This window comes from Cornus florida, unplaced genomic scaffold (assembly GCF_030987335.1).
Source record: "Cornus florida cultivar Cherokee Brave unplaced genomic scaffold, ASM3098733v1 CherokeeBrave_3.0.0_Hap2_Chr10, whole genome shotgun sequence".
Taxonomy (NCBI): Eukaryota; Viridiplantae; Streptophyta; class Magnoliopsida; order Cornales; family Cornaceae; genus Cornus; species Cornus florida.
The window spans coordinates 103,255,398-103,399,576 of record NW_026775580.1 but is presented as its reverse complement, the minus strand read 5'-3'; the positions used below and the strand labels follow the sequence as shown (position 1 = coordinate 103,399,576).

Genomic DNA, 144,179 nt, shown 5'->3' with positions numbered 1-144,179 from the left:
CTCGGCTTCACACTGTGAAACGTTTTGTTTTCACCAGGATAAATAAAGAACTAAGAGGTGTGAACCTCAGTCCTTACATCCTTCCTTCCCATTTGTCTATAGAAAGTACCAACTGGTCTGGTACCATTAGCTTTTGTTTACACCCATTGCTTATATTGGAGCATCCTCAAAAGCTAACCCTACAACTGCAGCTATGCATCACCAGTTAGTGATAAGCATACCGATAATAAAATCAACCGGTAATTCCATTCAACAAAAAGTCAATTCACTATGCCTTTCTACACACACTGTGCACTGCTTCCTTATATAGGTGTTCAGTCTCACCTTCCTATCCTTAACACACCTTACTTCTCTATTATGGGTAAGTGTCAAGTTAACTCCTTGTCTCGTTTCAATTGAATTTGAAACCTTTCGCATCCTCCATATAGTCATCAATGTCAGAACAACAGCTAATTGTTGCAAAAGATAACCCTAAAAAAAAAATTTCACTTTTTTATACAGTGTAGAAACTTTGGTTCATCCTCCAAGTGTAACACCAGCAACTCCTCCAAATGACACCCTCGTAAAATAATGTCTTGATTACGAATAGACTGCTAAAGCTTTTATCAGTCCATTATCCTCCCTTGGCGTCATGCTAAGAAGTACTTACCAGCACAAAATTCTCCATCCGAACCATAGTGGAATTACAGTGATCTTTACCTACCACAACCTCACGAATCCCCAAGATACTAACAACCACCATTATTATAGCGTTGTAAAAAACGAATCCCCACCTAGCATTGAGCATACCAAACTAATCCTTTTTTATTATTGGTCTCATTTTAATAGTTTAACTATCCCATCCTAACCAGCATACCATATTGATGTATACCCAGATCCATTAGATTGGCTAGAAGTTTGTATTTCTACCCAATCCTATAACCATACTGTCACAAATCCTAGCGTACATAGCGCTATTATCCATGTCATTAATATAATAGTTGGTTGATCACGTATTTGTGTCCCCAACCACTCCATACTCCCAATCCGGACAAATTAATAAAAATGAAACACGTAACAACAAAACGAAACACATAATATCAAAATGCAACACAGAATAACAAAATTGTGATACCCCTGGATTTTCGGATGCGGGTTGGCCAGGCCCACGCCCGATAACCTAAGGCTATCAAATCAATTAGCAATTTAACGAACACAGAATACAATATAGGAAACAGGTTTAAATAAAATTTTGCTGAAAAGAACTAAAATGAAAATCCTTTAATGGAAAAAACCCTCCGAATAAACTTTATATGCAAGAACTAGTTTGAATACACCAACTTCTCCTTTACTTCTAATACAGCTCGGGAATCCATCTTGTGGACCCCTACTAAAAATATTCCAATACTGAACATGAACAACTGCAAAGACAACCAACAATCATAATAAGAAGAAAAATACTCCTACGTCGTCGGTGGAGTGAATAACTGTATCTGCTCAGCACGATCAAACTCTAAGCCTGGAACTGACGAACATCTGTAAAAATAAGAGTGGGTCAGGCCCACATGCAAGTTCTATCCTAACTGCAATCCAGACAGTGACCCGATACGTAGATACACCCTAGATATCTCAGCAATAACTATCTAGTCCATACATATATAAATATCCATACTAAGGGACATTCACTGGACTATGTAAGGGGTCTCAACCTGAATAGAAGGCAACATGCAAAAATGCACCTAAAGGTGGGCATGAGTACCTAGACCTAACAGGGTACACCTCAACCTATTATATCCAGCTACGCATCCACTGCATATACGCACCCTAACCAACGAGTCTGAGACTCAAGCTCAACTCGTGGTACCAAAAACATATATATAAAGTCCGTCCAAATTCAGGGTATGCAGTTCAACTATTTATCAAACTGACATACAATAAACCAACTAGTTAGTCACTCAACTTATTCAGTTGATATGACTTAACTACCATCCGTTAATCCAGGAAGTCATCCAACTTGGTTACAGCTGATCTGACTTAGTCACAATTAGGATTCGATATCTTTCAATCCATTCCATTAATCCATTAGGTTAGGTTAATGCGTTTTGAGCTAAACCGTCCCTAGTATGTCACCGTCCCATACCGGTACATACAATCCTCCATATCCATGTAAATTACAACATATATAACAGTTCAATAATTTACAGACCCAAAAACCACCATCCAAATAATTGCAGAAAATTAATTAAAGTCTCAGCAATTTAAATCCAAGCATTTAACCATATAGTTGCAGGAGACGATTTAATAAATCAACAACTAACATCCAGAGCATGCATAGACCAAATTTAATATGTCAGGGACTCCATCGTGCATGTGAATAGGTTAAATAATCCTATTATTATCCAATAAATTGCTAAAACAATTTCAGAAGATTGTTTAATATTCCAGCAATTTAAATCCAAGCATTAACCATATAGATGCAGGAAACGATTTAATAATTCAGCAACTAGCCTCCTAAGCATGCATAGATCAAAATTAATAATTAAATAACCTTATCATGCACTTGAATGCATTCTAAAACAAGTTTTATAAACACATTATATTCCATTAAATTGCTGAAATTTAATTCAACAATTAATTTATCTTCCATTTGTTAACAACATAGGGAGTGTCTTAATTTTTACACTGTTTGTCCTGACAATTTAGAATTAAACCCTAATCAATTTAAGGTCCTAATAACACCCAAATTCAGCCTTCTAAACTCTCTGTGGAACCCCAGACCCAACAGATTTAAAACCCATGCTCCAATAGTAAGCACAGTACGTAGAAAATTAAAAAAAAATTAAAACAAATCATAAATTAAAAAAAGGGCGCCTGCTCCAAATTTTGGAGCAGGCTCTTTCTCAGCCTAGAGCCGGCTCTAGGACTCCTTAGAGCCGGCTCTACTTGTTGTGGGAGCCGGCTCCCACTTCTATGGAGCCGGCTTTCACCTCCTTTGAGAGCCTTCAGTCCCCGGTGCTTCGTTTCAGTCTGTTTGCTCTGTCTCTGGACCATCCCTACCACTCTGTTGATTTCTAAAACTCATCTTAAGAGTCTTATAACACCCTAGTAATTCCCATGATTCATTTACAGAAGTTGAAATCAAATTAAAACTAAATTTGTTACCGAAACAAAACATGCTTTAAGAACAAAACTAAAACTATTTTGCAATATCAACTCCATTCCAATCCCCTATGTTCCTCTTCACTACTGAACTTAGGAGTCTTATCTAATCCCAGTAGCATCCCAATCATTCGTTTACAATTGTTGAAAGAAAATACAGTAACTAAAATTCCAATAGAATTTACATGCTTTAAGAAAACAAAACTAAACAGACTTGCACGAATTGTAACAGATTTAATTTCAACAACGAACAGCCATCAATATAGCATATATTAACCATGTAAATTCTAGTTCCTGATTAATTAAATCCTAGAGACTATCTAGGTGCACAGAACATAAGCCAAAGGGAAGGAGGAAGAAAAGAACTTGCCTTTCGGTTTCGGTTTGAAACCTTTCAACGTCGTCTTCTTCCTAGACTTTCCGGCGATCGTGATTGCCGTCCAGGATTCCTCTGCTCCGGTTCTAACCCTCAAACAGCCCTCAAGCTTCCTCCTTAGTCCGGCTTACAATCTTTGGCTCAAACCCTACCTTCCTCTCCTTCAGTTTTTCCCTTAAACTCTCTGTTTCACTCTCTGTATTTTTACTATTCGTGAATAAGGTTTGTGCTTACAACCCTAAGCAGACCCTTATTATTTTATTTATAGGCTTAGGAAAAGATATTAACCCTAATTCTACTTTAATCGTAGAGACGGAAATCAACAATTCCTTACATCTCTAAGGCGGCTTAATTAAACAAGGCGGCTTTATTCAAAGTGACAGTAAAGAGACAAAACCCTAATAATTTAACCTATTTAATTAAATAAAATAAAAAACAATTAACCAATTAATTAAAACCACAATTAAATTACATAAAATAATTAACCAATAAAACAATTCAAATACAACCTAAATGACAATTAAATTAATTAAAGACTAAACAATTAAATCAAATAAAGAACGAACAAATAATTTAATTAATTAAACCTAAACACATAAAACACTTAAAATAAATAGTAAAATCTCAATTATATCCTTTTTAATTTTAGGGGTATTACAAAAATCAAACACATAGATACACACAATGCAACAAAACAACCAAAATATAATTCCCAATTAAAACGTCCTCCATTCCAGAGGAAAAAACCTCATTTGAACTCAAGTTCGCAAAAGTTCATACCATGGTTTCGTTGGTAATTATCCAACCTCGAAACTTTTCCATTAACCGTAGTTTAACTGCACAATCGTTTACTTAAACAAATATCCAAAAGCTTAACCCTCATACTCCTAATATGCGGAATGTAAATCGTCTATCGTGGCTTTACAAACCAACTTAGAATGTCACAACCTAATCCCCATACTCTCCAGAATGTGATATAAAATCACATCTTTGTTCTAGTAAGAACTCCATCCGATTCCTAAACTCCTAAAGGGTACTTTTCAATTGACTCTCTGAGAGACGACATGAAAATTCATCCATATATAGATTGGTTCACACCAACTCTACTAGTATCATGCACTGTATTGCTGGTGAATGAGAGCACCCTCGTGCGATCCTTCATCTTCAAGCTTCAATATCCCCTTTCTTGGAGACGCTGATATCTCCTCCCTTAGGATCCTCTTCAGAATCCTACTCTTCATTTGTCTCCTTTTTGAGATCATCCGAAGTTATGTTGGCCCCGACATGCGGTGACCTAACACCTACACCCTGATCCTTTCATGGCGTATATTTTCTAAGTAATGCCAACCTTGGAACTAAACTTTCGATCCCAAGTTCTGCTTCTGGCAAAGAACTCGACAACGTACTCCTTTACGCCTTTGGGTCTGTATCACTTTCGCCGTGAACCCTATCCTCATCCTAGTGTCAACCATTCTGTATCTACAGAATTCAATTGACATCAACTCCTCCTAATGAAACGTAAATAGAGTACAACGAATCCTAATATGGCTCTAAGTTTTTTAAGAGACGCAACGCGGAAGTCTTATAACGAAAACACTCCCAAGGACACTAGAACCTGGAGTGCTCTGATACCAACTGTGATACCCCCGGATTTTCCTGATGCGGGTTGGCCAGGCCCACGCCCGACTATCCGAGGATATCAAAATAATCAGCAATAAACGAATACAGAATACAATTAAAGAAATAGGAATAAATAAAAATTTGCTGAAAAGAAACTAGAATGATAAACCAAATACTGAAACCTCAGAATGAAATTAAATTAATAAAGAATTATTCTGATACATCCAAATTCTCCATTTCTAATACAACTCGGGAATCCATCTGGTGGACCCTAATAAAATCATCACTGAGAAATAAACCACCAAAAAAGAATCCAATGCTAAACCATACAGGAACCGCCTACGTCGTCGAAAGAATGAGAAGTCGTCTCTGCTCAGCACGAACAAGATCTAAGACCTGGAATCGTCCGTTACCTGAAAAACAATAGTGGGTCAGGCCCATGAACAAGTTCTATCCTAACTACAATCCAAACAAAGACCCGATACGCAGATACATCCTAGATGTCTCAACCATATCTATATAGTCTGTAAATAGATATATACATATAACCACACTACAGGACTCTCACTAGACTATGCTGAGGGTCTCAACCTGAATAGAAGGCAACATGCAAAAACGCACCTGAGTGGGCATGACTACCTAAGCCTAACAGGGTATACCTCAACCAACATAGCTAGCTATGCATCCTACTGCATATACGTTCCCTAACCGTCGACTATGAGACTCAAGCTCAGATCGTGGTACCATAATTATATATATAAAGTCCGATCCTATCCAACCATAAGAAATCCAGCTAGTCGTTCAGCTTGTTCAGCCGCACAGACTAACATAAATTAAGTGTATATACAACCCATCCAAATACAATGTTGAGCCGGTCAACTATTCGTCGCCAAAACACAACATATAATTAGGATTTAAAATATTTTAATTAAATCCCTATCCTTCCTTTTAACAGAAAATATAAACAACCATCCAATATGTCGTTCAACTATTTTAGTTGATAGGACATGAAACCATGTAGGATTTAACTCTTTTAGTTAATCCATTCCGTATGTATGAATGGGTTGGAATTAGCGTTTTGATCTAATCCGTCCCTCCGTATGTCACCGTCCCATACCGGTACATACCATGCATATGATCCGTAAATGATGTAACATTATAAGCAGTACATCAAACAAATCCATATAATCTAAATAGATAATAAATAGAATTTAAACAGTTTAACATCTATAATCCAAATACCATACCTGTAATTGCTAGAACCTGATTTACTGGTTCAGCAATTATCGTCCAAGACCATGTAAATTACAGAAAGTGCATAACAATTCAGTAATTTAAATCCCATTAAATCCATACCTAATTAATTGCAGAAAGAGTTTCATATCTCGTCAACACAATATCCAGACTAAAATCCATGTAATTGCAGACAAGGTTTAAAATTTCAGCAATTACAATCCTCTCCTTAATCCATGAAATTTGCAGAAAGGGTTTATTATTTCAGCAATTAAAATCTAGAATATGTATAAGCAAATTCTAATAAAAAATTGACTCTATCATCCATCCAATATAAGATTTATAGTCCTCTTATATTTCATTAAATTGCTAACAGTAAACTAAGCAATCAGTTCCCTTTCATCCGCTAACAGTATGAAAAAAATAGTTTAATATTATATTGTTCGTTCCATTAACTTAGAGGTATAACTTATTTATTTAGAGGTCTTAATCATACCCATAACTAAATATTATACCCCCCAGTAAGTCCCATAACTATTCAGAAATACATAAAGCATCCAAACAGTACCCAAGAAAAACAAAAATCGTAAAAAGCATAAAAATAGGAGAGAGCCTGCTCTCTGAAATTGAGAGCAGGCTCTAAAAGAGCCTGGAGCCGGCTCTTAATCCCTTTAGAGCCGGCTCTTTATAGATGTGAGCCGGCTCTTGGTTTTCCTAGAGCCGGTTATCTTCCCTCTTTGAGCCTCCGTTCCTCTGCAGCTTCGTTTCTGACCTCTGTTTCAACTCCAGCCTCTTCCTACCCCTCTGTTTTTTTCTTACAACTATTCTTAGCAGCCTAATATATATCCAGTAGCATCCCAATGGTTTGGTTTGACAGTTGGAATTTATTACAGTGCCTTAAAACCTATACCGATTCCTTATGCGTTAACATACAACTTGACCTTCGATTTGCAGGCATAACTACAGATAATACTAGAACATATACAGATAATCAAAACTGATCTTAACCATCCTATATATATTCAAAAACATCCCAAACCCTTGTTTATAACAATATGAATTAAAGTAACCATTAAAACAGTACCAAATCTTTAAGCTTAAAATAGACGACAAACACAAGTCAATCAAGAATTGTTTTAGACAACCATACACATACTGATAATCAGTTGGACATATAATTCACATGCCAGATTATATTAATATTCAATTAAAATACTAGAGACATCTAGGCATGCACAGAACACAGGCCAATCGGGAGAGAGGAAGAACAGAACTTGCCTTTGCGGGTTTTTGAATAAAACTTCGTCGCCGTCTTTCTAAGTTTTTCCGGTGATCATGACTGCCGTCAAATCTCCTACTGCTCAACCTTCCCTTCCCTTAATCCTCAGTTGAAACCCTTACCAAGAATGCTCTGCTAATATCTCATAACTCACGCTCTGTTCCTTTCCCAATCCCTCTCTCTGTCTCTCTCTATTTTCTCTCTTTCAACTGTACGTGTATAGGGTTCTAAACCCTTGTGAAGACACATAACAGTATATATGTAGATATAGGCACTAAGAAACCCTAAGCCCAATCCTAATCCCCGATGGAAACCCTAATGACATTACAATTTAATTCATTTATAATTTAAACCTAATTAACTCTTTTAAATAAAATAATGCAGGATTTAATCAATTTTAAAACGAATTTAATTCAATTACAACAAAATAAAATACAATCAAATGAAATAGAATAATTAATCAAATATGGCAAATTCTAATACACAATTAACAATTAAATCAAATAGAAACAAAACAATTTAACACATAAACAAATAGGCACAAAATCAATTAAGCAAATAGACACAAAATCAATTTAAAATGCACAAAAATAAACTTTAAAGTTCAATTTTATCCTCTTGGAAAATAGGTGTATTACAAGAACTATGCATGTTATAGATGCAATATTATATGTTCTGTACACGGAAACATCTCTTTACTTATCTTATATAAAAGCCAATAACATGCTCTACTTCAGTTAATTAAAGGGTTCTACAACATGACACATTTATGAAATTTTTGATTGATCACGTGATATTATTTTTTGATACATTGAAACGCGGTTTGAATTGTATATTTTAGTTATTAATTGTCTTGGTTTATTGATATATAAGATTGTGAAAACGCATGTATATATTTTGAAATTATAAAGTTGTGACTTAAAGTTAAGGAAAATGATAGTTACACCAAAGTAATACACCGATTTGTCTCACCGAATCTATGTGTCTGCTTAGATGGATATTCACGTCAGATGTCAAAATAGTAATTCTAAATTCTCTCTCTTCCGTTTTTCTTTCTCCTTACTCATCTTCTCTGCAAAGCAGTAAATCAGTTTTTCTCTCTCCTTCCTTTCTTATCTTTACCACTATAATCTCTTTTGCATCAGGCATCTCAATCATGAACGCCTACCTTACCATCTCGCTGACCACTAGCGGCAATCTAATCCATTAAATGAAAGATATAATATCCATAAATATATGGTATATGATGATTGATTGATGAAGATAATTATTTAAAATTTAATTTTAAAGAAAAATTGCAGGGACGCCAGATTTTCCTTTGGTTTCCAAAAAGACGCTGGGATTTTAAAATCTTAATTTTTTAAAAAGATTACATACAACACACGTACGAACTAAAAAAAAAAGTAATAAAAAAAAAGGAAAAAATGGTTTTTCTAATGAAAAAGAGGTTTAATTTGTGATATTTTTTGAGTTAAATTTGTAGGGTTATTAGCAGTAGTGGTTGCCGTGCTTTAATGACCGGTGGTTGTTCGTATTTTGGGAGAGACGACCAACGGTTTCAGTAATTATTTATCAAGAAATGCGTAAATTTTGATAAATAAATAAAGATAAACGTGAATCTTGATGACATGGCATTCATGTAGATTTGGCTAAGAAAATAGGTTAGACTCTTCGGTGGGAGTATCACTACTCTAAATTTAAAGTGTGAAAATTTGATTGCCATTCGCAATTGTATATATCCCTATTATTGTGGCAATTTTATAGTTCCGTGGGAGTTGCTTTTTAAAGGCTTGAATTAGAATTGCAAATGTGTTTGGAGTTTCATGCATGATATTTGAGTAGGAATATATGTATTTGACCATTTAATGTAGAAAAGTGTGAAGTATATATAGCTAGTTGCTTAATTTCGAAACCAAATTTAATTTTTTTTGTAAACTCACGCCTTTTTATGTTACTATTATCATGGATGTACAAGAATTTCTACATCCTCTGAAACATCTGGGACTGAAGAAAAGTTGAAGATAGAGATAAATTTATTTTGATTATTTTAGGAGAACAAAGCAAAGATATAAAAAGCCAATTATCTAGTAATAGGAAATTCCAAGATTGATAGTCACAGTTTAATTGCAATAGCCTTGAGAGGCGTGGCTTTCAGCAATGTAAGCCCGAACTTGTCATTCATGTCAATGTCTTCTGGTTTCACCCCTTCTTTAGGCTTCCAGTCAAAAGAGTGCAAAAGAGAGGCCAACATAAGGTGCACCATCCGAGAGGCCAATGGCATTCCAGGGCACACCCTTCGTCCTGCACCAAAGGGAATTAGCTCGAAATCTTGGCCCCTAAAGTCCGTTTTATGCTCTAAGAACCTTTCCAGCAAAAATGAACTTGGGTTCAACCATATGTTTGGATCGCGCCCCATAGCCCAAACATTAACAAAGACTTGCGCATTTTTGGGGACAGTGAAGCCACGTATTTCTACATCAGCTTCAGCCTTGTGAGGAACTAGAAGTGGGCCAACTGGGTGCAACCGGATGGTCTCTTTTACTACTGCTTGCAAGTAAGGGAGGGTTGGGATGTCTGATTCTTGAACTAGTCTATGTCCATCCCTGCCAATCACTTCTTCCAGCTCATTTCGAGCTTTTGCCATCGTTTCAGGCCTTTTCCTTAGCTCTACCATTGCCCATTCTACTGTGCCTTATGTTGTATCAGTCCCTGCAAGAAATAAGTCCTAACAAATAGAAGTGTTGGTTTCGATGATTAGCCACGATCCAGTCACGTGGAGGGGATTTTTTGCACTCCTTTTGTATCATTAGTGTAATATAATACATCGTAATACCATAATCTCATGAAATAATGATATAACGTAATTGTTACATAAACAATGTAAAGACACATAATAGGTTATTATCCTAATCAATTTCCGGGCACTATCTATTGTTTCTAACAATGTAACAAAAACTTAGAGAATTTATTTTTCATGGGTTCATAATCCCAACACACCAATCTAATTGACTTTCAAGAAGTTCAACAGTAGAGTGGTGAAGTAAAGACATAAAAATTAATTAATTGATACTCACCAGAAGCAAATGCTTCAAGTCATTGAAGCCAAACCCAGCAGCATCATTATCTTTGCTTTGATTGAGGAGCGTTCCTAATACATCATTGCCCAACCCAGAAGAAGTTCTTGATTGTAACCTTTGGTTGATAATTCCTTCAAATATCTCTAGCAACTTTCCAAAATAAAATTTCATCTGTCGCCGGAAATGTTGTGGGTCAATCAATTTAAGTAGAGGAAATGGTCTGCAATATTAGGCTTCCCAACAAGTTCCATCACAGTCCACACAATGTCTTTGAATTCTTGAGACGAGTTAGATTGATAATGAGCCAAATCAATAGAGAAGAAAGTGTTTGCTAGCAAATTAAGGGATGTGGTAAAGGCAGCTCGGCCAATATCCACAGACTGACCACTGGTGCAGCTTTCATGCATGTAGTCAGCTAGTTCTTGCGCCTTTTTTCGGCGAAGGTACCGTCTTGGCTACTATCTAGGACTTGTTACGAATTATGTTAGGAATTATGTCTCAAATTCCCATTATTATTAGTTTCTATTTTAGAGTATATTTTTATGGTAATTTCTTATAGAGACGTGAATTGGATTCTAAGAAATTATAATCCTTGTCCATAAAGGAATTGGGTATGTGACTCATAAATAGACACTTAGGCTATTGCTGAGAGTTATGAGTTGAGAGAAATGTAGCCTCATGAGGGAGTACGTTGATGGTAGGGGTGAGTTACGGGTTTGGTAGAGTGAACACTGATGGCGAGAGGGAGTCTCGTGGAGTACACGGAGAACTCGGTCAAGAGTTTGTATGCATTGTCCGGTGTTGAAACTCTCTACTATTGTAATATCTCTACATATATAGTGAATCTCTTCTCATCCGTGGATGTAACCTTGATTTTGGGTGAACCACGTATATATCTTATGTTGTGGTTTGAATTGTTGTTTTCTTTTGCTTACGCTGTATCCCAACAACTGGTATCAAAGCCAATGGTGAAGGAGATCCAGAAAACACAAGAAGTCTCAATATGTGCTACAACGGGCTTCAGTTGTAGGGGGAGTCAATCGGCTTGGTTACATGGCATGGAGCTTGAGTAGTCAAGGTGGAGCTTTGGGGTTTGACTGATTGAGCAACGTATAGTGGGGATAATCCAAGTTCTGCAATAAGATCGAGAAGATTGAAATTGCAGAGAATTGTCCAGATTCAATTGACATGAGAGGCGATGATTGACGTAATGAAATTTGAGCCAAGGTGGAGATTGTTAGGAATTATGTCTCAAATTCCCATTATTATTAGTTTCTATTTTATAGTGTATTTTTATGGTAATTTCTTATAGAGACGTGAATTGGACTCTAAGAAATTATAATCCTTTTCTACAAAGGAATTGGGTATGTGACTCATAAATAGACACTTAGGCTATTGCTGAGAGTTATGAGTTGTAATACCCCTAATTTTAAAAGGACGGTTCTGGAATTTAATTATTGTATTTAATTACGTTTTTATTAAGTTCATTGTTTTAATTGCCTGTTTATTTGTTTTTATCTGTTTAATTGCTCATTTTATTGTATTAATTGTTTTATGTGTTTAGTTGTGAATTTGTTGGTTTAATTGTTTCATTGGATTTAATTAATTATTTGAATTTTGTGACTTGTTTAAGTGTTGTAATTTATTTATTCTATTTAATTCTCTAATTGTTTATTGATTGGGTTTAATTATTTGATGAAATTGTTTTCTTTAAATAGAATTAATTATTAAATGATTTAATTAAGTAAATGAGTTTTTACGTTAGTAGGATTAATTAGGGTTTTGGTTTTAGAAGTCACGTATGTAACCGACATAATTAAGCATTAATTAGGTTTCATATGGGCCGACTAAGGATTTAGTTTAGGGTTTAAATTAAACTAGCGTTTTGTGTAAACCTATAAACCTATAAATATATCTGTATAAGGCGGTCAAGGGTTTAGAACCCTAACCACGTTATGGAGATAGAAGAAACAGAAAGGAGGAAAACCAAAGGGGCGCCGGGAAAACTTAGAAGAAAGACGTTGAGATTTCTGAACCGAGTCTCACAGGCAAGTTTTATAACTAGCTCTACCTCTTTGACCTGTGTTCTTTGCATCCCTAACACAATCTCAGGATGAAATAAGGATTAAAACAAATCTGGTTCGCATGCTTGCATTGTTTAATAAACATATGTTTATAATCTGTTAAATTGTTTATTTTACAGTGTTGTGGTTTTACTGTTTTGTTTTACTTAATTCATGATTTTAATGATGTCAATTGATGGATTAAGAACTTTAATAGTTCTAAAACATAATGGGAAATCTTAAAATTAATCTGGGACGCAGGGCTAGATACCTGAAAAAAGTATGTGTTCTTGTATGGATTTTAATCCACTTAGGAGCTGTTTTGTGTAACTCTTGTTCCAATTGAATTCAATTAATGAATGATGAATTTAAATTACTCTGGAATACCCTAGGACTTAGTTTTAAATCAACAAGAAACTTGGGTTGGAGGAACAAAGTTGCCGGAGTTGGAGAAGAAGTTGAACAGTATGTTTTCTTTTAGGTGCATGTTAATCGTTTTTAAATTATTTTGTTTAATTCTTGTTCCCACTGAATGTGATTATTAATCAAGGAAGTTAATTAACTTTTGAACACCCAAGGACTTAATTTTAATTAGCAAGAAATTTGGTTTGGAGGATCAACACAGCCGGACACCGCCGGAATTGGAAAAACGACGCACAGGGGAAGGAGCCTGCTCTATTTCAAGTAGAGCAGGCTCAATTAAAAAGTGGAGCAGGCTCTACTTTGTAGTAGAGCCGGCTCTACTTGGTGATGGAGGCGGCTCCACATTGGGTGGAGCCGGCTCCTTTGTGGGTTTCCATTTTTTTTTTTTGGTTTTCTGCGAGACTGCTAGCTACTGTGCTTGGGTTAATGGGTTTCCAGGGGCAACTGAGAGTTTAATTAGAGGTTCTCAGTGATGTTTAAATTCTACTAAAACTTCAGAAGGCATGGAAATACATATTATACCATAGAAGGTTAGTAGAAGGGATGTTATGAAACTGTTAAGAAAGTTTACATGGTTGCCTTGTGCGGATGATTCAAGTTGTTTAATTTCAATTTAGCAATTGAATTAGGAGTTTGATGTGTAAATCATATAACAGGGGTATGGGATTAAGCCTATTAACTAATATAAATTCAGTTAATACTTAATAAGGAACTAGTTGATGGTTACCAAAACAATTGTTTATATCAACTTGTGGGATGTTGTGGAGTAATTACAAGTAAGCATGTAGATACTGTTAATGTTATTATTATGCTTATTGTGAGTTACATGATGGTTATATTTATTCTCTGCATTTAAAATTCGTTAGAGAATCAGGTACTGGATGTATTGAACAAGCATGCTAGTTAAACATTCTTGTTATGCTTATGATTGGGTATGTTGATATTAATATGTTATGCTGTCATATATATATTATCAATTCTGGATGGATGTTTTTGTATGCACCGGTATGGGACGGTGACATACTAGGGGGATTAGCTTAAAAATGCTAAGTCCTACCTACTCTGGAATAAGGGATGGATTAACTACAAAAGTTAAGTCCTACCTGTCTTCTGTGTCAGATCAATAAATAATTGAGTGACACTTTGGTTTGGAATGGAATTTAAATATATTTTTATGATGTCACGATATGAGCTTGAGTCTCAGAGTCGTTGGTTAGGGAACGTATATGCATTGGGATGCATAGCTGGTTATGATGGTTGGATGTGTACCCTGCTAGGACTAGGTAGTCATGCCCACCTTTGGGTGCGCTTTCGCATGGTGCCTACTAGTCAGGTTGAGACGGGCCTGTAGTCCAGTGAGAGTCCTGTAGTGTGATTATATATATATATATATTTATCTACGGACTATTAGCTATTGTTGGATTGGTTAGGATGTACATGTGTATCGGGTCTCTGTTTGGGTAGTAGTAGTATAGAACTTGCATGTGGGCCTGACCCACTCATCATTTTTCGGTTATCAGACATTTCCAGTCTAGAGCTTGTTCGTGCTGAGCAGGGACGATCTTCCATTCTACCGACGACGTAGGACTTCTTTCCAAATATTAGATTTAGATTTTATTTTCGGTTTTTACTTTCATTCAGTTTGGGATTTTTATTAGGGGTCCACTAGAGATGGATTCCCGAGTTGTTAAACTGATGGAGTTTTGGATTATCAGATTCTAAGTATTTAATTATAAAGGATTTTACTTTTAGTTTCTTCCAGCTTAAACTTTATTTATTAAGTTCATTTTGTCATCTGTGTTCGTATTACATATAAATTATTTGATATCCCTCGGGTTTTAGGCCTGAGCCTGATCAACCCGTGTCTTGGATCCAAGGGTATCACATGAGTTGAGAGAGATGTAGCCTCATGAGGGAGTACGTTGATGGTAGGGGTGAGTTACGGGTTTGGTAGAGTGAACACTGATGGCGAGAGGGAGTCTCGTAGAATACACGGAGAACTCGGTCAAGAGTTTGTGTGCATTGTCCGGTGTTAAAATTTTCTACTATTGTAATATCTCTACATATATAGTGAATCTCTTCTCATCCGTGGATGTAATCCTGATTTTGGGTGAACCACGTATATATCTTGTGTTGTGGTTTGAATTGTTGTTTTCTTTTGCTTCCGCTATGTCCCAACAGGACTTGGGTTGAAAACAAATGCTCTTTGCATATCTTCCAGAGCTTTTGCCACTGGTCTGATGCCAGCAACCACGCCATGGAGACTTTGGAGTGGTCGAGCGCGTGGATGGCATTCGGGATTTTCCGGCTAGAGAAGGTGAGGTCATGTTTTTGCAGCACTTCTTTGGCAATTTTTGGGGACGATACAACTATGGTTGTTATGCTCCCTGGTTTGATAAACATAACAGGACCATAAGTTTTGGACAGGGTGGCTAGTGACTCATGGGGTTTATTGCCAAGAGCTAAGATGTTTCCGAGCACCGGAAAAGAGTAAGGTGCCGGTGGGAGTCTGGCTGTGCTGGACCTCTGGCAAATTGGGTTGGAGACAAGTATATGAATGCATATCGATATCGACACAAAAGACAGCACAAGAAGAAAAAATGTGATGTAGTTCATTGGTGTTTGTTAACGAGTTGAATACTGATGGAAATGATTTATTAGCAAATTAGCAAGGACAACAGAAGCAAAATTGTGGATGTAATTGACTTGGGCCGATCCACATGTGGTGAGACTCAGAGAGGGTGGATTCTAAATGCATTTACAGCGCACAATATTCAATTGTCTTGTCTGTTCATCATTTAAGCCTTACAAGGCGCAATATTCAATTGTCACCAGAGCATCCTATTATTCTTGAACTAAAGACAAATAACTCATTCAACAACGAAAACATTAGAATTAATACAAATAACTCATTCTGCCTATTATTTTTGTCAAAATTATTTTTGAAAAAAGTATTTAAACGTATTATATTTGTATAAATAAATAAAAACATTAGATAGATCTATAAAAAAAATGAAAATATCTTGGAATAATTTTTAAATTTTTTTTATTATTTAAAAATTAAAATAGAAAAGAAAACCTAAAATGAAAATCATTTTAAAGAAAATTTAAATTTTTTATTAAGAGAAATTTTTATTACTATAACATGGTCCAGTTAGGATTTTTAGGTTTTATGTCAATTTTTTTGTTTAAAAAAAAAAAAAGAAGTAAATTTTCCCTGAAATTAATTTACTATGTACCATTGTATTTTCTTTATGACAAAGTTATCACAAGGGATTTATTCTACATGGCAATTAGCTAGGTAATTAATTACATGATATGGCTGTTAAAAGTTTTGTAAACTTATTAATCCTTTCAAAACATAGAATAATATTAATGGAAACAGAATATGACAAATATTAAGCTATGTTTGGTACTCAATAAAAGATGAGAAATGATATGACTAGTTAATTAAGAAAAAAAAAGGATATTGTTAATCATTTATCATCTTTAATTAATTAAAAAAAAAAAAAAAAAAAAAGAAGAAGAAGAAGAAGAGGAAAGGAAAGTATTTTAAAGAAGGGCAAAGTGAGATTTAAGAATAAAATTATAGTTCGCAGTCGCGGTATAGGTTGTTATGTAATGGATTCAGGCGAATATCGGTATAAACCGGTTGATTCATGGGGGTGTTTAACTGTATCAGTCCTGTGACACTCCGAATTTTTCTGTATGTTTCGTTTTATTTTATTTGTGCACGGGGATACGTGCCACGGTATTCCGAGAGTTGTGTGGATGTTACTTTGGGCTTAAAACCCTTAGAAACTCATTTGAGTTCATTTTGGTCACTTTCGATTTTTGTGTTCTGGAGGTGTCGGGTGGGCCCCGCGACAGATTTTCGTGTTCAAGAAATTTCTTAACATCACTGTGTTCTTCGTTTGCATTGGGATTACCCATTTTGCACTGCGTTGTGTCATTCGCAAGTGTTCAGGACTTAAATGAGTTATTTTAAGCGTTTAAGTGGAAGGCGGAACCCGCGGTTTGACCATTATATATAAGGGTGGCTTAGCTTATTTTTTTGGCCATATTTTTCATTCTTTATCGTCTCAGCCACATGATCTCTCTCTCCCCTCTCTTTTTTCTTTTTCTTCTCTTTTTCATTTTTAACATACTTCGGGCATAGATTTCATTTAGCTCAGGTGAGATTTTGATGACGCTGTAGAAGGCAAGTTTGACGAGCGTGTCAAGAATTACGTGCCTATGGTTTCGGATTTTGATTTGGAGCGTTTTGGAGATTTTGGATGAAGGCGAAGTTTGGATTTTGGATGCGCCATAGAGAGATTATTTGATCTCCTTCACCTCCTCTTTCATCTTACGGAACCTATTTCGCAATAGAAGCATTTTGGTTTCGATGGGATTAGGATTTTCATCCTAATTTGAGATAGGGGTGTCTAGTTCATGGAGTCCTTAATTAGTTGTTTGTGAGTCCTTATATGTTGATTGCATATTTTGGCATGCTATGGATACCATGTTATAGTTATTTAATTAATTATGTGAAAATTTAAGTAAATGACATGCTTTATATGATGATTGATGTGTGATTCTGTGCCATCTATGTGGAAATGTGATAAGCTTGCCTTGTGTGATGAAAATGTGCCAATTATGCATGTTAAAATGATTATGTGGAAGTATACTTAAAATAAGGAAATCATAAATGTCATATTATGAAATTGGTAAAGCATGTGTGTGTTACATGATTTGGATATAGCCGTCTTGATTTTAAGCATGTTTAATATTGTTTGGCAAATTAATTTTGTGAAGTAATTTGTTGAGTTTTGTATTATGAAAGGATGTTTGTGTGTGAAGTAGGTTTGATGGTATTTAATGGCATGTTCATTCATGAGGCTAGCTAGGAGTCTAATCACTTTAAGTTGGAAGGTGAGTATCCATTGAGGTATTTTTAGCTCATTCATTGGGTAGAGATCAATGTGTGAGTGAAAAAGGTGATGTGAGAAGGATAGATTCAGGTTTTAAAGAAAGTTGCGATGGACGGAAGACAAGCGGTAGTTTTGTTTTTGAGATTTCGATAGTTAGCTAGGCCCCAAATGGTTGGATGAGCGGTGGTCTGACGCCAGGGATAGCTAGCCAGTGTTCCAAATGGTGGACAAGCGGTAGACTTGTGCCATTTGGAGTTAAAGGCCTCTAGTGTGGATTTGTGTTGTGAGATGGATTGGTTGGGAAAATGCATTGTGTGTTGGATGAGATCATAGGATTGGTTCGGGAGGAGTCATAGCATAAACATCGATTGCATTGATAGTTTTGTGACGAACTTGCATGTATGTGGAATGTGGTTAAGTTGGTACCTTTATATTGTTGTTAATGCATGCCATGTATAGTTGATTTGGTTATTTTTCCCGTAATTACATGATCCTCCTATCTTGTTACCCTTTGTTTTATGTGTTTACTCACGGGGCTTTAGGAGCCATGCCTTAGGCATACTCTACTAAGCGGTTATTTAAAACATTTTCAGGACTTGGAAGCGAAGTGAAGGATGATGTGTTCTTACGAGCTTAGACGTAGTCATAGGATTTATTTTGGTTATCTTATGTAGCCTTGACTATATCTTTGTATAATTTGGTATGAACTTGTACTATTATGAAATCGTTTCACAGGGAATGTAAAACCATTGTTTTATTGATGTATCTATTTAAGCATGTTATTATTTTGAGTATAAATGGACATGAACATTTCAAATGATTTTCATGAAAGAATGTTACAGTTGTCCAATGAATTTTTCGATTTAAAGAAGTATTTTTATCAAATAATTCACGTTTTCAAGCTTATGAGATTTTACTCACTTTATACAAGTTTTTAGACCGATTTAAAGTCATTTATAACGTTTTAATTGAGCCAAGAGGGATACCAAGTGTTATAAGGCACTTAAAAGGGACCAGGAGTTCACACCTAGGCAGAACCGATCGACGTGTGGGTTTTTTACGTGAACCGGTATCTCATTAATCGGGGACAATATGCATTTTTGGGTAAGAGAGCCAAACCGGTCGACGTGTTGTTCCACACGTCAATCAAATTACCAGAATCAGTCGACGTGTACATCCCACACGTTGACCGATTCATGCTTGTAAGGCCACACGTCGACCGATTCATGCTTGTAAGGCCAGCTTGTTTAAAGAATTGTCTTTGCTTCTTCCTTGATTCATTCATGACCCTATTGAGTGTTGTGGACCCCGGTATATTATTTTAATGACGCCTCAACAAAGGAAATGACTTTAATCCCCTTCCATGTCCTCGGGTTCGAAAAAAGATCCGGTTAATGATTTGGACCCGTTTTCGTCGTTACAGGTCCCTTGAAAAAGAGTTATTTACCAAGCGATACATAGAGTATCAAGCGCGAACCATGGATAAAATACCGCTTAATGCTAAAAATAAATAAATAAATAAAATATTGGTGAACTTTCTTTGTTGGAAAGCACAGAGGAAATGTGTTTGGAATTCTATAAAACTAAATATTTATAACCCAATGACTTATCAGAAAAAGAAAATATATATATGATAAGTCCCTTGTTTTGTTCTTTGTTGTTCTGTACCTTGGCCTTTGTACATTTATACTTCAATATATACAATACAGCTTAACTTCCGATAGATATATATATATATATATATATATATATATAATACAGTGTGAAAGAGAACCATGTTAAAATTTTATACTGAAACATCTGGGACTAAAGAAAAGTTGAATTATCAGAAAAAGAAAATATATAATACAGTGTGCAAGAGAACCATGTTAAAAATTTCTACATCCTGTCAAACGTCCGGGACTTAAGAAAAGTTGAAGATAAAAGATAAATTTATATCGGTTATTTTAGTAGAACAAATCAAAGATATAAAAGACCATTTAACAGCTGAAGTGCAACAAAGCATTTTCCTTACTCCACCATAACATAATCTATATAGTCTCGAGAAATTCCAGTACAGAAACGAGAAATGATATTAAGTCACAGTTTAATTGCAATATCACTGAGAGGCATAGCCTTCTGCAATGTAAGCCCAAACTTCCAGTCGAACGACTGCAAAAGAGAGGCCAACATGAAGTGCACCATCCATGGTTAGTGATTCATGGGGTTTATTGCCAAGTGCTAAGATGCTTCCAATCACTGGAAAAGCATAAGGTCCGGTGGGAGTCTGGCCGTGCCGGACCTCCAGGGAATTGGGTTGGAGACAAGGAGGACATGAATGCATGTCTTAAGTCACATGCATAAAGCGGGAGCGAGAATTAGAGCGAGAGCAAATTTGAAAGCGAAAGCGTAAAAACGATAAAATTAAGTTACAAATAGTGAGAATTTGAGCGAGAGTGCACTCAGAGTATAAAAACAATATCCATTAAGAAGATTGTGTGACTTAGTGCATTATACAGAAACTACTACATATATGGCGTTTCCAATTATTTTGATGTTACTTACCATTTATGTGACCAGAATTGTTGGGTGGCTTAAGCCGCGTCTCGTTCTTTTCATGCCACCTAGTTTGTAGTATTACAGGTCAAGTCTATGGTTTTTTTGGCCATATTCAATCACGTTGTGGACCATATGGACTCTTTGTGGCAGTTGGATTTTTTTGGCTCAAGGATACCTATTTTCGATATGGTTTTTTTGGCCAATATTCAATGACCTTTTTTGGCCATGTTCAATGACCTTTTTCAGACGGTCCAATATTTAAGAAGTTATGTTAGTTTAATTACTAGGAATTTCTCTCTTTTTTCTCATATATTTGGATGAAAAGAGAAATGACTTATAAAAGCTACCATATTTTGTTTTTTTAATGAAGAATGGATTTTTTTAGATTTACACATTGTCTCAAAATAAATGTTTCATTTGAAAATTTAAAATACTATTTTTTGTAATATGATCAATTTAACCTTCTTGCTTTAAACTTGTAAAAGTAAACAATTACATTCATGTGGAGTTGTGGACTCACTATGAATATTTTGATAATTCTTTCATTATCACTATAATAAAAAAAAAAAATTTAAAATAAAAAATACTAAAATTCATTCTCTTAAAAATTAAACTCACAAAAAATAATGTTTAATTTGGAACGAAAAGAGTAATACTGCCAATTATATTTTATTTACTACTATCATCATCCAGAGAAATGTACCAACTATTATCAAAGAAAAGGTATCAACTATTACCGTATGATTAGTTAGGGGTACTAACATAAGTAGTTAAGAAAACAAACATCGGTACTCTTTCAAATGCAGAGAGTTTAGACCACCTGGCAAAACCCATCTATAATGGTCCACTCAACACTTGATGGTGGAATCTACACATTTGATAGATTATAAGATTCATCTCGAAGAAGAGGGAGAGAATCGTATGTTTATCTTTTCAGTTATATTTATATTTTTTTAATAATAAATGACATAAAATTCTCTTAAACTATTTGATTGTTGCATAAAACTCTCTTGTATTATTATAACACGTCGGACTCTTGTCCTCTAATTCAAAAACTTAAACAGTTGAATGGTGCTAAATATTTATCAATTTATACTTATTTTACTTTTTATCTGAATTCGACGTGGAACACCTTTAACAACTATCCAATTGTTGCAATATTCCCCTTACACTAGGTTAAAGAGTTTAAATTTTTTTTTTTTTTTGAAGTTTTCTTTAAAATGAAATTCATTTTAGATTTTCTTTTCCTTTTAAATTTAAAATAAAATATTTGCACACCATTAAAGAGATGTTATAATGACAAAAACGCTACTTTATAGAAATTTAAGAAAAAGTTTTCTTTAAAATGATATTCATTTTAGTTTAATTTTTTTTTGTTTTTAATTTTTGAGAAATATAAATTTAAGAAATATGTGAAAATTACGCACCATTGATATGATGTTATAATAATAAAAATGCCCTTTAATATAATTTTTTAAAAATGATTTTGATTATAGTTTTTCTTTCTTTTTTAATATTTTAAAAATAGAAATTTAAACAAAATTTGAAAATTATTCTAAAGTATTTTTATTTTTTTTATATACGCATCTAATGAAATTTTTTTATACAAATATAATTCATTTAAATTTTTTTTTTTAAAAAAATAAAAAACTATTTATAAGAATAAGTTATTTGTATTAATTTTAATCTTATTGTTGAAAAATAATCATCAAAAATTACATAGTTCCTTATTAAAGTTTTAAAAAATATAATTTTTAAGAATAAAAAAAAACTATTTTTAAGAATAAGTTATTTGTATTAATTTTAATCTTATTGTTGAAAAATAATTATAAAAATTACATAGTTTCCTTATTAAAGTTTTAAAAAAATAATTTTTAAGAATGAGTTATTTGTATTAATTTTAATTTTATTGTTGAAAAATAATTATAAAAAATTACATAGTTTCCTTATTAAAGTCCATTGTAAATTCCAATTCTATACATTCTTAAGAAAAAAAATGCATAAATCCATTAACGTTACAGGAGACTGTTGTAACAATTGGATAGTCTATGGGAGTTGGTCAATTTTGTTACTAGGGGTATTGTTCAAAATTGGATAGTCCAAGAAAGTTTTATGCTCTAAAACTTGATTTTTAAAAACTTATTAATCTTTTGATTAAAAAAAAGTAGAATTTACCCGTAATTTACAATGAACAAATACATAAGAGAGAGAAAGCTGGAACTTAGCTCTAGAGAGAGCGCGTGTCAAATCTTTTGAATGCACTATTTCTCTGTAAAAGCCACAAACCTGAAGGCTAGTATTTTGTAATTTCCTGTGAATCTCAAAGTCAAGCTCATAACAATGGCATGAATGTCTACTTCACAAGTTTGTCTGTGCCCAATACGGTATGTAGAATCCTATGAAGCACGCACACCGACACATGACACGAGTACGATACGATACGAACACGATGATACGTTAAAAAAAACAGAACACGGACACGACTGGAATACGGTAATAAAATAATAATATAATTTTATTATATATAAAAAATTAATTTTTTTTTAAATTTTTTAATTCATAATTCATATAATTTAAGCTCACTATAAATTTTTTTTTTTTTTTTTATAAAAAATATAAGAATTTATAGTCTCAAATTTATTAAATTTCAAACAAATAGAGGTTATAACTTTAAATCTAAATAGAACTAGTTAAACCTTCTAACCAAACAAGTGGTGAGAAAAAGATGAGATTTATCTGCTCTCTCCTCCTCATCTACGTGTCTCTCTCTCCTCTGACCTTCATATCATCTTATCTCTAAGTCCTCTTTTCCTCTCACCAAACCAAATCAACAAAGCACGAATCACTACCCACTCTAGACAACGCCGTCTTTGGAGGCAGAGATCAAGTTGCGAGAGAAGGAAATCAACAGAGCAAAGCACGAATCACTACCCAGTCAAGACAACGCCATCTTTGGTGGCGGAGAGGGGCGATGACGGCGGATGAGTGCTGTAAGGTTGTTGGAGGTTGAGAAATCTCAAGTCTTTATGGTGTCGTCGGCGCCACAGGATAGAGCGACAGAGCCGAAGGCGTTAACCGATTGATGGAGAAAAGGTGGGAGGGGAAGGAGAAGAGTAGGGTTGGGATTGTTTGAGTTCCCGTGTCGTCCGGCGTGTCTTTCCCGTGTCCTCCGGCGTATCACTGCCGTGTCTTTCCGGTATCCCGTATTTATTTATTTATTAAAAAAATAGGATACGTTTTTCAGGTGTCGGACAAGTGTCCGAGCTCTAGACACGCGTGTCCGTGTCGGACACGTGTCCGATACCGGTACGCAGGCCCTAAATGCCGTGTCGGTGCTTCCCAGATAGAACCCCACTCTACTCATTTCTTCATTTGGTGAATCCTAATTAGGGCTTTTTGCTTCTTTCTCAAATTCCCCTTCTTCTCCCTTTCTTGCGAATTTTATACTGTAGCTTGTAACTTGATTTTTTATGTATATGCGTGTTGTTAATTTGAAATTTACATATTAAATTAAGGTGATATTTTTGGGAATTAACTTCTAAGTTTTAGTTAATTTGCATTTGTTGTTATAAGCATTTCTTCTCCTATATATATATATATATAAGAAAACTTGTACACTGAACATAAGATTACTTAAACCCCATTCTCCTTTCTTCGCTAAACTAGGAAAAAAACAAGAAATGGAACTGCAAAAGCGTGCTCTTATGAATTCCTAAAATGTGCGGGCGTGCATACATAACGAGAATTCTTGTAATAAAGGGGTGAAAACTTTTCGATTTCTTTGAGATTCCACCGCCAAAAGTAGATGAAGAAAAATGTCTATAAATTTTTTGACTCATGGTATGATATTATCATTTTGAAACATTGAAATGTGGGGGTTTTGGCTCAATTTGGATTTGGATGTTTTCTATATTTGTGGTGCTATATTGATCTATAAGATTGTGAAAGCTCCTGTATATATTTTGAAATATATAAAGTTTTGACTTATTAAACTGTAAAATTTGATTGCCATTTGCAGTTGTATATATCCCTCTATTATTGTGGTAAAATTATTTACGTGGGAGTTGCATTTTAGTGGCTTAAAATAGAAACTCTCTTTTGCAAATGTGTAGGGTGTTTCATACATTCATAATTGAGTAGGCATATAGCATTGACTATTTAAAGTAGAAAAAGTGTGAATTATAGTTAGTTGCTTTATTTTGGAAGAAAATTTCATTTTTATGTAACTCACACCCTTAATACAATTATTATCATATGGAAGTAACACAAATTCCTACATCTTCTGAAACATTCAGCATTGATGAAAAGTCCAAGATAAAGATATATTTATTTAGATTATTTTTGGAGAACAAATAAAAAACATAAAAGGCCATTTAGTTAACAGCTGAAGTGCAACGAACACTCGCCTTACTCCACCATAACATAACACGGATCTATAGTGTCTTGAAAAATTCCAAGGGTACAGATCGAAATGAGAAATGACAATCACAGCTTAATTGCAATAGCCTTGAGAGGCATGGCTTTCTGCAATGCAAGCCCGAACTTGTCATTCATGTCAATGTCCTCTGGTTTCATCCCTTCTTCAAGCTTCCAATGGAAAGAGTGCAAAAGAGAGGCCAACATGAGGTGCACCATCCTAGAGGCCAATGGCATTCCGGGGCACACCCTTCGCCCTGCACCAAAGGGAATGAACTCAAACTCTTGGCCTCTCAACTCCGTTTTGGGCTCTAAGAACCTTTCCGGCAAAAATGAACTTGGGTTTGACCATATGCTTGGATCGCGCCCCATAGCCCAAACATTAACAAGGATTTGTGCATTTTTGGGCACAGTGAAGCCACATATTTCTACATCAGCTTCGGCCTTGTGGGGAACTAGAAACGGGGCAGCTGGGTGCAACCGGAAGGTCTCTTTTACTACTGCTTGCAAGTAAGGGAGCCGTGGGATGTCTGATTCTTGAACTAGTCCGTCCCCGCCAATGACTTCTTCGAGCTCATTTCTAGCTTTTGCCATTGCTTCAGGCCTTTTCATTAGCTCTGCCATTGCCCATTCTAATACGGCTGATGTTGTATCGGTCCCTGCAATACATAAGTCCTGACAAATAGAAGTGTTAGAATTAATAAGCATGTGCTAATACTTGAGATGAAGAGAATGTTAGAATTAATTGTGACTTCCAGAGACTGGTCCGCTATGAGATTCACTTCATCCAATAGATCATAGTCTTGACTGTGACTCTATCCCATTTGATGAGACGTATTCCATTGTAGGTCACAACTCATTTTAGTGATGAGGAACAACAATAATAATAGTCCTCATTACATGACTCACCTAATCCTATAAATGAAGAACCAAAATGGTTACACTCGGCAGAACCTATTATTCCTTCTATAATGCAGTCATAAGGTACATCACGGAAGCAATAATTGGTTTATTTATGAAAAAAAAATAAAAAAATTGGTTCAGTGAAACAATTCGAAGCAGCCAATGCTGAAAAAGAACTCATTTCTTGACAAAATGGCCCTGAAATCATTATGATTGATATGTTCCCATATATATATTCATGGGATTTGGAAAAGTTATTCAAAAAGTTGATTAGTGGAAGCACTATGAAGGTTAAAAAATTCCTCACCAGAAGCAAATGCTTTATGTCATTGCAGCTCAACTCAGTATCGTTATCTTTGGTGAGATTGAGGAGGGTATCCAATACATCATTGCCCAACACAGAAGAAGCTCTTGATTGTAACCTCTGGTTGATAATTCCTTCAAACACCTCTAGCAACTTCTCAAAATAAAATTTCATCTGTCGCCGAACACTTTGTGGGTCGATCAATTTAAGTAGAGGGAAATAGTCTGCAATATTAGGCTTTCCAGCTAATTCCATCACAGCCCAGACAATGTCCTTGAATTCTTGAGACGAGTTAGATTGATATTGAGCCAAATCAGTAGAGAAGAAAGTGTTTGATAGCAGATTAAGGGATGTGGTAAAGGCAGCTCGGCCAATATCCACAGCCTGACCCCTAATGCAGCTTTCATGCACGTAGTTGAGTAGTTCTTGTACCTTTTTCCTGCGAAGGAATTGTCTAGCGTCTAGGATTTGGGTTGAAAACAGGTACTCTTTGCATATCTTTCGGAGTTTTCGCCACCGGGTTGATGCCGGTGACCACAATATGGAGACCGTTGAGTGGTCGAGCGTGTTGGCGGCGTCCGGGATTGCCCGGCTAGAGAAGGTCAGGTCATGTTTTTGCAGCACTTCTTTGGTAATTTTGGGGGATGATGCAACTACTGTTGTTATGCTCCCTAGCTTGAGACACATAATAGGACCATATCTTTTGGAAAGGGTGGCTATTGACTCATGGGGTTTTTTGCCAAGTGCTAAGATGTTTCCGATCACCGGAAAAGCATAAGGTCCCGGTGGGAGTCTGGCAGTGCCAGACCTCCGCCGAATTGATTTGGTGACAAGAAGGACATGAATGCATGTCAAGACAAAGGACAATACAAGCGAAAATGTGAAGTAGTCCATTTGTCTCTGCCATGAGTTTTAGCTGCCTATTTATATTTGGTTTGATCGTTGCAGTAATGCACAATAATTTATGCAATTATTTTCACGTCTAGGATTTTATGTGGACGAGAATTGTTCAATGTTCATCGCCGGAGACAATAAATGCCTTTCTTTTGAGGCCACTTTACACGTTTAGATGGTTGTCAATTGTGATGGGACGTAACAATCAGAAAATGACTTGTGCCCAAAACCCGACCCACTTTGTGTTTCAATTCATTCCAAATTCTGAATCTGGTCACCATGCTGAGAATTGGGTCAGAGGAAGGACTGAAATCAGATAGATGCCAGTTGCCATGGAAGCAATACTGGGATTGGACGGTAATAGGGGCTCAATTTGCTAAATTTTGGGGTGGCAATTTATATCTAAATCTATTAAATCGTCTAAATTTATTCATTAAAATTAAATTATTTAGATAATTAATTTAAATTAATGAGTAAATAATGGGTGAACGGTGGATACCAGTTCAAACAAAACCCTTTTTCTCCCCATATCTCTCACAGCCTCACTTTTTCTTTTTCTTTTCCTATGCAAAGAAAGCAATTTCATCTCTTTTTTCTTTTTCTTTTTTTCTTTTTTGGAAAGTAATTTCATTGGACTATATAATTACTTTTAAATTAGTCTCTCTTACAAATTTGGCACTGTTTTAACTTTCGAAAAAATAATAATAATAATAATAATTGGTGCAGTTTTTTATTATTATTATTAAATTTTGTCCCTTCCTAAAATATGAAATTATTGGAAATATTGCTCACATATCCTGGCATTGTTCAAAATCCTGTCATTGTAATTGAATTGAGAGTTAATTATATAGGAAGATGATGTGATACTTATTTATTATTATTATTATAATGTTATATAGAAAAGTTAAAATTGGTCTTTCCAAAATATTCTGTCTTTCCTTTTTCTTTTCTCTTTTTTTTTTTTGGGGGGGGGGGGGAGGGGGGGCGCCTATGGTACCACTATCTATCACAATGTTACCTCAACTCCTATGGTACCACTATCTATCACAATGTTACCTCAACTTCTATTTTATTATTATTATTTTTTTCACTGTAAACCTTAATTTCTATTTTATTAGGTAAAAAAATTTGAAATTAAAACCATGTTTGTAACCGTTAAAATTCCTTTATATGTATTATTAATTATATTAGCAGAGTAATAAGTTGTATCTCCTTTTCAAAAAAAAAAAAATTGTAACTCCTAGACCAAAAAATTAATATATTTTTATCTTGGGGTATTCAAAAATTAAAAATATTTAATAAAATTGGGTATGGGTTTGACTAAGTTCATTTAACACTCAATTCATTTATAATCTATTATAAATGGATTGATAATGAATTAATGATCTATTACAGTCTCTCCATTGATGACCGGTCTAAATTCGGCCCAAATCCGCCCAACTGTCATCCGCTGAATTGTGGTTGGTCATATTTATTCGTGCTTGTGACTCCACCACGTTCAGCATGTGAATAAACGTGCCCGATTGACAAGAATACAAATACAAGCCCATATGCCACGGTCCAACCCCCGCAACAGATTTATCACGTTTTTCAGACCATTGGCAAATATCGCGTGATCTGACCAATTGACATTTTCTAATCCAAAGTCATGTAAAGCCACAATGACAATGAGTGTAGCGCAAAAGTCACAGAATTTAAGTCACGTAGACTTAAAAACACAAGAAATATAAATCATGGTAATTACAATGATTTTTTTTTTTTTTTGGTAAGTAACTCAGGGTAATTACGTTCTCATAAAGTATGTTTGCATTTATGATAGAACAACTGTACATTTTTGGACAATCTATATGTAAAAATGTAACAAGCAAGTATCTATTAATGAAATGACTTGTCTCAGTCGTTATAAATTGAACACTGTACATTTTTGGAGGTTGTCTGCATAGTCGACAAGAGCTGCACATGTTAAGATTCCCATTAAAAAATTATTGTCTGTGGGTAATTTACAAGTCGCCCAAAGATACTAAATTATTACTCTTCTCTTTTGTCATCATTTATACACTTCATTACAACAACACTGGTACATGTATAGTTTGCCCAGAGATACAATGGTCATACAAGAAAATCAGCAGACTGCATTTGGGATCCAAATGAAAATTGTGATGCAGATTTCAGTCAAATTCAAATGTCTACTGCCTCTCTGGAAAAGAAAAGATCCAAAAAATTAAATTGTTAGCGCCATACACCCCAAAATTCCGAAAACATGATACAGCAATGCCCCTGCCAGATCTCTTTAGTCTCCTGCACAGAGAAACATGTCAAACATAAGCCCATGGAGTAATAGATGAGGAGTAAAATAGGTATTTTAATTAGCTGATATTTTGAAATGAATAGTATTAGAAAATATGTTTTGCTATTTGGACTATAACTTTTAACTCCAATGTCGGATTAAAGCAAAACTAGATGTTTCAAGAAGATTATTCTTACTCACTGCTGATGTGGTCCAATCACAAATATACAAATAGTTTATAATTACAAAATTAGAAAAGTAATAAATAAGAAAATCACATAAGATGATTGAATTTATTCCAAAAACAAGTTATTGTCTTTATCTATTGCTATTCTGATTTTGTAACTATAAATTATTTGTACATTTGTGATTTGATTACATGAGTGGCATCCTGTCATTTGAAATTATAAAGTTTTGACTTATTAGAACTGTAATATTTGATTGCTACTTGTAATTGTATATATCCCTATTATTGTGGTAAAATTTACACATTGTGTATATTTTACACAAAATGACCTTTTAACACAATGCTTAAGATGCTCTTATATATATATATTTTTTTTTTTTTTTTGGAAATTTAAGCAAATTTATTAATAAAGTGAAATAATTACAAGAGAGGGCTTTCTGGCCCAACCAAAAGAAGAGAACAAAAGCCAAAAAAATGGCCCAACAAGGGAGAGGCCTAGCATCAACTAATAACCACAATTAACGGCTTGTTTGGCTGTTAATTGAGGGTATTAGGGAACAATCCGGTAAGAAGCCCTAGAGAAGATGATGATCATCGGAGAGATAGTCAATCCAGCGGCCTTGGAGGAGGCAAGCATGGGAGAGATTCCAATCTGAGAGTATCTTCCTCGAAGCATCACAGTCTTGTAAGAAACCTAGCTTGAGAGTTGCAATAATAGTTGTTGAGATTCGAGCTAGCACCAATCTTTGAGATGAACTCTTACCCCTGAAAATTCTTTCATTTCTTTCCTTCCAGGTGTGATAAACCATGGATGAGAGGCATAATTTGCGATGAAGATTTGATTGGGAGTTCCTTTTCCATGCGTAGAGATCAATTGAATAAGATCCTCCCAGTTAGTGATTGCAGTGAAGAAATTACACCTGATTTTGATGAAACGCCAAATAGGAGACACAAAGCTACATGTGAGGAACAAATGCTGGTGTGATTCCGAGTGAGATTGACAAAGAGCACAAAGGTTGATGTGGTTGGACATTGATCTGCTATCAAGAATGGGTAACCTGGATTGCACAGCTAACCATAAGGTGAATTTCATCCTAGGGATTGTGGGGGAATTCCAAACTAGGTTATGCCAATGTACTATTTGCGAGTGCTCTGTGAGGAACAATGATGTGTGCTTGAAACTGAACTTCCCATTTGGAGATGCCAACCAAATTTTAATAACACTTCTTGAAGAACATGGCGAGGGCTGAAGTAATAACTCAGGAATGGCAGAAGAGAGGCTTGAAGGAAATTACCAAGATGAGTTTTGAATGAAAGTATCGACTGTGATTGTTTCATTGAAACCTGCATCTGTAAGGACTGATAGTGGAAAACGATTGCAGAGTGCTCCACCTGAAGACCAGTTATCAAACCAAAATGAGGTCTCAGATCCATTGCCAATCTTGTGTTTGAGAAGCTGTCTAGCAATGTGCCTGTGCTGCAAAATCTTCCTCTAGCTCCAAGAGCAAGGATGAGGGAGGTTGATTGTCCAAAAATTTCTTGACTTGATGAGATGAACCCTACACCAAGTGATCCAGATTATGTCATGGTTGTTTGAGTGAAGATCCCGGATATACCTTAGGATACCAGCTTTGTTTGAAAGTTCCAAGTTTGGAATGCCAAGACCTCCTTCCTCCTTAGGTAAACAAACTTTACTCCATGTAAGTTTTGCACCTGTGGATTTCATTTCAGGACCTGACCAAAAGAAAGACCTGAAAATTTTGTTGAGTTCATTGATCACAGCTTTGGGAAGAATGAAAATACTTGCCCAATAAACTTGTGTTAAGACCAATACAGATTTAATGAGTTGGAGCCTGCCTGCATAGGAGAGAAACCTTGAAGACCAGTGTGAGATCCTGTTTGTGATTTTTTAAATAAGTATGCTGCAATGAGCTGACTTTATGTGATACCCCTTGATTCTAGAGCCACGGGTGATCAAGTCCGAGCACAGATCCGAGGGATATCAGACAATTAATATGTAAACAAGTAGGAATAAAATTTGAATTAAGAATAAAATAACAAAACGCTGAAAGAATTCAAAAACACAAATCCTCAACTTAAAATAATAAATTAATAACATTTAAATCCTTCAAATCTGTACAACTCGGGAATCCATCTAGTGGACCCCTAATAATTCCAACTGGTAAAACATTTACAGAAATAAAATCCAAAACCAAAATAAGAAAGAAAATCCTATGTAGTCGGAAGAGTGAGTGACTGTATCTGCATCACCACGATCAAACCCTAAGCCTGGTACTCGCAAACACCTGAAAAATAAAGGTGGGTCAGGCCCACATGCAAGTTCCATCCTACTACCATCCGTACATAAACCCGATACGCAGATACATCCTAGATAGCTCGGCAATATCTACAATAGTCCATAGATATATAAATACACACTATAGGATGCTCACTAGCCTATAACATAGTTCAGCCTGGATAGAAGGTGACATATAAGACACGTTTTCCAGCGGTCAAGTACCTAGACCTACCAGGGAACATTAGCTATATCCAGCTACTCAACCTTTGTGATATACGCACCCTAACCGTGATCAGGAGACTCAAGCTCGTATCACGGTACCATAAATATATATATAAATTCCTTCCTAGTGCAGAAAGATAAAACAAATATCCATTATGTCGTTCAACTGTTTTAGTTGACAGGACATGCATCCATGTAGGATTTAACTGTTTTAGTTAATCCATTCCTTATGTATGAAGGGGTAGGACTTAGCTTTATGATCTAATCCATCCCTGATATGTCACCGTCCCATACCGATACATATAATGCATATGATTCATGTACAATGCAGAATCACTCAAACATCCAATCCATCCAAAACCAAACATAATAGAAATCAATTATAGACAAGATCCTATTATGCATCCAGTATATGACTATATTTATAATGAAAAATCCTTTTGAAATTGTTAAAACAATAAACAATTTAATCCATCCATCTCCATATAATTGACAGAACAAGAATTTATAACAGTTCAGCAATTACCATTCATAGCATGATATAATGATTATCAGAATTATAAACTGAGTAACATTATACTAGAAATTCCAACCAATCCTTCCATACTAGTTCACTTGAATTAATACAACAAGACTAGCAATTAAATCCTCCTAAATCCCTGACAGCATGCCAATTCGTGTATAGATTTCATGCTGCCCATAACCACAACCTAACCAACATTTCTGAGACTTAAGTATGTCTTAGATATCATTGATATCAAATCCTAAAAATCCCTTTTATATCAATTCATTTAATTTGCTAAAACAAATAGCAACTCAACCTCCTTCCTCTCGGACAGCATGCGCATTATATGATTAGGTTTCATGACGCCCCTTAGGATTAGCACCCTAGCATAAACCAACTATTTTAGGGTTTTATCAAGTTAATTTTAATATTTAAAACCCCATAACAATTTCCAAAAATTCCATTTAAGCCCCTTAACTCAGAAACTTACCCGAAAACACCCCGTAGGGGTTTTATTCAAGGGAGCCGGCTCCCCCACCATGGGAGCCGAGTCTAACACTCCCAGAGCCGGCTCTCCCCCATGGAGAGCCGGCTCTCTCTTCATGGGAGCCGGCTCTCCCCCTGAGAGCCCCCTCTGCTTCATCTCTGCTTCGTCCGGTGATCTTCTGTGCTTCCGGCGAAGTTCAACATCCCTGTCCAAAATATTTTTAACATACCTAGGGTTCAATTTAAGTTCTTATTGTCCTAGAACCTCCTCTCCTTCCAGTATGAATTAATCAACAAAAATCTAAACCAAAACCAAAAACAGTTTATGTTGCCTCTATTCGTCTTCCCTAATTCCAGTAAAGTTCTAACCTCTGTTCCAAAGTTTCCTTAAAGTTATTAAGGTTCAAGATAAGTCCCAACAGTCCTAGAACACCTCAATTTTAATTTTTAATTGATTTACATAAGTTTAAAACAAACACAGACCAGTTTAAGCAAGAAACCGTTTTCAGTTTAAATAAATATAACACAAGTTATAGTCCGGTGAAACATGCATCAACCATCCATTTTAAGAGTTGAATTAAACCCTGGAGTCTATAAAGAATGCACAGAACACAAGTTTATAGGAAAGAGGTAGACTGAAACTTGCCTTTAAGGTTTCGGCTTGAAACCTTTCACATCGTCTCTAAATTCTGGCGAATCCTAAGGTCGTTCCTTCCTCCTCTGTTCACTGTTCTTCATCCTCCGTTGCTTCTTGACTCAACCCATGAGCAACACCCTTAACCAAACTCTCTAGACCCTCTCTGTTTATTTCTCCAACCTCTCTCTGTTTTTCTCCTCTCAAGACACAAGTACGTGAATAGGGTTTTTCCCAACCCTAGCAACGTATAAGAATATATATAGGCTTCCCAATCTTAAGTCTGATTGTAACCGTACCTCTATAAGCTTTAATTAAACCCAATGCAAATCGGCTCCTCCAACCTCATTAATCAAAATCCTAAACCTAAACTATACGGCACACATAATAATTTAAAACAATCAAGTCCACCTAAGTACACAAAACTTAATACAAATAATCCATACTGTTAGTCACTAATTAACTCTAGAGGGGGGGTGAATAGAGTCAAGGGCCAATTTTTTCAAATTAAAAATATTAAATCTAACAGACTATTAATCACAGAGAAACAAAAATATTCAAGCAGTGTATGGCACAAGTATAAGAGAGATAGAGATGAGAGATTGCAAATAATGACTCGGCGATTTAGCGAGGTTCAGAAACTCCTACTCCTCGGCTCAAGGTCCCCTTTGAGACTTCCCAAAATCACTAGAGCTTCTCTTTAATAGTGGAGAGCAAACCTTCAGTTTAAGCAAGACCTTGCTTCTCTTCCTTGCTAAGAGAACACCCTTCTCCTAGACTTTCTTTTGGGTCACACCAACCCTTTTACAATAACTTGAAAAGAAATGAATTGTACAATAAATCTCTCAAAGATAGAAGTATACAGTTCTGCTCACGACTATAGTAAAGATGAATATATATCTGAAGCCCAGAATTACTACAGTAGAATGAAATGTAAGAGAGGAAATGAAAGCAGAGGGAATGAAAGCTCAGCGAATGCTTCTTTAATGCTTTTTAGGAATGGTAGAATGCTCTCTGTAATTGTCTATTTTTTTTATGCAAACCAACCTCTGTATATATAGATAAACAATGGTCGATATAGCTGTTGCAGGTGGTTGGACAACAATAAATGAAAAGTTTCCGTTGTAGATCAAAACCCTAGAAGGAGCCGGCTCTTTGCAAAAATGGAGGCGGCTTAATTAAAAAGGTGGAGCAGGCTCTTTTTCTGAAAAGGAGACTGCTCAATAAAAAATTGGAGCCTTCTCTAGATTTTTAGAGCCTTCTCTACTTTCGTAGAGCCTTCTCTACTTTTTGTAGAGCCTTCTCTACTTTCAGTATGAGGCTTAAAATGAATTCTAGTATTATGTAAGGCTCATATGAATGTGTTTAAAAACCTAATGAGCTAATTTTATATTCTTTGAGAGATGAGATGAGAATGATATGCATGAATTGTAATTTTGAGTTTCAAAATATATTCAACTAAACTTTGACATTGAACCTTAGTATCTCACCATCCTATCTACCATTTTCTTCATTTCTTGATCATGATCGTCTAGGCTTGATGAAAATTTGCTGAAAAGCTTGAATGATCTTTGAAGACCGAGTTCTTCTTTATTTTCTTGCACTTTGATGCTTCTTTGAAATCATTGTTTGAGTGTTTGGAATGCTTAAAATGGAACTTCTAGCTCATCATTAAGGATTGAATGATTGAACAATTATACTTCACTTAATGAAAATATTAGTACATAAACATCATTAATGGATTGTAATCATCAAAACATAAGATTGACCTTTAGATAAAATCTTTAGGCCAACAATCTCCCCCTTTTTGATGATGACAAAACATTGATGTGTTTATAGTCAACATGGAGCATATTTTGAAAATTATATCAAACTTGATTCAATAGCAATAATTTTAGCATATAAATTTCACAGACATTTTTAGAAGAGTCCCCCTATCAATATGCATCTATCAAGATACTTAAAAAACAAAACAATAGAATAGCACATTAGCATGATAACACATCTTTCTCCCCCTTTGTCATCTCAAAAAAAAAAAAAAAAAAAGGAGGTGAAATGAATAAATAAAGAAAAATAACTTGCCATTTCAGGAAATATCAGATAAGAATGAATTAAAGGGCAAAAGATAAGCAAAAATAGCATTTTATAGATAACAGAAAAAGACTGTGAACACAAGTACCATATGACAAATAAAGGCATAGTTTATAAAACACAGAAAAAGACTTCTCTAAAGAAAATAAAGCTAATAAGTGCACACAAAAGAGGGTTTGAAATGGAGAAAAACTGTTCTAAGGAGAAGAGGGTCCATATTGGTTTCAAAATTCTGTAAAATCCTCATTAAGATGAGCGACTGCCATGTGCATTTCGTCAAGTTGAGTTTGCTGTTTTTCAAGAGTGGCTTGGTTCTGACGAGTCCCTTTGAGAATTTCCAACAAGAGAGCACGATTGGTACGATTTTCAACTGGAACTTCCTCATTTTCATCATCGTTATCACTTTCATGGTCGTCTTCATCCCCATCATCAACATCCTCAATTTCTTCTCCTCTAGCTCGAGCCTCTTCCAACCTTCATTACCTAGGATAAAACCACACTCCATTGTAATCCCTTTTTAGCCCCATTGACGCAAGATTTGAGGCAGTGAGAATGTGTCTTGGCCCTGGTTTGACTGCTTCATGACTATCAAGCCGAAGCTTTTTAGCCATAAATATGTGAGAGAGAACCATGGGATAATATAGAGAGACCTTTTTCTTTCTTTTGCATGCAAGTAGGTGATGAAATATAATGTATGCAAGATCAAAGTGCTTGCCATTTAAGACACACCAGATAAGAAAGACATCCATGTGGGAAACTTTGGATCGATTGCCAGATTTGGGAAGAATAGAGTACATGATGATCTTGTGAATCAGCCGAGCTTCCATAGTTAATTGTTTGGTGTTAACTTCTCTGGTATTTGTTACATTTGAATCATAACTCATTTGCCGAATAGCCGCTAGTTTATCAAAACGTTGTCCTTTAAACCAGTTGAAATGAGAATAGAATTGAATTTCATCCACAGACGGAAGATGAAGGATTCGAGCAATGCTGTTTGTATCAAGGTGAAAATATATTCCAGCCACATAGCAGTTAAGTTTTTCTTCTCCAGGCATTTCTTCAAGATGAGTATAGAATAACTTTACTAATTTTGGATAGTAACCTTCATTCATTCCAATAAATGTTCCAAGGCCAATTGCATCAAACAATCTATAGGTGTTGAGATGAAGATCATGGCAAATTGTGTCAGACAACACCATTGCTGTGGCCACTTTTCTATGCCGAAAGAATTTGCCATATATGCTTTTGTATGTGGGGTTTTTATATAGCATGGTGGCAGAGATTTGAGGTGGAGGAGGATTTGGTTCACTAGGGCCTGATTCATCATTATGTTGAGTAAACCGTTTTTGTCCACAAGAGGGATTCTTTCTACGTGAGGATGAAGCCGTGGACATTTCTAGAAATTAAACTGAAATAACAGAGGAATTCTCTGAATAAAGATTCAATTTAAAAGGCAATGAAAAATTCAAATCACAAATAAGTTTAGACAGAAGATTAACATTAGAAATAATAAAACAAATTGAACCAAGGAAAAGGCCCTGGTTAAAGTTTCACATTTAGTTAGAATTTTTTAAAAAAATTATTTATCTAGATATAAAGAGCCAAACTGGAATCATAATGGAGGATTCAAATTTAAAATTAAATGCAGGGAACAATCCTAAAATGTGTGCTTGATAAACCCCAAAAAAAATATATAACATGCTCAGGGGATTGAGATAAAGATAAATTCATCTTAAGAGTAGGAGTTCGACAGAGTTATGAAATGTACTTCCCAAATGAACCATAGACATCACATGATGCAAATTTATCCAAAAATAAATTCAAAACAAAAAAAAAAAAAAAATAGTTTTGATTACAAAATTTATGCAATATCTCAATATTTGATCAACAATGGAGCAGTAGATTAAATAGAGCTAAACTGATAGTTTAAGTATAAAATTTGAATAGCAGAACATATAGTAAACAATTTTCTTAGGATGATTGACCCTTTTTTTAAAAAATAAATAACAATAGTGAATATGAGGGTTTCATGAAGGAAAGTTTAAAGGAAATGAACCAAAAAAAAATTGTACAGCTGAAATTATGAATTAAATGTGAGATCATCTGCAATAATGATTGAATTTGAGAGGAAGAGACTTACAGAACACAATGCCCAAAGAGAATGGAGAAGTGCCCGAGCCGAAGAGCTCTGTGGAATGAAGTGTTTATGCCCAATAGAGATACTGCCGAGGCTTACAATAACCTACAGTTCAATTGCTTGACAGTCTGAGACATTGCAATGTTGGGGATTAATGGAGTATTCTTATCAGTGGAGGCGTCCAATATAGAATAGAGAAAATCGCCCAAAGCATGATGGAGTCTCCATAAGCTTCTGGAGGAAATCTGTTATAACCTCAAAATGAGGAAGTGCCGAGACCAAGGCAATTGATGGAGGAGCCGGCTCATTGAGAATTTGGAGCCGGCTCGGTAAAAGGATTTGGAGCGGGCTCTTAGGAAATGTTGAGCCAGCTCTTGAATGATACTTGGAGCCGGCTCTTCAAAGATATGGAGACGGCTCAGAGAGAAAATATAGAAAAGAAAGAAAGGAAAAAAAAAAAAGAAAAAGAAAAAAAATAAAATAACAGCCGGCTCAAGGAAGAAATTGGAGACGCCTCTAAACAATTTTTAGAGACGGCTCAAATTTTTTTTAGAGCAGGCTCAATTGTCTGCAGAGGAGATCCCGAGAGTTAAAAAAAATTAGCACTAAAGGAGCCGGCTCTACCTTTTTCTAGAGACGACTCTTCCTATTCCAATTTGTATGCAGGTTGGGGAGCCGGCTCTTGTTTTTATAGAGCAGGCTCTTTTAAAAAAAAATTGAGATCCCGAGAGCAAGCAATGTGATATCATCTGTGGAGACTACTCTGCCTTGTGTAGAGACGGCTCTTTTTCTTCAAAGAGACGACTCTTTTTCTGAATGAAGATGGCTCTGCTGCTGCTTTGCTTTACTGCTGTATTTCTTCTCCTGAGCACATTCCAATTTCCCTTCTAAGCAAGCAAAACCTATCTTCTTGGAGTGGTTTTGTAAAAATGTCATCTAATTGTTTCTCCGTATTGTCAAACATAAATTCAATGTCGCCCTTAGAGACATGATCCCTAAAAAAGTGTTACCTAATTTCTATATGCTTTGTCCTAGAATGCTGAATTGGATTTTTTGAAATACAAATTGCACTTGTATTATCACACATTATAGGAACATGATCAAAATGAAATCCAAAGTCCTCAAGTTGTTGCTTAATGTAAAGCGTTTGAGCACAACAACTACCGGCTGCAATATACTCAGCTTCCGCCGTTGATAGAGTGACAGAGTTTTGTTTCTTACAGGACCAAGAAACCAGTGATTGTCCAATGAAGTGACAAGTCCCACTAGTGCTTTTTCTATCAACTTTGCATCCTCCAAAGTCAGCATCCGAGTAACCAACAAGTTCAAATGATGTATATCTAGGATACCAAAGACCTAAGAATGTAATATAACTTAAATAGCGAAAGATGCGTTTAACAGCACATAGATGAGATTCTTTAGGGCAAGATTGAAAACGAGCACATAAGCATACACTAAACATGATGTCCGGTCTACTAGCGGTTAAATATAAGAGACTACCAATCATGCCTCTATATTTTTTAATATCCACATTAACTCCCTTTTCATCCTTGTCAAGTTTCAAAGAAGAGCTCATTGGAGTAATGGCATGTTTAACTTCCTCCAAGCCAAATTTCTTTAGCAAATCCTTAACATACTTAGATTGGCAAACAAAAATACCATCAAGTGTTTGTTTGATTTGCAACCCTAAGAAGAAGGTTAGTTCACCCATCATGCTCATTTCAAATTCATTTTGCATACAAGAGGCAAACATTTCACATAAAACACTATTGGTTGATCCAAAGATAATATCATCAACGTAAATTTGAATGACCAACAAGTTGCAGTTAATGGTTTTAGTGAAAAGAGTATTCTCAATTTTACCTCGAATGAACCCATTAGCAAGTAAAAAACCACTTAGTCTTTCATACCAAGCTCTTGGAGCTTGTTTCAAACCATACAATGCTTTTGTCAATTTGAAAACATGGTTTGGACAATTGTAGCTTTCAAAACCAGGTGGTTGCTCAACATACACTTCTTCTTCAATGAAGCCATTTAAGAAAGCACTTTTTACATTCATTTGATATAACTTAAAGTTTTTATGAGATGCAAATGCAAGGAGCATCTTATAGCTTCAAGTCAAGCTACGGGGGCAAAAGTTTCCTCATAATCAATTCCTTCTTCTTAATTATAACCTTGAGCAACAAGCCTTGCCTTATTTCTCACAATTGTTCCCGATTCATCCTTTTTATTTCTAAACACCCACTTTGTGCCAATGACAGTTTTATCTTTAGGTTTTGGAACCAAATGCCAAACATCATTTCTTTCAAATTGATTAAGTTCTTCTTGCATGGCCAAGAGCTAAGATTCATCATTTTTGGCTTCAAGAATATTCTTTGGTTCAAGTTGGGAAACAAAAGCTACATAGTTGCAAACATTACTTATTTGAGATCTAGTGCTTCCTCCTTTAGATAGATCGCCAATAATTTGATTTATTGGATGGTTGGACACTTGCTTCCAAGCCTTAGGAAGAGTATCTTCATGAGAGTGACAATCTTTTGGAACATCTTTGGAGTGATCTTCAATAGACGAACCATTTAAATCAAGATTTTCAATGTTCTTTTCAATCTCAATCACATCTTCATTATCATCCAATGAGCACCTAAGAGGGGGTAATGGTGATTCATCAAATACGACGTGTATAGATTCCACAACCACTAGTGTTCTTTTGTTGAACACTCTAAATGTTTTGCTACGAGTTGAATAACCTAGAAAAATACCTTCATCTGATTTAGGATCAAATTTTCCTAGACTATCTTTGTCATTTAACACGAAGCATTTACACCCAAAAACTTTAAAGTATCCAATATTTGGCTTCCTTTTGTTCCAAAGTTCATAAGGAGTGTTATTAAGAAGTTTTCTAATGATTACTCTATTTATGACATAGCATGAGGTACTGACAGCTTCGGCCCATAGAGTTCTAGGAGATTTATGTTCATTTAACATAGTCCTAGCCATTTCTTGGAGAGACTTATTTTTCCTTTCAACTACTCCATTTTGTTGAGGAGTTCTAGGAGCAGAAAGATTATGATTGTATCCATTTTCATCACAAAATCTTTCTACATCTTGGTTATCGAACTCTCTTCCTCTATCACTTCTAATGGACTTAATCTTACACTCTTTCTCGTTCTCGACTCTCTTACAAAATTTAGCAAAGATTGCATGAGCCTCATTTTTGTGAGTAAGGAAAAATACCCAAGAGAATCTGGAGTAATCATCAACAATGACAAATGCATAGAGTTTTTCACCAAGACTAGCAGTTCTCTCTGGACCGAATAAGTCCATATGAATTAATTCAAGTGGCCTTGTAGTTGTTATGTCCTTTTTCCTTTTAAACGATGACTTAATTTGCTTACCTATTTGGCATGCGCTACAAGTTTTATCTTTAGAAAAATTAGTCTTTGGGAGGCCTTTGACTAATTCATTTCTAGATAGCTTTGAAATCAAATCCATACTAGCATGACCTAACCTTCTATGCTACAACCAACAATTTTCATTTGAGGATACAAAGTACTTGACATCTTGATCATGTAATTCACATAAAAGCAAAGTATACACATTACCATTTCTTAGAGCATGAAAAACTTCATTATTATCCTTTTTGACAATGCATTTATCCGATTTAAACAAAACATCATATCCTTTATCACATAGTTGGCTAATACTAAATAAGTTGTGTTTTAAGCCTTTAACAAGTAAAACATCATCAATAGTTAAGGAAGAGGAGATACCAATAGTTCCAATGCCAATGACCTTGCCTTTTGAGTTGTCGCCGAATGTAACATTTCCTCCTTTGTGAGGTTTGATAGAGCGAAATTTTGATTGATCTCCCGTCATATGTCTTGAGCATCCACTATCAAGGAACCATTTGTCCTTAGATGAATATGAAGACTTCACGCAAACCTACAAAATGAATTTGAGTAATCTTCTTTTCGTACCCACATTCTTTTGGGTCCATGAGAGTTAGGAAGAAGCACATAAGTTCCTTTAACAACCCAAACCTCTTTTGTCCTACATGGCCTAATAGGACAATGATTGATCTTATGTCCTATCTTTTTACAATAATTGCATGTTGGACTAAAGGAGAAATTTTTAACAAAGTAATTGTTCAAGGGCTTTTTCCTTTTTAATAAACATGAATCTTTGTTATGAGGATCAAATCCAAGCCCATCCTTAGCATAAGCATTTCGTTGCTTTCCAAGAATGATGCTTAAATTCTCTCTACCTTTTGTGAATTTGGCTAAGGTTTCAACTTGATCCTCAATAATGACTTTCAATGATTCATTTTCAGAAATTAACTCAATTGAGGCTGCTTCTTTAGCTAATTCTTTTTCCTTTTTCAAGGTTTCATTTTCAAGTTGAGATTTTTCAAGGTTTTGAGAGATGATAAGCTTTTCTCTTCTAAGACTAGCACACTTTTGAACCATTTTGCCTAATTCATCATGTAATTCTTTAAAAGCATCTAGCAAATAATTGTGTGCGTCAACTAATTCATCATATGAAGTTTCTAAATCAAATGAGTCATGATTAGAATTTACCTCATCTTCATCGGCCATGAGACAAAGATTGACCAATTCATTGAGTTCATCGTCACTTTCGGATCCATTTGAATCATCATCTTCCCATGTGGCTCGCATGGCTTTGCCTTCCTTTTTCCTTTATTTTTTATTTTTGTAGGCAAAGCAATCGGATTTGAAATGTCCTGGTTTTCCACAATGAAAACATGTAGGTGCTTCTCTTTTTCCTTGCTCACTTGATGCACCATTTCTTTTGAAGTTGTTACTCTTTTGGAATTTTTTCATTTGAAGAACTCTTCTCACGGTCTTGGTAATGAAGGCAACTTCTTCTTCTTCTTCATCATTAGGAGTTTTATCAATTGTGACTTCTTTTGCAGAGGCTTGAAGAGCTATATCCTTCTTTTGAGCTTCTTTGTCTTCATCTCTATCATTCATTTCTAACTCATAGGCCATTAATGAGCCAATAAGTTCATCTATGGGGAGTGTATTGAGATCCTTGGCCTCTTGGATGACGGTTTTCTTGGCTTCCCAGTTTTTAGGCAGAGACCTGAGAATTTTTCTCACATTGTCAGACGATGTATATGATCTTCCAAGAGCCTTCAAAGGATTTACAATGTTAGTAAAACGAGAATACATTTCACTAATAGTTTCTCTGTTGTTCATAGTGAAAAGTACATATTTATGGACAAGCATATTCATTTTGGATTCCTTTACATGACTGGTCCCTATATAGGTAACTTCAAGTTTATCCAAAATTTCTTTGGCTGTTTTGTAATCCGAAATTCTATTGAATTCGTCTTTGCTTAAAGCACAATAGAGATTGGTGATAGCCTTGACATTACATTGTATAAGCCTACGGTCATTTAGGGTCCATTCAATATCAGGTGTTGTAACAGTTTCACCATTTACAATTTTGGTTGGAACGTGGTCCCCTTTTTCTGTGGCTTTCCAGACATCTATATCAACACCTCTTAGAAATGCTCTCATTTTGATCTTCCAATAGTTGTAGTCATTTCCGTCAAACCAAGGAGGTCTATTGTTAGATTGCCCTTCTTAATGAAAAATTGTATTGGCCATGGTCATTCTCTAAGATGGTTAGATCTTTTTCTAGAGATTAGGCTCTGATACCAATTGTTAGTCACTAATTGACTCTAGAGGGGGGGTGAATAGAGTCAAGGGCCAATTTTTCCAAATTAAAAATATTAAATCTAACAGACTATTAATCACAGAGAAACTGAAATATTCAAGCAGTGTATGGCACAAGTATAAGAGAGATAGAGATGAGAGATTGCAAACAATGACTCGGCGATTTAGCGAGGTTCGGAAACTCCTACTCTTCAGCTCAAGGTCCCCCTTGAGACTTCCCAAAATCACTAGAGCTTCTCCTTAATTGTGGAGAGCAAACCTTCAGTTTAAGCAAGACCTTACTTCTCTTCCTTGCTAAGAGAACACCCTTCTCCTAGATTTTCTTTTGGGTCACACCAACCCTTTTACAATAACTTGAAAAGAAATGAATTGTACAATAAATCTCTCAAAGATAGAAGTACACAGTTCTGCTCACGACTATAGTAAAGATGAATATATATCTGAAGCCCAGAATTACTACAGTAGAATGAAATAAATGTAAGAGAGGAAATGAAAGCAGAAGGAATGAAAGCTCAACGAATGCTTCTTTAATGCTTTTTAGGAATGGTAGAATGCTCTCTGTAATTGTCTATTTTTTTGATGCAAACCAACCTCTGTATATATAGATAAACAATGGTCGATATAGCTGTTGCAGGTGGTTGGACAACAATAAATGAAAAGTTTCCATTGTAGATCAAAACCCTAGAAGGAGCCGGCTCTTTGCAAAAGTGGAGGCTGCTCAATTAAAAAGGTGGAGCAGGCTCTTTTTCTTAAAAGGAGACGGCTTAATAAAAAATTGGAGCCTTCTCTAGATTTTTAAAGCCTTCTCTACTTTCGTAAAGCCTTCTCTACTTTTTGTAGAGCCTTCTCTACTTTCAGTAGGAGGCTTAAAATGAATTCCAGTATGATGTAAGGCTCATATGAATATGTTTAAAAACCTAATGAGCTAATTTTATGTTCTTTGAGAGATGAGATGAGATGAGAATGATATGCATGAATTGTAATTTTCAGCTTCAAAATATATTCAACTAAACTTTGACATTGAACCTTAGTATCTCACCATCCTATTTACCCTTTTCTTCATTTCTTGATCATGATCGTCTAGGCTTGATGAAGATTTGCTGAAAAGCTTAAATGATCTTTGAAGACCGAGTTCTTCTTTATTTTCTTGCACTTTGATGCTTCTTTGAAATCATTGCTTGAGTGTTTGGAATGCTTGAAATGGAACTTCTAGCTCATCATTAAGGATTGAATGATTGAACAACTATACTTCACTCAATGAAAATATTAGTACATAAACATCATTAATGGATTGTAATCATCAAAACATAAGATTGACCTTTAGATAAAATCTTTAGGCCAACACATACAAGCTGTAAAATAAAACATGTCATTTAAATCACCAATTAATCAAATAATTAAACCAAATAACAATCTAACAATTTATTTAAAATAAATTCACTAAATACTAATTAAACAATTAATTTTAAAATAAATAAACAAATACAACTTAAATAAATACTCACTTAATCAATTAAGAAATCAAGCACACAATTCAGATAATTAAATAAAAATACAATAAAATCCTCAATCAAAATTCCCAAATTAGCTTTTTGAAAACTAGGGGTATTACATTCTTCCCCCCTAACAAAAGGAATTCCGTCCTCGGAATTCACAAAAATCTGAATTAATGTCTTTGCAAAATTCATTTCCGTTTTCGTGTGGCACAGCCCCTTTAGATGAGCACCACCCAAATTCCAACACATCCAACCATATACAAGATTCCTATGTTTAAGAAATAGCATAAATGTGCAACTCTTAGATTGTATCTAGTAACGATCCAATCTTACCCAATATTTAATGAAGGGTAACCATCCCTCGTCCTTCCAATTCCATAGAACCAACACATAAAAGTCCTATGTATTCAGCGCTTAACAAGTTGGTAACGTTAAACAATAGGCCACTGCCGAAACCAATAACCAAAACCCATGAAGAGTCAATGCGATACATAAAACTGACTTTCCTCCAAAACACATTGCTTTCGATACGGAAAACCGCTCAAACAACCCTTCCCTGATAGAAATCTCCCATGTATGAGTTTAATTAGCTACCAAATCCGACTGTCGCCTCCAAACCGTGAGCACTCATTACCAAAAGAGAGCATGGTTCTCCAATGTATCCTTACATAAAGTCAAGGTCTTATTAGATAACCTTGCTTCCATGTCGGACCAACCAGTAAGAGATCGACACAACCCGACTATCTAAAATCCCAAACATTGTCGCACGAACCTCCTTGTGCCAACAATAGCACAGATAATATCTAAAACTGTAAGTAACGCTTTCAATTACCCATGCCAACCTAGGATATATATCCTAAGCATATTTGCCATGATTAAATAGAATATCAAGATCCCATTTCCCGTCTAGAGATGCGAAGCATAGTTGTTGTTTCAACACCTTCAGAAAGCTCCTTTGACATAGCACCGGTTATCTTCCATATTGAATAACCACATGCTATAACTCCGTTATCAGCGCAATGTACAACTGATAAGAAATGCCACAGTAAACTCCACTAAAGTGTAGTCCACAAGCAAACTTGTTCTAACCACTACTCTTAAACCATATGGAATTAAAATTCCAACAAATGTCAGTAATTTCTACCAACCATCCCCTCCTGATTAGTCCTACTCCCATTTCGAACAAGAATTTATAACAGTTCAGCAATTACCATTCATAGCATGATATAATGATTATCAGAATTATAAACTGAGCAACATTATATTAGAAATTCCAACCAATCCTTCCATACTAGTTCACTTGAATTAATACAACAAGACTAGCAATTAAATCCTCTTAAATCCCTGACAGCATGCCAATTCGTGTATAGATTTCATGTTGCCCATAACCACAACCTAACCAACATTTCTGAGACTTAAGTATGTCTTAGATATCATTGATATCAAATCCTAAAAATCCCTTTTATATTAATTCATTTAATTTGCTAAAACAAATAGCAACTCAATCCTCCTTCCTCTCGGACAGCATGCGCATTATATGATTAGGTTTCATGACGCCCCTTAGGATTAGCACCCTAGCATAAACCAACTATTTTAGGGTTTTATCAAGTTAATTTTAAATATTTAAAACCCCACAACAATTTCCAAAAATTCCATTTAAGCTCCTTAACTCAGAAACTTACCCGAAAACACCCCGTAGGGGTTTTATTCAAGGGAGCCGGCTCCCCCACCATGGGAGCCGGCTCTAACACTCCCAGAGCTGGCTCTCCCCCATGGAGAGCCGGCTCTCTCTTCATGGGAGCCGGCTCCCACACTTAGGGAGCCGGCTCTCCCCCTGAGAGCCCCCTCTGCTTCGTCTTTGCTTCGTCCGGTGATCTTCTGTGCTTCCGGCGAAGTTCAACATCCCTGTCCAAAATATTTTTAACATACCTAGGGTTTAATTTAAGTTCTTATTAGAACCTCCTCTCCTTCCAGTATGAATTAATCAACAAAAATCTAAACCAAAACCAAAAACAGTTTATGTTGCCTCTGTTCATCTTCCCTGATTCCAGTAAAATTCTAACCTCTGTTCCAAAGTTTCCTTAAAGTTATTAAGGTTCAAGATAAGTCCCAACAGTCCTAGAACACCTCAATTTTAATTTTTAATTGATTTTCATAAGTTTAAAACAAACACAGACCAGTTTAAGCAAGAAACCGTTTTCAGTTTAAATAAATATAACACAAGTTATAGTCCGGTGAAACATGCATCAACCATCCATTTTAAAAGTTGAATTAAACCCTGGAGTCTATAAAGAATGCACAGAACACAAGTTTATAGGAAAGAGGTAAACTGAAACTTGCCTTTAAGGTTTCGGCTTGAAACCTTTCACATTGTCTCTAAATTCTGGCGAATCCTAAGATCGTTCCTTCCTCCTCTATTCACTGTTCTTCATCTTCCATTACTTCTTGACTCAACCCACGAGCAACACCCTTAACCAAACTCTCTAGACCCTCTCTGTCGATATGAGTGGAACACCTAAGTATTGAACTGGGAGGGATCCAATCCCAATTCCTAGCATAGCTATAATTGCAGCTTCAGTGTGTGGGTCAGTTCCTGAGAAGTAAACATTGCTCTTGGAAAGATTGATGTCAAGACCAGACATACAACAGAAGTGATATAGGGCAGACTTCAACACTGAAACTAAAGTGATGTCTCCATGACAAAACAAGAAGAGGTTATCAGCATAGGAGAGATGAGTGATCTTCAAAGCACCATATTTCCAATGGAATTTGAATGTGTGAGCTCTTCTTACATATTCATTAATGATGGATGACAGGGTATTCATGACAATAACAAATAGAAAGGGAGAGATGGGGTCACCTTGTCTCAATCCCCTCCTACCTTTGAAAAACCCTTGGAACTCTCCATTAAGGGCAATGGTGAAAGAGGGTGATGTGAAGCAAGCCTGTAATAGAGAAGTGAACTTAGATGGGAAGTTATGGAGGTTGAGACAGCTTAGGATAAAATCCCATTTGACTGAATCAAATGCTTTCTTAAGATCTATCTTGATAGCACACTTGGCAGTGGAAGACTCAATGTGGTACCCTCTTAGTAGTTCATGAGCTAGCAGGATGGGATCTGTAATCTTCCTCCCATTGATGAAAGTTGATTGAGTCATATCAATGATGAATGGTAGAGAGAGCTGCAACTTGGATGCCAGAATTTTTGAAATGCACTTATAGATGGAGTTACAGCAAGATATTGGTCTGTAGTCATGAATGAAAGATGGATTCTGGCATTTTGGAACCAATGCAATGTAAGTGTTATTTGCTTCAGACAACATCTTACCATTCCTGAAGAATTCAGCAACAGCCTTGGTGACAGTATTCCCCACAATTCCCCAAGCTTTTTGGAAGAATGCAGCATTGTAGCCATCAGGGCCAGGGGCCTTATCTTTGCTAAGCCTGAACATACATAGCTGAATTTTACTATGAGAAGGAATGCCATCCAGAATACTGTGAAGGTGGTCAAGAACCAATTTGTTGATGAAGGGCTGCAGATCAGGGATGCTATGAGTAGGAGGGGGGAGCAACAAAGCAAATTTTTGAAGTGGTTTACAACTTCAGCTTTGATGGCTTCACAATCAGTTAGAACCTGACCATTATCAGTGGTGAGAGACACAATTTTCTTTCTGTTATTCCTAGAAGAGAGGGATTTATGGAAGTAGGAAGTGTTGTTGTCACCCAGCTTGAGCCAAGTCATCTTTGATTTCTGTCTCAGCATGTCTTCTTGGTGTTTGGTCAGCCTAAGTGTAATACCCCTAATTTTAAAAGGCTATTCCTGGAATTTAATTTATGGCTTATTTGCATTTTATTTACTTATTTGCGTAATAGTTTTAAGGTTTATTTATTTAATTAGTCATGTTACTTAATTAATTGCTTAATGGTTTATTTGTTTAATCAGTCATGTTACTTAATATGTTTTTGGTAACTGTTTATATAATTTTATTTATTTATTTAATTGTGTTTTTATTTATTTTAGTTGTGAATTTGTTGATTAAGTGTGACTTTATTTGTTTTTATTTATTTAGTGGTGGTTTGTGAATTAATTAATTAGTTATTAAATTGTATTTTATTTTTCTATTTTTCGTTAATTGAATTAATTATTAAATGGTATTTTATTTTTCTATTTTTCGTTAATTGAACTTAGGGTTTTGTTTTATTTTTTCTTTAGCCGACTTAGTTTCCTATCTAGTATTAGGACTAGAATTAGGGTAACCTTAATCCTATAAATATATACATTAAGGTTTTACCTAGGGTTTTAGAACTTAAACACGTCGGTGGAGGCAGAGAGAGAGAACAGAGGAAGGCTTACAGTAGTCGGAGTTCGCCGGAGAATTTAGGAAGCAACGGTGCAAGGTTTCAAACTGAGACCTAAAGACAAGTTCTAAACCTATCTCTTTCCCTTAGGCTCGTGTTCTTTGCACGACTGATACAATTCCAGGATTTAATAAGAATTAAAAACTGAACTGGATTGCATGTTTTAAATGCTTAAAACTGGATGTGTGTTCAAGTTGTTTAATGTTTGTATTAAATTCTTTGTTGCGTTATTTCTGTTTTAAATCATATAAGTTGATGAGTAATGTTTTTAATTAGTTTTATACCATGTTAGGAACCACTGGAATTAATTTAGTTTGCAAGTTTGGTATGTTAAAACAATTGGGGTTCGGGAAAGCATAAACTGCTCGTATTAAACTCTTGATGCAAAATTCATGCTTTAGTTGATTTTAGTAACTGAACAATGAATTGAGTGGATTTTGGAATAAGTTGGAACCTGATTTAAACACTTAGGAACCCTAGGTATGAAGGTCAGTTCATTAGAAACTCACCGGAATTGAAAACGATGAAGAACAGAGAGAGAGACGACTCACTGTTTTAAAGAGCAGGCTCTTCCGGACGAAGAGCAAGCTCTACTTTTAAGTAGAGCCAGCTCTAGGGGTCTTGGAGCAGGCTTTTCTTCTAGTAGAGCCGGCTCCAAGATGGGAAGAGTAGGCTCTTCTTTTGGTGGAGCAAGCTCTTCCCTCAGGTGTGCGTTTTTTAATTTTTCTGCGACTGTGTGGGCTACAGAACTTGGATTTTGGGATTTTTAGTTTCTGTTGGAAGCTATACTGAGGTGTTTAGAGGTGGTCTAAGCTTGATTAAAATCCTTGAGAGAAGATTTATGCAAAATAAAACAACTTTGTTTTAGTGCGACAGTGGACAATGCTTAATTAATCAGTTTACTGTGTTTTTGTTATGAAATGATGCAGAATTGCTTAACACTTAGAATAGCAATTCTTAGCAATAAAATTCTCAATTAAACCTATCCCAATGTTATAAAATAAGCGTGTGGATTTAAATGGTTTAGTATGCTTATTTGGCCCTAAGTTGGTTTACAGTTTGGATGGGAGGAGCTGCAAGATGTTTAAGCTTTGGTATTAAAATTCTTAGTGATGATTTGCAGTTAGTCATGTTCCAGAATTACTAAAAATAAACCTGTAAACATTTATATTCTGTTATGGCTGATTAGAATTAATTGGTTTACATGTATAACCTGTAATATCAATTAGTGGACATTTCAGAGTAGTATGGATTAAGCTTGTTAATTGACAATTAGTTTATCATGCTTAATATGGAACAATTGATATTTGTACTTAATGTTTTATTGTCAATTGTGGAATGTATGGATTGGTTGATAGTTATATTTTTATTTATTCTATTAACTGCCGGATGGATTGGATTGTATGCATCGGTATGGGATGGTGACATACTAGGTTTGGATTGGCTCAAAATTGCTATATCCTACCTAAACGGAATAAGGGAATGGATTAAAAATAAATCCTACTTATATTTAGGCTAAGTCAAAGAAGCTGCACAAGCTGAATGACTAGCTGGATTACTGGTTATCTATGTTAAGTCTGTGCAGTTGAATAAGCTGAACGACTTACTAGATTTATTATGGATTGTTATGAACGGATTTTAAATATATTATTATGGTACCGAGACATGAGCTTGAGTCTCAGAGTCGACGGTTAGGGAGCGTATATGTAGTAGGATGCGTAGCTGGCTATGCTGGTTGTGGTGTACCCTGTTAGGCTTAGGTAGTCATGCCCACTCAGGTGCGTTTTGCATGTTGCCTTCTACTCAGGTTGAGACCCATATCATAGTCCAGCGAGAGTCCATAGTATGGATATATATATATATATATACACGACTTATATAGTTATTGTTGAGTTGGTTAGAGTGTATATGCGTATCGAGTCTCTGCTTGGATTGTAGTAGATTAGAACTTGTTCGTGGGCCTGACCCACTCCTATTTTCCAGGTGTACGTCAGTTCCAGGCTTGAGCTTGTTCGTGCTGGGCAGAGAAGATCTTCCATTCTACCGACGATGTAAGACTTCTTTCCAGATATTTGATTTGGATTTTATCTTCAGTTTACTTTCATTTCAGTTTGGTTTTTAGGGGTCCACTGGAGATGGATTCCCGAGTTGTTAACTTATGGAGGTTTTGGATTATTGAGATTTAAGTATATTTAATATTAAAGGTTTTTTATATTTAGTTTTCTTTCAGCTTAAACTTTATTTATCAAATTCATTTTGTCATCTGTGTTCGTATAAAATACTTTAATTGTTTGATATTCCCTCAGGTTTGGGCCTGGGCCTGATCAACCCGTGTCTCTGATCCGAGGGGTATCACACTAAGATACTCATTAGTTAAGACTTTTTCCAATTGTCTGAGGTCTTCATTTCTTGGATCTGTGTCAAGGTCAGTTTGACAGGCATCAAGCTCCAATTTGACTGCCTGCAGCTTCAAGTCCATTCTGTGAATTCCTTTTTGCAGTTGGTTTTGAGGGCTTGTTTCAGCAATTTGAGCTTCTGAACACATTGGAACATTGTTGTGCCTTTGATGTAGGTTTGCCAGACTTCCTGAATTGTGGGAAGGAATTGGGGATGACTGTTCCAGGCATTGAAGAACCTAAATAGGATGGCTCTTTTTGGGGTGTTGAAATCCATAGAGACCAAGATAGGAGAATGATCTGATATCCCTAGAGTCAAGAAGCGACATTCAGATAATGGGAAAGAGTTGATCCACTTTTGATTGATCAAGGCTCGATCCAATTTTTTAGCAATGCAGGCTGCTCCTAAGCTCATGTTACACCAAGAATACAAGATTCCATTAAATTTAAGGTCTTCAAGTTCAGCTCTTTGCAGGCATTCTTTGAAATTAGTCATAGCCGGGCACCATCTCATAGATCCACCATATTTCTCGCCAGCATTGGGGATGACATTGAAGTATCCCATTAAGAGCCATGGGGATTGAGCCAAGTTGGCTGCATGGAAGGTGATGTTTTCCCAAAGCTCTTGTCTTTCAGTTGCTGTGTTGGCTGCATAGATGAAGGAGGAGAAGAAGGATATGTTTTGCCCTATGATGGTTATGCTGCAGTAAATTGCTTGCCTATTGAGGTCTGTTACAGTGAGCTGTAATACATTGGGGTTCCATAGAACCCAAATTCTACCCAGAGGTGAAAAATTGTAGTTATGAACAATTTGCCATGAGGGAGCCAAGAATCTATGAATAGATTCAATGTTTGATTGAGAGACCTTAGTCTCTACAATACAAAGCAAGTCAAGTTTTTTGTCAGAGATAAGCTTTTTGACCTCTGACTGTTTAGAGGGCTGGTTCAGCCCTCTAATATTCCAAGTAAGGAAACTTAACATAGAGAAGGGTGGGAGAGGGGACCTTCAGGATGTCTGTGGCCTATAGCAGAGCCATTAGACATCAAATATGTGTTGCTGCAGGACTTCCTTCTTGCCTCTTTTTTCAATGTTCTAATTGTTAACTTCTCATTTGTGGATTTTGAAGAGGGTATTTCCATAATAGGTGGTTGCTGAAATCTGGCTTGTTTTTTGCACTGAGGGAAAGTAGATGGGGATGATGGGGTTGTTATGGAGGTGAGCTTATGATGAGTCTTGGGTGGAGGTGGAGTTATGTTTGAGAAGTTTAGCTTCTTGGAACATAAAGGGGAGTGGGGAGGTAAGAGTGAGGAAGGTGACCTGGTCGAGTTTGAGTAAGTGTTCTGTACCAAAGTACCTATGGAAGAGGTGGATGAGGATGGTGACTTAGAGGATTTTGGTGTGCATGCTTCTTAAGGTAAAGATGAAAAAAAAGAAATTGTGAAGGATAGTTAGTTGTTTAATTCTTTTAAAAAAAAATATTTTTATTTAAGTCACACCCTTAATATTACTATTATCATGTAAGTAACACAAATTTCTACATCCTCTCAAACATTTGGCATTGAAGAAAAGTTCAAGATAAAGATATATTTATTTTGGTTATATTAGGAGAACAAGTCAAATACATAAAAGGCCATTTAATTAACAGCTGAAGTGCAACAAGCACTTGCCTTATTCCACCATAACATAGCAATAGAGCAATGAGAAATGATATTGAGAGTCGGTCACAGTTTAATTGCAATAGCCTTGAGAGGTATGGCTTTCTGCAATGAAAGCCCAAACTTGTCATTTATGTCAATGTCCTCTGGTTTCACCCTTTCTTCAAGCTTCCAATGGAAAGAGTGCAAAAGAGAGGCCAACATAAGGTGCACCATCCGAGAAGCCAATGGCATTCCAGGGCACACCCTTCGTCCTGCACCAAAGGGAATTAGCTCGAAATCTTGGCCTCTAAAGTTCGTTTTATGCTTTAAGAACCTTTCCAGTAAAAACGAACTTGGGTTCGACCAAATGTTTGAATCGCGCCCCATAGCCCAAACATTAACAAGGACTTGTGTGTTTTTGGGCACGGTGAAGCGACATATTTCTACATCAGCTTCAGCCTTGTGAGGAAGTAGAAGTGGGGCAGCTGGGTGCAATCGGAAGGTCTCTTTTACTACTGCTTGCAAGTAAGGGAGGCTTGGGATGTCTGATTCTTGAACTAGTCTATGTCCATCCCTGCCAATCATTTTTTCCAGCTTATTTCGAGCTTTTGCCATTGCTTCAGGCCTTCTCATTAGCTCTGCCATTGCCCATTCTAATGTGGCTGATGTTGTATCTGTCCCTGCACTAAATAAGTCCTATCAAATAAAAGTCAATTTTGATGAACAAAATGTTTTTAAACTGGTCATTTCAGTGTCTAATAAGTATGTGCACATCCCTGTAACAATAGTAATGACAGTGACTCCTCACCTATTTTGTGGGATGTATGGGTGACGTCTCAAGGAGTACGAATATTTTCAATGACATATTCATAATGAATACGTGTTGGATAATGATATTTTTTGAATACTCACTCATATGTGTTCAATACTTCTTAAACATATTCATAATTTTGAAATATATTTTTAAATATCCGATACTATTTAATACTTTATACCACATTTTTAAAAAGTTTTAAATATTAAAATAGGGTAAAGTGCAATAAACCCCCTTAATCTTTACACTCTTTCCCAAATAACCCCCTGAACTTTCATTTTTACAATAAACCCCCTAAACTATTTTATTTTTTGCAAAAAACACACTATGTCACTGTTCGTCACTATTCAGATTGATTTTTCCGGTAAAACATGCACTATAATTTTAAAATGACAATATTGCCCTTATTAAAATTTTAGAATTAAATCAATTAAACCCCAATTTTGTTAACTAACCCTAACTCTCATTAGATTTCATCTCTACCAAATTGCATCTCTCTGATCTCATTCTTTGCAACCCTGTCAACAATCACAGACCTGACTTTTGCAAACCCAATCACAAATCAAAAGTCATACACAGAAAGCCATATGTTACAAAACCACTTATGCGATTCGGTTGCTGGAACCCAATCTTCTCTCTCTTGGTCATGAAATCCAACCATCGTCATCATGTATTTCTCTCTCTTGCTCCAATTGGCAATCTGGCAGAGTCGTTATTGGAAACCATTACAAATTAGAACAAAGCTAAAAATGGTTGTGGTAGGGCGAGATGGCGGCAGAGATGGTGGTGGTGGGGCGAGATGGCGAGAGAGATGGTGGTGGGAAGAGAACAGTATAAATCTTCTCCCCAAACAACTAAAGTACTCACAATTAAATATTCTTTTGGTCTGTTTCCATGCTTTAATTTTGATTCTTAAATATGTGTTTTTTTTTTTTTTTTTTTTTTGGTGTATTTGGTGGCCAAATTTAATGGCTGAAAACCAGCAAAACAAGCACCGGTGGTGATTGGTGGCCAGATTTTTGGGTGGTGTTTGGTGTTTTCTCACCGGATTTAATGGAGTTCGGGGGATAATATTCTCACCTCCAAATATGTATACACACATACACACACACACACCTATACACAATGTTGCCAGAGAGCCCAGTGGCGTAGCCAGAAATTTTCTTTAGTGGGGGCAATCTTTAATAGAAATAATATATATATATAATTTGAACAAAAATAATATATGTAAAAATTAAAACATTGATTCATTGTAAAAATAACGATTTTTTTCAGATTATTCATTTTTGTTTCAAAATTGAGTTCATTTAATTAAATATACTAAAAAAAATCATATTCAATGAATCAAGAATAAAACATGAAAAAGAAAATAACACAATTACCAATTCTAATATATCACATATGTAAAAAAAAAAAAAAAAAAAAAAAAAAAAAAAAAAAAAAAAATTAAAAAAAAAAAAAAAAAAAAAAAATCCATGATAACAGTTAATATGTGATTTCATTGATTTGGCCAGCAAATAAAAACAAATTCTAAGTGTTATTTAGAGAATAAGAATTAGTAACATGATTATACAAACTAAATTTTGAAAGAACAAACAAACCCTAAAATAATTTCGGTAGTAATAACTCATAAATTTTCTAATTAAAATAATAATATGAAATAATAATTGTAAATTTATATAATAAAAAAAATAAAAATAAAATCAGATTACCAGTCTACCGCACTACAGTACGACTCTTAATCATTCTATCTACTAGTAAATGGTTGCTCCGCTTTGCTTTGTTTTGATTGTAAAAAATGTTGAAAATTGAAGATATGATGGAAACAATCCATTTGTTTGTGGTAAAGTCAAAACTCAAAAGTGTGATAGAATATTAGGAAAGAATATAATATTTTGAGAAAGTAGAAAAAATATCATATTTTAGGGAAAGTAATAAATTGATAGAATGTTTACAATTATGTGATGATTATATTCCTTTGTTTTGTGCCTATGTGGATGAGAGTCAGGATTAAAGGAGTAGATTTCGCCCTTACAGTTGCTATGTTGCGATGGAATAAGCTAGGGCTAGTGTTTCAACAAATGAAAAGAAAAAAGAGAGGAGATGGTAGCCATGGCCGATGGAAGTGGTGATTTGAGATGTTTGGGGTAGGAGGCGGAGTGGTGACCAACGCTAAAATAAGGAGGTGCTTGGCCTAAAAACTAGGTGAAATTGTGATAAGGTGATTTAGTGGTAAAGAAAAGTCCAAAAATTATTAAAGGGTGACAACGAATGCTTGTTTTATATGTTTTGAAATGAATTCTTATATTATATTAATGATTATATTTGAATTCATAGTATTACTTAATTGAAGAAAAAAAAATGTATTTTTTGTATATAAAAATGTATTTATTGGTGTTATAACTAATTACTATCAAGTATGAGAGAATAGTGGACTTGTATATTAATTAGTGGTTGCTTTTATTGATGGAAGTTGATATTCACGCTCCAAAATTATATTAAGGCATTCACTTATATTTCTTATAAATTAAATGACAAAAATAACCCTAAATTGTTTTAATACAGTGTTTTCTTAATAATAAAACAGTGTTCTCTAGCTCTTTTTATATCTCCTCTCTGGTACGACTCTCTCAACTTAATATCTTCATCTATTCTCTCTCTTTTGTTTCTCTTTCATTCCTTTCTCTCCTCTCCCCCTACCATCTTTTCTCTTCTACTGGCATGCTGATTGCCCTCAACATATTAAAGACAAATTATTGTCAAAACTATCAACTTAAAATAAAAAGTGAGAGATTAATCCGAACAATACAAATACAATGTGAAAAAGAATCGTTGATGATGAAGATGCAGACAACAAGACAAATATGGCCTAATAAAAACTTCAAAGACTATAATTATAAACTTTGTAGTGTTTATATTATCTCTAAAAGTCGTTTTTTAAATTTGATAGTTTTTTTTTTTTTTTTTTTTTTTTTTTTTTTTTTTTTTTTTTTGGTGTGAGCTTGTGGCTAGTATAATTTTTCTCAATTTTGATAAGTTACTTTTCTCGATAGAAATGGACACTAATGTTCTGAATTTTTTTTTTTTTCTTTATCTAATTCTAAAAATTCACAGTAAAAATCTAAGTGATAGTGAATTGTCAGAATTATGCATATTATTCACCTTGAATACAAAATAATTAATATTTGATAAATAGGTATTTGTAAAGAGTCCTCTATTTGGCCTGACAAATAAAAACTTACTATTTTACCGAATCTATGTGGCTATTCATGTGTCAAATGTGTCAAATATAATGGGACTCATTTTAAAATATAAGGTAATTGAATATTTGAAAAGTTGAAATTTTTTTTTTCTAGGTTTATCTTAATCTAGTATCTTTGTTGGTGATTAAAATTTCAACCACCATGTATATGTATATTTGTTTTATATTTCAAATTGCATCTCATCTATTATTTTTGGAATCAATTTATGTACTTGAAAATTAGTGCTTTTGATTTGTGTTTTTTGCTTTTGCTAACGTATTATAGAGAAATAAAAATAAGAAGCATATTTGGTAATATTTGTTGTGCTTTTGAATAATACTAAAGCACTTCTAAAATTAAAAATCAAAATCGGAAGCATCAAAATGATATTTTTGTTTGCTTTCGCAGTGTAACAAAGCACTATTCATTGAAAAAGAAAAAAAATAGTAAAATAACATTTTTAACTAATCATTCAAATTTTCAAACTTGCAATGTTTTTTTTACCAACACGTGTTTTCATATTTTTACTTTTAAAAATATTGTAACAAATTTACGTTACCAAATAAATTTCTAAATAGTGTTAAACATATTGTAAAAGCAAAACCCACAAAGCAACTATAGTTGCCAAACGAGCCCGAACACTGCATACTTACGTGCCTTTTTAATTTCTGGCGGTCAAAGAATCGCGTGTTAGTGGTTCATTCTTTTTGAAGGCCCCAAAACAATGCCAGATATCCTTTCTCAAACCTATATATTGCATGCCCAATTTCATACCATACCCGTGAAATAGAAATAGTATCAATATCAAATATCAATTTCAGCTTCTGACAGTATGTTCTTTTAGTACATCTGAGTTAAATTGTATAAATGAGAGAAATTGTACAAAGATGGGCAAGAGCCAACAAATTAAACCACAACAGTGGCCAAACCTACACATGCACCAAAGACAGCCAAGTAGGGCAAAAAAGAAACCAAAAAAAAAAAAAAAGGCCATAAAATCATAAGCTATATAAGAAGATATCATAATCTCAACAACAGAACTAACTAGAAAGAGAAGGTAAAAAAAAAAAAGTCGGGGTTAATTGATTGCAAGAACATACCAGAAGCGTACAACCTAATATATATATATATATATATATATATATATAAAATAAAAAATCAGTGTAAAAAGGTTAGTTATGGTATTTTCAAACGTGCATGCATGAAACATGTTGATTTGAAATGTACACAGTAGAGGTGATAATTTTGGACTCTATGCATGAAACATGTTGATTTGAAATGCACACAGTCAATGTGATGTGTTTTTGGACCATATATTAATTAGGGTGAAGTACTGTCACATCTTGACAAAAAGAAACATAGGTGAAAGTTATTTATTTTTTTTTAACAAAGACTCCCCTGGTATGAAACTCCAATTAAACAAGGTCTTAAATTATTTAAAAAGATAAAATTACCTCTTAATATTAAAATTAAATTTATTATAAAATATTCGATATAATAAAAAGACACAATTACCCTTAGCATATTTCAGTCACAAATTGTGACTGCCAAGTGGCGCCTGGTTAGACCCACCCATCCCACCTACTCCAATAAACCCATTCCGTTTCCTGTAACCTTTTAGGGTGTATTTGTATAGACAAGGAGGAAAGAAAAGAAATGATAATATTAGTTAGAAGAGAAAAGAAAAAATAGTAAAAATTTTAATTTGTGTTTGGATAAATAGAAAAAAAAAAAGAAAAGAAATTATAATTATTATTGTTTGGATAAGATAGATGAGAGAAAAGAAAAGAAAAAATAGTGACCAAATTACTATTCTACTTTTTCATAACCACATTTCCAAAATCTGACATAGAATACTTGGAATATTTCTATGTGGTAGTTCAATACAATAGGTAAAAACAAAAGTAAAAAAAAAAAAAGAAAAAAATTAAAAATAATGGATGAAAACAAAATTATGACATAAATAGAATAACTCTTCTTTATATTGATTTGCGGTATTTTCCCTCCCTATTTCTTCCTATTCTCTCTTTTCTTCATATTGATTTGCACTATCTTCTTCTTCTGTTCTTTTTTTTTTTTTTTTTTTTTTGATCCCTGTCCCTCCAAATCAACCCTACCAAACACACCCTTACCATTAATTTATCTGACCAAACTTCCTTCTTCCCCACCTTTCTCGGCATTCACTGCCCCGCCGCCGCCGCCGCCGTCTTCCCCTCTCTCTCTCTCTATATATATACACGGCGTTCACTGCGCCGCCACCATCACCACCACCCATCTTCCCCTCTCTCCACACACACACACACATATATATACACACACACACAGACGCAGCTCACTCTGCCGCCGCCGCCACCACCACCACCACCACCCATCTTCCCCTACACCACCACCACCCATTTTCCCTCCACCACCACCACCGATCAAAATCTCACTGTGAGAGCTCCACGGGCCGAAAACAAGATTGCCTTCCCAACACGCGCCGCACGCGCCACCGTGGAGCTCTCTGCAACAAGGCCGGAAGCGACATAACCCTTTTTTAACCGTTGAAGTTGCGCAAAGAAATACTATTGCAGGGGAAGAAAAAAGCTTTATAAGGTCACCGTGTGTTTCAGGCAATATATAAGGTCCTTAAAAAAGCTTTAGGAAACTATTGCTTGTGTTTCCGGGAGTGTTAAGCTTTGTTAGAGAGAGAGAGTCTTGTTTCTGAGCGTTCTTCTGGGTCCTTTGATTTCATTGCAAGCTTTTGGATTCCTAGGGAGAGAGTCTTTATGGGTTCAGTGAATTTTCTAGGAAAAAGTGGAATCTTCTTTTGCTTTGAGATGACGTAGAAGGGTCCTTTCTGGTTTTGTGATTTTCTATGAGTATTGAGAATGATTTTTCATCAATGTTGATAATTTTGGTTTTTGCCCTCTAATTCAATGGAATTGTTCACAAGTTTCATGATGGGTTTGCGAGGAAGAGCAAAATTTTCAATTGATTCAGAGGTTTTATTGGGGTGGGATTGGGATTGAGATTGAGATTTAGTCGCAGAAGAAGAGGAAGGCTAAGGAGACGGCGGCGGTGGTGGATGAGGGTAGATTGGTCCAATATATTAAGTTGTAAATTTAAAAAGTGACTTTAACAGTCAAAGGTAATTTAGTGTCTTTGTTTTGTAAAAAAAAAATAAATAATTTTTATTTGTATTTTTTTAACCAAATCTCAAAAAGTATGATTATACTTTATCTTATTAAATAAATAACATCAAACAGTGGGGATAATAAAATTTAGGTGTTAACTTAAAAAAAGAAAAGAAAAAGATTTAGGGATAAAATACGGCTTATGCAATGATATGAATCTTGAGTACAGACTATAGAGATCACGATAACTTTTAAGGATGCTTTGACCAAGTGTACTTTCTTTGCTATAAAGCACAGAGGAAACATGTTTCAATTTATATAAAAATTATTATCAGAAAAACAAAATGTACAACACAGTGTGAGTGTGGTAAAGAACCAGCCATGTTACGGATGCAATATTATATGTTCTGTATACCGAAACAGAGATGGCAATGGGGCGGGGATCTCACTTCCTATTATCATTCTCGGTCAAATTTTTTACCTATCCCCGCCCCCATACCAGTTTAATTTTCAACCCCCTCCTCCATTCCCGCCCCGCCACATTAGCCCCCATTCCTGCCCCACATAACATTTTTTTAATTCTAATTCATCTTCAACAAAATCAACACAGCCCTAATATTTTTCAACCTAATAATTAAATAAAGTTTCAACACAATTATAACAATTTAAAACATAATTAGATATTTGATGCACAACGACTATGCTTTTTCTTTATGCTGCAAGGGTTTCACCTTCAAAAGTGAATATATTATATATATAGTTATGTAATTTAGTAATATTTTATAACATGTAAGGGCAATTTTATAAAAATGCACTATAAACGGGGCGGGGTTACTCTCCCCCCGCCCCTGACCCCGCCTCATCTCCCGCCGGGGTTTCAAATACAATTCCCATCCCCTTCCCATTTATATAAATGGATCCCCAAACCCGCCATAAATAGGGCGGGGTGGGGCGGGGACCCGCCGAGTATGGGGATTTTGCCATCCCTATACAAAAACATCTCTTTACTTTTCTAATATAAAAGCCAATAACATGCTCTACTTCAGTTAATTAAAGGGTTAATTCTACAACATGACACGGCTTTAAAATCTTTATGAAATTTTTGACTAATCACATGATATTATTTTTTGAAACATTGTAACGCGGTTTGAATTGTATAGTAGTATTTTAGATATTAATTGTGTTGGTTTATTGATATATAAGATGGTGAAAACACATGTACTTATATATTTTGAAATTATAAAGTTGTGACTTAAAGTTAAAAGTGTGAAAAATTGATTGTCTTTCGCAAGTGTATATATCCCTATTATTGTGGCAATTTTATAGTTGGGTGGGAGTTGCTTTTTAATGGCTTAAATTAGAATTGCAAATGTGTTGGGAGTTTCATGCATGACATTTGAGTAGGAATTAATATATGCATTTGACCATTTAATGTAGAAAAGTGTGAAGTATATATAGTTAGTTGCTTAATTTCGGAAGCAAATATAATTTTTATGCAAACTTAACCTTTTATGTTACTATTATCATGGAAGTAGAAGAATTTCTACATCATCTGGGACTGAAGAAAAGTTGAATTGCATAGAGCTAGATAAATTTATTTTGGTTGTTTTAGGAGAACAAAGCAAATATATAGAAAGCCAATTATCTAGTCATAGGAAATTCCTAGATTGACAGTCACAGTTTAATTGCAATAGCCTTGAGGGGCTTGGCTTTCTGCAATGTAAGCCCGAACTTGTCAGTCATGTCAATATCTTCTGGTTTCACCCCTTCTTCAGGCTTCCAGTCGAAAGACTGCAAAAGAGAGGCCAACATGAGGTGCAACATCCGAGAGGCCAAAGGCATTCCGGGGCACACCCTTCGTCCTCCACCAAAAGGAATTAGCTCGAAATCTTGGCCTTTAAAGTCCGTTTTATGCTCTAAGAACCTTTCCGGCAAAAATAAACTTGGGTTCGACCAGATGTTTGGATCGCGCCCCATAGCCCAAACGTTAATAAGGACTTGTGCATTTTTGGGGACAGTGAAGCCACATATTTCTACATCAGCTTCAGCCTTGTGAGGAACTAGAAGTGGGCCAACTGGGTGCAACCGGAAGGTCTCTTTTACCACTGCTTGCAAGTAAGGGAGGGTTGGGATGTCTGATTCTTGAACTAGTCTATGTCCATCCCTGCCAATCACTTCTTCCAGCTCATTTCGAGCTTTTGCCATCGCTTCAGGCTTTTTTATTAGCTCTGCCATTGCCCATTCTAATGTGGCTGTTGTTGTATCAGTCCCAGCAAGAAATAAGTCCTAACAAAGAGAGACAAATGTTAGTTTTCATGAACAATATGTTTTTACATCAATGGTTAGTTATTGGTCACTTTAGTGTCCAATAGGCTATGGGAAGAATTGCTCACCAGAAGCGTTTCTTCTGGTGAGCAATAATAAGAATATATATTAAATATTATATATTCTTATTATTACTTCATTCTTAAATTCTATAATTCTGATACAAAAAGGTTACATTTTCAAGTCTATAAAAGAGGCACTATCCTATACAGTGAGGTGGATGAACATGCGTTCGAGTATTCTATGAAAAATCTATTAATTAGTGAAAGCACTATGAAGGTTCAAAAATTGCTCACCAGAATCAAACGCTTTACTTCACTGACGCTCAACCCAGTATCCTTATCTTCGGTGAGATTGAGGAGGGTCTCTAAGACATCATTTCCCAACACAGAGGAAGCTACTCTTGATTGTAACCTTTGATTGATAATTTCTTCAAATATCTCTAGCAACTTTTCAAAATAAAACTTCAGCTGTCGCCGAACACGTTGTGGGTCGATCAATTTAAGTAGAGGGAAATAGTCTGCAATATTAGGCTTCCCTGAAAATTCCATCACAGACCACACAATGTCCTTGATTTCTTGAGGCGAGTTGGATTGATAATGAGCCAAATCAGCGGAGAAGAAAGTGTTTTGGACAAGGTGGTTAATGACTTATGTGGTTTGTTGCCAAGTGCTAAAATGTTTCCGATCACCGGAAAAGCGTAAGGGCCCGGTGGGAGCCTGGTCTTGCCGGACCTCCGGCGAATTGGGTTGGAGACAAGGACATGAATGCATGTCAACACAAAGGAAAGTAGAAAAAGAAATGTGATGTTGTCCATTAGTCTCTACTCTCTATTGCCAGGATTTAGGCTTTGAGATTTATGCCTATTTATCATTTTTGTGAGAGGTATCCTCAACTATTTTCACGTGTTGGGGTGGGGGGGTCCTCGACTATTTTCACGTGGGCCTAAACGTTGAAATGATTTTTTGGTTTTTGTTGGGGGGGGGGGGGGGGGGGGGGGGGGGGGGTATGGGGGGCTCAAGTACAATTCAGTTTTCCAGAAAAAAAAAAAGAATAAAAAAATTTATGTATTAATTTAATATTTTTATAATAATATTTAATTTCAAATTCTAATTGAGAATTTGAATATTATTGATGGTTGAGAATTTGTTTCATTATTTATATCTATTTGATTCGTAATACAAAATTAATTTTTTAACCCTGTTCCTATTTCGCCTCATTTCGTTTAATAAATAATTTTAGGTAAAAATGGGACGAGCTTTAACAAACGGGAGAGTGGGTTGGGAGGAGATTCCTCGCCCCAAACTTGTCTCGTTGATATCCCTAATCGTAACATTCAAATGCTAATTATCAATTAGAAAGAGAAAAAATTAAACTTATTCGACTAAAGTCCTTGGGCGTTGGGCGAATTGATGCAATGATATAAATGTTGATTGTTATTTATTGTGTAATGCTATTAAGACTCATTTATTCAAATCGGTGTATAGTTGAAGGAATTTTTTTCATCCCTTCCGTGCAGTGGTATCTTTCGACTATTCATATCAATTTGACAAATCAAGTTTAGAAATCATTTTTTGTTTTTATTTAGCAAATATAAAGATAGACACCTAAGATCAAGTACAATTATGGGTGGCTCAAGTACAATTCAGTTTCCGAGAAAAAAAAATTTAAAAACGTTTTATACGGGTGAAATCAAGTTTAGAAATCATTTTTTGTTTTTATTTAGCAAATATAAAGATAGACACCTAAGATCAGAAAGATTTGTACCAACAAAAAGTCCTTGGACAGTTAATTGGCCTAAACGTTGAAATGATCTTTTTGTTTTTTTGGGGGGGGGGGGGACTACAATTATGGGTGGCTCAAGTACAATTCATTATGTGTGGCTCAAGTACAATTCAGTTTTCGAGAAAAAAAAACGTATAAAATGTTTTTAAAAAAATTTATGTATTAATTAATATTTTTATAATAATATTTAATTTCAAATTCTAATTGAGAATTTGAATATTATTGATGGTTGAGAATTTGTTTCATTATTTATATCTATTTGATTTGTAATACAAAAGTAATTTTTTAACCCTGTTCCTGTTTCACCTCACTTCGTTTAATAAATAATTTTAGACAAAGATGGGGCGAGCTTTAACAAATGAGAGAGTGGGTTGGGAGGAGATTTCTCGCCCCAAACTTGTCTTGTTGATATCCCTAACTGTAACATTCAAATGCTAATTATCAATTAGAAAGGAAAAAAAATTAAACTTGTCCGACTAAAGTCCTTGCGCGAACTGATACAATGATATAAATGTTGATTGATTTTTATTATGTAATGCTATTAAGACTTGTTTATTCAAATCGGTGTATAGTTGAAGGAATTTTTTTCATCCTTTCCGTGCAGTGGTATCTTTCGACTATTCATGTCAATTTGACAAATCAAGTTTATAAATCATTTTTTGTTTTTATTTAGCAAATATAAAGATAGACACCTAAGATCAAGTACAATTATGGGTGGCTCAAGTACAATTCAGTTTCTGAGAAAAAAAAATTTAAAAACGTTTTATCCGTGTGAAATCAAGTTTAGAAATCATTTTTTGTTTTTATTTAGCAAATATAAAGATAGACACCTAAGATCAGAAAGATTTGTGCTAACAAAAAGTCCTTGAACCGTTAATTGGGGTGGACAAAAAACCAATCAGTTGTTTATCATTACTCGGGCTATGTCTCACAATTCGTAGTCGCAATTCAACAATTGTAGCACGATTCAGCCCCAAAGTCGACCCAAATATTGTTTGGGTTCAGTCCAAAGTCTGAACCCACTGAAAATAGGAAAAAGACTTTTAAAATGGCTAGAATATTTTTATAATAAAAAGACTTCTATTTTCCTTAATTGTCCCAATCTCTAGAAAAAACTTATCCTGTGACTGAGATTGGAGTGCTGGTGAGTGTTATTGCCAGCAAACTTATCTTGTGGCTGAAATTAGGGTGCTCGTCGCAATAGCACTACTCATGTTATTATTATTTAAAAAATTTTATGTATTATTTTAATATTTTTATACTAATATTTAATTTCAAGTTCCAATTAAAATTTTGAATATTATTCTTATCTGCATTAGGGAAAAATGAATTACTAGGGTGGGTGAGAATTTGTTTCATTATTTACATATGTTTGATTTGTAATATAATTACAAAAGTACTTTTCTAACCTTGTGCTTCGTTTAATAAACAATTTTAGGCAAAGATGGGGCGAGCTTTGATAAATGGGGAGTGTGGATTGGGAGGGTAGGGGTGGAGCCAGAAATTTAAGGTTTAGATGCCAGATTTGAACTATGTAACAAAAATTAAGAAAACATATAAATCAATTGTAATATAATTTATTTTTAAATACTGATCATAGTATATATATCTAGATAAAATGAAAAAAATACAACTTGGATGGAAAAAAAAAAAATTAATGCTAGAAGAAAATTATGGAGAAGAAATGTAAAGAAATAAGCATTGTTAGAAAATCAAAATTCATTTATCAATTGTTTTAATTTTTCAAAAATTTAATTTTTGGAAGAAGAAAATAAAGTAGATTCCACAATTCAATAACATAATGAATTTTAACCCAATTTTGAACCCAAAAAAAAATTCAACAAGATTATTATTGAGTTATTAAACAAGATACAAATAATTATAAAATTTGTTATTTAGAAAGTAATAACTAAAAATATATAGATGATATTATTATTGTTATTGAGAGTCTCACAATACTTTAGTTTATTTTCTTTCCAAATATTCATAAGACTGGCCAATAAAGATAGTTATATAATTTTAGATATTTTTCTTATAAATACCATTTTACAAAAATGTTTGACAAAAAATGCTTCATGCATTTTTACCAAACATGAGAGAACATTAATTATTTTATTCCTTTTTTTTTCTCTATCTTGAATTAATATTATAGTTATTGTAGTGTATATATAAATAAAATAATAATGTGTTGAGATAACCACTGTAATAATTATTTACCAAAAAAAAAAAAATAATAACTAATAATAATCAGCTTAAATTTTTATTATTTCAATATTTTTATAACAATATTTAATTTCAAGTTCCAATTGAAAATTTGAATATTATTCTTATCTACATAAGGAAAAAATGAATTACTAGGATGGGTGAGAATTTGTTTCATTATTTACATCTGTTTGATTTGTAATACAATTACAAAAGTACTTTTCTAACCTTATTTCTGTCTCACCCTGCTTCGTTTAATAAAAAAAATTAGGCAAAGATGGGGCGAGTTTAGATAAACGGGAGTGTGGATTGGGAGGGGATTTCTCGCCCTGAACTTGCCTCGTTGTTATCCCTAATCGTAACATTCAAGTGCTAAGTATCAATTAGAAATGGAAAAATCTAAACTTGCCGACAACCGACAAAAGCCATTGCACTTGAAATGATACAATGATATAAATGTTGATCGATTTTTATTGTGTAATGTTATTTAGACTCATTTATTCAAATGAAGTGTATAGTTGAAGGAATTTTTTTTTTACCCTGTTGATGTAGTGGTATCTTTAGAATATTCACGTCAATTTGACAAATCAAGTTTAGAAATCATTTTTTTGTTTTTATTTAACAAATATAAAGATAGACACCTAAGATGAGAGAGAGTTGTACTGACAACATGTCCTTGTTGAACTGGGTCGACAAAAAACCAATCGGCTGTTTATCATTACTCGGGCCATGTCTCACAATTCGTATTCGTAATTCAACAATTGTAGCACGATTCAGCCCCAAAGCCGACCCAAATTGTGTTTGGGTTCAGTTCAAAGTCTAAACCCACTTAAGATAGGAAAAAGACTTTTAAAATGGTACTTTTTCTTTTCAATTTCAGAGTGTTTTCCGGTGGGCCCAATATTCCGAATAAAAATATAGGGATTGGACTGTTACGGGTTGTACATTTAACACTAGTGCCAGACCGACTAAACGGGCTCGTTTGCTTGACTAGAATCCAAATCCAAGCCCATATAGTAGTTCCGTCCAACTCCTTGCATCGGAGATACAAGTAGTAGACCATTGACAAATATCCATCCCATTATCCAACCCACCTGACTAGACCATTGACAAAAGTCCATCCCATTATCCAACCCGCCTGACTTCTTGACCCTGTCAGATTTATACAATCACAACTAGTTCACACCCAATTGCTGCCCCGCGTTCAATTTCAAAAGCATGTCCACTAGTTACACATTTTCGGGTTGCAGCAGCAACACGTTGTTGCAGAAGAAATCGTAGCCGTGGATTCTACAGTAGTCAACAGCAGAAATGGTCACCTTGAATGTGATTTAAATTATTATCAATCAATATTAAAACTTCTAATATTTATTATTTTGTTTTACAAGTACCTTAATATTTTAATATCCATAAATCATTGTTATCTTAATTCTATTCAAAATTCTTTATCGCCAAATAGGGTCAAGATTTCCTCCGGTCAAACGCCTCAAACTAGAGAATTTAATTTTGTTTGATTTATTAAAGAGTCATGCATTCTAGCTTCACATAAATATATATAATGCATGTATATATAAAGATCATAGAAAGAGAAAGTTAGAGTAAGAGAGATTCTATTATAGTTAGTTTATATGAACAGGATCCCCTCCCTTCATAATGCAACACAAGTACACAAGATAAGCTAGACTTTAGACTACTGTATCATAAAATATGACACTCGTGTAATAACAATGTAATAATTATATAGCACATTTATATTAAAAATACAACACATATACAATTCAAAAAATATGAATACGAATATGAGTACAACATAAAACAGACGCGACAATACGAACACGACGATACGAAAAATGTCAAAAAAATAAGATACGAGTACAACATAGATATATCAAAAAATAGTAACATAATATATATATATATATATATATATATATATATATATATATAGATAGATAAATAAATTTTTTTTTTTGCCATTTTATCAATATAATTATTAATAAATCAATAATTTAAAATTTAGAGCTAGATGTTTGTTATTTTTGTTTTTTAAATTTTATATTAATTTTTAATTATCCCATAATATATTTTAAATTGAATTGAATTTTATATTATTATTTTTTAAAATAATTACAAAATCACCCCGTTGTCCCAACCGTATTCGATCAGAAAATAAAATATTCAATATTCAAGATACTTGTATCCGTATTCGACATGTGTTCAAGTCGTGTATTTAAAAATTGTCGAAACTAGTATCCAATAATGCCATGACACATTAAAAAATGTATCCGCCCTTCCTAGTATTATATAACTATGTTGGCCACACGACAAACACCGATAAATGGTGGATTATAATACACTTTTGGGCAACAATTCCACCTTTACTAAGTCTTAATTGAAACGGATTTTAGGTGTCCAAACTATATGTTTTCAGCATGTTGCTATCATTAGCAATACCATTGTGCATGGTCATTAATAGACAATAACATAAATCTTAAAAGGAACCCGAAAATTAAGCACAATCCATCAAAAACCTGGTTTTATATTTTAGCAGAGCAATATTGTGTTGGTCAAACTTGAAGTTTTGAAGCCTAACGCACAGTTGACATATAGACTCGTTCCACGTTAATGGATCTCTAATAATATATAAATGTTTGGCGTTCAAAGTCCCCTGTTTCTTGTCAGACTTCAAACAAAACGCGGCTCCACAGTCAACGCCCACAAATTTAATTTACTACAAATCAAACTTGCTTCTATATATGTATGTGTGTGTGTGTATATATATGCGACTGTGTGACCTATCCATTATTCTCATTACCATTCCAACTCTCTCTTCTCTTCACAAGCTCTCACACACATCTGCTAGCTCCTCATACACGAGACACGAGTGTACCAAACCACAAACCAAGACTTTTGATCAGTTTTGAGCCCTTTCATTTCACAAATGGGTATTCATAAAAATAAGTCTGGCATGAAAATATTCATTTTTACAATCTTTTTTGTATTGGGTTTTCAACAACTCTTGGCAATGAGGCCACTAGAGGGAGATCAATGGTTGAAGAAAGGTCATGTTCAAGTTCAGTCCCTCCGGAGAGGTCCTGTGCCACCCTCAGGTAGCAGTCCATGCACGTACATTCCCGGCGGAGGAGGCCGAGGACGGTGCACGTTGGCTACTAATGAAATCAACTTTGCCGGCCATGTTGCTCATGCACCGCCCGCCTTTCCTGACCTTATGGTCAACTTTGCGGCAACCTCTAAACTAAGCTAAGATAGTCACAAAAAAGATACAAGTAGTATTTCTTGATCTTTCCGGGAGTCTATATATATATATATATATAAGGGTTTTAATTAGTTCTGTATAAAAACTGAAATCAGCTCCAAATGGAGATTTATACTCTGATTTTAACTCTCTCTAGCTAGATCTCTCTCTTTCTTGGGAGGGCCATCTAAAAGTAAAAGATGGTTTTGTACAACCTATGCAAATGTTGTTATAACTTGTACTCTATTGAAATTAAATTTATTCTTTCAGTTCATCTGTGTTAATTAATATATATATGGGTTGTTGATATGTACTGTTCAATTAAAGTGATGTATGTGAATTAATTGTAACATTTCCTTGGCATTTTATTTACATTGGATGGTCATTTTGCTTTATTGGGATTAAAAAAAAAATTTGGTTAATGATCAAGTGTTGGAAGGTTGATATATATATGCATGTTGACATTAATATTGCATTATTGTACAGAGTAACTGTGTTCAGACTCGAAGGATAATGTACTTGACTATTCAAAATTTTACAATTGCATCAAAATTTGTTCCATACATACATAAATTTAAACAATAAATAAATAAATAACAAACAGTATATGTATTTTCTAAATAAGTAGTAAATAGAATCATTCTTTTGGAATTTAATTGCCTAGTGTTAATGATACCATAGGATCCATGTGGAATTTAGTTGTGAAGATATGAAGTTAAAATATGTAATGAATTTTTTTTTTCCCGGGTAAATATATGTAATGAATCTTAAAAATATTAAGCTAATGTACTTTAATTTGATAGTTTTGGTGGTCTTAAAAGAACAATATTTGTTACCCATCCCATTAAGATATAACCCTCTCGTATGTCAATTTCTTGTTAGTTTTGGTAGTCACTTGCCAAATGGGTCAACTTCTTTGGGACAGCTTAATTTCAAAGCTAATGATGGACAGAGAAAAGTCACAAGTTCTTTAATCTTCTTGGGAGTAATATAAAAATAAAAATTATATTTATATTGCGTTTTAAATGGATTTCTCTATGGTGTTTGTCGGTGTTTCAAAAATGTTTACGATCGGGTAGTTTCACTAGCAAATAAAAATATGTAAAAAATTATTAAAATTACAAAGATTTTGTTGACATAATATGTCAACACTTGTGTAGTTCTAACAATAGCATTTTTTATAATTATCTTGATCAATTTTCTGAGAACCTCCACATATATATGATGTTCCATTTCCAGCAATCTTTATATGAGATTGAACTGTGACAATTGTGTCTGCACACACAATTGAAAAGGTCGCCATGGTAACATTTGAAATATAACGTAGAAAATTTTAAATGTTCTTATTTAATTTAAAACTCTTTCTTCTATTTACTTTAACAAAAATGATGCTCTGTCGTGATTCTTTTCTTTTTCACGATACCCATTAAATTTTCTTTTTTCTTTTAATAACTTTACCTAATTTCATGTTATCATGAGTAGCTTAGATTTTTTTTATTATTGCAAAGGTACAATTGTACAAAGGCTAAGTCATCAATGACTGTAGAAAAAAGCTAAGTCAAATAAAAGTATGCAAATCTTGAAGTAAAATAAGAAAAAATGAAAAACATGTTTCAAATTTATTGACAAACAAGAGCCAAAACTCAAGAACGAAAACCACCAAGAAAGAAGAGCAACAATATGAAAGACATAAAGGCCTAACCATCATCAAGGTACCAACACCAAAGTTACAACTACAAGGTGCCTCCATGGAGAAAAATCACCCAAATCCGCACAAGATCATATCAAGTGAAAAATAACATATCAAGTCGAGAACAACCAAAACCGATATAGATCAGAGATCTAGCCGGAGAGAAAACAACACATCCACCCATACTAGCTGGAAACAAGCCAAACATAAACTGATCTAGTTGAACAAAAGCAAAAACAGCATGAAAAACATTCACAGAGTGAACTTCTTGACACACACTGAGTTTGTTAAAAATGTGGGAGGCAAAAATAACACCTCCCCACTCTTATGAAAGGGAGCGGGAGAAAAATAGACTGGAAGAAGGGATTTGTTGTGGTGAGAAAGGTTAGAGAAAGCCTTTTTTAATTGAGCAGTGTTGATGGAAAGACAAAGAAGGGAAAAATTGCACTAAAATTCTTTTATATATTCCAAAATTTTTGAAAGCGCCTCTAAACTATTATTTTTATCAAATAATCCTTTCAATTTTTCAAAAATCATTTGATAAACAGGTCTAACTGTTTAAAAGTGTTTGAAATTTATGAAAAGTTATTACTAACATAATTCCCAAAATTTGATCAATAGTGATGGAAAGAAAAAGTTGTTAGATTAGGATTTCACAAATTAACAGCAAAATATCACAAATTAACGGCCAAATTTAAAGAAAAATTATTCCAAAGTGTTTTAACGGATTTCACAAACTTTTCACACATTAACCCAAAATTTATAAAATACTAATAATATTTTTTCACAAATTTAAATGCATGAAGAGAACCTATTTTGAGATGGACATATATGGCCAAAATAAATAAATAAAAGGCAAAAGTATGAAAAAATTCTTGAACTATCACCAAAAATAAAAAATACCCCTGAACTATCTGGAATTACAAATCGAACCTTCATTTATACCAGCATTGCAAAATAGAGCCTTTCGGTTACCGGACCACATTTTTCGGCACCCAGAGGGTCAAAATTACCAAAATACCCTCAATTATTAATTTATATAAAAATGGTAAAATATCATAAATGTACAATACCCATAATACCCTTCAGGGACCATATTGCAACAACTAAACAATAGTTCAGGTTTTTTTTTTTTTTTTTTGCCTAATAATAATAAACAATATCAATAATAATAATATTGCTAATAACTAATAATATTAGTAGTAGTAATACTAATAATAATAAAAATAACAATAAAAGTAATAATAATAATAATAATAGTAAAATAACATAAATAAATTGCTTAGTTGCAAGATATGTGAATCATTTTTAACCCCTGCCAATTAACAATAAGAATAATAATAATAACAATAAGAATAATAGTACTAGTAGTGGTAGTAGTAATAATACTAAAAATTTAAAATAATAGCAAAAATAAATTGCTTGATTAGTTACCTAATAAATCCATATACCTTTAAATAATTTTTGCAAGCTCATAAATTATCAAAAAGTAAATAAAATAAAATAAATGAAGTGCTAGTTGAGTTGACCATGTAATAGTAATATTTGTATTTTATGGGAGTAAATAATAGTAATATCTGGAATGAATTACCCGTGCGCCAAAAACAAAAAGTATAGCAGGAACATTTAATTTCATTAATTATATATATGTACGTACGCGAGTAAATACCAAATTAACCGATGCAAAAAAAAAAGTGATCAATAGATAGATTACGAATTCACATGGAATCCACGCGTTACATTAGCTCATTAATATTCTATTTATTTACCATTGTTTTGGGCTTCATTTGTTTGGATGGAAAATATTTTTTTTATTTTCTGGTATTTGGTTGTCTAAAATTTAAGTAAAATATTTTTTGAGTAAAATAATTTACCAAAATTTAACTACAAAATAAATTGTGCTTTTGTTCTAAAAAATTTTTTAGGACCTTTGCCAAACACTAAAAAATAAAATTAAAAAGATATATTTTATCTCAAAAAGTTTTATATAAAAAGTATTTTTCAAGGAAGATATTTCAAAACAAATGAAAATTTGCCTAATATTTCACTTTAAAAATTATTTTCATATATACGTGTGTATGTACATATATGTTTACTATTATCATTTTTTCAATTTATTTATTTGTTTCTTTTTTGATAATTTATGAACTTGCAAAAATTATTTATAGGTATATGAATCTATTAAGCAATTTATTTTTGTTATTATTTTAAATTTTTATTTCTATTACTACTGCCACGACTAGTACTATTATTATTAGTTATTATTATTGTTATTGTTATTATTATTATTCTTATTGTTAATTCGCATGGGCTAAAAGGTGATTTACATATCTTGCAATTAAGTAATTTATTTTTGTTATTTTACTATTATTAATACTATTATTATGATTAATACTACTACTACTATTATTGTTATTATTAGTATTATTATTAGTATTACTACTACTAATATTAATAATAATAATATTATTATTATTATTGATATTATTTAATATTATTAGGCGAAATTGCAAAAAAATCTTCTGAACCATTAGTTAGTATTATGAATATTGCACATTTTTTATATTTTATAATTTTTATATAAAATATAAGTGGGAGTATTTTGGTAATTTTATCTTCTAGGCGCCGAAAAATGTGATCCCGTGACCGTAAGGTCCCTTTTGTAATGTTAGTAAGACGAGGGTTCGATTTACAACCCCCAAACGGTTATCTTCTTCTAAACATTTCAATCAAATAAGCCTTCGCACCAGTAACATCCCCGAAGGTTATCTTCTTCTAAACATTTCAATCAATTCACAAGCTTTTTAAGGGATAATTTCGTAGAAGACATTGAAACCCATAGCTTGTAACAGTTATAAGGTCTTGCTCTTGTAGAGCGAGGATTTTGCATTTGAAGGTTTCTCTCTATTCTGCTTATCTTCTTCGGTTCTTCTTCATCGGCATAATCAACATTCCAAATCGACTTTCGATTCCCTAATAAAGAGGTTACATTTATCTATTTGTGAAAAGAAGAAGAAAAATGTTTGTGAAACTTCAACAAATAGATACCAACTGCTTCCATGCATTGAGTTCCATGAAAACCACCACCAACATAGGAGTGACTCTGTCCCCACCGGACAAAGTTGAACCCATCAAGAAAAACAAAGCCCAGCAAGTTCTCGAGACTCCCAATGGAGGTGTCAAGAGATTCGGTAAAGTTTACAGACAACCCCATGACAGAATTCACAAATCTGATTCTGACCAACATGGTTTGGTCAAGATCCCATCTAGAGAACACGGAAGAAATATTTGGGGTAATGGTGGAATCGAAAAGAAGAGGGATTTTGTGGAAAAAATTGGACCAGGGAATCGGAATGGTGTGATGGGGAAGGTGCATACCAAGTGTTCGATGAAATGGGTAAGATACGGAGGGTGCGTTCCGGCTATATTGGAGGCATTGGAAACAGTTAGTGATTTGGATGAGGCTTTGAGGCCCTGGGAAGAGAGTCTTACTAACAAGGAGAGGAGTATAATCTTGAAGGAGCAATCGAGTTGGGAACGTGCTTTGCAGATTTTTGAGTGGTTTAAGAGAAAAGGTTGCTATGAATTGAATGTGATTCATTACAATATAATGCTAAGGATTCTAGGGAAAGCACGAAGATGGGGCTTAGTTGAGAGTTTGTGGGATGAGATGGGGAAAAGAAGTATTGTGCCAATAAATTCGACTTATGGTACACTAATTGATGTATATAGTAAAGGTGGGCTTAAGGAGGCTGCACTTCATTGGTTGGAATTGATGAACAAACAGGGGATGGAACCTGACGAGGTGACTATGGGGATTGTTGTTCAAACGTACAAGAAAGCAGGGGAATTTGAGAAGGCCGAGCAGTTTTTCAAGAAGTGGTCCTCTGGTATATCTTCAACTGGTGATGGCAGAACTATTACACCAACAACATCTGTCATTGTCAATGGTGATTCTCAACCACATGTTCATTTAAGCTCATACACATATAATACCCTGATTGATACATTTGGAAAGGCTGGTCAACTTAAAGAAGCATCTGAAACTTTTTCAAGGATGCTAAGGGATGGGATTGTGCCAAACACTGTGACTTTCAATACAATGATTCACATTTGTGGTAATTATGGCCAGCTAGAGGAAGTGGTTTCACTAATGCATAAAATGGAAGAGCTTCGCTGTGCACCTGATACAAGAACATATAATATTCTTATTTCCCTTCATGCTAAACATGATGATATTAAAATGGCAGCAAAATATTTGACTGAGATGAAGGAGGCTTCTCTTGAGCCAGACCTTGTGAGTTACCGCACCCTCTTGTATGCGTTCTCGATAAGGCATATGGTTTGTGAAGCAGAAGAGCTCGTTTCAGAGATGGATAGAAGGGGTCTTGAGATTGATGAATTCACCCAATCAGCTCTGACCAGAATGTATATAGAAGCTGGAATGCTTGAGAAGTCATGGTTATGGTTCAAGAGGTTTCATCTTGAAGGGAATATGAGTTCCGAGTGCTACTCTGCCAATATTGATGCATTTGGGGAGCGTGGGCATGTGTTGGAAGCTGAGAAAGTTTTCATCAGTTGCCAAGAAGGTAAAAAGCTGACTGTCGTTGAGTTCAATGTGATGGTCAAAGCTTATGGGATCAGCAAGAGATATGAAAAGGCATGTCAGTTATTTGATAATATGGAGAAACATGATGTAGTTCCAGACAAGTGTAGTTATAATTCTCTCATCCAATTGCTAGCTACTGCTGAGCTGCCACATTTAGCATTGCCCTATGTGAGGAAAATGCAGGAGGCAGGATTGGTTAGTGATTGCATCCCATATTGTGCCGTGATCTCAAGCTTTGTGAAGTTAGGTCAGTTGGACATGGCAGAGGGAGTGTTTACAGAGATGGTAAGATTTAATGTACAGCCTGATGTTGTTGTTTTCGGTGTACTGATAAATGCATTTGCTGATATTGGATGCGTTAAAGAAGCTTTAAGATATGTTGATGCAATGAGAGATGCAGGTATATCCATGAATGCTGTTATATATAACTCCTTGATCAAGCTTTACACTAAAGTTGGATACTTGAACGAAGCACAGGAAACATACAAAATGCTTCAGGCATTTGAGATGGGTCCTGACCTATATTCTTCAAACTGTATGATAGATCTCTACACTGAGAGATCTATGGTTAAAGAAGCAGAAAATATTTTTGAGAACCTGAAGAGAAAAGGGGATGCAAATGAGTTTTCATATGCGATGATGTTGTGCATGTACAAGAGAATAGGGATGTTTAAGGAAGCTGTTCATATTGCACAAAAGATGAAAGAACTGGGGCTTCTGACTGATTTGTTGAGTTATAATCATGTGCTTGGGTTGTATGCTTTATATGGGAGATTCAGGGAAGCCGTGGGAACTTTTAAAGAGATGATGAGTTCCACCATTCAACCTGATGATTCTACATTTAAATCACTTGGAGTTGTTTTAGTGAAATGTGGAGTTCCAAAGCAAGCTGTTGGCAAGCTAGAAGCAACAAGAAAGAAGGACACTAAGGCTGGGTTGCAGACATGGGTGTCAACTCTTGATTCTGTGGTTGGTGTGGATATCGACGATGTTGATGTTAGTAATGCTTAACTCCCTGTTCTGAGATAACCTTTTTGTGCTTAAACTCTCTGGGGTTAGGATGGAATGTACAGAGTTGGACCAAATAAGTTCAAATAGTGGCATGCCATACACTTCAGTGGATATGTTTCAAGAAACAGTTCGGTAGTAATTATGTAAAGGGAAATTCAAATAGTGACAACACTCAACTAGTTTGGTGTCTTAGACCCATGGACCCTATCACAATAGCTGTAGTCTCTTGTGAGACACCTGACTAGTTAGATGTCGTCAATTGGATCATTGCTCATTACTCTAATGTAAAAGTTAAGTTTTGGTTTACCATAGAAGGGCATTCGACGATAGCCACTTGTGGCTGTTAATATAAATTTTTGCATATTCCCTGATCACCTAAACATAAAAGACTGTGGGTCATTGTGGCCAGGGCTTGTGGCATAGTCTTCCTAAATGGAGGAATATCGTCGTTTCCTTTGTTATTGTTTAATGTAATGACAGTGGGTTATCTGAGTAAATCCAACATGGAAGAATATGCTTTTCTGTCAAAGTTTCTTGGGATTCGACAATATCCACACGTTGGCGAGGCATGGATGTTGTTGTCTCAATGGTACGGCTGTTGCTTGACAATCTTTCTTTGGAAAAATGCCATGTACAGTGGTGAGCTCAAATTTGTGGGAGTATAATTCTTGTTTGCAAATTACACAAAGATAGGTACTACATAATATGCAACAAATTACTTCTCCATTAATTCAATACCAGTCCGCCGAGATTTCTGTTGAACGTTAGCAATTTAGAATTTTGAAATTTCAAGTTTGCGATGTATTACCGATTCTTATTTTAGTCTGGATTAAAGATTATTAAAATAGCTTAAGGCCAAAAAAAACAAAGAAAAAAAAAAATTTTAATTGATAAGTTTCATTAACACCAGTAATTTGATAAAAAGGATTAAGATTCTGTTTGGAATGGCTTTTAGAAAGCCACTTTTGGCTTGTTAGAGTTTGGAAGTTAGGGCCTGTTTGGTTTGAAACTTTTTGTGTTTTTCAAAAAGTGAAAATTGTATAAAAACTATTCTGTTTAGTTCTATTTTTTAAAAATTCAATTATAAAAAAATTTATTTTTAGAGAACTATCTATTTTTGTTCTGTGAAAACTATTTTGTGTCATCTAAATTTTTAAAAATTATTTTTAAAATTCCAAACAAAACATGCCCATATTTTTTTATTTATTTAATTTTTTTTTTTCATGTTTGGATTACAATATCAAGAGGGCTTCAAGCTCTTGAAGAGCGTTTTGAGGAACACAGAAACTGTTGAGTTTAATAAAACTTTTCATAATTTCTCTATAATACCGTTTCATTACTCATTAGTTCCCGGTCGAAGCAAAAGACCTCTACCCTTGTACCTTTGCCTTGCAGAGACCTCGTTCAAGCTCCATCGCTCCACCGCCGGCGAGAAGGGCTGAGATTCAGGGATTCTCTCGCCTAACAGCAAATCTGTTCTTAAAGCAACCTGAGAGTTTGAGACCATACTCTGCTTTATGTGGAGTTAGAGAGAGGGAAGAAGAGTCAGTTTGTTCCAGACCAAGCTCGTCAATTTGTTCTGCAAATTTGGTAGTTTACACGAAGCTGATCGTGTCTTCTTTGTCGTTCTTCTGTCGAATGATGTATGATAGTGTTCAAACTGTTGTATACAATTTTACTTATTTGTTGAAAGTTTGTGGTGATAATTTGGACGATAGAAGGGGTAAGGAGATTCATTCTCAATTGATCGTTAATGGGTATGCATCGAATGTGTTCGCGATGAATGGTGTGTTAAACTTGTATGCTCAGTGTAGAATGGTTGATGAAGCAAATAAGATGTTCGATAGAATGCCCGAAAAGAATTTGGTATGTTGGAACACTATCATTGCTGGGTATACGCAAACGGGTTTGCGGAGAGAGCGTTGGAATTGGTTTTACGGATGCAAGAGGAAGGCCATTGTCCTGATTCGGTTACAATAGTCACCATTTAGCCTCTCTGATGATACTGGGTCCGTGAAGATTGGAACAATTGATTCACGGTTATGTTGTAAGAGTTGGGTTCGAATCACTTGTAAATGCATCAACGGCTTTGCTCAACATGCGTTCGAAGTGTGGGTCAGTGGGGAGTCGGGGACTGCTCGGGTAATATATAATAATGTTTTCTTGGAATTCCATGATTGATTAAGAGGAATGTTGGAAGAATGACTAAAACCTACTAATGCCACTGTTATGGCAGCTCTACATGCCTGACCTGATATGGGTGATTTTGTGTAAGAGAGTTGATGTTGCTGCTGGAATATTTGAGAGCTTAGCAAGATAAAACCATTGTTTCATGGAATGCAATTATATCAGGGTATGCACAAAATGGGAATGTAACTGAAGCTTAAAAAAAAATCTCTTGAGCTCTTGTAAAATCTTGAAAGTCAAACGAGACCTAAGTTGAATTTAGTGGATGTTTTGTAGCTGTGACATATTTGATAGGAGATCATTGTATAGTAGAAGGAGACAGCATGTTAACCCATTGGGTTTTTGACTGGACCACCCAGAAGGGGCCTGTCCATTTGGGGACATCCGAAGAAGTTGGAAAAAAAAGCCCATGTAGGCCTATTTGTGCTTGGCCTTCCTTCGCGCGCTCAACTCGGCTTCTCTTTCGATTCATCCCCCTACCTCCACTTCTCTCTCTCTCCATCTGATCATTTGATTCTCTCTCCTAACTCACTTCATTTCAATCACTGAAAATCTCATCACCACCTAACAAACCAAAACATGCATTTTTTCCGATCCAATCCAATCCAAAGGTAACAGTTACAATCTCTTCATTTTTCTTTTCTTTCTTTTTTTCATTGTTTCTTTCTGTGATCTTTCTCTGATCCGCTCCTTTTTTCACATCTGCATTTATCTCTCTCTCTTACTCTCTCTACATATATGTATGTATATATATATTCCATTCATAAATTGCATTCTTGATTGATCTGATGCAATGGTTAATTGTCCAATTTTAGAACATTGATCTATAAAGTGGTAATGAATTAAAAGAATATGTACATTGCTCTGAGTTTGATTTGAAAGGTATAATGGGAGATCTGGGAAACGAAATATCTTTTTGTTTTTAATTTTCTGTGGGCTTTCTTAGCAGCAACATGGAGAGTAAATGCTAAACTATTGTGTTAGCTCATTAATTCAGTTCTTTAGTCACGGGTCTGTGTTCTGCATACCCAAATTGCTTGTCTGATCATGTTTGAGCTAAAAACTACATTTGATTTCTGGATTGTTTAATTTCAATTTGGTTACGGATTTTCATTTTTCATATATTGTTCTATATGATTGTGTTTGAATTGCTTTCCCCAATCTTCAGTTTTCATGGTTTTAATCTTTGCAGGTAGATTAGCTTGTAATAGTTTGGATAAGGATTGACTAGATCAAGTTAATAGCAATAATATAATGGAAGAAGAAGAAAAGCAAGAACGTGGAAAAATTTCTGGGAAGGATTTTGATATTCACAAAGAATGCAGTGGTTTAGATGGAAGTGTAGGAGCATCTAATACACAGTATGTCGATATTAGCGGTGGTGGCACAGATATTATAGTAAGTGATAATATAGTTTTGCAAGGGGTTGATAATGTAACTATAGCTGTGGATGACAATCAGTTTGAGCAGGTATCTTTGAAGGATCAAGAGAAGAATGTTGTAGATTTTCAGGGTGGTAATATAGATGTAAATAAATGTTTTAGTTCAGATAATTTAACTTCAAAGTTTGATTCTTCCTCAGTTGCTGAGGTGCACCATGATCACCATAATTTAAGCCCTGGGTGTGAGAGAGAATCATTCTCTCCTGTTGGTTCGCCAGAAAAGCCTAGGCCAAAACCTATTATGCCAAATGTGTCCCCAGAACTCTTGCATTTAGTGGATTCTGCTATTATGGGGAAGCCTGAAAGCTTGGACAAACTGAAGAATATTGTAAGTGGTGCTGAGATTTTTGGAAATGGAGAGGAGGCCGAGAGTATTTCTTTCTTAGTAGTTGATTCACTTCTTGCCACAATGGGAGGTGTTGAATCTTTTGAAGAGGATGAGGATAACAATCCTCCTAGTGTGATGCTGAACTCCAGGGCCGCTATTGTAGCTGGTGAGCTTATTCCTTGGCTTCCTTGTTTGGGGGATGTTGAGGGTCTCATGTCTCCCAGAACTCGGATGGTCAGAGGATTGCTTGCTATATTGCGTGCTTGCACAAGAAATAGAGCCATGTGCTCTACAGCTGGTTTGGTGGGTGTTCTTTTGCGGTCAGCTGAGAAGATTTTTGTTAAGGATGTTAATTCAACAGAGCAATTGAGATGGGACGGAACACCTTTATGCTATTGCATCCAGTACTTAGCAGGCCATTCGCTTAATGTAATTGATCTCCGTAGCTGGTTTCAAGTCATCACAAAAACACTTACCAGTGTATGGGCAGCTCGTTTGATGCTTGCTTTGGAAAAGGCCATGGGTGGAAAGGAATCAAGGGGTCCAGCGTGTACATTTGAATTTGATGGGGAAAGCTCTGGTTTGCTTGGTCCAGGAGAGAGCCGTTGGCCGTTCACTAATGGATACTCTTTTGCAACTTGGATCTACATTGAATCTTTTGCAGACACTTTAAACAGTTCATCCACTGCTGCTGCAATAGCTGCTGCCACTGCAGCCCAATCAGGGAAATCATCAACCATGTCGGCTGCTTCTGCCACCAGCGTACTTTCTGGTGAAGGCACAGCACACATGCCACGGCTGTTCAGCTTCTTATCTGCTGATAATCAGGGGATGGAGGCATATTTTCATGCTCAATTTTTAGTGGTTGAAAGTGGAAGCGGCAAAGGGAAAAAGGCTTCCTTGCATTTTACTCATGCATTCAAGCCCCAATGTTGGTATTTTGTTGGTGTGGAGCATACTTCCAAGCAAGGGATACTTGGGAAAGCAGAGAGCGAGCTAAGGTTATACGTTGATGGGTCCTTGTATGAAAGTTGTCCTTTTGATTTCCCAAAAATTTCCAAGCCGCTTGCATTTTGTTGCATCGGGACTAGTCCTCCACCTACAGTGGCTGGTTTACAACGCCGTCATCGTAACTGCCCTTTGTTTGCTGAGATGGGACCCGTATATATCTTTAGGGAGCCGATTGGCCCGGAGAGGATGGCTTGTTTGGCTTCTAGAGGAGGGGATGTGCTGCCTTCTTTTGGTAATGGGGCGGGGTTACCATGGCTCGCAAAAAATGACCGTGTGCGAAGTATGGCAGAAGAAAGTGCACTTTTGGATGCCGAAATTGGAGAAAGCATTCACCTTCTCTATCATCCCATGTTGCTTACCGGGCGTTATTGTCCTGATGCTTCCCCTAGTGGTGCTGCAGGTTTTAGAATCATTTATTTATTATTATTATTATTATTTTTCACATTTTCTAGCAAAACTTAATATTCTAAATTTAATTTTATGCACTTCGAGTATGGTATATTATTTCTGAGAACATTGCTACTTAATTGTGATTATCTGGAGGTAGATTCTGATGAATATAGTTGAGATATCATTTTGACTGAAATTCTTGGTTTTAGTTATTTTTCTTTTTGGCTACAACTCCCAAAAGTAGATTGAGAAGCTAAATGAAAAAAGTACCATTTCTCTTTCTTTTTCTTGTGTTTGTTCTTTCTTTCTTTATTATTAATTTTTTTATTATCTATCTTCTTATTCTTCTCTTCCTGCTAAAATCCCTTTTTAATGATCAAAACTCCAAGCTATTTCAAACCAATTTTATGTTATTTTTTCTATTTTTTGTTTTTATATTTTTAATGAAAATACTCAGGTTGCCTGCTTCAAGTGAATAAAATTATGTTCTTGAAGATTTGTCAAATGGGTTTGAGTTGTTTTTCTATGATGATAATGATATAAATTTGAATTGAAGTCTTGAACTCCAGTTTCAACTCTTGCACGCACCTGGTAGATTTGTTACTATTTCTCTACTATGTGATCATGACATGAAGAACTTGATGAAGGGTTGCATATCCTTAATAGTATCTTTGTATGTTTCAGGCATGCTTCGAAGACCTGCTGAGGTTCTTGGGCAAGTTCATGTTGCTACAAGAATGCGACCCTTGGAGGCTCTGTGGGCCTTGGCCTATGGAGGCCCCATGTCTTTACTTCCACTGGTAGTGAGTAATGTGCATGAAAATAGCCTGGAACCACAACCAGGGAATCTTTCTTTGTCTTTGGCCACAACTTCTCTTGCTGGTCCGGTATTTAGAATTATTTCCATGGCCATTCAACACCATAGAAACATTGAAGAATTGTGCCGTACAAGAGGACCTGAGGTGTTGTCAAGAATCTTAACTTATCTTCTGCAAACTTTGTCTTTGCTTGATGTTGGAAGCCGTGACGGAGTAGGAGATGAGGAACTTGTTGCAGCAATTGTCTCTTTATGCCAATCTCAGAAAAATAACCATGCTCTCAAAGTGCAGCTTTTCAGTACACTGCTGCTGGATCTGAAAATTTGGAGCTTGTGCAACTATGGACTGCAAAAGAAGCTTTTATCATCACTTGCAGATATGGTTTTCACAGAGTCATCTGTAATGCGAGATGCTAATGCTATTCAGATGCTTCTTGATGGCTGCAGGAGATGCTACTGGACTATTCATGAAGATGATTCAGTGAAAACATTTTCTCTGAATGAGGCAACACGTCCTGTTGGTGAAACGAATGCTTTGGTTGATGAACTCTTAGTGGTTATTGAGCTCCTTGTTGTAGCAGCTTCTCCTTCATTGGCTGAGAACGATATCCGTTGTTTACTTGGGTTCATGGTGGACTGTCCACAACCAAATCAGGTAATATTACATTGTAGAACATATACATATTTTTTAACAGAATAAAATAAATTGGTTGCACCCATTTTATTTCATCTTCTGTAATTTAAAATTTATATTTAATTGCTTCTTAAATGTTCTTTCATTGGTCTAGTATGCATGTCATATAGTTGTATGTTTATTTATCTCATTTATGGTGCAAAACAAGTTACTGCTTAGTAATGAGAATGACTTTTATATAGTATGCAGAACTTGTATGAATATGTATTGTTTCATAGTGATGACAGTATGTTTTCTATTATTGCCTTAAATTATTATTTTTTTTAATAGGTTTTGACAATAATTGCAGAGTTACTATTGCTTGTTTAAAAAGAGTGTTACCTTTGGCTTGTTAACCTTCATTTTTTTTTTTCTCCCTTACAATTATGATAAGACTCATCAAAACTTACGATCTAATTTGTGAATGACAGTTAAAATATATTGGATTGACTTTGACACATAAATGTAATTTATGAAAAATAATAAAAAAATGATGTATAAAATGTATGTTATTTGAAACAGAGAACAGAAGAAGGATTAAGTATTGCATTGTCACGTGTCACGTGTGTGCATTAATAAGGAAGAGGAAAATGGAAAATAAATTTAATATTGCAAAAGAGGTTGTTTCTAATCATTAAATACTTTGAAAACAGAGCCCAAGGGGAGAATAATTGGTTTTGAAGCATGCCTGGCAAGGCAGAGGTCTTGGTTTCTGTTCCCCTCCCTTGAGACCAGCTTCACATGTTCTCCCTCCATTAAAACTGGTGCAGGGCATTGGACCTACCAGGTGTCTGAAGGGAAATAGTCCCACCAAAACTTGTGGGAACACCCATCTGGTCAAAAGAAAAAAACAAAAAAGAAAAAAGGGAGAAAAGAAAAAACCAAACTCTTTTTTTTTTTTCATAGTTGGTGTTGGAGTTGTATAAAAAGATGAGAGTGAAATACAGGAGCACAGAGGGCATACCCTCAGAGACAAACACAGCCTATCCAAATGGAGAAGGCCCATTTCCAATACGAATCAAAAACTGAAAAGAAGTCCTAAAGATTGAGATCATTAAGGCATAATTTGTGAATATCCATAATCTCCAAAGGCATCTGTCTAGCCAGAGCTTCTGGTGCTTGTTGCAGCCCACCATGAAGTCTAACATTCCTTTCTTGCCAAGTGCAGCAGGTAATAAGCTCTTCAGAATTCTAGGATGTTGAGTCACTCTGTTGAACCAAGACAGCAAACCAGCAGTGTCAACCACAGCATCAAATTGTACCAGATCCCATTGTAAAACCTCCCCAATCCAAGTCCAAAACAATTGAGCAAAGGGGCAGGTAATAAAAATATGGTCTCTAGTGTCTACAGCTTTACAGCAGAGAGAACACCTAGGGGCCAAAGTAATCCTTCGTTTCTGTAAATTAGTCATTGAAGGTAGTTTGTCATGAAGCATACACACAGCATTGACAGACCATCTTGGTCTAGCCTTCCCCCAACATAATTGATGCCGACTAACTTCCTCATTAGCAGCTCTGCAGCAATTCCAAGCCCTTTTGAAAGAGAACTTGCCTCCATCCCATTGTAACCTGTCCATACCTGTCTTAAGTGGCAGATTCTGAACAAAGCTCCTAAATGGTTCGAGTTCCTCAGCCTGTAAAATCCCAAAATTCCATCATCCATTCAGAATCAAACTGTCCAAAGTAGAATTTCTAGCAGCAGGAATATCCCTAACCACACTTTGGCCAAATTTCTGCCAAAAAAAAAAAAAAAAAAAAAAAAAAAAAAAACGAAACTTTGAACACAGAGTTGTGGCAACTATGCTGATAGTTGAATCTAATAAATTGGAGGATTATCTCCTCTTAACAAAACCACTTCTATGGAATGGAAAATTTTGATGAAGCCTGTAATATGCATAAAGTTATTAATTTTCAGAGTTTAACTCCCATTTCCGTCCATGTCTTCAGTGCCATGAGTTCATTGAGTCCAAATTTATACTAGGAAAACCTATTTTTTATTCTTTACAGCTCTAACCATCCGTTAGGGATTAACAATAAGACCATGAACAAATAGATGACCGAAAGCTCTAAATGTATTGCAATTGCAAGAATATTGTCCAACTGCAACTGCAAGATTAATGTTTTGTTTTGTTTTTGTAATTGCAAGAATCTTGTCCAACTGCAATACAAGCTACTTGACCTACTTGTTTTTGTTATCCCTAAAATTGAGCAGAAATTAGCTGTAGAAGTTCAAACACTATCCCCTTCTTTTCTTATCATAGAAGTGGAATTTGAAGAATGATTATGAATGTTGCTTAGCTTTTCTCCTTCTAAAAGTTTTTTTATTTTTTATTTTAAATAATGGGGTCATGACAGATACTGATTTGTTATAATCACAGACATGTATCTGTTATAACCATGAAATGTCGATTTACATCTCAACTTACTACATCTGAAGCCAAGTCTGTAGAGATCCCGCTTTAGTTGTTACACTTGGGTCGCTTCTCTTAATATTTTCCCCCAAATTCTAGTGAAAATTCATTTCTGAATTGGGCATAATATTTGGAGATATTCTCCCACATGTTACATGCACAGGTAATAATTTTCTTATAGCTGAATACTTCCTTTCCGCAAAACATATTTAACACAAATTACCATATTCTTTTTTTCACTGGATCACTTACCCGTTTTCTTATGAGCCTTGCTCATAACAGCTGTAGGTTTAGTTGTTAAATTTATACTCTCCAGTCCTCGGTAGACTGCATTCCTATTAACTAGCAAGTGATACTTACATTACCTATTGCACTTCACTCTATAAAACTTTCTGAACTTTATAAAGCACATCTAGACAAAAAAAATTTTAGCCTGATATTGTCACAAAACATCTGAAGATTTTGGGCAAAAAACACAAATAATAAGGAAAGATGAAGGTATCTATGTAAGCAGCAAAATAAAGAGTAACGATTAGAGTGGAGTTTAGCTAGCTCAACAGACACACAGACACACAAAGAGAGAGTATGGTGGTGTAAATCAATAGTCTTAACAGAGTCAGAGTCTCATGAAGAAACAGCAAACAAACTCAACATTGCAAATGAAAGTTGTAATAATATTGCCATCTTATGATCATTCAATTTCTCCTCTTGCTTTCATGTGTGAGATAGGTCTATTGTCTCTATCTATAGTTGATGACGAACGAAGAGGTGCTCATACCGCCATGGTGATCTGGACTGGTCATTAATGCATAGGATGCCTCCATGTGCACTGGATTGTTCTGTTAAAATGACATTTCGACTATAGGGTAGGTGATTTTGGTTATAGCCTTTTACCGGTGGCTATAATACCAAACTTCTTCTATAAACCTCACCACAGTTCAATGAGATGCCTCCATGTGACAGCAGGACTATTCTCATGTCGGTGACTTTGCGCAAGCGACGTAGTTGTCATCTGTGAGTCGTATGATTTCTCTGTCTGTCTGTCTGTTTGTCTGTCCTATCTGTCTCTCTCTCATGATTTGGTCAAAGTGTAATGTTCTTCTTGGAAAGATCACTTTGACATCCCTTAATCTTAGCAGCCAAGCTACTACCCTTTATTATCCAATGGGTATATGCCATATCCGCACACCTCAAACTGAGCTATGACAAATCTGTCACATACCTTTGAGCTGGGGCATATCCACATATTTTAAGGTGGACTGTGATGGATCAGCTGCTCTTGAGCAGTGTGTGCCTCCTCAAGTCCTGCTCCAAACTTGAGCCGTTTACAAAGTTAAGATGATGCATTTATGCAATCTTAGAAAAGTTCCACAAGCTGCAACTACTGACAATAAAGGAAAGCTCTCATGATGCAGAAGTTGGCTACATGGTTCAAGTATGAGAAGTATCCCTCCTATTAAATGTAACTGGAGAGGAGCCCCTTTGGAGATATTTCGTGGAGAACCAAAGGCCAAGGTGTGTCTACACCCAGACTTGCATGGAGAGAACATATTTCTTCAAAAGGATTTCAAGATACGTTATTTCTTAGAGGTGACGTTGATTGTCTTGACAACGTGATCAAGGATTGTACCTAATCATCCAGCTAAAAGCTTCCTCACATTAATCAACAACATAAATGATCCAAATAATAAATATAGGTGATTGAAAGAGTTCACTAGTGCATGTATAATTATGAGGTAGATGCCCTTAAAAAGAATCTGGTATTGGATGATATTATAATATTCTATCAAGTGTACACATGAAAGAGGGATTTGATTGTCATAATTGCACATGGTATATGATATATATATATGTGTGTGTGTGTGTGTGGTGTGTGTGTGTGTGTGTATGATTTGGGTGATATAAACCGTGTGAGAACTTGGACTTCATGGAAGCAACAAGAGGAACTGGTTTGTATGCATGATTAATCGCAACAAGAAGAAGAAACATATGAAACCTTGTAATGTGTATACCATATATTTTTCCTTATAACATTATCCTAATACTGAATTTTTAATCTAAAAATTATAAAAATATTTTTAAATTTTTACTTTGATTTATTTATTACTATATACAAGTATTTAGATAAATTAATTTAAAAGTTATTTCATAACGTGTAAACAGGTTTAAACAACACTGGAATGAGAACAGTTATTTCATTTTTGCACTATTTCATGTCTACAACCAAACAGTAGAACTGGGATGATCATTCCATTCTTGCACCATTCTCATTCCATAACTGTTTTATTCCATTATTGCACACACTAAAAATGGCCTTAATGTTTAACATGTTTAGATGGAATGCCATCAAGGAGAATATACAGAACATGTAAATATATAACACGGTTATTTGGTTCTTAATACCTGGCCAATTCATCTAAGTACACACACAAACACGCGCGTGCGCGCAGAAATAATACCGGTAATTTGCTCATCTTTTTAATAGTTTTATTTTGGCAGGAGTTTTAGATTTCTTTGGCTTTTCTCACTATGCACTTGCCCACCCTGCAATTAAGAGTGATCAGGCACAGTTATGCACAAGTTGTCAATATGGATTTGATGATCTCAATAATAATACTAATAGTTAATATTATGTTAATTTGAAGACTGATGTGAGCTAATGCCTGACTACTCTATTTTGAACCATACCTAAATTTGTCTTCTTCCAGGTTGCCAGACTGTTGCACCTGATTTACAGGTTGGTGGTACAGCCAAATACATCTAGGGCTCACACATTTGCGGAGGCATTTGTATCATGTGGTGGGATAGAAACACTTCTTGTCCTGCTGCAGCGGGAAGCAAAAGCTGGAGATCATGACAACCCAAACTGTTCAATCGAGAATGATGAAACTTTATCTATTCAGGGATCTGAACCAGACAATAGTAGTGGTGTTCTGGAAAGTAATCATTTTGATGATGTACGATCCCTCGAGGAAAAGAAATTGACTTCGCATGAAATGGATTTTGAACCAGAGTCTTTTAATAGCGGTAGCAGCTCTGTTGGTATTTCAGCAGGTGCAGATATTGGAAGGATGGTGTCTGCCTCTGAGCATCTTTTCATAAAAAATTTAGGTGGTATAAGGTTTTCTATAAGTGCTGACAATGCAAGGAATAATGTCTATAATGTTGACAAAGGCGATGGTATTGTTCTTCGGATTATTGGTCTATTAGGTGCTTTAGTTACATCTGGGCATTTGAAAATTGGTTCACAGGCTCCTCCAGACCCAACGAACAACCTTCTGGGTTTGCTAGAGGGAGGTGGTACCATGTTTGATGATAAAGTTTCTCTTCTACTCTTTGCTTTACAGAAGGCTTTCCAAGCAGCACCAAACAGGCTTATGACTAGAAATGTCTACATGGCTTTATTGGATGCCTCGGTATGATATATACTTTATCCAACCTATCTCTACCAGTCCATGCAATAATAAAATTTGCAGAATGTTTTTCTACTAGTTGATTCTATTTGTGGAATTTTCTTTTCCCCGGGTTTTCGTTCCATGGGGTTGAGGGCGATGGTTGGTTCCTTTTGAGGTAATAATGAGATAGTGCACCCTGGTATACACAATGCTATATTGTTATTTGTTTTATGATAAAGAAAATATGGCAAGCATGGACATTGCATTCACGTTACACCAATTCATCAGCTTTCTTATTAAAATTTTATATGATACTTCAATACATATTGTTTACTGAAAGTTCGGGTTATGAATAAACTATGAAGCTGAGGTACGTGACTTCTGTTCTTCCTCCTTTGCGATACTGGTTCACTTGATTCAAATTGAATCTTGCTAGAAATTGCAATTTGGTAATAATAGAAATAAAATTGTTCTTTTCTATATTAAGAACCATCACATAATGCAATTCAGATATCTTTGTGAGTTTTGCTGAAGGCCCCATTGATAAACTTTGTATGTCACTCAAATGATTCCTTCACCTACTAAATGGAGAATTTTTTTGTATGAACTCACCATTAAGCAGAAGATAGTCATTTCTTGTAAAGCAATCCTGGCATTCGTTACACCACCACCCCCCCCCCCCCCCCCCCTCTTTTATTATTATTTTTTTTTTTTTTTTGTGTAGTTACTAAGAGCTATATAGATGTATATGTTGATTACAAGAACCTGAGATGTTTCTTTCTCCTATCTGTTTCAGACAAATGCTTCTTCAACAGATGATGGGCTCAACATTTATGATTCTGGTCATCGCTTTGAACATTCACAGGTTTTGTTGGTTCTTCTGCGTTCACTTCCATATGCATCAAGGGCGTTCCAAAGGCGAGCATTACAGGTAATATCTTCTGACTATTCTTTCCTTATTATAGGTATATTCTATTTATTCTTTGTTACATTTGCATGTGTGCATTCTGAATGTTGCGGCGAATTTCAGATTGCTAAATGTCCCCAATATCATCTGCTGTGTTAGATTTTATATATCCCTCTCTTTCTCTCTCTAGACATATATATAGATAGATATAAATAAACCTTGCAGGAAATTATATATGAGATTGTGGAATGCATTCCTCTCATGAAGAATTAAAGATATTTTTTGTTTAACGGATATGCTTTATTAATGTCACATGACATTGTCCCATACTGGGTTATGCTGTTATTCATTTTACATTAATGTGATGCAAAGTGACATGGCATAATGTTGGGGAGGTGGAATAAGGATTTAAAATTGACGTTCTTCGATCACTCTTTGGGCAGAGAAGTTATTTATGTTGTCATCTATATAGGGATATGCTACTTTTTATGTTTTCATACGGCTTGCATTTGCACTTCAGATGTAGTAAATAGCATTACTTTGTTTATTATTTCAGATTACTGAGTTCCTTACTCTGGTCCTTTCTGAAATTGATTTTGGTATCTTATATTTTCCTTCTATTTGATTTCAGGATATTCTGTTTTTGGCTTGCAGTCATCCGGAAAATAGATGTAGTCTTACTGAAATGGAGGAATGGCCTGAGTGGATTTTGGAGGTTCTTATTTCTAATTATGAGGTAATTATTATAATGTTATTTACATTCAATCTGAAATATTTTAATTGTTCTTGTTCTCCTTTTACAATTTCAGTTAGAAAAATGACACTTCATTGGTTAGGGTAAGAAAGTTGCTTTCCTTTTTGGCAGTGACAGTGGTTTTCATTTGTAGAACTTTTTACTTGGTGCGATGGATGCTTCTCTTACATATTCTAATTGTATCACGTGGTCCTACAGATGGGTGCAATAAAAGATTCAAATTCTACAAGCTTGGAAGACATAGAAGACCTCATACACAATTTCCTAATAATCATGTTAGAGCATTCAATGCGCCAAAAGGATGGTTGGAAGGTTGATTCCTTTATCATTTTTTGTTGTTTATAAATTTATTTATTTATTATTATTATTATTATTTTTCTTTTCAATCATTTTATTGAACAAATATTTATGCATTTTCTGTTTTAAGGAAATCCTACTTATCAACTTTGACTGTTAGTCTACATATTCTTGTTGATCTTGATAATTTTTGAACAGCTGCATGTCATTGCTATTTATGTAATTCTTAAATCCCTTTTCATTTGATTTAGTTAATAGTTGGAGCAGATTTAGGTTTTCAAGTTTGCCATCACTTTTAGTCTTGCTCGAACTTGAGATGAATTCTTGAAAATTCTTTATGATTCTGTATTTAGAATACTTATGTAAAAGAATTGTTACAGTTTGCAATCTGACAAATTCAAAACCCACAAAAGAATTTCAACCAGTAGGCCGCTTCATTCCAATATATCTCTTTCCAAGCTGTCCAACTTTCTGAATTCTTCTTAAGCTTTTTCTTTAGAAATTATATATTTACTTTGGATTATCCTCCCCTAGTTTCTGTTGGTTTGCAAAAGAGAGGGTAAAAACCTAGCCAAAAACTCATTGAAGAACCTTGAGCTTTGTTAAAAATGGGGTATACCAAGTGATTTTTAAGGCAGGCAAAAGAATCTGCACAATTCTTTTCAGGATTAACTAATGCAAAATTTAGGGTTTTGTGTGTTTTAATGTAATCTGATTATTTTAACTAATCCTTTTTTTTTTTCAGTAGTTTATTTTATCTAAATTAATTCATTTCACTTAATGTTTTATTGTTTTTCTTTTTTCTAGGGTATTTCTAATATACGTATACATGATGTATATCAAATAGTTCCTCTATTTCTCCCTCTCTTCAAATTTATGTAGTTAGAATAACTCATCTTTGCCCTGAGGTATTTCCTCTCTTCATCTTTATTATGGGACATTTAGATCTGATTATTTCATCTAACCTGCTTCAGTTTAGTCTATGCTTTTTTTTATTTTTCTTCTTTTTTGGCCTTCATTTTACTATAAGCTGACCCAAGCCGTGGAGCAGATCTAACTTGTCTAGAACAGCTCAACTTGAGCTTGAAAATGCATTTAGGGGTTTGATTTAACTCTACCCGAGCTTGTGCACACTGGCAACCTGGCAAATCTGAGACTCCCAATACTTGGTTCAATTTGCGTCCTATTGTCTTTTTGGTTTTTCTATAATGAATACAATGTATTAAGCTACTGTCGAATCGCAAGCCTGAAGTAGTTGCATCGCCACTCCATGCCCCTATTTGGTTGTATATTTTTGCGTATTAATTCTGTTTCCAGACATAGGCCAAGTCTTGGGGCTACATATATTTCCAGTAATGAATTTCCATTATCGTTTATAATTGTTGGTACTAGATGCTATGAGTTTTTGAACACTTGGATAATTTGGTCACTTGAAAAGCTGGCATTTTGACTACATTGTTGGCTTGGCTCAGTAATCTTGCAACTTAACTTTGAAAAATGTTGTAATAATAAAAACATAAAATCCAAGAAGTATAATAGTAATGAAAAATCAGAAAGATTGACATTTTAGGAAAACATTCAATTTGTTTCTTAAAAAAGCTTGAGTTTTCTGAGTGAAATTGTTATATTGTCCTCATCAAGGGCAAGACAACCAAGTCAAGACTGAGGCAAACGGGCCCTGGTTGATCCCATTTAAAATTCCTGTTATTTGACTGATTTGGCTGATGTTTACAAGTTTACCAAGAACTGCCACATTTGTTTTGTTTGTGTGTGTGTGTTGGGGGGGGGGGGGGGGGGGGGGGTGCGGGGGTGGTTAGATTGGAGGATCCTAACTTCTGCGAGACATATCTCAAAACCTAGTGTAGGATCTCATAATGGTGACTTGGATTCTGGAAGGCATCTGTGCATCTCTATTTTGACAGGGCTTTTTCGAACTCATTAGGATTCCTCTTGTACATGTTGGGAATGATTAAATGCAAGAACATTTCTATTTTTGTGGTAGATCTCCGTAGCCTCTCTGTATTTGGCTTTGTGGTCACTTTATTGTTATTGCACTTGTTGTATAGCCGCCTTCATTTTGGTCATCCAAAATAAATGTGAACAATTGTAAAGGGCCTGTGTGTGTGTGAATTTTGTGTATGGAGAGGTTCCCATGTCTTCCTCATCTAGCATTTACAGTATGCTTGAATGCTAAAAAAACCCTTTGCTAACGTTAGTCCTTTCCTTTCCTTTCCATTCTCCTAACCCTTTACGATCACAGAAAATCCAACTCTGAATCAATGTGAATGATTGCAGGCTAATATTGTACTCCCATTTGTTTGAACTTGATATTTAATATTCATGCTGCTATTTATTTATTTATTAATTTTTTTGGGATAATATTTACTTTCTATGTGTTAGACAACTTCTATTGTAAAACTCATGCAATAATGGATCGAACTGATGAGAACAAAAAGAGAAGTAGAATTTGGCTATGTTGAAATATATAAATATTTCTTTATAATTGTGGAGCAAAATCGTCCCCCAATCACGATGATCTGGTCAATTTCCTTCCAACTATAAATATTTCCATATAACGGTGGAGCAAAATCCTCCACCAATCACGATGCCTCCTTTGACTATTGTACACCTTCCATATTTTCTTATCTTTACCATGTCTATATATAGGCTCTTTGTACTCAAGCCAAAAATACATCTGAATAATAGAAATGTAGGCCTTAGTGGCTCTTTGTCCATGGATGTAGGCCTTAGTGCCGAACCATGTAAATCTCTGTGTTTTCAATCTTCCGCTTATTCTTGATTTACATTTTATATTTGCACATTCAAATTTAACATGGTATCATAGCCTAATTTCTCTTCCTAGGTTCGGACCCCTATTTTGGGGTATTCCCTTAGCATCTGAAATGTTGCTAAGGGTTTCTCGGTGCTATTTGTGACTTGTTTTGGCTGCCGGATTGTTCAGCAGTAATGTTCTTCGCCTTTGCCATGTCTCTGGCAGTTTTTATCGACTTATTTTTCTACAGGCTATATACTATTTTTCTACTTGCTAGATAAAATTGTTACTTCAAAGGCACTGGGGGAGGGGGAACCAAGTCCAGATGATGTATATAAAAGCTAAATGATGCGTTAAAATTATAATGATATAACTGTAGCCCTGTTTTTGGTTTAGCTCTTGTAGATCATGGCATAGAATTTTCTTGCTTTCTTCATTTCTACTCTCTTTTGTAGGGTCATGTTAAGTTGACTAACCAACAAAAGATGTAATGTGAGATCTTTTAAGAGAACACGAGTTTGTTAATTTGTCATGTTTATTACTGTTTGGACTAGAACATACATCATTTTTGTTAAATTATGTTCATCTCATTTTGATGTTTTATTCAAATTCTAGTTTTACTGTTTTCATTTATATCGTCTTGTTATTACTTCCCTTTGACAGGATATTGAAGCTACAATTCATTGTGCAGAATGGCTTTGTATGGTGGGTGGATCTAGCACAGGAGACCAACGGATCAGGTACTTTTGTATATTGCTGAGACAATTCACGTATTCAGTTTAATAGTCATAAGTTCATGATTTTCATCGATGTAAGTTGAAATGAAGTTCTACACTGTCTTCTGTAACACTCTAAAAAATTTGATCCAACTTTAAGTGGTTTTGGGTATCATACTAATAGTTCAAATCAAGTTTCATATTGTCCACTTTCCTCATTATAAACCATTTAATTCCCTAATCTTGGTTTGAATTCCACATCCTCAATTCTTCTTCCCTGTATCTTGGAATTGGTTTCACAAGGAAATTTATTTCTTAAACTTGTGTAAATTCTTCTTAATACATTTCTGTAAAAGTTTCAGCTTAGCAATAGGACATCCGTATCGGTTGCCTTGATTACAGGGTAAACTGTTGTTATGTTTAATTGGCTATAGGTGTCAGTGGCATGCTTTATTTTGATAACATGTATGTGGTTGACAAACATTGATACCATGTGTGAACCATATCATAATAGATTATTACTTGTGGCGCATGCATCAATAAGAAATGTGGGTAAGACACATGAACTACAAATCCATAGGTTATTTCTCCTTTTGGGATTGTTATTGGCATTATGTTTTTGTTGCTATATTTGGTTTGTTAGGGTGGAGGTTTCTGTTACTAAGAAATTCTGCAGATCTTCTCATCATCATCATTAGAGACCAGAGGACTTGTTCATGGACATTCTATTGCCAAAGGCAGATACAAAAGATTATGGAAACCCCATGTCCACCAAGAAAACAGAAACCAAAAAGAGCACCACAGCCAGTAGGACACCCAAACATACAACAGAGATGAAAAGAAAAACCAGAAAAACAAACTTACAGAACTGAAGCCAAGTAATTGCACCATTCCTATACTATCTATTGGTGAGGATCCACACCCAGTCAGAAAAATCCTGACAAGGCAAGCAAAGAAGAGCCAATTGCAGCATCCACCCACATTTACTGTTATTACCAGAGTTCAATTGAAAGCTTTGGGTCCTCTGCAAATGTCCAAATAACTACAAACTGGCAAGTGAAGCATATCAATGACCTTCTGCTGAACTGAGAACCAGATATAGGCTAACTTATATCTCCAGAACAATTAAAACACCAGAATAACCACCTTATATGTTCCCAAGCACTGTAAACATGAGTTACACAAGTGTTCGAAAGGATAACATTCTCAAGCATAAGATCTGATCAGCTACTGTAAACATGAGTTACACAGTGGCATGGATGATAAGATCAAAATCACAATTGAAGCAGCCATAAAGATATTAAGATTTAAGGATACCCTCAGAAATCCCCCATTCATAACCATTTATTGTAGGAGAATTATCCACATTCTGCATGGAAGAAATTTTGAATCTAACCACTTCCACAATATCTCTTTGGAGGGAGTTAACATCCTTGAATTCATTTGAGTATAACCTGCTATTTCTTTCCTTCCATAGAACATAGATAGTAGTTGCAAAAGCTATTTGATTGAGGGTAGAGAGGAGAGATTTGCCTTTGAGTATCAAAACCATTTAGTTTATGATTTCTGACCACTGATAGTAGGGCCATTATATAACCCCTTTAGCAACAATAGATCTTCATATTCTGAAAGTAAAACGACAGTCAAAATACAAATGACCCCTATCTACATTTTCATATTTCTAACCAACAGGCCCATTTTCATATTTCTACATTGAGTAAGCAGTCTATCTTGAATGGCCAACCAAAGAAGAAAGCATGTTTAGATTCATGGTGAGGAAACCAAACAATATCATATCAAAGCACTCTGCAATGGTGAGTTCTGAATTTATCCCAAAATTAGCTAATTTTTAGAGGGCCATTTGAAAGCTGCCAAACTAAATCATCCTCTGCAGCTAATTGAATCTGAGATGAGATTCTTATAAAATCCTGGAATTCTCATATAATTATATTGGTCAATTCCATATTCCTTCTCTTATAACATCAGTTACTTTAGTAAAACATGATTAAATCGTGATTGACTAGTTTGTAATTCATACATAATGATCCATGCATGTTTTGGAGTGCATGAAAGGAAGTGCTTGTTTTAAATCCTATTAAATATATCCCTCCTGTTCAAGAAGCTGAAGTCAGGGGGTTTTTGTTTATTTGATGCTGCGATATGACGATTTTATGCTATTTGACAATCAATAGGTGTACAAATATTTTGTTTGGATTATTGTATCTGTAAATGAATTCTGCTAGAGCTTCCATGATAAATTTAGGTTGTGTCTTTATTTGATAAGTTTTCTGCAGGAATTGCTGCTGTTCTTGTATTAAATGATACCTGGTTATTGATCATTGATTATTTTAATTATCTAATATTCTTCATGTTCTGAAGACGCGAGAAATCATTGCCTATTTTTAAAAGAAAGCTGTTGGGTGCCTTGCTGGACTTTTCTGCCAGAGAACTGCAGGTTCAGGTAACCTTGTTTCTTCAAACCTACAATTTCTTTGTCTAAATATTTCTTTTTGGGAAAGATGAAGCAAATTAATGCAATACTCTGGAGTAGGGACACAACCCATTTAGACATCATATGTACAAAAGCTAAGTTATACAAACTCTCGAGTCTCATCTCTTTAAAGAAATCAATGAGGATCTCCATGTAAAGCAAAAATGAAGGGAAGTTGACAAGAAATACTTTCACTTCAAGATAAGCATTTCCACCCTTTCAAAAGAATGCCCATGGCTTACTCCAGACACCTTTACAAGGCGTAACAAGAACATCTGTCACACTGATGTGACTCTCATACTCACTTTACTGCCTTTCTAGCTCGTCAGAACATCAAAAGCTTGGCTTGGTGTGACTTAGTGAATACTGAAGAGGATAGGGGAAAGCTCACAACTTCTCTGTCACTGAGTAGTGTATCAGTAGGTTATTCTGTTAGAACACCAATCACTCTAAAAGCTTAAGCAAAATGGGCCCAACAATGGATATCAAGCTCCAACAGCATCCCTCATGTGCAACCTGTCTTGCTTGTGGTGACACAAACTAATCATACTATGACCGGAACAAGGCACAAACTTGCATATCAAATAGGAGAACAAATGCAGAGATGGAGAAGTAAACCCGCCTCCCAGAATTGAAACTTTGGTACCAATCTAGAGCACTAACTTGCTTTAAGAGCTTAACTATTACAGAATGGCTCCTATAATGTATATCAAGCTCCACAGATTCACTGTCCCTTCAGCGCTCCTACAAGTGCAGTACCAAGTAGGAAGAATTTCTGCCTCTCCTTACTGATTTATCAATTGTCAAAAATCTTCTCCAGACCACTATCCACCAGATGAAAGGAACTTGGCTTCCTTAAAGGATTCAAAGGGAAACTGCAATTTTTTATTTTTTTAACTCCCAGTAAAAGGTAACCTATCACAGGGAATCCTTCAAGACTAAACGGGTGGACAGCTTGTTGGAGAAGGCGTGTATTGCCTTTCATTCCCACTGCCAAACAAGAGGTCCCAAGCAACATTATCTTGTTTCAATCAGCTATTAAGGCCTCCTTATTTGCTGCAATTGTATAGATTTGGAAATATCTCCTTTTAACTAGACCATTCCTGCACAAGGATCATGCCAAAACTAAACTCTTTCATTGTTCCCCAAAATGTACATGACATACACTTAGAACACCTGATAACCCTTTCTAGTGGCTTTTCAGACTCTACTGCCCCTTAGGATTTACAGGCTTCATTTAAATGCCAATCTCCTCCACCCACTGTCAGCTCGCTTTTTGTGGAGATGGAAGTATATATACTTTGAGATAGAGAGAAAATAAAACGGCAGTTACTCAGTGCTGGCCTTGCCTATGTGGGATGCCGGGAGGGAAATACTTGAGATGGACCTTATATTTGGCATTATTTTTACACAAAGTGATTGCTGTCAGACTCAAACATCGGTTACCATTCCACCAAGCAATGACCACTGTAGTGCAAGAAAATTTTGAATTCGATTATTTCAACTTATAAGACAGTGGTCGCATTAGAAAGATGTATAAATGAAACCATTCATTTTCTCTACCACTTGCCTCCATAAGCTAGTACTTTCCTTCGCATACATCCAAAATGGTTTTTCCAAAGAGCTTGTTTGAACAATCTCAGTTTCTTGATGACTAGTCCCCCTTCTATTATCAAGCCACAGACTGTAATCCATTCCACCAATTACTATTTGATCTCATTCCCATTTGGCACCCACTCCTCTTCAAATATGAAGCACACAGCCATATAAAAACAAAGATACACGCAAACAAGAATACACACATGCATATCATAAGAAGTGAAGCTTCTCCAACAATTCTTCAACTAAACCTGGAATGGGGAAAATGGACATAACATGTGCTGGACTTGAGAGGACACTCTTAATGAAAGTAACTTGTCCCTTAAACAATTACTTTCCCTGGATATTAAAGCTGATCAACATATCATTAAATAAGGAACTGAGTACAATAGAAATGAAGTTAACAGTCCTTCATATTCAAGAAAAAAGTGGGGGGGTTGGGAAGAGGATCACCAGAAAACAGGAAAACAAGAAATGCGCTGAACATACTAGATCCATCAAATGATTAAACTAAACCCCATCTTCCCCCAAAACTTGGAGGGTACAAGAGACCCTGCAGGCAATGATGAGGACTTTATAACAGTTATCTTCATATTTTCAGAAATTTTTTGATCCTTTTATAAGTGCCTGCTTTTCTTTCTATGATATTTTCTGTCTTATATATCCATGAATTTGTTTTCCTGTCTAACTTTTTATGACCTTAATTTCAACTTCCTTCTATTTTGTTCTTTTTCCTTTTTACATATTTTTAAATGCATTATTTCACATGTTGGTTCTACTGTATGTTCTTCCAGATATATTAATTCATAATTTATTCTTTGTTTTGGAAATCATTTTTCTCAGTAATGATGGCCACTATCGACTATCCTTTGCTTATTGTTTTTCTTTTGAATAAAGTTGGAAAGCTTTTTGCTCAATAAATACAACAATAACGTCTACATCCAGCTTTTTTTTGTGCAGCAGACTCAAGTAATCGCTGCAGCAGCTGCTGGTGTTGCAGCTGAGGGGTTGTCACCAAAAGATGCTAAGGCAGAAGCTGAGAACGCTGCTCAGCTCTCTGTGGCTTTGGTGGAGAATTCAATTGTTATTCTAATGCTTGTTGAAGATCATTTAAGGTTACAAAGCAAACTTTATAGTGCTTCACGTTTGCCCATGGATAAGCACTCGAATGCAACTATGATTGGTGGGCAATCTTTGGAAGCTTCAGCTGGTTACAAGTCACCGTCTAGTGATTCCAGGGGACTCTCTCTTGATGTATGTATACAATTGTATCAGTGCATACTTGACAAATTTTATTTATCCACTCATAGATGAATTTAAAGATTAATTAACCAGTTCTCACTATTGTAGTTTTGAATCTGTCATATCTGTTTATGTCTGAATGCTTCTTTAAGTCCATAAGTATCTTCTGTCAACTTGTCAGCATAGAATTAGTATCTCTGAGCAACCACATCCTTCATTTTCTTTTTAGTTTCTTGTGATATTTTTTAGAGGCAACACCAAATTTATTTGGAAAAATTCTTGAGGAATGTTACCGTTTAATGAAGGAAAAATCAGGACTACTCCTTAAAAAATCATAATTGCTGCCATGAGATTTTGAAAACTTCTTTGGGTATACAATTTTTGGTACTAACAACTCATGGACACATTATATACACTTCGATTAAGAAAGTAAATAATTCCAACTTTTGGGGAATATTTGATTTTTCTCCTTCAAATTCTTTTTATCAAAGAAGGATACTTTGATAGCCATTCAATGGAGTTGCTTATTTCCGCACATTTTAAGCCTGGCAAATTTCTAGCAACATGCTTGTATATAACTTGAGAACTCTTCTAACGTGCATACTTCTGTTAGTCTTGTCTGATTATGTGGTAACTGTGGTTGGCAATTGTCATAAGGAGCACCTTCTGTTGGACAATATTTGAACTTTTTCATGCATAAGCCACCACATGGACCTTACTAGAGGAGATAGCTTGTTCTTAGTCAATGTAGTTAGATAGTTTTAGAAAAAATTGTATGAATACTAATTATTAGTTTGCAATAACCAAAGAAGAGTAAATTATGATTGGCTAATTGCAAGATTGAAGCTCGTCAATTATTTCTATGTTGTCCAAAAGCTAACCAAGTACATCTTCTTACTAAAGGTTGTGTTGTAGATTTTCTTTCTCATTATTACAGATAAGTAAATTCTTTTAAGTTATTGACTCCAAATATGTATATGTGGTTTCTTCAATATTTTTGTTTCTTCAATATCTATATATTGTAAAGCAAATCCTTTATGTGGTTTCTTCAATATTTTTGTTTCTTTGAAATAAATTGTTGCTAGTTGTCTGATTATTCCCATATTACCAATAACTAATGATAATAATGAATGGAATGTAAGTGAGGAGGATAGCAATGCAAAAAGTGATAAAAGTTAGTTACAAACTGTTTGGAGATATGATAGCCACGATTTATGGAATTACTTACCGTATTAGCAGAGATTTGATTTTCTGTAGAATATACTATAGAATATGCCATAGAATATGTTGTGATTTGATTTAATTTCCTTTTTTGTAATACGAGCATGTGCTCTTTTTATCTATAAATACTAGCTGTGAATGAGTGATAATCTCATTTAAGTTTTTACACATTTTTCTCGTTTTTCTTCTTTTTATATTTCTACTTGGTATCAGAGCCAGGGTGGTCCGATTGCAATGAGGGCATTGCGAGTTCGGCACCACCCATTCGGGAATGGTCTAAGCCTTTAAGGTGACATCGCCCATCCGGGAGTTATCAGGTGGGTAGGGTGTTTCGACATCAATGAGGACGTTGCAAGTTTGGCACCACCTATTCATAAATGGTACGAGGAGACATAGTTGTTTCTTTTAATGATCTGAGGATACATTGTTGATTCTTTCATGTACATTGTTTAAACATATGTATGAAGAGGAATGGTCTGAGGAGACATTGTTGATTCTTCCATCTACATATTTTAAACATGTGTATGAAGGGAAATGGTCTGAGGAGACATTGTTGGTTGTTTACGGCCTGAGGAGACATGGTTGGTTATTTATGGTCTAAGGAGACATTGTTAATTGTTTATGGACTGAGGAGACATTTTTTATTTGTTGATCGGCATTTCATCTGAGAGAAAATCATCGCTAGTCAGATTTGCACTCCATTTGTCACAAGCTCTTAGACATTTTTACAAAGGGCGTCAACAAGCAAGATTGTGTTTGAGAATGCATTGTCCAAGTTGGACGTTTTAGATATCCACACACCAACTTGAGGGGCCACCGCTTGTGCAGGCCCCCGTCATGGCCTTTGAGTTTAGGTCTTGCGACCGTACTCCCCAGGCGGAGTGTTTCACGTGTTAGCTGGGCCCCTGATCTTAGTCGACCAAGGGTGAAGTTAGGAGATATGATAGCTACGATTTATGGATTTATTTACCGTATTAGTAGAAATTTGATTTTCTATAGAATATGTTATAGAATATGCCATAGAATATTTTGTGATTTGATTTAGATTTGATTTAATTTCTTTTCTTGTAATACGAGCATGTGCTCTTTTTATGTATAAATACTAGCTGTGAATGAGTGATAATCTCATTCAAGCCTTTTCACAATTCTCTCATTTTTCTTCTTTTTATATTTCTGCTCAAACCTTTTCTTTTTGGTCATTTGGATAGATAGGATTGGTTACAGTATCTGTACTGTTAGGTTAATGGGATTTATGTTTGTACCTAAGTAGCATAGATATGGACATTATACGACACGGATACATTGACATGCTGAATCCTAAAAAAGTAGGACAAGGATGTTGTGGACACAGCTATATTAAAATATAAGTTTTTACTTATATACATCTATTGACTAAGACTATTATAGAACTTTAATTATTTTTTAGTTTCTACGCTAAGAGCTACTCCTGCATAATTTAGAAGATAAAGTTATGTGAATATGGCAATGATTATATGATATAAAGTTGATATTCCACTACATGTTAATATAATTGTGTTTTTTTCCTATATGAAAAAGTATAATTGTATGATTGACTTGTGACCATATGAAAAAATTATGTTTTTGAGACGTGTTCGTAGTATTTCCAAAATTATCGAAATGGCTACTCTAGTTGTGTTTGTATTATTTAAGATGTTTATTATTATTATTTTTTTCGTTAAGATTGTATTATATAAGGTTTGTGTTGTGTATTGTTTGGGATGTGTCAACCAAGTATCCGGGAAGTGTTTGGAATTGTCAAATAAGTGTTCAAAATAATTACATTTAATTTAAAAAATTATGGGCACGTCCAAGAATTGTCACATACGTGTCAGGAATGTTTGTGATGAATACAGCTCCTTCAGAGAAGTGTTTGTGCTTTCTAGTTTCATACAAAACTAGAATAAGTATGTTTTATTCTAGAATTTATTTATGTTTCAAAAGTTAGGTAAGTCAGTTGAATTACCTTTGTTCAAGGGTGAATTGGTAAATTAAAGATTCAACAAGGACACAAAGGTAAATTCATTCTCAAATTTTGCAGTCACATAAATTAGAATTCATAGGCAATCATTTATTCATTAAACATATTAGGGTTTTCGAATTACATGTTTTGATCCAAAAAAATACATTTTGGAATGCATGAAACTGTTTCAGAAGCTCAAGTTCTAATTGAATTGGGACAAGAGAGCTTGATTGATTGAAAGCAATGGAAACCCACTGGACTAGGTTCCATTGTTCGAACCCAAGTCTTGATCAATCGGAACCTGCAGGAGGCAATTACCAAATATGACTTAAACTCTCTTAAATCTAATCCTTCCATGCTTTAATATTCTAGATAAACACCCTAAGTTTTCAGAACACCTATGCAAGCATAAGAGAAGCACGAGCAGATATTGAGTATCAAAAAGTTTTGAGTGAATTCTAGCAAACCAATTGCTTGTATTTCTTTGTTTTTTATTCATTATCATACACTTGATGCTTGGTGAACTTTTAGTGTTGATTAATTGATTTTGAAGAGCTCTAAAAGATTTTAATACCAAAAGCAACTTCCACACGAACAGATTTGTTGACTAACGGCAGCAGATTTTGAGGAGAACATCTAGCATGAGTCTGGGTTAGAGGTAACTAGGGGATTCTTGGCTCTCCATCTATCTTGTTATGCCGCTATACCATTGGCTACGTAATCACCTGTAATTAGCTCAACGTTCTTTCTCAGGTTCTGATATATATTGATTTGTTAAGGTTGGGTTTGTTAAGGAAAGGTCTTAAATTCAATTTTATAGCTTAATATCTCATTGTTATCTTCTGTTCCCATTCAATTTGGTAGTTCTCTTTTCGGATCTAAACCTATTGTGATTTTCTTCAGGTACTTACTTCAATGGCTGATGCAGACGGCCAAATTTCTACAGCAGTGATGGAACAGCTTACTGCTGCTGCTGCAGCTGAACCTTACGAATCTGTTTCTTGTGCTTTCGTGTCTTACGGGAGCTGTGCAATAGATTTAGCAGAGGGTTGGAAATCCAGGAGCCGGTTGTGGTATGGAGTTGGGCTTGCGTCAGAAACAACAGCCTTTGCTGGTGGTGGCAGTGGATGGGAATCTTGGAAAGCTGCTTTGGAGAAAGATGCAAATGGAAACTGGATTGAACTTCCTTTAATAAAAAAATCAGTTGTCATGCTCCAAGCTCTATTATTAGATGAGTCTGGACTTGGTGGTGGTCTTGGTATCGGAGGAGGATCTGGTACCGGAATGGGAGGCATGACAGCACTTTATCAGTTGCTGGACAGTGACCAACCATTTTTGTGTATGCTCCGAATGGTTCTTGTTTCAATGAGGGAAAATGATGATGGTGAAGATAGTATGCTTATGAGGAATTTAAACAGTCAGGACGGATTGACAGAGGGATTACATCAGCAAATTGGCAACATTGCTGGCATAGATAACAGTACTCAGACATTAACAAGAAAACCACGAGCAGAGTTGCTGTGGAGGTACTAGCTATACTGACCAGACATTCAGTTAATGTTCATTTTGAAACTTATAAACATGACTGTCTCTGATATTAAAAACTACTGAAGACCAACTGAAATTTATAATGTGTTTGTGTAGAATAATCCTAAAAACTTGTTGCTTGAAAAACTCTCCTTCTAAAGGTGATTCCCCTTTTTAATGTTCATTTTGGAACTTATAGACACGGCTGTCTCTGATATTAAAAAGGTAGACTAACCACACATTCAGTTAAATGCAATTCCCCTTCTAAATATTCATTTTGAAACTTACACAACTGTCTCTGATTTTAAAAACTACTGAAGACCAATTGAAATTGATATTGTGTTTGTGTAGAATAATCCTAAAAACTAGTTGCTTGAAAAACTATACTTTTAGCACCTTGAAAGATCTGCAAATGGTGTACAGAGCCTAGTCTAGTATAAGTGAGAAGAAAACCTGAAGCATATACCATGGACTTAAACTAGTGATCATCTTTGCAATCATAACTTAAACCTTTTCCCAACTATCAAATTTACATAAATTCCGAAAAAAAAAACTATCAAATTTACATGTAAAACACTTCATTTCCTCCAATTTCTGATTTTTGGTCGAAACTTCATAATTAAATAGAAACACATTATTCTTTGTGTTGCAGAGAATAAACATTTGAAAAGTTTCATGGACCTCCTAATCATCAGACTATTGTAGAAATTGATGGTGTCTGTTGGTAAATCAATTTTTCATAGAAAATAAAAGCAACTATTTTCTTGAATCACGGAAGTAAACCTTCATTTTTGAAACTACATTGTTTTTAAATTTAATTGCATTCTATTTTAGATATTAATGTGGGAATTTTGTATAACTAAAATAAAAGGTTTGGAAGATATTTGGATGTCTGTAATCTTCGAGTCTATTAAGTGTCAGCTCTGGTTTCAACTCCACCAAAGTTTTCGCTCAAAGCAAAAGCAAAATCCAGGAAGTGTCCTTTGAAATCTTACATAACAAAAAACATAAATGCTTTCACATTTTCCGGAGAAGAGTGACTCTCTAGTACTGGTGTGGACACTAGCTCCAACGTCAGAGATGAATGTAGCCACTATTCACTAAGAAGGCAATGTTAGTTCCAATTTTCTAACTTCTATTCATTGCAGTTCTCCTCTTGTAACTAGTTTGATGCAGATGACAAGTCTTTATTTATTTATTTATTTTTTTTCCTAATTTCTGTTAAGTACTTTTTAAGTCTGTAGTCAAGCTTGTATGTCTCAGAACAACTTGCATAAAGTGAGCCTCTGACATAAGAGTTAATTTCTTGCTGGACAAGCTAATTAATTTTTACCTTATATCCGCAAAATTATTTTTGCTCTTTTCACGCCTCACTAAACACTTGTATATGCCAAATATCATTTTGGGAAAACATTTTTGTTAATAGAGCCTACATTGAATGACATTCTTTTTGTCCTCTTTTCGAAATTTTTAGTTATAGCGTTGTGATCTTAATTATCCTCATTGGACTTCCTTGCACGTCATTAATTCATCTCTCTTGCTTTTTAGCATTTATTTACTCAAAAAAGCAATAAGTTCCAAAAGGTTAACTTACTTTATTTGCCGTCTTGCCACTTATCATATCTTCATCGCAACACACCCTTTGTGTGTAAACATCGTTTAAATTGTTTTCTGAGTCCTGAAATACTCCTGTGCTGGCACTCTACTCGTGCCTACAATAGGGGCTGCCTAATTTGTATTCTCTTTTATTTTTTGCTTTATATAGATTTTCAATTTTAAAAAAAAAAACAAAAAGAGTTCTGAAATCATCTCAAATAAATGACATTTACATTGGAAACTACTTTCTGTAATGAGTTTCTTTCTTTTTTTTTTTTTTTTTTTCAATTGCATAATATTTATGTTTGTTTAATAATATTATCTTGTTATTTGTTATGCTCATATTTTGTTAATGGCCCCAATCTATCTAGGCACTTCTATTCTTTAGCTACAGGATATTGGTTCTCATCCAGTGCTAATATGTTGCACAATGGCTCTTCTTAAATTGCTGTGCATGGATTTGTACTTCTAGTGCTGGTGTGTCATTTTTTTGGCTATTGTGCCAGTATCATGCTTTCTTTAAATGCTGGGGTATAGCTAACTCAAAATTATTGCTGTTCAGTGTGCTCTCACCTGTTCTGAATATACCGATTTCCGAGTCCAAGAGACAGAGAGTGTTGGTTGCATCTTGCGTTCTCTATTCTGAGGTTAGTTTCCTACGGAGTTAGCTCTAATATATCAATGTTTACTTTATTTTACTTAACTGTTTACAATTTCATCATTTTTGCACTCCAAAATAATATTTTTAAGGTCAAAATGTTGCTTTCATTTTGCGTACTTAAAGCACTGTTGGGGCTATTGTCTATGTTATCTTATACATGCTCGATGCAGGTGTGGCATGCTATCTGTAAGGATAGAATCCCGCTACGTAAACAGTATCTAGAGGCAATTTTGCCTCCATTTGTTACTGTTTTGAGGAGATGGCGGCCGCTTTTGGCAGGAATTCATGAACTTGCTACTGCAGATGGTTTGAATCCTCTTGTTGTCGATGACCGTGCTCTGGCTGCAGATGTGCTACCTGTAGAGGTTATTGAACATCAACTCTCATATTTCTTTTATTCCTGGCATATAAAATTTTAGTGTTACCTTCCCTTCTTTTAAAAGTTTAGTCAATCAGGCTTCTATTATGGCTATTTTAATTTGTTTTTTGGCAGTATATTTTTCAAGCGGAATGAAACCTAACTTTGTTTGGGTCTTTCTTTCTAAAGTCTTTGTAATATTGTGTGAAAGAAGTTGTCTAAGGGCGTGCATCTGCTGTTGCATTCCACACATATGTATGTTAATAGCTTAGTATTGAGCTGTTTCACCCAGGCTGGACTTGTTAGATGTGAGGTTTCAAATCTCCATCTGACACATGCTGAAATGTTGCGCTTGAGAAAGCTTGGGGCAAGAGTTTCTGGAACTGTTGAATTTGCATTAGCTTCGCTACTCTGCATTGATTATAAAACTTTTTATGCCTGGTCAATAACTTTTTACATATGCAAGCTCTGTTTTGTCAGTAACTGGATTTTCTTTTTCTTTTTCTAATAAGAAACAATAAAATTTAGGTTTTTACTTTCTGGAATGTTTTCCTCCAATTGTTAGTGCATTTGTTCTTGTTTTCTTTCTAATTTTGAGTTTTTTTTTTCAAAAGTTTTATTTTAAATCGACCTTCTTGCAATATCATTATAACTGGAATACTCAATATAATTCCATTGCTATACATGTCTTCTATTACTGGTCATTTCTTGTTATATATATATATATATAAAGGTTTTTTTTAAATTTATTTCGCTGTAATGTCTGAGACGTCTAGTTCATAATATTCAGGCCGCTCTTGCCATGATCACACCCAACTGGGCAGCCGCTTTTGCATCACCTCCTGCTGCAATGGCATTGGCAATGATCGCTGCTGGTGCTGCTGGTGGGGAAACTACGACACGTGCAACACCTGCACAGCTTAGGCGTGACTCATCGTTGCTTGAAAGAAAAACAACTAGGCTTCAAACTTTTTCAAGCTTCCAAAAACCTCTGGATGCAGGTAGCAAATCACCAGCTGCTCCAAAGGACAAGGCTGCTGCAAAAGCTGCTGCCCTTGCTGCAGCACGCGATCTTGAACGCAATGCAAAGATTGGTTCTGGAAGAGGGCTTAGTGCTGTGGCAATGGCCACATCTGCCCAGCGGAGGAATAAAAGTGATATGGATCGTGTAAAAAGATGGAATGTTTCTGAAGCAATGGGGACGGCCTGGATGGAATGCTTTCAGTCAGTTGATACGAAATCAGTCTATAGGAAAGATTTTAATGCTCTATCCTATAAGTTTATTGCTGTGCTTGTTGGAAGTTTAGCTTTAGGTAGAAACATGCAACGATCAGAGGTATGATTTCTGCTTCTCGTCCTGGTGATTGTCCTTAGTTATTAAAGTAGCCTACAGGAGTTCAGAATTTTCTTTATAAATTTTTGCTTACAGGATCTTAGAATTTTCTTTATAAGTTTTCAGGTTGAGAGGCGAACACAAGTTGATATAATAGCTCGGCATCGTCTATGTACTGGCATACGTGCATGGCGCAAACTCATCCATTGTTTGATAGAGTTGAAATGTCTTTTTGGGCCATTCCAAGACCATTTGTGCAATCCTGAGCGTGTATGTTACTGATCTCATCCCCTGGCATGTTTTTGTTATTCAGAGCTCTTACTTTAGATTTAAGGATCATATTTTCTAAAAGATAAAACCTCGACTGTAGGTTTTTTGGAAGTTGGACATTTTGGAAAGTTCTTCAAGAATGAGGCCATGTTTGAGAAGGAACTACAGAGGGTCTGACCATTTAGGTGCTTCTTCAAATTATGAGGATCATATGGAGATGAAACATGATCAGGAGAATGTCACGAGTCCAACTAAAGCCTCTATTTTGGCAGCAGAAGCTATCTCAATTGAGGCTGTAAATGAGGATGATGAGCAAGAAGAGATTGATAATGTAGAGTGCAGGGCAGATGACATAGGAAAGCATGAGGAGATTCAGACAAGGTTGTCTGGAATGGATGAGCAACCCCTGCAGGCATCAGTGGAATCAACAGATTCTGAACTTATTAGTGATGAAAACTTGGTGCAGATTCCATCAGTCGTTGCCACTGGCTATGTTCCCGCTGAACTTGATGAAAGAATTGTTCTTGAGCTTCCATCTTCATTGGTCAGGCCATTAAAGGTTTTACAAGGAACATTTCAAGTAAGTTTTCTGCAAACCTAGACTATGGCTTCCACCATTATTCATCCATTGATCTATACTTTCATCTGTGTAAATGCATGTTCTTATATGCATCATCAAAATTCTGAACATTTCAAGTAAGTTTTCTGCAAACCTAGACTATGGCTTCCACTACCATTCATCCACTGATCTCTACTGTCGTCTTTGTAAATGTATTTTCTTATTGTTACAGTACTGATGTCTGTGGAATAGATGCATTTAGGAGGGATATGTTCTAAATCTTTGAGCTTGGCAAACAAATGATATCAAAGTTTACTTGCCAGTACTTAAAGAACTGTTGATACTGTTAGGCCCAGATAGATCTAGGGAGTAAATAGATCTTATCAAATTTTAACTAATAATAACCGATTTACAAATTGTATCAACTATAGTTTGAGCAATAATATGAACAGTTAAATATAGAGAGCAAAAATAAATAAATCATGCAACCACACAAGAACACAATATTTTACGTGGAGAAACCCTTAATTGAAAGCTAAAAAAACCACAGGACCTAATCTGGCAAATTAATCCACTATTGAAAGAGATCTACAACCTAGTTCACAGTTCAGTACGGTTGAACTCCTAGTTGATCTCTAAACATAGTAAACACCAAACCTTCAGTACAGTCGAAGATCTCCGGCTCGTCTACTGATCCGTGTATAACATTTGTTCTGCTAGTCTGCTTCTTTAGTGATTATTCTCTGCCACTAGTCGTCCAGATTATGTGTTGGTGTAGAAACATTTTGGTGTTAGTGCGTTCCACATGATAATAATCAACACTCAGAATAATAAATCACCATCTACTGCAATATGTAGACAATGCTACAAAAACATGCTCTCTAAAATACATAATCTCTCTAATAATATCTCAATCATGTGTCTAGAGATCTCTTGTATGTGTGTATGTGTTAATGAGAGCCTAAAGGTGTTTATATTATGTTTTAGAGTCCAAAGGAACAATTAGAAATTGTTTAGGAATGGCTTAGAAGTCTGGGTGTCGCACAGCTTGATCGATCAAGCTTTCGATCGACCTTTACTGGGCAACTCTTGGTCGATCGAGATTAAGCTCAATCGGTTGAGCTACACAGCAGAACCTGACTGCATATAGCCTGATTCTGGATGTTGCTTTAGCGGGTGAAACGGACTTGAAATTAGGCTTATAATATGTCACTAAATATATAAATCCCATAATGATATTCAAAGTATTTTGTTTCTGGTGAATTTTTGAAGACACAGATGTCAGTTTTCAGAACTTAAAATCTTCACCAAAAATATTTTTATGCATTGAAAACATCTTTTTCATGAATCAGAACATGTATTCATTGTGTCCTAAGATGGATCATGATAAGAATGCATGATTATGAATTCCTAAATGGTGAGTTAGTTATTCAAGAGGTGATTTTACCTTTTTGTTCTTTGATGTAGCTTCAAGTACCACCAGGAACTAACTAAACTAACTTTTGACAACTAGTCAAAAGTTAAAATAAAAATATAGACTCCGGCTTCTGTTACAAAATTTGCCAACACTAACTTTTAATCTTAAAAGATATTTCTTATAGTGATTTTGTGTTCAGAAGTTTGACTAAACTTATGGTTCCAGACTTCCAGTTATAACAAGTTTCTCTAAATGTAGTCACTAATTACCTTTTTCAGATAACAACCAGGAGAATCAATTTTATTGTTGATAATTCTGAGAGAACGGGGTATGGATTGGACTGCAATTCAGAAAGTAGAGTTCAGGAAAAAGATCAGAGCTTGTTGATGTCTTCCCTTCATCAAATTTTCAGCAGAAGGTGAGATGAGAAGTTTGTTTCTTTTTAAATTTATTCTACTACTAGTGCCATGACAGCATTCCTATAGTTTGAACATCTCTACTGAGATTTTCTGGTCAATATTTCATGTATCATCATCGTCGTCGTCGTCGTCGTTGTCATCATCGTCGTCGTCGTCGTTGTCATCATCGTCGTCGTCGTTGTCATCATCATCATCATCATCATCATCATCATTCTTGCCTTCATCCCATACAAGGCTAGGAAGCATGTATATGTGCCATAAACCTGAACAAGTGGATTTATTCCATTTATTATTTTCTTTGATTATAAATAACAAAAAGTATATGACAAAAATGGAGTTTCTGTACCCCTTTTTTCCCTATGTGTTTTAGTTGTTTTTTATTTCTGGTTTCCTTTGCCTTGGGAGAAACAAGTTCTTTTTTATTCATCATTTGAGAACTATCAGCTCTATATAACACAGAATGTTATGTTTTTCTCAAACCTCTTTTCATTTTACAAACCTTCACTTATGGCCAGGGTGAGCTGGGTAGCCCATTTGTTAGAGGCACTCCCCCGAGTCGAGTGGGAGCCCAGGTTTGACTCACCCCATCCTCACCCTCACCTCTCCTTGCCAGGTAAAAAAAAAACTTATGGTCTCCCTTGCCAAGAAACAATTCCTTTCTTAAAGGGCTCAACAATTTCAAATAAACTATCTGAGTCTGTGGAAATCTTCCATAGGCCTGTTAAAGATTTGAAATCTGGTGCTTCCTCTGAATTTCAATAAATAAATAAAAGACCTACTGGCTGTTAGATTGAGTAGTATCCATGCCACGCCGAAAGAGGAAGGTACAAAGTCTGAGTCTTGATTTGAACTTGTTTGTGTGGGTTCTATTTACCCAGAAAAATATATATATATATCCTTTTGGTAAGCCCCCATATGCTGTGACTTCCCTGTTCTACAATCAAAATGAAGTAATATTCTGTTACCTACACTTAATTACAATTACTCTCTTCCAAAGACTCATGGTATTCTCCCAATGTAATGCAATCAGCTCTGAAAGAAAAGAAATAAATCTGAAGAAGGGAAAACAGAGAGCAAGATTAAGCTAACGAATAGCTTAAACACCCGCAACTCAATCCCAAAGAAAGGGAGAGAAAAAAAGCTGCTACAGCAGACTAGATATATTGATAATACGTAAAAGGCTGCTGAATACAACTTGGAACAACCCTTTTATAAGTCCCAAGGGATTCCCTAGCAAAGATTTAATCCTAACCCTTCTTATAAATATAATCTAACGGCTACTATTCTGTCCAGCAGAATAAAAGATGTTAAAATTGACAAAACAGTCCTAAAGTGGTCACATGACTCACTTAATAGGCACATGACTCATTACATAGAAGCGAAATGACAAAATTATCCCAACTAAAGCTTAAGGAAAACATCAAACAGAAAATTAAGACAGATTTAGGACTTAACTAAATGACTTAAACCCAATAAACAATGCTGCCCCTATTAATGTGATCTCAGTCTAGTCTGCTTAGGATCTTCAACTGTTGAAGAAAATCCTATTCCATTTGCACTGCATCACAATGAGTATTATATTTTATCTTTTTTCACATGCACTGTTTCAAAATAGAATCTGTTGGTTTTGACTGTCTGAACCCTCTTTTTATTTATTTATTTATTTATTTATTTTATATATATATATATATATTTTTTATGACATTTTTCAAAATAACCCATATACATCTTTGTATTAATGAGGACCTAAAATTATTATTTTAAATATATATTTTTAAAATTGGAAACGTTACGAACATTCATTTTTTAACTTTTAAATGAACCTTGAAGGATTTAACCCCCTATACCCATATCACTGCTTGTTTGGGTTCAAATTTCAGATACCACTGGGGCACGAGGTCCAAGGTGTTCTTAATGTTTTAGTAACCCATAAAAATTAGATTCTTTCAATTATATGCTTTGAAGTTGTTTTTTTCCCCCCCTTTCTTGCTAAGTTATGCTTATATGTACATTAAGTTAGTTATGTTCCTAAATATGTACCATACGGGCCATACCCATTTGTTGGACACTTTTGTTCTCTTTCCATGTCTATATTTTTTTTTTTTTGATAAGTAAGAATTTATTAAAAGCGCTCAAAAGGGGAGCAAAACCCAAAGAAAACAAAAAGGGCCAAAAGGCGCCTTAGACCTTCAGAGAGGCCAAGAAAACAATGATTTCCTCCATAGATCTATAATCTCTCCCTGAAACCCAACAAAAAAGAGTAGAAATAACAGAGAACTTAAGCATAGAAATAGGCTTCTTTTTCCAATCAAAATATCTCCTATTTCTCTCAAGCCAAATACACCACCAGATACAAAGCGGCGTAGCCCTCCAAGCATCCTTAACACCAACCCCAACAGAGACGTATCATCGTATCTTGAAAGTGTCCCAAACATGTCCTGAATGTGTTCCTGTCATGTCTGTGCCGTGTTCAACAAGAAATTTTTTTTATTTAAAATCCAAGATTCTTCTAGCCATGTTGGACACGTGTCCCATGTGTGTCGGTGTCAACACGTGACCAGAACTGCCACGGCACCCCAGAGAAGTGTTTGTGCTTCCTAGACCTGCACCTGAAACACCTTCGTAAGTTACTCTAAGATTGCTTTTCTATGTTGACCTTAGAGGTAAAAATACTTCGATGAAAATTTCCCTAGACACCATATCTTTGTTCTTTATATAAGTTGACGAAAAGGTAAAAATATATTTATTATTCACTTCATCGTCAATCTCCAATCTTGATGCTAGTTATAAATGTCTTACAAGTGTATGTGATACTGACAACTCTTTGCTTTTCATGAATTTCATTGCAAAGATAGACGCATCTTTGGAAATTTTGAGATGGGTAAGAGGCAGTCGTAAGCCGGACCTGAAGTCCTGCCAAATAGATATGATTAGAAAATCTATGGAGGATTTGTGAACAGCAGAAAATAAGGGCAAGAAAAATCTCTATTCCCAGCACTACTACAATGCTGAGGAAGCTTTAGGGGTTCTATTTTCTACCTAGGTTGCACTGTGGTCTCAGCATCTCTCTCTCACCTATGCTACAATGAATGCATAGGGTATTCTTTTTTTTTTTTTTGCCGTAGTTGTCTGCCTTCTTTAAGTCAACTTCGCAAACATTCTGGATTATCACTTAAACTCAATTGTGTATGATATATTAGAAGTACAGTCTGCAGTACGCATCCTAGGAATGATGGTGTCCTTTTACTCTATTTGCCAATTTATGAGGGAAAATCTGCTGTTCACTGTTTGATTTTCTTCATAGCAATTTGTAACTTAAAATGCATGTATTGCCTTTAGTTAATGTACCTTCTCTTCATGCTATCTCTTCTATTTTAATAATTTTTTTAGGATTTTCTGTTATACATTTTTTTTTTTTTTTTGGTGTGATGTTTGTTGGTTTGTTTATTTTCCTGCTTTTCTTTTTGCAAGCTCACATGGATTTAATGTCCTAACTCTTAACAGATACCTCCTGAGAAGAAGTGCTCTGGAATTGTTTATGGTTGACCGGTCAAACTTCTTCTTTGATTTTGGGGTATTAGTCTTTGAAATATGCATTTTGCATTTCCCATTTAGAAACTATGTTGATACTTACTAGCTAATCATTTTTTATTTGGGTTTTTGTGGCTCCAGAGTACTGAGGGGAAAAGAAATGCATATCGAGCTATTGTTCAAGCACGTCCTCCACATTTGAACAATATTTACCTGGCCACTCAGGTTCTTAACCCTCCTGTGGCTTTCTATATTTTCTAGACAGACTTGGGTCTGTTAATAATTCTAGTGAATGCACACGCATCAGGCACACCTCCTCATGTGCACCTGGATCTTAAAAGCTAGCTAACAAATTACAGTGCCCCTTCTGCTTTACTGTTACACCTTAAAAACTGTGTAATCCTTTTTTGTTGTAGAGACCTGAGCAACTTCTAAAGAGATCTCAACTTATGGAGCGTTGGGCTAGGTGGGAGGTAAGAAACGAGACTGAACTTTGGACATATCTTCCATCTGATCTTAGTTTCTGTAGCTTCAATTGTGTCAAATTTGTGTTGTTAAAAAAATTAACCAGTACATCCCTTGCAGATCAGCAATTTTGAATATCTAATGCAGCTTAATACACTTGCTGGACGCGGTTATAACGACATCACTCAGGTGCACTATTCTTATTAATCGCTCATTTTTAACTTCTTGGGAGGTTTCCAGATGCTTCTGTAACTAAGGTCTTTTCTTGTATGCAGTATCCTGTTTTCCCATGGGTTCTCTCTGATTATAGTTCAAAAAGTTTGGATCTTGCCAACCCTTCTTCTTACCGAGATCTTTCAAAGGTGTCACAATTCACAAATTTCAAATATATTTCATCAAATTACTACATAAATGCAGTCTTTTAGCTAACATATGGCACATATATACTTGTAGCCCATTGGAGCATTAAATGCTGATCGGTTAAAGAAATTCCAAGAGAGATACTCCAGCTTTGATGATCTAGTCATCCCCAAGTTCCATTATGGTTCACATTATTCAAGTTCCAGAATAGTAAGTTTGCCTATTTTTTTTTTTTTTCCCAACAAGTTTTACTGTTTTAGTGATTATGGCCATAGTTATGCAAAGCTGCCATTGTTATAAGTAGTGGCTCTGCAACTGCCATATATTTTTTTCATGACGGTTATTAATATTTCTAATGTGTTTTACTTCTTGATGTTTTTTTTTATGACTTTGTATATGTAACTACTATAAGTTGCAAACTTGCAATAATGAATAAGCCACATGGCTCCATCTCTGTACCATATTCACATACTTGCCAATACTACTGGATGTTTGTATGGTATTATTTTAATGTATAAATTATTTTTTAATTAAAACACTTTCCAAATACTTCTCAGATTTTCTTAGACATATGTCTCATATGCCCCAGGAGTGGAGACATTACATTTCTAATATGAACAGAGTATTATTATGGAAAAATTATGTATTAAAGGTTATTGGGTCATGTCTTCAAGCATTGGGATAATGAGGATAAATTGATAATAATTTGGTTCTAGTTTCATTGCAACTCAACAACCTCAATAATCTCATACTAGCATTAAAATGTATGTTAGAATGTATAATTTTTATGATCAATTTAGAACATTTTGTTAATTGTTTGAACTTGATTTATTGAATAAATTTTATATATTTCCATCTTTAAGTGTATTGTGATTATTGAAGTAGTGAAAGTAAAAACTAATAAGCTTTTATTCTGATAGTGACTCATATTCAATGTAAAGTTCACTATCGATGCTAAATTATGTTCAAAAATGCGAAATCTATGATATTTGGTGACTAACATATGTGTATAGTTAAATTTTAGGAGTTGAGCAATAGAATATATATATATATATATATATGATAGCATAGCCCCAGTAGCAATGTTCATCTATGATATCCAAATTCTATAACAACAATCCTATATAATTTGTTGTGCTTTTCCTGCAGGTGTTGTATTATCTTATTAGAGTTGAGCCATTTACTACTCTTTCAATTCAACTACAAGGTGGTAAGTTTAACCGTGCAGACAGAATGTTTTCTGATATTGCTGCTACTTGGAATGGAGTTCTTGAGGACGCAAATGATGTAAAGGAATTGGTATGTAACATTTGACCATTGCAACTAAAGCTTCTTGTATCAGTTCAATTACCATGATAGCATGTCTCTTTGATCACTTCAATTGCTTGTCAGTGACTTTGTCCATCCCTATCTACGTCCGCTCATCTATTGTTGAAATTGGTGTATGAGATATATACAAACATGTCCTATATACCTATCCATATTTCTATTCTTGTATTCTTCTAGTCATTAAAGTATTTTTTTTCTTTTTCTTTTTCTTTTCCATATGTATCTTAGGTTCCTGAGCTCTTCTACCTCCCAGAGATCTTAACCAATGAGAACTCAATTGACCTTGGTACAACACAACTTGGAGAAAATCTTGGTGTGTCCTTTTAAGTACATTTTTCCAGTAGTACAAGTAGAGCTATATGCTCTTTTAAACTCTATTTGAAATGCGTCTTTTTAAATTCAATCACCATTTCAGATTCTGTCAGACTTCCTCCATGGGCAGAAAATCCAGTTGATTTCATTCGTAAGAACCGAATGGCACTTGAGAGTGAGCATGTTTCTGCGCATTTGCATGAATGGATTGATCTCATATTTGGGTAAGCTGTATAAAATATAAAAGGAATCTTTCCTCTCTTTTCCTTTTCATTTTTTTTTTTTTGGGTATTCACCAATTTCTCTGATGGGATTAAGGGTTGATGTAAGAGTAATTATCTTTTCAATACAAGTTTTCATATTTTCTTTTAAATCTGGTATTCATATGGATGATTTGGGAAATCCAGGTATAAACAACGAGGAAAAGATGCTATATCGGCAAACAATGTTTTCCTTAACATTACCTATGAGGGGACAGTGGATATTGATAAAGTTTCGGACCCAGTAAGTTGACTTTCCTTTGTTGTACTTTCTTTAGTTTTACTAGCTCTCACTTATTTTCTGAAATTTCATCTATAGGTACAACAGCGTGATACACAAGATCAGATTGCATACTTTGGACAAACCCCATCCCAACTGCTTACCGTTCCTCACTTGAGAAAGATGCCACTAGCAGATGTTCTTCACTTGCAGGTAGTTCTTGATTCATTGTGATTCAATGTTTTTATTAAGGTTTAATATGACAGTGCATATGCATCTGTCTGTGTTCAAATTCTTTTTGCTTGTATATGTTTTCATTTTTCTTTTTTGTCTGTTTTCCTTTTTAAATATGTCACTGTATTCCCTACAATTTATACAGAATCTGCCTAGAGTATATCAATATTTTGCAATTTATTAAATCTATTGGCTGACTTTAGAGATATATTGAGATTGGGTACTTACAGGTTCGCATCATGTCAACTTGTGAGCTTTGATTCAAGGAACCAAGTGTAAAAAAAGTAGGGTCATGTGTATAATGGACACTTTTTAGCTCACTGGTTGTAAGAAATTGATTTGTTCATGTCTCCCCTTCGAAGGAGTATTATAACAATGAAAAAGAAAAAGAGTATTCTGATCTACTACTGTAAAGTGCAATAGATCTCGTGCTTTCTGGCAAAACATGAAAAAATATGTTCTATACAATATGAGTTCAGTTAAATAGGCATGGATATGTAGATATCAAGTCCCTTCTCTCTCAAGCACTAGTTATATCCAAACTTTTAAGTTATGGGCTTGGTTGCAACCACTAACGTGATCACGGTCATTGGGTGTAACGGGGGTTGTTTAACCATATTCAGCCTTTGTGGTGGTGAAACTTTTTCCACATTAAAAAACTTTACCAAAATGAACTGATACGAGACCTTTTAACTTTGGAATCCAATAAAACCATGTTCTTAATAATTTTTAAGGAATTTTGTTGGGAATAAGAGTCCTGGAAAATTCCTACCCAAAACTTGAGTTGTAGTGTCAAGTGTTCGTCAGTCCATTACAAGCATTCAAGAAATTGATGCAGAATTTGCAGTACTCAATCACATATCTAGGCACATTTAAATGATATATAGAAGACCTAAGTTGATCTACACATGTTATGTTGTGGCGTGAATTTTGTTCCGGCTCAGGTCGCGTTGTGACCTAGTTTCGACCAGAAAAATGGATTTTGTGAGGAAAAAATTTTGTCTCGTTGTTATGTTGCTTGCGGTCTTGGACCCTGTTTAGAAATCTCCCTTATAGCCCAATATATAAGGGCGTTTGGGGATTGGAGTGGGATAACGAGAGAACACTTAAAATTGCAGAAAGAGAGAGAGAGAGAGAGTGAAAGTGAGAGAGAGAGAGAGAGTGTGAGAGTGAGAGAGAGAGCTAGGGTTTGGGGCTAAAACTTGTAACCTCCTGTTTTTTGCATAGTGAAATCTTTCGTCGGATCTTCATCGTGGATGTAGGCTTACTTAAGCTGAACCACGTAAATCTTTATGTTCTTTGTGTGTGGCGTGTTTACTTTTTTGTTGTGATTCTTGTTTTTTTCTTAATTTGAATATAATTTTCTAAACTCGTTTTTCAAAGTTAAGAATTTTTAAATTCAGAATTTCTGAAAAGAATTCAAAATGAAGTTTTATGGAAAAATGGAATGTGTCAATCAATAGGTTGATTGATCAAGGGCTCTCCAGAAAGTCTCGATTGATTGGCAAAGTTTTTCCAGAAAATCTGTTTAAAATCCGATCAAGGAGTTCTGCAAATGTGTCGATCAATCGAATCAATGGAAACTTATTTATGAAAACTCTCAAAAATCAGGCTTTTAATTGGTCAATGAATCATATAGCATGAGGCTCCTATATTGGCTTAGGCTATAAATTTTGGGTTATAGTCGATCCAATGTGAGAGAACTTAGTGTCTAAGCATTAGAGAGAGAGATCCTTTTTCCTTAATCTAGGGTTTTCAATAGATTGACAAATATATGTGATTGAGTGTAGTACAAGAAGGAGATCAACAGAATCAATTCCAAAAGAGCAATACAACAAATCATATAAAGAGCAAAAGGATTGAACAAGCCATGGAGAAGAAGATTGCTTGAGGTAACAGGGATTCTAGGGTGGGAATTTGATAAGCTGGTTGTACTATCTCTCTCTCTAGTGGTGTTCATATACACTAATCCCTCTTATAAAATACTTGATATTGGGACTTTGGCAACAGATTAATATGAGAGAATATACTTTAATTCTAGTGGAAATTGCCATTAGTGAGGCCCCAGAGCAGCAATAGTGTAAAACATCAATGGAAGCACAAAAGAATATATTTTCTATTGAATCAGGCTATTGCTTGTTATTGATACTTGCATCCTTAACTCAAGAACGCATGTACAACTATGTATAGTATGTTGGGGAGATTAACTCCCTCCAACCCACTCAACGGTCGGCTGTTGGCGAGAGTTAAATCCCTTCTTCTTCACACATAGCAGAAACATCATCACATCATATCATATCAACACAAGCATGTATGAAGATAACAATTATACACATCCACGCACAATACAATATTTTATATGGTTCACCCAACTCTAGGGCTACATCCATGGAGAGAGAGATTGCACTATTATGTATCAAGGAAGAGAATATATAACCACGGATGTCAAAACCCCACTCACTCTTTCACTCTTCTCTTTCAATTCTTTTCTGGGCTAAGAACACCAGGATCCCTTTCTTCTCAGGCTACATCCATATGAATTACATATACTTTCCCTTCTCCTCACAACACTCACCAACTCCTTACATCTTTTCTCTCTATACCTTTCTACCCAAACCCATCTCTATTTATAGAGTCTTCAAAACTCAATTCCTTGTTGGACAAGAATTCACAACTTGCCTACAAGGAGTTACCATATCAATCACAACTCTAAAATAGAAGCATCCCAAATAGAAAAGGAAACTATTTTTCACACATGAATTTGAGCCACAAACCAAACAATCTCCACCTTGGCTCGAATTCGGTCTTCACGCGCTCCTCCATTGCTCCACCTCGAATGAAGATTGCTCCACCTCAAACAAAACTCCATCCATCATCCCTATTAGTATTCAATTGCTCATGCATGTCAACCCACCAATCAATCAACTGATCTTCATCAATTGCTTTTCTAGCTCAAAGCAACAAACCTCTCTTCTTTACTCTTCATTGCTCTTTATCAGCTTCATTCCTCACACCGTACTTGCCACATCTTGAGAACTAACACCCACTCTCTGGCTTGTCCCCAAAACTTGTTGCTCATGGGTTTGTGTCTTCACACATCTTCATATCTTCGTGTCATCATCAAGTCATCAACTCTTATTGAATCTCCATAGCACCCACGATTAACCTTCTGCTCTAACAAACTTCGCTCCAATCTTCTACTCTGGTCTTCAGGACCAAACACAGGCTCTGACCGACCATCGGCTCTGATACCAGTTGTTCGGGAGATTAACTCCCTCCAACCCACTCAATGGTCGGCTATTGTTGAGACTTAAATCCCTCATTCATCACACATATCAGAAACATCATCATATCATATCAACACAAGCATTTATGAAAATAACAATCATATATATCCACGCACAACACAATATTTTACATGGTTCACCCAACTCTAAGGCTACATCCATGGAGAGAGAGATTTCACTATTATGTATCAAAGAAGAGAATATACAAGCACGGATCTCAAAACCCCACTCAGTCTTTTCTTCTTTCACTCTTCTCTTTATGTTCTTTTCTTGGCTAAGAACACCAAAACCCCTTTCTTCTCAGGCTACATCCACAGGAATCACATATACTTTCTCCTCTCCTCACAACACTCACTGGCTCCTTTTCTCTCTCTACCTCTCTACCCAACCCATCTCTATTTATTGAGTCTTCAAAACCCAATTACTTGTTGGACAAGAATTCACAACTTGCCTACAAGGAGTTACCATATCAATCACAACTCTAAAATAGAAACATCCCAAATTGAAAAGGAAAGTACTTTTCACACATGAATTTGAGCCACAAACCAAACATAGTATGTCTATCGAACTTAATTAGGGGCATTGCCTAGTTCCGTGGTTAAACACTTGAACATTAGTGTCATTGGTGTGAATCTGATCTCAAAGTAGCCTTTTTGTAAAATGCCAAAGATTAGTGCTGCATAGAGTTCTCCCTCCATAGATCCTGCTGTAGCGGGACCTGAACTGGGTAATATGCTTAATGGGTATTGAACATAATACGCACTCATGAAACAGACATGCCCATACAATTACTGTATCAGACAATTTTAGTTTGTTATGTTGGAGAAACTTTAGAAAATTTATCTTGTGACAATTTATTTTTGGAAATCTGCTTGATTTAAGGCTGGTGTCATACTTGTTGCATCAATCATATAAAAGTCAAAATTCATGCCAAGAATTTGTGTTGTGGGTAATAACAATAAAGCAATCACTTTTAATGAATTAGGACCATCATTAGAGCATTCATTATGAACTGGCTTTATGAAATTGCTAGCATGCAAACGATAACCTGAAGTTGCATTGCTAATATGGGAACTGGTCTATCAATTTTGGTTAATCAGGGATTTCCATTTTATAAAAGGCCATTACCTATTTTCTGTCCCATGTTTAAAGGGTCAGGGGGATAGGACAGATGGCCCTAACACAGCCTTAATTTTTGGTATTATTTTGTATGAATTGACTGCTCTGGACTTTGAACCCATAATTTCATAAGTGTTAGTTTTAGCATTTAAAATTGCTAGGGAATTTTGGTAATTGATATGATTCCAGTGCCCTTGTAGATGAAAGCAGTCATATTAGTAGAATCCTGTTGTTTGATGACCAGTAGAAGTCCCCTATCCCTGTATACATGTTGGTCTTAACATATGTACATTTTTTATAGTTATGCATTCATATCTAATGTAGAATGTATCATGTAAGGTTATAACCATAACTACAAGGGTGGTACAAGAATTAATTTTGTTAGATGCCCATGTAATTCTTAATTATTCTTTACATTGCTTGCATCATAGTAGTAGTGGTAGCAGCAGCAGTAGCAAACACAACCAAGACCAATTCTCATTGTCTAGAGTAATTGAGTTGGCCATTGGAATAGTAAAATTCTTCGACAGTGTTGTTGGGACCCTTTGTCTCTCAATTACTTTCCATTTGGTTTTCCTGTAATATTGACAATAGCTAACAAAATAATTGGATTTCTGTATGTCAGACCATCTTCCGAAACCCCAAAGAAGTCAAGCCATATGTTATTCCCTCTCCTGAACACTGCAATCTGCCTGCTGCTGCCATTCATGCATCTTCAGATTCTGTCGTAGTTGTTGATATAAATGCCCCAGCAGCACATGTTGTGGAGCACAAGTGGCAGCCAAACACACCTGATGGCCAGGGAACACCATTTGTTTTCCAACATGGAAAACCCAGTGCAAGCTCCGCCGGTGGAACAATCTTGCGAATGTTCAAAGGACAAAGTGCCTCTGGTTCAGGGGATTGGCATTTTTCCCAAGCTGTTGCATTTGCAACATCTGGAATCAAAAGCTCAGCTGTTGTTTCAATCACGCATGAGAAAGAGATTATTACTGGTAATCATTTTTCACATCCATTTTTTATTTATCTTAATTCTGTAAAGAAAATTTACTGAAATAAAAAGGAACAAATTTTTATTTATCTTTGTAAGTCTAGTAAAATTAAGTATGGTGAAGCGGAATAATCTTGTAAGAATTGTTGCAGAAATGCAAGTGGGGAAACTTGGAAAAAGAAAAAATAATGTAAAGGTAACTAATTTGTATCAGAAATAAAAACATTAATATTAGGTTTTTCTTCAAGTTTTCGTCCTCCAGCAACCCCTTGTAGGCAGCAAAATAATCATTGGAAAATGCACTTTTTTTTCTTCGTCTGATTACACCATTTTAATAGTGGTATCAGTTCCATTGCATTGTTTATTTTTTCTTAATTAAAAATTATTTGTATTGTATTTATGGTTGTAGCTAAATGGTGCAGTATTGTAATATTGTGGCGATTGAAATTGGATCACTCAACCACCAAGGGAAAGTAGTCCAAGTGGTATCTCCTTCTTATAAATGGAAGTTTGAGGATTCGAGTCCCCAATGGGACAAATGGGTGTGAGTTGATTTGAACTCCCAGTGTGTGTGAAGGGAATAGTCTCATATAGAGTTAACCATCCGTTCCATGTTCTAGATCTTTTAATAAACAAAATCCTATATGTTGTTACCGCATAATAGTTGCTTTTGAATTGTGTTGATAAACTTGTATCTTACTTCAAACTTATGGGTGTGTGATTAGGTGGGCATGTGGATAATAGTGTGAGATTGATATCATTGGAAGGAGCAAAAACCTTGGAAACAGCCCTAGGACATTGTGCTCCAGTTACTTGTGTGGCTCTATCAACTGATGGCAACTACCTTGTGACGGGATCCCGAGACACTACAGTCCTACTCTGGAGGATAAATCGGGCATTAACATCTCACTCCAGCAGCATACCAGAGCCTTCCACTGGATCAGGCACACCAACTTCAACCAGCAGTAATACTTTTGCAAAAATATCTACAGACAAAAGCAGGAGACGCCGTATTGAAGGTCCCATACATGTCCTCCGGGGCCATCTTGGGGAAATAATATGCTGCTTTGTCAGTTCAGATCTTGGAATTGTGGTCTCATGCTCCAACTCCTCAGATGTTTTGCTGCATTCAGTAGCAGGGGGTCGCTTGATAAGAAGGCTGATTGATGTGAAGGCCCATATGGTCTGCCTTTCATCTGATGGATTAATAATGGCTTGGGACAAATCACTCCATATTCTCAGCACATATACTCTTAACGGGACTCTGATTGCTAGGGCACAACTTCCTTTCTCCAGTAGTATTAGCTGCATGGAAGTTTCTGTTGATGGACAGAGCGCTTTGATTGGATTGAGCTCACAAAAGTCAGGGATTGAACATCTTGATACAGAATCAGGTGAAACAAGTGAAGACAACAGATTGATTATTCCGTCACCTTCAGTTTGCTTCCTTGATATGCATACTCTAAAGGTATGGAAAAGAAAAAAAAAAAAAAAAAAGAAAAGAAATTTATTTAAACCAGACATCAATGTAAATAGGTTTATCTTCATATTAGTTAGGAATGGATTATGGTGGTCACCCCACAAGATATGCTTGCTACATGTTAGAAGTGCAGTGGCTCCTATATTCTCTAGTCTGATAATGGAAACCACTCAATCTTTTACCCTACTCTGCAACCTGTATCAACTTGTTGATTTTAATTTGCTTGCAGGTATTCCATACATATAAACTGGCTGAAGGGCAAGATATCACAGCTATGACTCTAAACAAGGATAACACAAATCTTTTAGTTTCAACTGCTGACAAACAATTGATAATTTTCACTGATCCTGCTGTAAGTTGAACATATTTTCCTTTTCATGTTTGAGATTTTCATTTTAAAAGTTTATGGTTTGTTTGTCTGTGCCTGTTAGAATTCCAGAAACCAAATCCACTCCTGCCATGGCCAACCAAATGAACTCTACAATTGTCATTTACCTCTAAGGCCAAAGCCAAAGACCAACACGCTATAGCCATTGAAACGACCTGGTGATGATTGAGGTGCTGAAAGGATCCTTCCAATTGCTTCTGGTGTCGGTTTGTGAATTTTTCCCTCTGTAATGTCAGATTCCAGTGGAGCTTCAGTCAATGACTCAATAGGCGTACCCTCTGATCATGCTGTTGAGACTTGGCCGTATTTTCGCAGTCATCACTGGAATAAATGGTGATGCCGGCCAGGGTCTGAGAGGAATCATGACATGGAGAGGAGAGGGATAGTCGACTCATGGTCGTGGGAGAGCAGGTGATAAGTATATTTGGGAAATAATGCTCTGTCAGGTGTTATTTGAAATCCATAGATTTTGGGTTGTTTAATCCGCACAGCAGATTTATTGGGATTTCAAATCCTCCAATCTCATGGTCATCCAAACAATTGCCAGGGATTTTGGGCGAGAAAATCAAATTCCACTTGCCCCAAATCCGTAAAATCCAAAGAACCTAAATGTTCAATTGAAGCTCTTCATTATCACCAGGAGCTTGTCTTGGTAGTGTTTCATGTTTTCAGAATATTTGTTCCTGCACCCTGATTCATTATTCAAAAACAGCCAGCTGTTGTTTTTTCCATTCGTGAGAGTTTGATAGCCAGTGAAAACTTGTTCTTAAAAAGGCGATATAGATGGAAGGTGTTGGGTGGAATTTGTATTGGTGGTGAACTGGAGAATAGAGTGTTACTAGCAGCTTTTGTCTCATCGGATGGTTGTCTCTAGCAGTTGTGTACGGAGGTTGATTCAATGGTGTTCACACTTCCTTTTTTTATTGCATTTAGCATTAGCAACAGGAAAGACATGTTTTTAGAAGTGTATATCTGTCTGGCCATGATAAAGGCTTGCAGGCGGTTTCATCCAATCTGGCCAGGAGCAGTTTTATGTCTCATGTAGCACTCCACTTAAAGCATCTCACTGATGTGGAGTTATGCATAAAGTGATGCAATAGGGGTATATCCATCCCGATAGTCAGGAATACCATCTAATTGACAGGTCTTCCATATTTTTATCCATTTTACCGTGTCTAAATGCAAAAGTGGCGAGTAGAACCCCTCATTTTCTTGCATACCATTTAGTCTCAACCGTTCTTCCATAGCTTTTGTTCGTTTAACCATGTTGTAATGAAAAATTGATTTTAGTTCATCTCCAAAATCAAATACAGAAATGATCTAATTTGTAAAACAATGTACTAAAAAGGTTTCCAACCTTTGTAGCTGATTGCATTATGACTGGAATAGCCATTCTACCTTGAAATTATGTCCCAGGCCCCTTGTGACTAAAAACGTTTGGTATAAATTGTACCTAATTGTGATTCTTGTTCTTTTTGCTTGCAGTTAAGTATGAAGGTGGCAGATCAAATGCGAAGCAGCTAGGATGAGAAGGAGACGAGTTCAGCCCCCTCATAAAATGAATGTTTCTGAACCATTGAGATTTTTGTTTGTTGAAGATCACGGAAGTTTATACGCTGTAAATACAATTCAAATGGATACAAAAATAACACAGATTGATAGCCGTTTCAGAAGTCAAATCTGATTGCTTGACTTGCAATCTGCAGCCCTCTTCTTGGGTGTAAATATGTATCCTAAAGTGTAAGAACACTGTATATAACACGATTGTAAGTTTTTCGCTCTTGAGACTGGATACATAATGGTCTTTGTGCTGTTTGTTTTTGTCCAATTTTCTTGGTATCAAAGTATATGAAAATCCGAGTGCCGATTTTTTCATGACGTTACACTGCAGAATATTTGCTGAAAATAAAAAGACCTTCGTAACTTGGTACTCTCTCTCTCTCGGTCTTTTTTCTACCACCTCTAACAGAGGGAACATTCTTTCTACTGCACAAGCTCTAAATCCTGTAATAAGCCCACCCCTAGAAGAGGAGAGGAAGATAAAGGGATCCTGGGTTGGTCTCGAATGATTTGGGAAAATTTGACTAAAAATTAGTATGTAAAGTGTGATACGGTTTATTGTGGAATAGAATATACCACTAGGTCACATGTAAACAAAATATATCTCGTAACCTTAATTAGCTTCAAATATTTTACCTGAGAAATAATAATATAGATTAGTATGTCAAATATAGTCACATTGTCGTAATGTAGAGTGGATATATATTTGGCACTAGTGCAATAAAATCAAGGGGATGTGAATCATTTTCCTTTGTAATGTGGGGAAAATCTAAAAGAAAAATCTCCCTTCGTTAGCATTTAAACCGTCGCGTATAATTTCATAGACACAAACATTATTACTTCCCCTAATGAACGACACTGATTAATTAAAAAAAGATAATCAATAATTTATCAGTGATTCACTTCTTCTAAAGAATTTGAAAAAATCGAGGGTAATCAAATTTACCATAGACACGAAAGTTGCTTTTATATAAACCATAAAATCAGGTTACGAATTTGTTCCCATTCTTTCAATGTCTGTTGCATCCTCGAAACACTAAAGAAGAGCAAAAAATAGTTTTAAAAAAATAACAAATAATTTTTTTAAAAAATAAACTGAAATAAAGAGAGGAAGGTAGAAAAATCTGTAGAGAGAGACCAGGAAACCATCTTACTGGTATTTGCACAAACAAAGCAGCCAACTCGATGAGATTCCCTTTCTCTGCATAGTGGAAAATGACATCCTGGACCTACTTTGGTTTCATATGCCTTACAATCCACTTAATAGTCGTCTCCAATGGCTTTTCCAGCAAAACGTCAGTGAAACAAGATAGGTGACCTTTGGATCAGTATTCTTCTGCTTTATCTTGACATACTTAATTGTTCCAAATGATAGATTTTCTAACATGAATCCAAGTAATATGCTAGGGAAAGCATACCATTTTCTTAAAACAAAACATCATAATCAAATTGGAGATAGATTCTTTAGGGGTCCAGGCTGTACCAAAAATACAGCTTGTGTGTGCATAAAGTCAAATATATATATATATATATATATATATATAACAACATTGAGCGGAAGATAAATTCTGATTTCTACCTTAGTGATTCGAGAGCTACATTGAGTGGAAGCAAGCCATGGAACCTGTGCATGAGTTTGGACTCCATTTCCGAGTAAGAAGATAGTTAAATCGTAGGAAAATGATTGAGCAGCATGATGCAGAGGAGACGATCCATCTTCAAGAGGAACATCAAAATCAATAGTTGGAACAATTCCTTCTATCGATACACAAATCCAAACCAATAGCTGAGACAGACGACTACCAAAACTAGAGTTACTATCCTCTGAATTGGCATTGAATGATAGTCGATCAAATGTTAAAAGGAAAAAGCTATAATTCCTTGATTTTGCGTTCGTAATCTGCAGAACTCCATTCCTGCCATGTCTGCTGACGATATACAAACAAGTAAATGAGTCCAAACCATTCAGAGATAGTGCACAAAATCATATTGATCATATGAAGAAGAAAAACAACATATAAAGGAATTAGTTTGAATTCGCACCTCATCCTTGTTTGTTGACATCATTACAAAACCTCCTAGGCAGCAATACTGAAGTACATTTGTGCTGTGTGTAGCAACCAACCAGAAACCCACTCTCATCTGTTCTTCAATTGCACTTTCATTTCCCCAATTTGGAAGTTTATTCAGGATCCATGCAGGTTCTACCACACATGGGAAGAGCGAAACAACAGAATTTTTCGACAAAAAAACCCCTCCTCAGAGAACTGTTCTTGGCAAACTCTGCAACACCATCACCGCAATTCTCAAACTGGGTTTCCTAAAAAAACTGTTCAGCATCGGAGAATTTACTCTCTGAATGGAACCCCTCACCCTCACGCTGAAAACCACCTCCAAGACCGCCGGACTGAATCATCGATATGGGACTCTGTTCCTTCACAACGGCTAGGGCTAGCACCGGATTGTAAATAAATATCCTGGATTAACGGCTAACAATCAGCCCGTTATCTACGCTATTTAGTGGTCATTGGGCCGGGTTCTTCTTTGTTCAGCACATCTTTTGGGCCAAATTTTCAGCTTGCTGGGTTGTATTGGCCAAGGCCCACATGTAATTTCTCTTTATTTTATACAATTTGCTTATCATTCTAAAAAAAACAAAAAAATTTGGAGTAGAAAGAAGCCACACGCATTTTTAACTGGCAATTACATCCTTTTTTAATTTTTTAAAAAATAGTAATATTATTTTAGGGTTGGGACATGTTTTTTTTTTTTTATCTTATTTATGCAAGGAAAATAACTGGGAAACGATTTCTGGGCTGCCAAACAGACTCCAAATAGCGCGAAAATCAGAGTGACAGGATCGCCGTTGCTCTCTTTAGTCGAGAGAAAAATACTTTTGAGAGAGAGATGGGAGGGAAAGGTCAGAGGCGAAGAGAGAAGAACTACAGAGCAGCACACGGGGGGCATAGTCGTCTACCTCCGCCGCCTAATCCCTCCTCCGTTGACGCTCTGCCCTCCAAACTCCGCCAGATTATGGCTTTTAAGAATTTCCCCCAAACTGGTTCTCTCTCTATCTCGTTCCTTGCATTAGTAGCTCTTACTTTATCAATTTGTATGCAATTTTTTTATGCTGATAACTTTCTTTCCTTTTTAGAATATGTTGGGCAAACTAAAATGGGTTTTCTTAGTAATTTCTAGGGTTTCTTTCTCTAGTTTTAGTATCTGAATGAATGATTTTATATTGTTTTAGGATCTGCAAAGGCAGTGGTGGATACCGAGCGGAGGAATAGACGAGATGACGGTGGTGGCAGTTCTGTTAACAAGGTAAGCGTTATACATTTTTGAGTGTTAGGAAGTTTATGTATTTGGATTTTTTTTTTCTGGCATTGTAACTCAGGTTATACTGTTTGTTAGGCCTGAAGTGGTAATTTCTGATTGGATTATAGTGATCCTCTATTTTTTTTTTTCTTTTAATTTCATGTTTAATGTTTGCTTAAGTTTTCAACAAGAAAATCCTACTGTGAAAAATATATATATATATTTGTTTCCAACATGAAAAAGAAAAAAATGAAATGATTGCCCCTCCACCTAGCTAAAGTGTTGTATTGGTAATTACCGAGAAACGGAAAAGAAATAGAAAGAAACACTAGTTCCATTTGATCGAAGCTTGTGATAGCTCAGGTCTGTTGACGAAAATTTTAGTTTTATTTGCTTTTGTGAACCACAGATACTTCTATAAGGGTAACTTGCTTGTATCGTGTCTATGTTAGATACATCAAATACTTGTAAAATGGATACTTCTTGGACAGATCCGATACTTCTTAGGTACTTCGCGACACGAATTTAACAAGTCTTGAAGATTAAATATAACTTTTCAAGTATCTTAGTATAATTGTTAAGAAAAGTTAAGAATTTCTTCAAAAACAGTATTGAGATAAATATCATGACCAATTTAGTAAAGTTGAACTATGAAATATAATTATCAACTTGTTTGTCATAATGTTTTTATAAGGAAATGTTAATAACAAGGGTAAACTACAATGAACTCCCCTGAGATTTGGCCTAATTACAAATAAACCTGAGGTTTGCATTTTTTTGGAACGTGTCCCATGAGGTTTGCCCCAATTTTGCAAAGACCTCCCCTCCGTACCTTTTTGTCAGAAAAAATGGTTGAATTGAGCAAAATGCCCACTCATTTATCCCTAATATTAAATTATTAAGAATTGTTAAAATATCTTGTATGGGAAAAGACTATTTTGACCCATGTTAGATTCCGAAACCTGAATTCCCTTTCTGCCGAAAAAAAAAAATATTCCCTTTCTTTTGTCTTCTTCCTCTCTTCTCGCCACCCATAGCCATAGCCGCCACCACTACCACCACCACAATCATCTCTATCCTCTCTCTTCTTCCTTCGTTTCTCTTTTATCTCAACTATCTTCTTCACTCTCTCTCTTCTCTCCACCCACCACCATGATAAATGGTTATCTGAGTGAATGACTTTCTAAAATTGATGCAATTTTGAAGCGGTGAAAAGCAGGCAAAAGGGGGCAAAGAAAAAGAAAAAGAAGACAGCGGGTGTTCCATCCGCTAGAGCGTCAATTAGTATAGTAGCAAGGATCCCAACGAATTTTCAAGATACAAAACCCAACGAATTTAGGGAATTGAGGAGCAGAGTGTGATCCAACAAGAGGGCTGCAGAATGCTTGAGTGTAGTTGCCGCATGGGTTAGTGATGGTGGTGTTGGGTTTTTGTTTCTCCTTATGAGTCCACCTTCTACGAATGGCAGGGAGAAGAATCCGCTTCTTTGATCGCAGACGGTGTCCCTGTGCAGGCAACAAAACTATTCGTCCCTCTTTGAGAGGTGGCGCACCAGGCAACTGAGATGGATCAACCAAAGAGAGCGGGGCAAACCAGTTGTTTACCACAAGAGCAGAACAAGACGGCCCAGAAATAACTAGCTCGGAGCCTGGCCGAGTCGAAAATCCGCAGCCCAGCTCAGCAGAAGAAGCTTCCGTGCACACAGACACCTTAGATTGGGCCACCTTACCTTTATCCAGCCCACTCAAAACATGGTCATGCACTTCATTGAAAATAGGCCCAAAAATCGGAAAAGTGCCATGACTCCTCTCCACCATGGCCCCATTCGCTGGCCCAAAACCAAGCCCATCTCCTACCAAATCCATCGTAGCCTTCCTTGTCCATTGGAAATTATTCCAATTAGAGACAGCTGGAATCCACTTTGAACGACTCTCTCCCCTACGCCAACCACATGGATTATCACCTCTGCTCCCCCACCCACGCGCTGGATGCACGTGAACCACACCCTGATAGGATCGTCGTTCCCATCCCTGCAAAAAGGCCTGACGGCCAAACCCCAAACCTCCACCCCTCTGTAAATCCTGCCGACCAAAGTTCCGATCACCAACCGTCGAAGACACAGTACTCACCCTCCTTTGCTGAGTGAAGATCTTTCTGAAGCAAGCTGTGTTCCGTTCCCAAAGCTTATCCCTCCACTCCTTCCACCTCTAAAATTCCTCCATCCCTTTCTTACCCATGGATTCCCATCTCAACCACTCCTTCTCCTTAAGCAGGTGAGACCCATCTCCCCCTTTCAAACTGTCACTCGTCAGAACAAGCTGAGGATGTGTCTCCTCCCAAACAGCTACCTTGTAACAAAAACGATTATCATGAACAAAAATGAACGGCGGGCAAGCATGGCCGTCCGACACAGTGATGCGAACCTTCTCAGCATCAATAGAATCATCAGCATCAACACAAATGAAACCTCCACAGAAATCCAACCATCATGAATAGAGCGTGGTTCCACAAGTGAAGAGGAAGGCAGTGTTACCTTCTTCAGCCCTTTCTCTTTCAAAACCTCAGAGCATCCCACCCTAAAATTCCACGAATCCAAGTGAAGAGAAGCCTTTCCCCAGTCACGACATCCCTTCTTAAGCACTCTCTCTGCGTCCGCTTTAGAAGGAAAGCGAAAAAGAAGCAAAGAATCCGACAGGGGCGCCACAACAACCGCCGGCGAGATCTTCCAAACACGTGAAGCCCACGCTGCAATCTGAGCACAATCACCTACATCTTTATCTAAATTTCCCACCAAACATGATTTCAGATCATCTCTTCTCTTACCGACCGAGTCATCATCCAAGAAAATTGAAAACCCTCTGTATGTAGAAGCAGATCTTGCGAACCCACCCTGAAATAGTCGTGGAAGACGAGCCACCTCCAAGAAAGACCGCATAACAAGAGAGAAAAAAGAAAAGCCAAGGAAAGTAGCAGAGGATTTCACCGGAATAGATGATTCCGGTGACTTGTCGGAGCAGTAGGCTTAGGCCGCGTCTCTGTTACAGGGAGTTTTCTCTCTCATAGCCTCCATTTTTGTTTTCTTTAACACTCCATTTTTTAAAATTTATACTTATCTATATTAATATTTTATATATATATATATATATACATATATATATTAATGTGTCCTTGTCGTGTACCTATCCTTCTTTTTGAAAATTTGTGGTGTTGTGTCCGTATCCTTCTTTTTGAGAATTTGTGATTTATATTTTTTCTTCTGCAAGTTTCCTTCTTGGTTGATCTTTCTCTTCTGTGGTTTTGGGGATATTATGTCAGTCGATTTTGGGATGACTTGGATTTCTAAAAATGTGTTAGTTTCTCTTTTTTGCCAAAAGAAAAGGGAAAAAAAGGAAGGAAAGCCTTTCAAAAATTTCACTGAAGTAGCGGATGACCTGAGAGTTCTGCTATTTGCTTTTCCAGGTCATAGATTTTTTTATAGGAACTGAAATATCTCCAACTCTCCAAGTAAAGGCAACTTGATGCACAAGCTGATTGCTGGAAGGCCTTTGTTTTTCACTTCCGGCAGTTACATAACGAAGCCAGAAATTTTGATTGAGAAAAATGTTAATGCATTTGAGCCTTTAGATGGTGAAGTAAAAGACCAAGGCTCTGATACGTCAGTGACTCAGAGCACTCTTGTTAAAAGAAAATCATTCTAGGAGCGATCTAATCCTCAACATGTTCCAATTTTTTAATCTCTATAAACTCACCTCAATTCTATCATACTTTAGATTGTGGCTAACCATTCAACAAGCCAATACTATGAAGAGACCAGTAAGACTTGATTAGATTCAAATGAAGACATACAACTTTGGAGAGAGGCGAGATTTAATGATCATACTAAATATAAAGCTCACAAAATTTTGGTACTACGCATTTCAGTTTTATTTAATGGTAGGAACAATGCCTAAAGTGAACATTTCCCACCAAAAGATCAGTCTAATAATACTAAGTCTCTGGTTAATGGGGCAGTACTTCTTTGTGAGTCTCCACTATTTGAATATGGAACATCATTATCTCGCATTGGTATGAAATGGCTATACTCCCTCTATGAACTAGTGGGAAGATTATAGTGAAGAAGTTGAGACCTACAAAAGAAGTGAACCTGAAGTTTTAAGATAGACTGAGAAGGAGAACAATCTATATGATCCATTAATGATTTGCTAATTACTTAACAGGTTTTATTTTTTTTTATTTTTTATTTTTTTCTCTTGTATATTTCTCTGTAAACCTTAGTTTCGTATATTTATAGTTTTCCATTTACTGTCGATTATTTTGGAATTTGAGTTTCATTCATTTGTGTGATTAATTCACAGAAACATCATTCGGAGGATGAATTTGACTCTAAAACTACTAAATTAAAAGGGGAATGTAATGGTGGATGTTCAACACGACAGCGTGTGGGTCATGGTGATGAGATTGTGGAAAATAATAGCACACATGAAAAGAGAAAGAAAAAGAGAAAAAGAAAGCCAGTAAATGACCTGCGGTTTGAAACAGCAGAGGAATTAGGTGGTGGTGGTTCGAAAAGGCAGGAGCATAAGAAAAAGTAAGTGTTTGTTACAATTTTCTTTTTGTCTTTCTGTTTCTTGGCTTGATTCCTCTGATATCTTGACAACCATTAGATGGTACCTATTTGTTCCACTTCATTGGACTATGTCCTTTGGTAGTAACATTTGAGATTCCTATCCATCTGATAACCCTCAATTCCTTTCTCATCTCGAGTGTTGACAGAAGTAGAGCTGAGGGAGACAAACCAGATGGCTTGGCCTGGTTTCGCTTTTATCTTCAATTCTGACATTAGCTTGTGTAATAAGCCCCATTCTTCATTGAGTCGTGATTTTTCCAATTGTATTACTTTAGTATCAAGTTGATTATCAGGAAGAACAAAAGAACAGGTGTTAGAGGATAAAAGATGAGACTCATTAATCAATTTCCAAAATTTATATCACAATACTGCAGATGGAGAGATTAAAAATGTAACCCCTAATAATGCATAATAGCCATCAAAATTATGCACCACTTCGAATAATCTACTCATGTAAGTAAATTCTGTTTGATTTAAATTACATTAACAATTTTCTCTTAAATATATATATATATATATAGTCTTTCCATTATTTTGGAGTCGACTGAGGAAACAATTTCTGACTACTAATCAAAATGGAATGAATCCCCTAATTTAATTGAACATCTGAGTGCCCATCTGAGTGCCATAGCCAATCTTCCTCTGCATTGAGTTTAGTAAGGTTGCATTGCTTTCCTTTGTCTTCTCATGCTTAACCAATTTTTATGGATACGAACTGGGCTCTCTCTCTCTCTCTCTCTCTCTCTCTCTCACTCTCTCTCTCTCTCACAGAGGATGGTAAGGAGCAAAATGCAACATTCCAGGACTTATCCTCTTTAGTTGTGGTCTTTGTGGTGAACTGGTGATTTGATCTTGTGGCACAGAAATGAAAGAAACAAAAAAAGCTCAGTTCTGCTTCAGGTCTGAAAATTTTAATTTAGAATTTAAATTTGTGTAGGCGTTTGGAAGCAAGGAAAAGGAAACACAAAGGCAGCGAGGCAGAAGAGAATCTGGACTTCCCTGGTTGTGAAGAGATCAAATTTGGAGATGTAGTCAATGCTCCACCAAAGTTGGTCACAATTCCCAAGGTAAGATACTTAATTTAGAATGTTACCTCACAGATTAAAGCTCTTGAGTTCCGTTTACGAGCTTTTTTCTTGTCATGAAGGCATTGAAGACAACCCAAGATGCTTCACATGAGAGGCTCCGTTTACAGGCTGTTGAGGCCTACAGGAACAGGAAAGGATGGGCATCAAGGCCGGGGATACAACTCCCACGGCCCGTGATTACATTGCCATCATTATAGTCAGTGTAAAGCGTGCTTCATCAAATTGTCAACGTCCTTTCTTCGTGCATGTGGAGATGGCTTTGTCAGTAGGGCGTGATTATATTCGAGGGCTTTTGAGTGCCTCTGCAACCCGTAATCAATGGAACTTTTATTTATCTGTTTCATTTCCGAGTACCATGGATTCTCTCAACTCCGGTCGCCTGGAATACATACGGTTGGGATCATTGTATAAGCAGAAGCAATAAACCCTCTGTATTATTCATTTTGAAGTTTCATGATGATTACCAGATTCTCTCTTCTTCAATAACCTTCCACACCTCATCTTACGTTATTTATATATGCATGGTAAAGTACTTAAAAAAGACTAAAAAGAACTCCTGCGCCTTGTGCTTGTCCCATTGTTATATTCCTCCAAAGTTTTGTTAATTATAAAGATACATGTAAAAACACCATTGGGATTTTTTTTTTGCGTGGTAAAGTACTTAAAAAAAAGACTAAAAATAACTCCTGCACCTTGTGCTTGTCTCATTGTTATATTCCTCCAAAGTTTTGTTAATTATGAACGGATATGTTTTTAAATTTTTTTTTTATTTTCTTAATTGGTACTCACACACACGTCTCTTTTGAGATGAACCCCTGACATCTCTTTGGAAAGTAAGAAACTGATACTGCTAGACCACTGGCCTGTTAGTATTATTTACTTCTCTTTTCTAAACAATTTTAAACGAGACCAGTCCATGCATGCATTAAGGATGTTGATCTACAGTTTCTTCTCACCAAGTATGAAGAACAAGGCCATCAAAGCCTGGGCTTGAGTGGACGTCCTTCCATCTCCCAAAAGAAGAGATTGAGGGTTCAAGCCTAGTGGAGTATTTTTTTTTTTTGAAACTTGGAACTCCGTACCACGATAGCACCAGTTAAATCAAAAGTTATAATGGGAGTCTTGGAATTCTAAACCGAGACATACTAGAGCCGAACCCCATACCTTACCACCTTTACCAAGCCCGTGGGGGCTAGTGGAGAGAGAGAGAGACAATAAATTAGTTGGCTAAATTAGGTACTGATTGCTGCTTCTAACTACCACATTTAATATACGGCAGACAGATTGCTACTTCAAACTTCCACATTTAATATACAGCAGACAAATCGTACATTTATATGGGTGTGTGGCTTCTTAATCTATGGAAGGCACGAACATGGAGTCCCCCATCAATGTGAAGAGTGATCATTGTCCTGTAATTGACAGCTTTCTTGTCATCACTCAGTTTGAACACAAAACAGCCTAACAAGACTGCTGCGAATATCTTCATCTGCCTATAAGCAAATTCCTTGCCCAGACAAATTCGCGGTCCTGCCTGTTAATCAGCATAAGAATTTACTCAGTTTTTCCAACAAAGACTAATAACTTGAAAACTAACAAGGCTGAGCCACATTTGATGGTGAAATAGCTTAAAGGTAATATGTTGTAGATGATATATTAGTCAAATGAGGAAAAGATCTCTCCTAACCTGGAAGGCTGTAAATTTAAACGGGCTTTCTTGCCGGAAGATGCCACTCTCATCAAGCCATCTTTCTGGTTTAAATTCTTCTGCATTATCACCCCATATGAATCTCATTCTCCCCATTGCGTATGGTTGGTAAGCCACCATATCCCCTTTTCTCACACTAAACCCATCCGGTAGAGTATCATCCGAAAAGCATATCTTTGCATCCTGTAATCAGGGAATATGGGAACTCATAGATCACATTGAAATAATCTCGACATAACTTGGAACTTATGAACTTGGAGAACTTACTTCTTGTTCCTAAGGATATGATTCAAATATATTGGCTATAAGTAGGAAATGCATAGCCACAAATTATAGGTAAGAATTTCATTACCACTGGTACTGAAGGATAGAGTCTGAGAGTCTCAGTCAATGCTGCATGAAGATATTGCATCTTTTCGAGAGCTTCCTCACTTAAACTGGCTGCAAAATTGGCAACGTCTGTGATCTCTTTCATGTTGGTTGCTTCTTTTATTTCTTGTGCCAACCTTTCCTGTATTGCAGGATGCTTGCAAAGCATGTAAATGAACCACGAAAGAGCGGCAGCTGTTGTGTCTTTTCCAGCAATTATGAAGTTCAGTATTATATCTCGTAAGTACTCCGGATCTGTTTCACTCAACTGCAGAAACCTTGACAAAATGTCTTCTTTCTCGAGCTGAAAATGGCATATATAATATGATGAAATAAAATCAGGTCTTTGAATTTGATGAGGTAGAGAAGCTATGTAGTGTTCACTTACAGAAGAATCATCTTGTGACTTGTTCAATTTCTCAATCTTGCCACGAATCAGCTTATACACAAAATCGTCAACCAATTTCATATTCTTCTTTAGCTTTGCTTCCGATCCAATATTCAGAGCTTTCTTGATCTTCCATGAGATATCAACATATCGCAGAAGAGTCGTTGCACTTGAATCATCAAAAGCATTGCTAAATTTGGCGCCTTCTTCACTTGAACCACACATGCTGTCTAGTTCAACTCCAAATGCAACTTTGAATATCGAATCCAAGGTTGATTTCATAAACAGATCCTACATTGGTCATTTGTATTAGTTTTTTTCCCTGAGAAAATATCAAAAGTGAGTAAAACAAACTCACTTGAATATCCATTGTTTGGTTGGAACTTGCAGCTTCAGACACTATATTAGCTAGTTTTGCCACATTTTTTCTGAAGACTGTGCTGCTAAAGTCCCTTAGTACCCTTGTGGAGAATTCATAGCTCGAAACCTTTCTCTGCTGACGCCACTTGTCACCGTCAACTGTGAAAATCCCATCCCCTAATAGATCCCTTAAAATGGTGTAATTATACTCTCCCTGCACATAGTTTCAAAAAAAAAAAAATGAAATATTTGAAGTTCCAATGTTTTTATTGAAAGCCATGATTTAAAATAAAGGCATAATAGACAAGAAATTATTACATAGTCCCGACCAATCACAATATGACACGCGAGCAAAAATATGAATAAAACTGACTTGTTCGCTTGCGAATTGTGATTATTCGCTTGCGTGTCGAGTTGTGATTGGCCGGATCATGTAAAAAAATTCTCCATAATACACCCCCTTTCCCATGGTCTGTCTAATGGAAACTAGGGCTTAAACAGAGATGTAGCAATTTCACGGTCATATATAAGCTTCCAAGGTCTAGTTATGTCGATTTAATAAAACTGAAAATTTTCTATGAAACTCCCTGTAGAAAAGTAAATAAGTATAGTGCATCAAGACCAAAAACATTTTTCTCTAATTCTCCTAATTATGACTCAGATCCAGGTTCAATAAAAATTCACTATAATCCACATCTATGATTAGTTATAATAGGAGTGCTAATATTCCTCGTTTTTTTTCCGGCTAACAATTGCTTGCTTGTTATATTTGACCATTTAACTGTCAATTGAATTTTCATTTAAAAGCAACATCATATTTCAGTAACTTGATAAAAGCCATTAATTTTTGCCTACATCAAAGTGAATGTTTTGTCCCAGTTAGTCTATTTGCCTGATCTTTCATGAAAATACAGCATATATATATATAAAGTATAAACACACACATGCACACATATTATTGAATTCCCAATATTAGCATCTTCCAAGACATGCAGAGAGCAATCAATCAGAGAAAATTGAAATCAGGGCATACCTTGCCATAATTTTCAAAGTTTGTTTTGAGCATATACTCGACGTTTGCGGGGTCCGCCGTATAGATCTCATTCCTGAAAGGGCTGATCAGCCTGTAAGTCCTGTACTTTCCGGCAAGGTCAGTCATGTAGTGGTGTACCCTGTTGAAGTTAATTAGCTGGTTGAATATGGTGCCGCCAATTGGATGATACTTTTTCTTGCCCTGTTTTTGGTGTAATTTGTGGATGAGGATGAGAAACGCAAGGATAATAGATAGAGCAGTGGTTGCTATGGAGATGGGGTTGGAGAGAAAATCCATGGAGGCCATGTTTGGCAGTGAAGAGACTAGAGAGAAGGCAGTCAATAATAGTCAATCGCTATATATGCAACAGAGATTACTGTGGTGTGTGCAAAACAGATAAGCTATCCCTAGTTTAAAAATGACTAGTACCGAATTTAAAAATGGAAGTATCTGTAGTTTGCTTGTAAAGGTTGCGTAAAGGTCACGTGCATTGCTGATGGGTATGATATGATAAGGCTTTCCCACGTCAATGCGTTGGTTTTCTTCAGATTTGGTAACATATTTTATGTAATTGCAAGATACTCTTTGGATTATTTGTATTACTGTTCAGCCCCTCAACTATCCAAACCTTGCATCTTGACCCCCTTTAGTCACCAAACTTCACTTTCCGACTGTCAGAGGGTCAAAATTATTTATTTATTACCACTTGTTAATTTAATATAAAATTTGTAAAATATTATTAGTGTAAAATGTTGAGAATACACTCCAACAAGTTGACATCTTGCAATTAACTAATACTTTCAGAGAGGGTTGCACTTTTATCTAATAATAATATAACAACAACTCTTGTTCTAATAACAAATAGTTCGGGGCAATTGAGCTCTAAGAGGTCCCATGTGCACCAGATTTTCCACAACTATTTTCACTGTTGTTGGTCTCAATGACAGTACCAAACTTGACTCATTCATTGACAGTTCTTCTTGGTCATTCCCACGGACTCTCACTGCTTTAATCCCAGAATTACTGCACATTCAGCCACCACGTCCAGCTATCACTGACAAGAAGGTCTGGATTGCCTCTACTACTGGACATTACAGCTTCAAACACACTGCTGCCCGCTTAGCAGGGCAATTTACCAAGGTGCCATGGTATAACATGGTGTGGAAATCCCCAATTATACCCCATATGAAATTCAACTGGTGGTTGGCAGTTCAATCTAGACTGCCAACACTTGACAGCAAATACATGGCTAAACATCAAAATATATGTGCACTCTATTCCATCTCATCAAATCGTATGGCCACCTCTTCTTCAGCTGCTTCTTCATTTTACCAATTTGAAGGTATATCAAGGACAAATGCCACTTCTCAACTGCAATTACTAATTGAAGCAATCTAGTTATGCTCACCAGCTACCTGTGGAAGATCAATTCTCCCCAAAATTTGGTCCGAAAGATTTGTCTCTCTTCAGTGGTTTACCACACTTGGGAAGAACGCAATAGCAAAATATTCAGGAAAGAGAAATCTTCACAAAGAGTGGTGCTGGCCAAGATCACTTCCTCTATCACATCAATTCTCAGACTTGGGTTCCTAAAGGATTGCGCTCAAAGGCGGATCTAGCCTTTCTTAATGGGATGGACTAATTTTGGATTGGCTAATTTTGAACTGGGCTACTATAAATATATATATATTTCTTATTTTTTATTTTTTTATTTTTTATTTTTTGGGCTAGGCTTAAAGTAGTATGGTAAAAAAAAAAAAAAAAATTTTTGGGGTGGGCTGAAGCCCAGCTTCGCCTACCCCTGGATCTGCCTCTGATTGCGCTGCTTCGAGGAGAATCCTCGCTTAATGGAATCTTCCTCCTCCTTCTTGTAAACCTCCTCCCCGTCCTCCAGATTAATTCAACTATGACAACAACCAGACCTTGAATCGGGCACCGGAATGTGGATAAGACGATCTCAATTAACGGTTGAAATGACAATTATTTGATTGCTCATCTTTTGTTCCTTTGGCTGGGCTTGTCCCCTAGATTGCCTACTTGGGCCTATTTTACTTATGGTCTTGTCATGGGCTATGGCCCCAATCGTGTACATATTTAACTTTATACATATAAGTTGCTACATTTTCTGGAAAAAAAAAAAAAAAAACAAATAGTTCTGGAATTTTTTTGAACTTTTGTCTAATAACCAATAATTTGAACAGTTAGAAAGTGAAGTTTAGTGACTAAAGAGGGTCAAAATGATTTTTTTTAATAGTTGAGGAGCCAACGTGCAATAACAAATAGTCATATATGAGGTATGTTTACCGAGAGTAAGGTGTTGTTTGATAAAACTGAAAATTAAGCACTGAAAACTGTAAGTACTGAAATATGAAGTGTTGAATGTATTAATCTGAAACCTATTTGATATTGTCTTATTTTTATATTAAGTTTATTTATAAATGTAAAAACTGAAATCTGAATGTTGTATGTATTATATTTTTGCCCTCAATTATCTTCTACACGTACAAGATACTATATATATATATATAATATAATATAATATAAACACATATATAATTACGTATTTCACCAAAAAGTAATATATCAATTTGACAATGGACATTAATGCCCGATCACAAAATACCAAAATCAAAACATAAAACATGTAAAGATGTACCTATAAAATAATTCTATTCAGGAAATACTTATGTTACCTTGATGGAATCCGTATCAATTCAATTTTCACTTGACTATTTTAATTTAAGCGCTTAATCTATAATTAATATATTATTACGTTTGTTTGTATAATAGTCAATCAAAACTTATTTGTTCTCGTCTAACTTGAACATGCAAAATATTTTCATGTAAATCTACGCTGTTGAGAGGTAAATCAAGCACAAATATAAAATTTTGTAGATAAAATTGACAATAAAATGAAATAAAATAATATGAAGTGAATAAATTATGAAAATGAAATATTTATGAAAAGAGGTTAGAATTCATGCATCCAATTTATTTATAATAATTTTTCACCATATAGGGTTTATATTAGAGTAAACTAAACACGACTTGTGCTTTTAATATTTAAAATTATTTAAGGGTAAAATTGATATTAATAAAATATTTAAAACTTAAAATCACTCACCGTGTTCTGCGACAAGCGATAAGCCAACTCCATGACGCTAAAATTTTGACTTGTTTTAAGGCGTGCAGAATAATTTTAGAGATAGCCTAAATCGTAAACAAAAACACTGTGTTAAGCACTAAACAACGTTATCAAATAGGCCGAGTAGTTCATGTGGTTTTTTTTTTTTTTTTTTTTGGCATATTTG

General features: G+C 35.5%; 8 protein-coding genes and 1 pseudogene across 11 annotated transcripts; 3 read left to right on the top strand and 6 right to left on the bottom strand.

Moving 5' to 3' along the window:
* Positions 1 to 9,759: 9,759 nt before the first annotated feature.
* On the bottom strand, positions 9,760 to 15,825 carry LOC132279606 (cytochrome P450 76T24-like; annotated as a pseudogene).
* A 9,132-nt stretch (positions 15,826 to 24,957) lies between these two features.
* Positions 24,958 to 27,203, bottom strand: LOC132276577 (cytochrome P450 76T24-like). Its single transcript, XM_059778058.1, has 2 exons — positions 26,287 to 27,203; positions 24,958 to 25,751 (listed from the first exon to the last, which is right to left on the bottom strand). The coding sequence occupies exons 1-2, from the start codon at positions 27,175 to 27,177 to the stop codon at positions 25,146 to 25,148; spliced, it is 1,497 nt and encodes a 498-aa protein (XP_059634041.1). The 5' UTR covers positions 27,178 to 27,203; the 3' UTR covers positions 24,958 to 25,145.
* Positions 27,204 to 53,700: 26,497 nt separating this feature from the next.
* LOC132278295 (cytochrome P450 76T24-like) lies at positions 53,701 to 60,044 on the bottom strand. Its single transcript, XM_059780096.1, has 2 exons — positions 60,009 to 60,044; positions 53,701 to 54,312 (listed from the first exon to the last, which is right to left on the bottom strand). The coding sequence occupies exons 1-2, from the start codon at positions 60,042 to 60,044 to the stop codon at positions 53,701 to 53,703; spliced, it is 648 nt and encodes a 215-aa protein (XP_059636079.1).
* Positions 60,045 to 62,300: 2,256 nt separating this feature from the next.
* LOC132279605 (cytochrome P450 76T24-like) lies at positions 62,301 to 63,934 on the bottom strand. The gene is made up of 2 exons (XM_059781626.1): positions 63,410 to 63,934; positions 62,301 to 63,074 (listed from the first exon to the last, which is right to left on the bottom strand). The coding sequence occupies exons 1-2, from the start codon at positions 63,662 to 63,664 to the stop codon at positions 62,463 to 62,465; spliced, it is 867 nt and encodes a 288-aa protein (XP_059637609.1). The 5' UTR covers positions 63,665 to 63,934; the 3' UTR covers positions 62,301 to 62,462.
* A 10,780-nt stretch (positions 63,935 to 74,714) lies between these two features.
* LOC132276571 (pentatricopeptide repeat-containing protein At3g23020) lies at positions 74,715 to 78,178 on the top strand. Its single transcript, XM_059778052.1, has one exon. The coding sequence runs from the start codon at positions 75,066 to 75,068 to the stop codon at positions 77,664 to 77,666; it is 2,601 nt and encodes an 866-aa protein (XP_059634035.1). The 5' UTR covers positions 74,715 to 75,065; the 3' UTR covers positions 77,667 to 78,178.
* Positions 78,179 to 78,896: 718 nt separating this feature from the next.
* Positions 78,897 to 128,264, top strand: LOC132276567 (BEACH domain-containing protein C2-like). Its single transcript, XM_059778048.1, has 32 exons — positions 78,897 to 80,464; positions 81,046 to 83,034; positions 83,709 to 84,496; positions 89,634 to 90,341; positions 91,117 to 91,251; positions 91,859 to 91,963; positions 92,180 to 92,293; positions 95,715 to 95,791; positions 98,147 to 98,228; positions 100,821 to 101,111; positions 105,205 to 105,827; positions 107,987 to 108,071; positions 108,256 to 108,450; positions 109,234 to 109,779; positions 109,903 to 110,046; positions 110,147 to 110,626; positions 112,301 to 112,440; positions 115,946 to 116,015; positions 116,114 to 116,197; positions 116,389 to 116,445; positions 116,558 to 116,626; positions 116,713 to 116,799; positions 116,891 to 117,007; positions 117,947 to 118,096; positions 118,355 to 118,439; positions 118,542 to 118,662; positions 118,846 to 118,942; positions 119,018 to 119,131; positions 124,184 to 124,553; positions 125,275 to 126,017; positions 126,259 to 126,381; positions 127,903 to 128,264. The coding sequence occupies exons 2-32, from the start codon at positions 81,108 to 81,110 to the stop codon at positions 127,939 to 127,941; spliced, it is 8,766 nt and encodes a 2,921-aa protein (XP_059634031.1). The 5' UTR covers positions 78,897 to 80,464; positions 81,046 to 81,107; the 3' UTR covers positions 127,942 to 128,264.
* LOC132276570 (uncharacterized) lies at positions 124,451 to 130,529 on the bottom strand. 4 transcript variants are annotated; one of them, XR_009470900.1, is made up of 4 exons: positions 130,021 to 130,466; positions 129,557 to 129,902; positions 129,132 to 129,257; positions 128,326 to 129,013 (listed from the first exon to the last, which is right to left on the bottom strand). XR_009470900.1 is itself a non-coding variant. In XM_059778051.1 (3 exons), exons 1-3 carry the CDS (start codon positions 130,023 to 130,025, stop codon positions 124,503 to 124,505), a joined length of 366 nt encoding a protein of 121 aa, XP_059634034.1. In that variant the 5' UTR covers positions 130,026 to 130,467; the 3' UTR covers positions 124,451 to 124,502. The 4 variants fall into 4 exon arrangements, 1 of the variants encoding a protein (XP_059634034.1); XM_059778051.1 differs by lacking the exons at positions 128,326 to 129,013; positions 129,132 to 129,257 and adding an exon at positions 124,451 to 124,514 and having other exon boundaries at positions 129,557 to 129,905; positions 130,021 to 130,467; XR_009470899.1 differs by having other exon boundaries at positions 128,326 to 129,257; positions 130,021 to 130,464.
* Positions 130,530 to 130,763: 234 nt separating this feature from the next.
* LOC132276569 (uncharacterized) lies at positions 130,764 to 137,476 on the top strand. The gene is made up of 5 exons (XM_059778050.1): positions 130,764 to 131,038; positions 131,228 to 131,301; positions 135,651 to 135,883; positions 136,860 to 136,989; positions 137,070 to 137,476. Exons 1-5 carry the CDS (start codon positions 130,885 to 130,887, stop codon positions 137,205 to 137,207), a joined length of 729 nt encoding a protein of 242 aa, XP_059634033.1. The 5' UTR covers positions 130,764 to 130,884; the 3' UTR covers positions 137,208 to 137,476.
* Positions 137,477 to 138,220: 744 nt separating this feature from the next.
* LOC132276568 (cytochrome P450 704C1-like) lies at positions 138,221 to 141,308 on the bottom strand. The gene is made up of 6 exons (XM_059778049.1): positions 140,869 to 141,308; positions 139,834 to 140,049; positions 139,476 to 139,766; positions 139,071 to 139,391; positions 138,698 to 138,901; positions 138,221 to 138,544 (listed from the first exon to the last, which is right to left on the bottom strand). Exons 1-6 carry the CDS (start codon positions 141,172 to 141,174, stop codon positions 138,344 to 138,346), a joined length of 1,539 nt encoding a protein of 512 aa, XP_059634032.1. The 5' UTR covers positions 141,175 to 141,308; the 3' UTR covers positions 138,221 to 138,343.
* Between the last annotated feature and the right edge of the window lie 2,871 nt (positions 141,309 to 144,179).

Bases quoted from the DNA above. Each gene is read 5' to 3' on its own strand.
- LOC132276577 (XM_059778058.1), bottom strand. From the start codon at position 27,177: ATGGACTACTTCACATTTTCGCTTGTATTGTCCTTTGTCTTGACATGC. The intron at 25,752-26,286 runs GTGAGGAATTTT...TCTATTTGTCAG, and splicing joins ACATAAAGCATTTGCTTCTG to GACTTATGTATTGCAGGGAC.
- LOC132278295 (XM_059780096.1), bottom strand. From the start codon at position 60,044: ATGGGTGGTGGTGGTGGTGGTGGCGGCGGCGGCAGA. The intron at 54,313-60,008 runs GTGAGCTGCGTC...TTTATTTGATAG, and splicing joins GTGGTGGCGGCGGCGGCAGA to GACTTATTTAGTGCAGGGAC.
- LOC132279605 (XM_059781626.1), bottom strand. From the start codon at position 63,664: ATGGAATTTTCAGGGAAGCCTAATATTGCAGACTATTTCCCTCTACTT. The intron at 63,075-63,409 runs GTGAGCAATTTT...TCTCTTTGTTAG, and splicing joins AAGTAAAGCGTTTGATTCTG to GACTTATTTCTTGCTGGGAC.
- LOC132276571 (XM_059778052.1), top strand. From the start codon at position 75,066: ATGTTTGTGAAACTTCAACAAATAGATACCAACTGCTTCCATGCATTG.
- LOC132276567 (XM_059778048.1), top strand. From the start codon at position 81,108: ATGGAAGAAGAAGAAAAGCAAGAACGTGGAAAAATTTCTGGGAAGGAT. The intron at 109,780-109,902 runs GTATGATTTCTG...ATAAGTTTTCAG, and splicing joins GAAACATGCAACGATCAGAG to GTTGAGAGGCGAACACAAGT. The intron at 118,097-118,354 runs GTATGTAACATT...TATGTATCTTAG, and splicing joins CAAATGATGTAAAGGAATTG to GTTCCTGAGCTCTTCTACCT.
- LOC132276569 (XM_059778050.1), top strand. From the start codon at position 130,885: ATGGGAGGGAAAGGTCAGAGGCGAAGAGAGAAGAACTACAGAGCAGCA. The intron at 131,039-131,227 runs GTTCTCTCTCTA...ATATTGTTTTAG, and splicing joins TAAGAATTTCCCCCAAACTG to GATCTGCAAAGGCAGTGGTG. The intron at 136,990-137,069 runs GTAAGATACTTA...CTTGTCATGAAG, and splicing joins AGTTGGTCACAATTCCCAAG to GCATTGAAGACAACCCAAGA.
- LOC132276568 (XM_059778049.1), bottom strand. From the start codon at position 141,174: ATGGCCTCCATGGATTTTCTCTCCAACCCCATCTCCATAGCAACCACT. The intron at 139,392-139,475 runs GTAAGTGAACAC...TGCCATTTTCAG, and splicing joins AGTCACAAGATGATTCTTCT to CTCGAGAAAGAAGACATTTT. The intron at 138,545-138,697 runs GTTAGGAGAGAT...GCTGATTAACAG, and splicing joins TTAAATTTACAGCCTTCCAG to GCAGGACCGCGAATTTGTCT.